The sequence below is a fragment of the Schistocerca nitens genome, chromosome 1 (assembly GCF_023898315.1).
Source record: "Schistocerca nitens isolate TAMUIC-IGC-003100 chromosome 1, iqSchNite1.1, whole genome shotgun sequence".
Classification (NCBI taxonomy): Eukaryota; Metazoa; Arthropoda; class Insecta; order Orthoptera; family Acrididae; genus Schistocerca; species Schistocerca nitens.
In genome coordinates this window covers 289432707-289576885 of record NC_064614.1, presented here as the reverse complement: position 1 = coordinate 289576885, position 144179 = coordinate 289432707, and positions in this window count along the sequence as shown.

Sequence of the window (144179 nt, the reverse complement as noted above, 5' to 3'; positions counted from 1 at the left end):
AATTAATATTCTCGTCATGAGAGTCCAATTAAAATAATATTCAGCGGATCGAAAAAACCATAAATATTGACAGCAGAATTCTTTCAGCTGTCCGGGAAGAAAAACAACTCCACCTTCCGTACCCGCAAGTACAAAGAATGCCGACAGCGGCACGGAGAGCCTACAGCGGCATAAGAGCCGACAGCGGCTCCGCCTCGCCAGTATTGTTGCGCCCGCCTGTGCGGCACGCTTGATCTCATTCGCCCTTGTAACGGCATTTCCAGAACGTCCGTTTCACTGAATTCTTTGGGAAAAACTCACTCCCGAGTAATCTCAAGGAGTCCATTAACCCTATCACAGTGGATAACTCAACACTGTCCATCATCATACGCATGTACTAGCCTGAAACTTAGCGTCTAAGTACATCGGCAATGACTAGTAAATCACACATTCATGAAATATTACAGCTAGTTACAAAATCATATTTACATTCCTTAATCTACTGTGACTCAGCTGAAAACTTAAGCTAGCAGCTAGGATTTTTCAATTGATTTATAATGACTCCCTCTTAAATCATTTAGTCAAAATGAATTACTTATTAATTACAACTTCTTTAATGTCTTCTTGGTCAGGCAAAAGCATGGCAATCTAGCAAACCTTAAATCTTACACTCTATATTTACATACTGTACAAATTACCCATTGTGTGGTAATAATCAATCCTAGGTTGGTACAATTTCAAGTCTACAATATTCCGTATACCTAATCGTTTTCCAGAGCTCGGATACTCTAAGCAATAAGCATTTGTGTGAGGTATACCAATGACTTTATATGGTCCATTATAAACAAACTTAAATTTCGAGATTTCATTGTCTATCTCGCTTGATTTCTCATGAGCTTTTACAAGTACTAAGTCTCCGATTGCAAACTTAGAAAAACGCGCTTTAGCGTCATTACGACGTATGCGAGCATCGGCTTTTAGCTTCATTACTCCTCGCAAACGATCATTTTTCACACCAATACTAATGTCAATCCGTGGAGGGAATTTGATTATCTATTCCACTAAACTTTTACTTCTGTCATCCAACAGGATTTCCTCTGGAGAAAATCCCGTAGATCCATGTCTCGAGGTGTTCATAATTCTCTCAAATTCTGCTACACATCTGTCCCATGCCCTATGGTTGTGACGACAATAGGTACGGCAAATTCGGCCTCATCTTTGTTCGTGTGTTACGTTTGACACACCGTCTACAATACTTTCCAATTCACTTTCTACTCTATTGTCAATGCCGAGATTCCTCACATTACAGTAGTTCAAATTCATACCTACATCAATACCATCCGGCCAGTTAACAATGTGTATCGGCTGGTATTGCCTATGCACACCATCTCCTGCCTCGTCAAAACTAACTACTATTGTTTTATCTTGGGACGTACATGTCAAAGTTTTGCTTTCGCAATTAATCACTGCACGGTACTTCAATAGCCAATCCAACCCGATAATTACTTCCGTAGTTAAGTCTGGCACGACGACAAACTCTTGTTCAAATCGTGCCCCACAAATCTCGAAATTCACAAAAATCTGTTTTGTGACCGGTTTACTGGCCTTCCCAGTAGCACCGATAATTTTCACTCCTGTTACTGGCATAACTACGATACCAGGTCTGTCTTTCAGTAACTCAAATATTTTCCCAGATACAGCACTCAATTCTGCACCGGTGTCAATCAACACGTTTAGTTGTAGGTCGTGCATATTAACAGACACTACTACCTGTCTACACTTGTCCTCGACTGTTTCTTTATTTTCCCACAGTAAATCCTCGTCTATATCCAGGTCATTCCAGAAAAAAACCATCCGGCTTTGATCGTAAATCCGGTTTATCTGGCGGCTTTTTCAGCCTCTGTTCACATACAGTTTTAATTTCAACACGTTTGTCCTGAGGCTTAGTCTGTAGCTTCGCCTCCAATACCGAAACCTTTTCCTGTAACTCGTCAACTAGTGAGTGTTGCTTTGCTATCAATTCACTAATTGTCACCTTCGTTGATTCCTCTTTGGCCAGATTGATCTCATCTGCCAATCTACCTGGAGGAATGTGCCCAGTAGTATCTGCAATTACTTCCTCTGGATCTGCGCAACCCACACTGTTACCGTCTGACCGTATAACGTCAGCTCTAACCTCATACACGCTGTAATCTACGTGCTTTTCTACCAATCGTGTCCGGCTATCACTAAAATTCTCGTAATCTTTCTCCTCAATACTTTCGCAATGTTTAGACTGGAGCTTTGAGTCGGATGGGTCGGCCACTTCTAACACTATAACGTTCGGTAAAGTCTGCCGGTCAGGGCCAGAACTTTCCGTTACTACTTCAACATCCAACTCCTGCGGGACGAAACACGACGAATCTTGCTCGTGCTCCCCATTAACATCAACTATTTCTGATAAAGTCTGCCGGTTAGGGCCAGAACTTTCTATCACTTCACAAACACTATCTTCCTGCGGGACGAGACGCGGCAAATCCTGCCCGCGCTCCCCATAAACACTTCTCCCGTACAGGCCCCTATAATCTCTTAGTTCGTCGTATAAGCGACCGAACTGCCTTAACCAGACCTCATCCCTCTCTGCATCCCCTCGCTCGATGACGGACGTTTTATCCGACATCTGATCTTCTCTCAACACTTGCGAATCATCTTAAACTCAATCTCCAGTTCCGCTGTGGGTATTACAGCTGGCACCTTATAATCGATTTCCGGAACACTACTTAAATTGTTCTCACTGACAGTGAATGTATTTTCTACCGCCGTGTATACAGCTGATCTACTACTTGTGGGCGCACTCCTTTCTCTTAACACTGGCACCCACTCCCGCCGTTGATTATTCCATACGGAATTTTCATAACGACGACACCTCGGTTTTCTACTGTTATTGGGCCGCCAAAATTTCTCCACGCCCGGTCGGCCCCTCACAGGCGCGGCTAATGGTTTCCCTGTCTCGAACCAGCAGATATGCTCCCCGGATGCTGCTGAGGCGGCCGATCACAACCTCTGGCGTTATTACTATTCCGCGAAGCCCGTATCACGCTAGCATGATACTGGTTTCCGTCATTCCTGTTATTATTTGCATTGTATCGATTGTCATTACGGCCCGAACCACTATTGTTATTGCTGCCAAGATTGCGGTATGCATTATTCCCATAGTTGTCGGTGTTGTGGTGGCCGTGGTACCCGTTGTTGTTACCACGGCCTCTACCACTGCCGCGATTATTGCGCCAATTGTCCTCGTCCTCAACTCTTTCCAGGAAATCATTGATAGTACTGTAATTGCTTCCTACGTAGCGTTTTGTATCATCTGGAAACTTCTTGTAGAGTTCCCAAACTACACTCCTGGAAATGGAAAAAAGAACACATTGACACCGGTGTGTCAGACCCACCATACTTGCTCCGGACCCTGCGAGAGGGCTGTACAAGCAATGATCACACGCACGGCACAGCGGACACACCAGGAACCGCGGTGTTGGCCGTCGAATGGCGCTAGCTGCGCAGCATTTGTGCACCGCCGCCGTCAGTGTCAGCCAGTTTGCCGTGGCATACGGAGCTCCATCGCAGTCTTTAACACTGTTAGCATACCGCGACAGCGTGGACGTGAACTGTATGTGCAGTTGACGGACTTTGAGCGAGGGCGTATAGTGGACATGCGGGAGGCCGGGTGGACGTACCGCCGAATTGCTCAACACGTGGGGCGTGAGGTCTCCACAGTACATCGATGTTGTCGCCAGTGGTCGGCGGAAGGTGCACGTGCCCGTCGACCTGGGACCGGACCGCAGCGACGCACGGATGCACGCCAAGACCGTAGGATCCTACGCAGTGCCGTAGGGGACCGCACCGCCACTTCCCAGCAAATTAGGGACACTGTTGCTCCTGGGGTATCGGCGAGGACCATTCGCAACCGTCTCCATGAAGCTGGGCTACGGTCCCGCACACCGTTAGGCCGTCTTCCGCTCACGCCCCAACATCGTGCAGCCCGCCTCCAGTGGTGTCGCGACAGGCGTGAATGGAGGGACGAATGGAGACGTGTCGTTTTCAGCGATGAGAGTCGCTTCTGCCTTGGTGCCAATGATGGTCGTATGCGTGTTTGGCGCCGTGCAGGTGAGCGCCACAATCAGGACTGCATACGACCGAGGCACACAGGGCCAACACCCAGCATCATGGTGTGGGGAGCGATCTCCTACACTGGCCGTACACCACTGGTGATCGTCGAGGGGACACTGAATAGTGCACGGTACATCCAAACCGTCATCGAACCCATCATTCTACCATTCCTAGACCGGCAAGGGAACTTGCTGTTCCAACAGGACAATGCACGTCCGCATGTATCCCGTGCCACCCAACGTGCTCTAGAAGGTGTAAGTCAACTACCCTGGCCAGCAAGATCTCCGGATCTGTCCCCCATTGAGCATGTTTGGGACTGGATGAAGCGTCGTCTCACGCGGTCTGCACGTCCAGCACGAACGCTGGTCCAACTGAGGCGCCAGGTGGAAATGGCATGGCAAGCCGTTCCACAGGACTACATCCAGCATCTCTACGATCGTCTCCATGGGAGAATAGCAGCCTGCATTGCTGCGAAAGGTGGATATACACTGTACTAGTGCCGACATTGTGCATGCTCTGTTGCCTGTGTCTATGTGCCTGTGGTTCTGTCGGTGTGATCATGTGATGTATCTGACCCCAGGAATGTGTCAATAAAGTTTCCCCTTCCTGGGACAATGAATTCACGGTGTTCTTATTTCAATTTCCAGGAGTGTATTTCGGATTCCATGCGGCGATCACGCAAATGTTCCAACTTGCGGATCCAGCCCTCACAAAACTCCTTCATCGAGCCGCGCGAATTCGCATCGAAAGGCCTCGATACGACAAATTCGCGCCAGACACTTTGGTGTTTTTGCTCTGACCAGTATTCAGCCAGAAACAAATTTTTAAACTCGTCAAAAGTCAGGTTCGTAATGTTGAGGTTTAAGCCTCAACGCTTGGCATCACCAGGCAACACATCAATAACCGCATTAATTTTTCTCTCATTAGTCCATGATCTGGGTAAAACTCTTTCACAATTTTTAATGAAATCCGTCGCTTGTATACCGCCTTTTTTCAAGGGGTCGAACCGCTCCTCTTTCGTCAACAATTCCGAACTATGTGCACAGATTGGCACATAGCTCTGTTTCTTTTCTAATTCCGACACTGTCGTAATTACTTGGCAAGTGGTTGTCGCAAGCGTTTCTACTTCCTTTTTTTTTTTTTCTTCGCAGGTATAGGCCTGCTTCGTCACTTTGGTATCTACTTCGGATACTAAAGCCTTTAAAGTTTCCACCTTCTTTTGATCCTCTTTTTTCACTAATTGAATTTGTTCCGTCACCTTATTCTCGATGATCGGAGCAACTGCTTCTCCTACACTTTTCTCGATTCTGCTACGTTCGGAATTTAAACGCGTATTTATGCTCGCAATTTCCGCCTGAACGCCTGTCATTTCCTGTTTAAGATTACCGATTTCGGTATTAATCACAACAATATCTCCTTTTTTTTATCAACTTTTGCGTTAACAACTCCAACATTGTTGTTAACAACATTAATAGCTTTGTTCTGATTGTCTAGCTTCCTGTCAATTTTTTCAGACTGAGCTTCTTGCTTGGCAGCCTGAGCTTTAATTTCTGCCGATTGAGTTTCTATCTTGCTAGACTGAGCCTTGATTTCGTTAATCAAAACATTCAATAAATCAGCTAAATTCCCGGAAACTACCGGTTTTACTTCCGTAGCGGCTTCCTCTTTAATTGTCCCCGCGTATTCGTCATCAAGGGGTTCAGATTTGATTTTCACCTCCGATTCCGAAACATTTTCTAAAGTTTGGAATTCCATTTCTGCTCTTTGTTGCGTTTCGGCGGTCGCGTCTTTCACACTAGCCGCCTGCCCCTGAACAATGGGTACCGCGCTGCCCGTTTCCCACTGTTCGACCGATTGTTCCGTATCCAAGTCTACCAAATTTTGGTAATTGTTGCCTTCACTCATTTTAATAATTTTCAATATAAATAACAAATCTCAAATCTAATTAGCATTCCTCCCACTACTTAATCTCGCTGACGTAACTATATGTTCGTAACCAATACTTTGTTATGACATTAGCACCAAACTAAATTCCTGTCCAGAACAACCTCAAATCCGAAGATTGTCCTGTCACCAGGTCGCCACGTGTAACCTCCCCCTCACTTATCGACCTTAATGAGAGTGAAAAATTAAACCGCGTGTACCTAATGGAAATTTGGGAAAATCAATCGTCACCAAAGTTAATTTGTCGGTAAAGAGGGAGGAAAGGGTTACATCTAAATGAAAGGAAAAATGCAAATGAAACTGGTGGAAATTAATTTTGAAATAGGGGTAAAGTTAATAAAGAAAGTCAATGTGTGGCCGTTACATTAACAATCAACTAGCGGTAATTAGATATTTGAGATTTGGGGGAAATTACGGTCGCCAGTCCTAAGGACAATTACTATAGTAACTGAAAAAGAAAGATTATTACACATATAATTAGCACTAGAAGCGTGGCAACTGAAGGTTGACAAGTGTAGTGTGAAAACTGAAAGTTTGTCAGAAGTAATAAATTTCGCTACACTTAATTTAGCAAAACAATTAATAAAACCGGAAAATCGAAAGTTAATTTAGTGACTGAAGTTAATAGTGAGCTTTCTTTCTGAAGCACATCGAAATTCAGTAAAATACGGTTAGTCTTGGACTACCTCAACAATCATTTCAAAAGCTACTTGAATCTATGCAATTTAGAAATAAGAGATTTAACTTTGAACTTGAATTAAATGATTCTGAACAATTAACAATAGTAAAATTTAGTACGTACCAAGCTGAGCTGCAGTCACAGGAAAGCTAAAATATGGTAACAAAACTAGCACTCTTAATTTGTGCTTGTGTAATCTAAGTATTGTAGCCAGCTATGAATACTTTAACTGAACTTTGAAATTAAAGCAGTGAAATGGAATTATGCTGGCGTTTGAATTTCAACGACACTCGGGTTCATTTCGGAAAAGGAAGGGACCCTGCTTGGTAATGCAATTGGGACAATGAGCAACAAAGGTTCATGCTAAGTAGCTGTAATTTTGTGATGCAACAATTTTAAAAGTTTGAAAAGCTGAGGTCTGCCATGCAGTTCTAAACCTTTACGTGCTTCCAGTCTTCCTTGTTGGTCGATTGACGGTTTGAAGCCGTCGATCGAGGATGTGGCGACAGTCACTCATTGTCGGCCGTCGCTGTTGCAGAAGCTGGATGTTGGCGCGCCTTCTTCTCGACACGGTCACCAGACGAAATGGGCTCTTGATGTGCGCCAGCTAATGCTTCCCGTCCGCGACACCATGTCAGAAACTATTATCGCAAGTCGAGCACAATTACATGCTGCCAAACCCCGAAAGCGCGCAACTCGCGGGAGCGTCACACCACACACCTGCTTCACTCGCTACCCCACCCAGACTCTCCTTCGCTGCCCGCGCTCCACGCGGCAGAGTTAACACTACCAAAGATCCTACACACTTTGATTCTTCACACGACCTATCGATGTAATCGTTCGATAGCAGTTTTCCCTAGGCAAGTCCCAGCGTAAAAATACAAATAATATTTACGAAACGAACTAATTATACATCGACATAAATGCATAAATATGTATATACAAATAGTAAAACAAGTACAATATGTAAAGACACAGAAATGTCATATATTCAGTTAACAAAAATAAGCAAAACAAATTTATAGTACAATAAATGGAAATAGGAGGATATGCATTTCCGGCGTTACAAAAGGATCAAAAATTTAGCATTGGAGGGCAGCGTGGAGGGTAAAAATCGTAGAGGGAGACCAAGAGATGATACAGTAAGCAGATTCAGAAGGATTTAATTTGCAGTATTTACTGGGATATGAAGCAGCTTGCACAGGATAGAGTAACATGGAGAGCTGCATCAAACCAGTTTCAGGACTGAAGACCACAGCGACAACGACAACGGTTTCGGATATACGAAATTTTAGGATTGTAAACGATATGAGTGGAGAGGAATCTGCCTTACTGCCTGGAAGTGAAAACATGTGATAAGGAAATGTGATGGGCGAAAGTAAACGCGCCAGCTGCAGAATAGTGAATAGTCCTTTGTCAACCGTTGCCGTGGCTAAGTTATCCACTAAATAAGTTTGAAGGTCAAGGTGAAAATAACACGTTTACACACTGGAACCTGGCATGTTGTGGCATGCTCGAACTGACTTCGACGTGACTTACAAGTAATCATACAGAGCAAATTGTATAAAGGGTCACAGTTGCGAATTATTGTCCAGCGCCACCACCTGTTCTACACCTTCAGACAATATAAAGATATTTTATTATAACGGTACTGATTTTTTAATCAGCGGTTTCATGGCATTTGTTAAATAGAAGTACAAAGCTAAACTGTTTGTGGTAGAAGTACGCAATTGATCTAAACCACATTATCTATACTGCCTGACAGTTGCTATGGAACAGAGGCGCTGCTGGGCAAGAATAATCACAGGCCTGCACTTGGCGGCCGAACCCGAATGGGAACTTCCTGTCAACAATGCCATACCATAATTTCATCACAGCAATGATGGACGACATGGAATGCAGTACGTATGTAACAGAGGTGGAGTGGTAGATTTATAACGGAAAATGATACACATGAGAATGCAGGATAACAGACACGAATAACAAACGTTTGACACATGTTTGTTTCCGAACATAAAAGTCAATATCGGTCTCTCAGTAAGTAATATGTAATCCTAAGGTACTAGTACACATTTTGCACCTACTATTCTTGCTGGTTACAAAACTATTGAGTTGTCCTTCCGGGAAATCGTCCGATTCTTCTCTCAAGGGGATTTCCAATTCCTGCAGAGTTCGGGGAGGGGGTGCTCTTTGAGAAACACGTCTGCCAAGAGCATCCCGGGAATGGGCTGTAGGTTGAGATCCGGGGAGTAAGAGGCCATTCCACATGTTCAGTATCTTCATATCCCAGCGGCCAACACTTCAGCGGTACTGTGTGGGCAGGCGCTACCGTCCATAAGCAGATATTTGGAACCTACCCCGTCCCTAAGCAAACGGACTTAATACACCCCCTGCAATAACGCTCTACTGTGACGATGCCACGTGCAAAGATATGCATCGCTGTTCGGCCGTTGTGCATTATGTTTGCTAACACCTTAATACTTAGGTCATACCGATTACGGTGATGAATATTCTGTGCTGTGTAACCTGTATCCCTCTCTCTCTCTCCACGCTAATTGGTGGTCAGAATCACTTGCCACAGTGAAGTCGGATTAGTTGGAGATCAGCACTCTGAAAGACCGTTACCGAACCCAACACACACGCTCCCTGCACCAATGATCTCTTTCTCGACCGTGACGTGGTTCAAGTGGGCTACACTTAACCGGGTTATGAGCGTACAAACCAGCCTGATTTAATCGCAGCAAAATTATTCTGGCAGAGACGCAGTTTCGATATCAGTTGCAAGGTCTGCAGCTATTTTCCTAGGAATCAGATATCCGCTCCTTTTCGGCACAAGGGCGGCAGGTCTATTTTCATGCGGTCGTGGTCCGTCTGTGACCGAAAACATGGCTTCGCGCACTTTTTCCACCTTCAGCGGCTTTTTTTTTAAATCGAAACGTTGGAGCTTTAGGACACAGTACTGTGGCCACAGTATTGACACTTCGACCTGCTTCGTGCCGTCCAGTTGGTCGTCCACGATCTTAAGCACTCCAATGATATCTTGTAGACATGTCGCTATAGCACACTGAATGTCGCACGAATCAGTTCCACTAAAACCTTAGTTCATGAATGTCGAATGTATAAACAACGTTCGTGCACAGGGTTCGCTGCAGTTAACACACCCCGCCCTCTACATTTTCTTTTACTGTCACTGGCCGAGTGTTCTGTACCAATTGTAGGTTGTTTCGTAGCAATTGACAGTTGTTCCTTAGCATTAGCAAAGCATTGTATATTAGGGTCGTGTTCCTAGTCCATGAACATTTACGAGTGAGCACAGAAGTGATAACAGTTAATAGATGTGATCAAAAAACACTATGAATGATTTTTTAGCAGCAACTGGTGACGCTACATCCACTCGATCTCATTTTTCCGATAGCCTGGTCTATTGAGACAGGCAGTGTCAACTTGGAACATATTCTGACTTGTCAGTCAGCGTACAAAGACGCTAGAGTGAGTTGTTTATAGCATCCACTCGTGCATTATGGATCTAGAAAAACGTGAACATTAAGTTGTATTTGAAGTTGGAAGAAAAGGTTTGAAAGAAAATCACGAAACGTTGAAATTGGATTACGGCGAAATGTTGTCTTTCCGAAAACTGTTTACAATACAGCGATTTAAAAGAGAAACTGAGTCGGTAGAAGACGAGTGACTGTCGAGACGTCCACTAACTTCAAACACAGAAGAAAAGATGCAAAACTAGCACAAATTGTCGTTGAAACAGACGAGTAACTATTCGAGAGCTTACCGATGATCTTAGAATCTCGTACGGGTCAATGCAAAACATTTTAACTGATCATTTTCAAACGAGACGAGTGAGGGCAAAATTTGTTCCCAGGCTTTAGAGCAGGGCCGGCCAGAAATTCGGCACGCTTGCGGTGCTCCTGCGCATGTGCAACTTCCGGGTCACAGCGTGCACGCCACAGCCGTCAGCGTTCATGTAGTGCATGTTTCTACCCATACATGTCGCTTTATCCACTTGCTGGGATACTCTGTACCGGCGCATTCTAGTGCTCTTTTCACAGCTTGCAAACCAACCATGGAAAAGTATTTAGCGTATTAAACATTTAAAATACTGTCGCAGTTTACTCATTGAGACGTCTACTTTTATGTTAAAACCCAGTAAGACAAGTGATACAGTTAACAAACGTGGGTTTTTATTAAGGCAGCTTGACTGACGGCACGTAAATACGTGTAATGTTTTTTATCTAGTATTTAAGAAAGAGAGCACTTAACGACTTCCAACGAACCTTATTCATGATTTCAAATAACATCAAACTAATGCAAGGTTTTCTGTAATTAATTCTCGGTGCCCTCAGTTACACCCACATAGTTTCTGTCTCGCTGACCACTGAACAGAATGATAACCGCAGACCTCTCGATGATCACTTGTCATTTCAATAGCATTATTGCTATATCTTTCATCAGTTCCGTCTGAAATCTGTATAATAACCGACAATTAGATGAATGATATGTTTTGTCGACTTCAGCTGAGCGTAGCCCGTCACACATTAAAAAAACCCTAAATGTAAGTATACATTGGAACAACCGGTTTAATGACCAATTTTCCTGATAATAATGTAACATGGAGCAGAATGAGGCAATAATGCACGGTTAGTAAACAATAATTTTTAGTTATGAAAGGAATAAATCCAAACACGTTTATCACTGTCCATGAGAAATGATATAGCTAATATCGGGCAGAAAAGCATGGCTCATTGACAAACGCAAGCAGTTGCGAAGATTTTCATCAATTATGCTTGATCGAAACCTTGATTTATTCATTTTCATCACCGAGAAAAATCTTTCACAAACATATTTCGACCAGACCATGGACATAACTCTCGCTGCTTCTTGGTGCAGGCATAGAAATTCTTGTTGTAAAAATTTTCGAAGAATTCGTTTGTACTTCGCACTGAAAAGAACTTGTCCTTCAGTCTTGGACTGCACTGTAGGTCGATCAGTTCCATCTGTAGATCATTAGGAGCATCTTCAACTGGCAACGAGAACGATCGAGCAAAGAGGCGAATGGCAGGAGACAAACTCGTAATACGTATATGCAAATCGTGCTCGAAATTGTTCCTTAATTTTTACAATTATTGACACGTAATCTTGAAATCCTTTCGTTGGTTATTCAATCTTTTTCTCATGGTAACCTCCCCCTTGGCAGTCCGCTCCCGGAGATCCGAATGGGGGACTATTCCGGAATCCTTTGCCAATGGAGAGATCATCATGACACTTCTTCATTTACAGGCCACATGTCCTGTGGATACACGTTACGTGTCTTTAATTCAGTGGTTTCCATTGCCTTCTGCATCCTCATGTCGTTCTACGAGTCGGGGCGTGGAATGTCAGAAACTTGAACGTGGTAGGGAAACTAGAAAATCTGAAAATGGAAATGCAAAGGCTCAATCTAGATAATGTAAGGGTCAGTGAAGTGAAGTGGAAGGAAGACAAGGATTTCTGGTCAGATGAGTATCGGGTAATATCAACAGCAGCAGAAAATGGTATAAGAGGTGTAGGATTCGTTATGAATAGGAAGATAGGACAGAGGGTGTGTTACTGTGAACATTTCATTGACCGGGTTCTTGTAATCAGAATCGACAGCAGACCAACACCCACAATGATAGTTCAGGTATACATGCCGACGTGGCAAGCTGAAGATGAACAGATAGAGAAAGAGTATGAGGATATTGAAAGGGTAATGCAGTATGTAAAGGGGGACGAAAATCTAATAGTCGTGGGCGACTGAAATGCAGTTGTAGGGGAAGGAGTAAAAGAAAAGGTTACAGGAGGATATGGGCTTGGGACGAGGAATGAAAGAGTGTAACCTCCCCGTACGAAAAATAATAATTAAATGAGTTTTTCTTAATATTGTAACCTCTGAACAAAATTGGCTCCCATTTATTGTCTGTGTGCAGAAATGCATTCACACTTAATATTCCCACAAAATTCTTTCCTCATTTAATGTCAAGTTCGAAACAGAAAAATTCCTAAACACAAAAAAAAAATAATAAAAAATGTTTTGTAACCTGATGAATTTATAAGGACAGCGGCGCTGACCTTCGGCCCTGTATTCTGAATAACAAAAGCAAAAATTCTTACCTCAATAAAACTGCAATTATATCTGCTCTTAATTAGTCATTTTTCGACACAGCTTCGTGCAATGCTGGCGTATATTTTTATTTGATTCTTGGATGCTATGATAATGCATTGGAAATTCTTTAAATTGAAATGAATGCTTTTCTTTAAAAGAGTTGCTTTTGTATTATGAAAATTATTATTGGGGCATTTTTTTGTACAAATTAAATTTCAATTAACATACATTATTAAATATGCGCAAGGCTGCTTCTTTACCTTCTACAACAATACTCATCCTCCCGAATCTTGACCAGAGTCGCGAGCAGAGCACACAGCCGACGCATAGCGACTCCCGCCGACTCACGCAGACTACTACAGACTACTACCCACTCGCTACTAAAGCAGACCGACTACTACTGTCGACTCGCGCACACAAGTGCAGACTAGCGACAAGCAACAACTAACGATAAACTACTCTCTGGTCAGAGTTTCTGTCATGCTTCGCCCATCGCCGGCGAAGCATACGCCTTACATAACCCTCCACTGGGGGGGGGGGGGGGGCAAAAATTTGGCAGCGATGGTGAGTCAATTGGACTTGCCATGAGCAACAAATTTTTCTTAACTAACTAAGTTGACAATCACAAAATATATACATATATATAAGTGCAGAACATGAAATAAAATATAGTGCACATGCACTGAGTACAGAACATATCAGGCAATGACAAAATATATACAATGAGTACAAAACATATTAACAAATGGCAAAAGTGCACACGCACTGTAATACAGAATATATCTGGGAATCACAAAATGTGTACGTAATGAGTACAAATGGCACAAAGTGCACATGCACTGTAAAACTCTCTAACATTTTTACAACAAATAAACATAATGAGTACAAATGACAAAAGTGCACACGCACTGTAGTTCAGGACATATCAGAAAATCACAAAAATGTATATGCAATGAATACAAATCATGTTAACAAAATGACGAAAGTGCACACGCACTGTAGTACAGAACATATCTGGGAATCACAAAATGTATATGCAATGAATACAAATCATGTTTACAAAATGACGAAGGTGACACGAGCTGTAGCACAGAACATATCAGGAAATCACAAAATGTATACGTACTGAGTACAAATCATATTAACAAATGGCATAAAGTGCGCACGCCCTTTAGTTCAGAACATATCAGCAAATCACAAAATGTATATGCAATGAGTACAAATGGCATAAAGTGCACACGCACTGCAAAAACATAATAAGTACAAATCATATTGACAAATGACAAAAGTGCACACGCACTGTATTTCAGAACATATCACCAAATCACAAAAATGTATATGCAATGAATACAAATCATGTTAACAAAATGACGAAAGTGCACACGCACTGTAGTACAGAACATATCAGGAAATCACAAAATGTATACGTAATGAGTACAAACGCCATAAAGTGCACACGCACTGTATATGTCTTTATCATTTTACAAGAATTAGGAAAGGAATGGGAAGGATTGCGTCATGGTTGTAGCACTTTAGGTTGCACGCAGCTGCACTGAAAGTCCATATCTTTCTATAGAAGCACAACACCAAGTCAGACAATTTGAAGTTCTTTTCCTTGAAGTATTAATCAGTGTAGCCAAGACACTGAAATGTGTTAGTAATATTCCATGCTATCATTTTGGTAGTACACTAGGTGCGCCAAACAGTGGGACCATAATAACATCTCCATCGCTCAAGGTGGTGGACAGCATGTCGTGTCAACACCACGTTCTTGTAAAGTACATCAACGTAGAATTAGTGCAAAAACTAAATGTAGTGCTCCATAATCATGAGGATAGACAGGACAAACGGATATTGCAGTAATTTCTGGTAATTAGGTCAGAAGGTGAAGAACATTAATTCAAACAGTAGTCTTCATTGAGAATTACACTAGTCTAACAACTGATTTGAGTAATTGGTGGCACTCATCGCCCAGTTACTGAACATTTCAGTACCATGTATGTAGTATTACAGAATAATGTTCATAAATTATCTGAATATAGTAATTATTGGCACTCATTGGCCAGATACAAAGCATTGTTTTATGCATTATTCAGAAGTCATCATTCAAAATGGGAGCTAATGAATGGCATAGTATTAACATAATTCACTTAGTTATAGTAGTCATTGGCATCATAGGTCATCTTATTACAGTAATCAGTGGCATTCATTGGCCAGCTACAAAGCATTTTTTATGCATTATTCAGAAGTGATCATTCAAATTGAGATGATTATTGGCATAGCATTTATACATAATTAATCTAATTATAGTAATCATTGGCATCATAGGTCATCTTATTACAGTAATCAGTGGCATTCATTGGCCAGTTACGAAGCATTTTTTATGCATTATTCAGAAGTCATCATTCAAAATGAGTTAGTTATTGGTATAGCATTTATACATATTTAATCTAATTATAGTAATCATTGGCAACATAGGTCATCTTATTATAGTAATCAGTGGCATTCATTGGCCAGTTACAAAGCATTTTTTGTATGCATTATTCAGAAGTCATCATTCAAAATGAGTTAATTATCGGCATAGCATTTATACATAATTAATCCAATTATAGTAATCATTGGCTTCATAGGTCATCTTATTACAGTAATCAGTGGTATTCATTGGCCAGTTACAAAGCATTTTTTGTATGCATTATTGAGAAGTCATCATTCAAAATGAGTTAATTATTGGCATAGCATTTAAACATAATTAATCTAATTATAGTAATCATTGGCATCATAGGTCATCTTATTACAGTAATCAGTGGCATTCATTGGCCAGCTACAAAGCATTTTTTTATGCATTATTCAGAAGTGATCATTCAAAGCAAGACTTAATTATTGGCATAGCATTTATAGAGTATAACAAAAATATTATTTACAGAAATTATGTGCATACTATTTATGCATTATTACAAAGCATCATTCAGTATTATTCAGAAGTCATTATTGAAGTGACATACTATTTAGAGCTGATCAGTATTACTCAGAACCCTTGTTTTTTTTTCTTTGCTAGCAATGCATTGCGTTAGCATCGATAATTATTTATAGGGGGATAACAATATTTGCTTTTGAGTTATTGCTGCAAATTAAGATGTGTAATGTCATTCGTCATGAGTCAGCTGTAGCAAGGTTATGAAACAAGTAGAGTATATGTGATCACATACATAAATGACATAGGTTTAATGAACAACTGCTTGTAGCACATTAACTTCATGAATAATTTCTCCTGCAAAATATACATAATGGATTATTAAACTGAAAGAAGAAACGCATATAATGCCGAAATTTAGTGAACTTCGAATTAACAGGTAGTGAAATGTGTATAAAAAATATATATGTTCTCTAGCTGTCTCTTCCAAAACCTTCAGTCATCATTCCATGCGATATAAGACATACTGTCAAAACGAACTGCAACAAATACTTAAATAACTACATAGCATCTCTTAACTAACAGTAAATATATAAACTTCATCATTATTTTCATCTGCAAAGAAAAAACTTCATTTTCCATATTATCATAACTCCATTATTATTATCACCTGTAAAGAAAAACTTCATTATCCATAGTAGCATATTCTTCATCATTATTCATCAGCATTCATTATCATCAGCAAAAAAGTCACTTCATTGTTTATTATACAACTATTCCTTATTTCTAGCATATTTCAACACTAAAACTAAGATGTGTAGTTCTGTCTGACAGCCTGCATCAGTCGCCTCGTAATCTGAAAGAAAAAATTTGTTAAGACTGCTATTCTACGATGCTTGTTAATTCTGATCCATTTACTCTTCGTCACGAGGTATTGCATCCTCTTTCGTTCATTCCGAAGGTGAAATTCCCATTTCTGTTTAATTTATTTCGTTTACACGTTATTTATTTCTGAAAAAGATGAACAAAGATTAATGTCTTGCATTTAATTCATATACCCATCAAATAAAAACTGGCTTATAGTAACATAATTGAGCATACAGCATAGCATGACAGAAAACGTAATATGTCAAGAACATAGACAGTGTTCATAGGCAAAAATGTACACAGTGTATCGCAATGTAACAGCAAAAAAAAAAAAGTAAAGTAGTCACGATGTTGAGATATCATAAGGCAAAATGTTAAAGTCAACTGGTGTTTGTTATATCTTAAATATTTCATAGTGCATAAAAACAAAACGGGAAAACAATCATACATACATAAACAAATGCAAAATATGTACGGTCTGATGTGTAACGACAAGAAAAGCGACCTGCTAACCTTACCTTGCTGGGCACTTGCCAAGAAAAATACGACAATCATCAGTAAGTAGTCACATCAATATAATTGCATAAATGGTCAAAAATGTGTAAGTTCATCTGGAAAAATACGCACGGTCTGATGTGTAACGACAAGAAAAGCGACCTGCTAACCTTACCTTGCCGGGCACTTGCCAAAAAAAAAAAAAAAAAAAAAAAGTACGATAATCATCAGTAAGTGTTCATGTGAATATAATTGTATAAGTGGTCATAAAAAATTAGGAAATGGCATTACAGTGTGATAAATCATAAAGTATGTTCATTCAATAAAAGATTTGATGTTCGACACGTGGTGGTTCCCTTTGGTTTTTCTGGTTCTCAAAGTTTCGACGTGTACTACATTGGGGTGAGGAATGCTGCGAATCCGATATGGACCTGCGTATAGAAGTTCAAATTTACTACACCTACCTTTTCCTCTATTGGATAAATAGTGTGTACGTACTAATATCTTCTGTCCACTGTGAAAGTCACGGCGTGTACAAACCTGTTTTTGCTGTCTTCACCGGCGCTCTGCGGCACGTTTGATGTTGTTCAGCGCATTGTCAATTATTTCATAGTGTCGTAGTCGACGAGATATAGGAAAGGTTACTAATTCTTTAACTTTGTTAGATGGTTCAACATTTTTCAGTATAATAGACCGAGATAGCACAGTAGATTCATTTGGTATGCAATTAATTACATCCTGGAATGAGAGTATGTGTGTGTCCCAATCAATATGTTTTTTATGGCAGTATATTCTACACAGTTTACCAATTTCTTTCATTAGTCGTTCACAAGGGTTCGAAGAAGCATGGTACCTGAATATATAGATCGGAGAAATGTTTCTAGCTCGTAACATACGTGTCCATATAGCAGATCGAAACTGTGGTCCATTGTCGGAAATTACTTTCAACACATGCCCTACATGAAATAGAAAAAGTTTTACAAATGCTTTCGAAACAATTTTAGCAGTAGCTTTGCGAAACGGAGTGAAGGTAACAGATTTTGAAGTAAGTTGAACAGCGACAAAAATGTAACAAAAACCTCTATTAGTTCTGGGAATCGGACCAAAAATGTCTACAGCGGCTTTATGTCTCGATTTAACAGGTACAATGGGATGCAATGGAGGAATATGTGAAGTCGTGTCTGATTTAGCTTTCTGGCAGATTTTACATGACGCTAAAACTCGTCGAATACGTTTCTCCATGTTGGTAAAATCACAGTTCTGTCTCAGTATAAGAAAGCATTTTCTGGCTCCGTAATGTGCGTAACTTAAATGAGTATACCATATTAATTTGTTAACCAGTTCGTCAGGAATGCATAATAACCAATTGTTGCTGTCAAGATGAGAGCGGCGAAACAGAATGTCATTGCGTACAGTGTAATGGTTTCTAATGGTAACATTATTCCTATCTTGCCAAAGGTGTTTGATTTCTTTCCATACGTTGTCTTTACTCTGCTCTTGTGTTATGTCTTGTAATGACGACGAAATGAAATTTTCAAATGCTACTTGTTGAATGTACATGACGCTGAAATTTGCTTTGCAGAAGTTGGTTGCGATGTCTTGCTCATTGTTGTTAAGAGCACGGGATAGTGCGTCTGCTACAATATTTTGTGTGCCGGGAATGTGAACAATTGTAAAATTAAATTCCTGCAAATAAAGTTTCCATCTACTTAATCTGTCGTGTGTAAATTTAGCCGAAAGTAAAAATTGTCTCGCTCTATGATCTGTGTAAACGGTAGTGTGTCTTCCGTAAAGAAAATGCCTAAATCTGGTAAAAGCCCATACAATACGTAATGTTTCAAGTTCTGTAACCGAATAGTTTCGTTCAGCAGGTGACAAAATGCGACTTTCAAAAGCGATGTTTTTAATTACTGTACAACCATCTTCTTCAATTTCCTGAAAAATATGTACGCCTAAAGCGGTGTTAGAACTGTCAGTGGCAATAGAAAAATTTCTGGTAAGATCTGGGTGCGATAAAAGTGGTGCATTCAACAAGGCATGTTTCAAATGACATTCTCGTGAACAAGATTCTGCGTGTCAAAAGTATTGCTTGCGTTACTGGAATATGCAACCTATTTTCGGGAGGATGCTGTATCATTTCAACTATTTGAACAGTTCTGTTATTTCTTCATGACGTCTTACGTTCTGGATGATGCCTACTGTCTAGTTCATTCATGATAATATGTTGTTTCTGATGTTCTTGCTGCTGATAAGATAGACTGTTATTAAATGTACGCTGAAAATTGTGCTAATTATTTTTACGTCTGTCATGATAGTCATTTCTATACAGCGCATTGCGATAGGAATTGAAATGGTGTGTTTTCTTTACGTACTGATTTCCTTGCTGCTGTGCGTTACTATTTGTTGGGGCTGAGACTATACGTGCACGCGGCGAAACATTAAAGCTTGGTTGACCTTGTAGACTGCATTGTTGGTTAGGTATGCTAACCGGCTGGTTTTGTTGCTATTGCGGTGAAAAACCTGTATTGTTACTAAAATGCGTTAGCAACTACTGAAAATTTTACACATACTGGTGATTACAATTTTATCTGTTATTAAAGTTACGGCGGCAGTTGTCATTAAGAGAGTGTCTAAAGATAAATGTCACTTTCGGTAAAATTTGTCATATCGGGTTTTCTTTACTCATTTCTTAATCCTAGATAGAGCGACAGTTAAAGAGCCGTTTTGATAGATTTAAAGGATAGTAGAAGAGAAGGCAGCAGTGCAGAAAACTAAAGATGAAACAGCACTACTACGGCTCAGGGCCCTGTGCACGCTACGGCACATATTCATCTAAGTGTAATGAATCCCCTGAGGTCTACTACGCGCTGCAAATAAATCTTAGCTTTTGCGTTACAGGCAATGGCGGTAAAAATTCAGAAGCAAATTGCTGAATCCATGCTAATTCTAGTTTCAGCATTACAGGTAATGCTGATGAAAGTACAAAAATAAATCGACGTATCCAGTTCAATGCGTGTACCTGTGCTCTGTCATTTTCAAATACCTTAGAATTTTTACAGATACAAATTGCTCGTAATCAACGTTATCGTCACTGAATGTGTGAACAGGTTCACGATTACATAAGAATCTGTTTGTCTGGGTCTTTTCGGATTTTAAGTCACGTACTCTCTGTAAATTACTTAAGTTACACTGGCTGTGTGAGCGTGACAAATGATCGGAATGTGGCGTCTGCTGTGATGTATTAAACGCTGAAACATTTTTCGTCTCTGTTACCTCTTGCTGTAAAGTTGACAATTTTCTACGTAATGTATTATTAGACGAATCTATCTCACTGATTGTCTGCTGTAGATTTTGGAATTCAGGTGTTTGATTAAACGAAATCGGTGAAGTATCGTCTGATTTGCTATCATTATTACTTTCAATAACGTCAATACGACTGGCCAATTCATCATATTTTTCAGTCAGTATTTTTACCTGATCATCGTTTTTAGTGTCAGAAGCATTAATTTGTTTTTGTATTTTACGTGTGGTTCCATTCAATTTTTTAACGTCAGCTTTGATGACATCGGGATCCTGAATTAGTTCTAATTGTTCGAGTCTGTCTGTCACTGTCTGAAAGTCTACTGTGTGTGTATCTGTTTTTGATTTTAGATCGGAAATTTCATCACGCAATTCGGTGTTCAACAGCTTAATGGTATTAATTTCGTCTGATACTGTAGCAATATTGTTGTCTACATATGTTTTTGCTTTCGTAAACAATTTACGTTTATCTTCCTGTCTCTGTGCGGTAATTGTTTCCATAACTTGTCGCTTTACTTTATTCTGTTCCTGTATAAATTTACGGAAACGCGTTTCACTGTTTTGCAGGTGATAATTAAAACGTTCGTCAATTTGACTGTTCTGTTGGTCGAATTTCGCGTCTACTTTTGCATCCAGCGTACGCGAAAGTTCTGCTGACATTAATTTAAACTCGTCGCGTAACTGTGTTGCTTTTTCAGAGCATTGTTTACCGACTGCACTAATTTCGTCTCTAAGTGATTCTGTTGCAGCTGTTTGCATATCCCTTAATGCTTGAGCAACAGATCTAATTTCTTCACTACTTTTCCTAGCACAAGCCTCAATATCCACACGTAATTGTTCCTTAGTATCATGACATTGCGCGGCAACGGCTGTAATCTGTTCACTAAGCTGTCTGGAATTGTTGTCTAAGTTTTCATTAAGGTTGTCATGTTTTTCATTAAGTTGTTTGAAATTGTTATCTTGTTCTTTATTAATTTCATTAATTTGATGTTTGAGACTTTCACTAAGTTGTTTGTGATTGTTGTCTTGTGATTCATTCTGTTGTTTGGAATTGTTGTCTAATTTATCATTAAGGTTGTCATATTTTTCACTCTGTTGTTTGAAATTTTCACTAAATTCTTGTCTGAGAATCTCGTTAAGTTTTCGAAATATGTTGTAGCAATACTGCCATAATTGATCCAAGCCAATACTACCTACTCTATTCTCTGTGCTGTTTGATGGCGTACCTGCAATTGTCACGTTTTGTGTAACCATTTGATTATTCTGTGATTCTCGAAAATGTTTGCCAATTGGATGTGCACTGTTAATCACTACACCGGAATCTAATAAATCTGCCCTACTTTGAGTATATTGTTCATTTTCATTAGAAAAATTTGTCTGTTCGTTACGTAAATTTTGCAAACCGGGTGTGTCAAGCTGGGCAGCGTTCATTGTAACAGAACGTCTCGCGTCATCAATTGTCATTAAATTAATAGACGACACAACTGAATTCGTTTGCTCATACTAGGATCAAAATCAATATTAGTGGTCGGTACGCACTGATTGTCTACAAATGGAGGATTGTCATCATTACACTGACTGTCGCAGATACTATCAGTCATATTATTCGAGTCGGCTATTTCACTCATTACACATCGCGATGTACTAGTTTTTCGCGGCATTTTTCACAAATCAAAATTATTCATAAATGAAACAAAGACAATGCAAAATGCAACAAACACAATTACAACAAAGAGCAAACAAATTGCCGATGATCTGTGAAAGAAAGAGCGACAAATTAGTAAATGCGTTGCGCCAGATGCAAACTACATTTACGTAAATAAGAGCAGATATATGACTACTTATCAAAAGATTCACAAAGAAATACGATCCTGGCCGGATGTCGCCAAGTGTAACCTCCCCACACGAAAAATGTTAAATAATAATGGAGCCAAGTGTAACCCTCACAAAAAGTAAAAATGTTAAATATAATAATGAATATGAGCCAAGCGTAGCCTCGCCACAAAAAATAATAATTAAATGAATTTTAAATATTTTGACCTCTGAAAAAAATTGGCTCCCATTTATTGTCTGTGTGCAGAAATGCATTCACACTTAACATTCCCACAAAATTCTTTCCTCATTTAATGTCAAGTTCGAAACAGAAAAATTCCTAAACACCAAAAAAAATAATAAAAAAAGTTTTGTAATCTGATGAATTTATAAGGACAGCGGCGCTGACCTTCGGCCCTGTATTCTGAATAACAAAAGCAAAAATTCTTACCTCAATAAAACTGCAATTATATCTGCTCTTAATTAGTCATCTTTCGACACAGCTTCGTGCAATGCTGGCGTATATTTTTATTTGATTCTTGGATGCTATGATAATGCTTTGGAAATTCTTTAAATTGAAATGAATGCTTTTCTTTAAAAGAGTTGCTTTTGTATTATGAAAATTATTATTGGGGCATTTTTTGTACAAATTAAATTACAATTAACATACATTATTAAATATGCGCAAGGCTGCTTCTTTACCTTCTACAACAATATTCATCCTCCAGAATCCTGACCAGAGTCGCGAGCAGACCACACAGCCGACGCATGGCGACTCCCGCCGACTCACGCAGACTCCTACAGACTACTACCCACTCGCTACTAAAGCAGACCGACTACTACTGTCGACTCGCGCACACAAGCGCAGACTAGCGACAAGCAACAACTAACGATAAACTACTCTCTGGTCAGAGTTTCTGTCATGCTTCGCCCATCGCCGGCGAAGCATACGCCTTACAAGAAGAGAAAGACTAATTGAGTTCTGTAACAAGTTTCAGCTAGTAATAGCGAATACCCTGTTCGAGAATCACAAGAGGAGGAGGTATACTTGGAAAAGGCCGGGAGATACGGGAAGATTTCAATTAGATTACGTCATGGTCAGACAGAGATTCCGAAATCAGATACTGGATTCTAAGGCGTACCCAGGAGCAGATATAGACTCAGATCACAATATAGTAGTGATGAAGAGTAGGCTGAAGCTCAAAACATTAGTCAGGAAGAATCAATACGCAAAGAAGTGGGATACGGAAGTACTAAGGAATGACGAGATACGTTTGAAGTCCTCTAACGCTATAGATACAGCAGTAAGGAATAGCGCAGTAGGCAGTACAGTTGAAGAGGAATGGACATCTCTAAAAAGGGCCATCACAGAAGTTGTGAAGGAGAACATAGGTACAAAGAAGGTAGCTGCGAAGAAACCATGGGTAACAGAAGAAATACTTCAGTTGATTGATGAAAGGAGGAAGTACAAACATGTTCCGGGAAAATCAGGAATACAGAAATACAAGTCGCTGAGGAATGAAATAAATAGGAAGTGCAGGGAAGCTAAGACGAAATGGCTGCAGGAAAAATGTGAAGCCATCGAAAGAGATATGATTGTCAGAAGGACAAACTCAGCATACAGGAAAGTCAAAACAACCTTTGGTGACAATAAAAGCAACGGTGGTAACATTAAGAGCGCAACGGGAATTCCACTGTTAAATGCAGAGGAGAGAGCAGATAGGTGGAAAGAATACACTGAAAGCCTCTATGCGGGTGAAGATTTGTCTGATGTGATAGAAGAAGAAACAGGAGTCGATTTAGAAGAGATAGGGGATCCAGTATTAGAATCGGAATTTAAAAGAGCTTTGGGGGACTTACGGTCAAATAAGGCAGAAGGGATAGATAACATTCCATCAGAATTTCTAAAATCATTGGGAGAAGTGGCAACAAAACGACTATTCACGTTGGTGTGTAGAATATATGAGTCTGGTGACATACCATCTGACTTTCGGAAAAGCATCATCCACACAATTCCGAAGACGGCAAGAGCTGACAAGTGCGAGAATTATCGCACAATCAGCTTAACTGCTCATGCATCGAAGCTGCTTACAAGAATAATATACAGAAGAATGGAAAAGAAAATTGAGAATGCGCTAGGTGACGATCAGTTTGGCTTTAGGAAAAGTAAAGGGACGAGAGAGGCAATTCTGACGTTACGGCTAATAATGGAAGCAAGGCTAAAGAAAAATCAAGACAGTTTCATAGGATTTGTCGACCTGGAAAAAGCGTTCGACAATATAAAACGGTGCAAGCTGTTCGAGATTCTGAAAAAAGTAGGGGTAAGCTAGAGACGGGTCATATACGATATGTATAACAACCAAGAGGGAATAATAAGAGTGGACGATCAAGAACGAAGTGCTCGTATTAAGAAGGGTGTAAGACAAGGCTGTAGCCTTTTGCCCCTACTCTTCAATCTGTGCATCGAGGAAGCAATGATGGAAATAAAAGAAAGGTTCAAGAGTGGAATTAAAATGCAAGGTGAAAGGATATCAATGATACGATTCGCTGATGACATTGCTATCCTGAGTGAAAGTGAAGAAGAATCTGCTGAAAGGAATGAACAGTCTAATGAGTACACAGTACGGTTTGAGAGTAAATCGGAGAAAGGCAAAGGTAATGAGAAGTAGTAGAAATGAGAACAGCGAGAAACTTAACATCAGGATTGATGGTCACGAAGTCAACGAAGTTAAGGAATTCTGCTACCTAGGCAGTAAAATAACCAATGACGGACGGTGCTAGGAGGACATCAAAAACAGACTCGCTATGGCAAAAAAGGCATTTCTGGCCAAGAGAAGTCTACTAATATCAAATACCGGCCTTAATTTGAGGAAGAAATTTCTGAGGATGTACGTCTGGAGTACAGCACTGTATGGTAGTGAAACATGGACTGTGGGAAAACCGGAACCGAAGAGAATCGAAGCATTTGGGATGTGATGCTATAGACGAATGTTGAAAATTAGGTGGACTGATAAGGTAAGGAATGAGGAGGTTCTACGCAGAATCGGAGAGGAAAGGAATATGTGGAAAACACTGATGAGGAGAAGGGACAGGATGATAGGACATCTGCTAAGACATGAGGGAATGACTTCCATGGTACTAGAGGGAGCTGTAGAGGGCAAAAACTGTAGAGGAAGACAGAGATTGGGATACGTCAAGCAAATAATTGAGGACGTAGGTTGCAAGTGCTACTCTGAGATGAAGAGGTTAGCACAGGAAAGGAATTCGTGGCGGGCCGCATCAAACCAGTCAGTAGACTGATGACCAAAAAATATTCTTGAAATCCAGCACTTTCATGGACCAGTTCAAGAGTCCGGAAATGTGCAGTGTTTTCTGTCAATAGCTGGCTCTCCGAAAGCGCAAGCTTCCTTTCAAAAGCATTTACTTTTTCCAACATGTCAGAATTGAAATTATTTTCACCTTGCAAACTGACGTTCAGGCTGTTCATGTGAGACGGAATGTCCACGAGAAATGCAAGGTCTGATATCCAACAAGGGTCTTCCAACATAGGTTCACTTTTTCCCTTGTCATGTAAGAATTTTACTATGGCCAAACGTAAGTCAAAAAATATTTTCAGCATTTAACCTCAACTGAGCCAGCGTACTTCGGTATAGTAAGGTATGTCACCGTACTCTGCTCCTAATTCCTCCAAGAACCGCCGAAACTGGCGATGCTTAAGCCCATGCGTCTTCAGGTAGTTTACAGTACGCACAACAAAATGCGTGACGTTTGTTAACGTTACTGATTTAGCACAAAGCGCCTCTCTATGCAGTACGCAGTGAATTCCATACAACGTCTCGTCTGTGCGCCCTAGCTTTTTGCACATCCGTGCTATAAGTCCTCTCTGATGGCCTTGCATTGATGGTGCTCCATCTGTGGTCACTGAGACTAACCGATTCCAGTCCATACCGACACCATCAATAGCTTGCTCGACAGCTTGGAGTAAGTCGGCTCCTGTAGTAGTCCCTTTCAAAGGTACTAAGTCCAAAACGTCCTCTGTTACACAAAGTGCATTATCGACACCTCGTATGTATATCTCAACCTGGGCTGTATCTGTAAGATCTGTTGCTTCATCGAGCGCAACAGAGAAAGCAACAAAGCCTTTAGCCTTATTTATTAGATGGCTGTGCACTTCGCCGGCCATAGCACTTGTCACTGTTTGTTTGGATAGACTGATTTCTTGAAACCTGCTAACGTTTGTGGGACACACAAGTTCTGCTGCATCAATCAGATACCCTTTCACAGATTCCCCTTCGGAAAATGGTTGCCTAAATTGTGCAATTCTTAATGCGATTTTAAAACTTGCTCGCAGTGAAGATTTAGTGTGGTTGTCATTCTGGAAAATTGAAAACAGTACACTGTACAGCGTACAGTAAAATAGACATAAATGTAACACAAGAAACTAAGAGTTGAAGAAGTATCAGTTACTTTGATGTGCAGCAAAATCGAGTTGATGTGTCACACTACACTCGTCTTTGCGATATGTATTGTAGTGTCTTTCAGTTGAAAACTTACACTGGCCGCCTATTATTCGACGGCACAGCAAACACCGTGAGTTTTCGCCAACGGCTACAAAAAAGAATCGCAGTTCCCACTCATTTTTAAATGACTGAGAACATAGATCTCCCGTCCTTTGCTTTTTCACAGTACCTGCCATTTCACAGTACTTCTCTGTTAAGGTTACGGTCACCAGGGGTAAACGAGACTGGGTATGCTGCGCTCTTGCTTGTACCACATAAACAGGGAAGTGGAGCCGCCGCCGTTCATTTAGGACACATGTCTAATAACAGTTGTTGCTGTCGTTCGCTGTCGCACACGTGCGCACATGTGCAGCACTTCCGCATGTCTGCACACTGTGAAGCGTTTGGCCGGCCCTGCTTTAGAGAGATGAACAGAAGGAAAATCACGTGTCAGTTTGCTCGGAGTTGATGCATCGTCTTCATTCAGATCCTGACTTCATGTCAAAATTGTAACGGAGTTGACTCTTAGGTCTATGGGTATGACACTGGACAGAAAATTCGGAGCTCCTAATAAAAACCAACGAATCTCCTCGCCCTAAAAAGGCACGTCACTGAAAATCCAATATCAAAGAGACATTCATTATATTTTTGGATACTGAGGACACAGTGCTTCAGAGTTCGTTCCAAGGGAAACAACTGTAAACGTCGAAATATAGAAGGACGTACTGCAACGATTTGAAAACGAAAGCGAAGAAAGAGATCAGAAAAATAGGTCAGTGACTTCCTTTCTTCATCAGGACAATGCGGCATGGCACACCTCGCTTTGAATTCGCGAGTTTTTTTTAACATCCGCCTTGCTCATCAGATTTAGTGCCATGAGACTTCTGGCTCTTCTCAAAAATTAAAACTGTGCTTGGAGGAATACATTTTGACACGATTCCTGACTCTGCCATGAGAGCCGGCCGCTGGTGGCCGAGCGGTTCTGGCGCTACAGTCTGGAACCGCGCGACCGCTACGGTCGCAGGTTCGAATCCTGCCTCGGGCATGGATGTTTGTGTTGTCCTTAGGTTATTTAGGTTTAAGTAGTTCTAAGTTCTAGGGGACTTATGACCTCAGCAGTTGAGTCCCATAGTGCTCAGAACCATTTTTTTTTTCTCTGCCATGAGAGAGCCGCTGAACGCGCTTTCTAAAGAGCCTTCCAGAAATACTCCCAGCCATGGATTCAGCTTTGGGATAAGTATATTACTAGCCAAAAACAATACTCTGAAGGCGATTAAATAAAATTCACTATAGTTGAAAGGTGGCTACACTGAGCCACAGCGCCAGAGATCGCGCTAGAGAGTATTGTTCCGCCGCCTCCACTGGCAGTGATTATTGAGATGTCGTAGTGGGCTGTGCTTGTCGAGGACTCGTAGTAGTCAGTTCCTGTCGAGAGTTCGTATTGGGATGTCGTAGCGGGCAGTGCTTGTGGAGATGTTGTAGTAAGGAGTGCTTGTTCCATGTTTTATGCAGTGCTTTTCGTCAATATATATATGAAGGTAAAATGTGTTGTTTTTCATTATTTCAGTGTTTTAAATAATGCGTCATTACAGGTTCAGTCAACAAAGCATCTGGCTTGTGTTCTTGGATTAGAGTGTAATTCTGGTTTTCTTGAGTAATTACGGTATTTCTATTTTCTTTAATTAATTCAGTATAAATGTTATTTAAAATTTCTTGTGTTATTGAAGAAGAACCGTGCCAGATGCGTACGTTGAGTCATACTACCACACACAGAACAGTTATACTTGTGCTTTGGTTTCGTAGGTTTTATAGTTGCTGGGGACTTAATTAATTAATTGTGTTAATGAAAATTTCCATTTCATTCTTTGTCATTGTTCTATGCAGTCAGATAGCGTAATAATACTAGTCAGGGCCAACCGTTTACGAGACTTCATAATCGGACAGACTGCTACTAAATAAAAAAAAAAATAAATTAAAATTATTTGCATTCTATATTTTAATTAAGCCCCCATGCACGAGGCGACCCTGCCAGGATCGTCCCTTGGAATCTTCTGATTGTAAAAATAGTAGGCAGTAGTATTGTTGTAGTAATTTGTAGTTTAGTAATTGTAGTCTATTTTGCATGTGTAGATTTGGTAATTGTCATTCTTCTAATGGTATTTTTTTTTTTTTGCAAAATTTCATTTCTGTTGTCTTGCCTACGGGTTTGACAATTAGTGCAATTACTTCAATTGTTCGATTAATCGTGTTTGAGGGAAACATTTCGTGTGAATGGTATTGTTGGAGATAAAGTGTCATTGTGTGTAATTTTCATATAGTGACGAGTTTTGTATGTTTTGTAAATGATTACACGATCGATGAAAAAGGCAAAAATGATGGATAGTGAGAATGACGAAATTGTTAACATGGCGAACTCGCCTACAGAGGAAAACAGTATCATGAATAATGAAGTGGAAAAGAATTTAATAAGTCGGGAAAATAGTCCGGAACCAATTCAAAATTTTTCTCAATCAGAAAATTCACAGAATACGAGATTAACGTTAGAAGATTCTGAAATAGTGTCGAACACAGATAGCTTTACAGCCATGACGAAAGAAGTTGGTTTCGCGCGAAATGTTAGGGGCGAAAAGAATTTCGAACCGGCTATTATGGAGCAGTTGATGGGTGCAATACTAAATTTGGGATCTGAATTAAAAACAGTGACAACACGGTTAGACTTACAAAGGGGAACAATGGAAACACGGTTAGACTCACTGGGATCACAGTTGGGATCACAAATAGGAACAATTAAAACAGAGATAGGAACAATTAAAACCGAAATGGGAACTTTACGAGCTGAATTAAAAACTGATATGGGAACTTTACGATCTGAATTAAAAACTGATATGGGAACAATGGAAACACGGTTTGGATCTGAATTAAAGACAGAGATGGAAACAATGGAAACACGGTTAGACTCACGAATAGGGACATGTTTCAAAAATATGAAAGATGAATTAAAGAAAGAAATCAGAGAAGAAGTACAACCAATTTTGAATTCTCACAATAATAGATTAATTGCAGTAGAGATTAGACAAAGGGAACAAGATAGAGAACAGGAAGAAAGAGATCGCGTGATAGTATAAAAATTTTCAGAGTTAAATTTACAACGTGCACACGATAAGGAGGAAATATTTGAGAGAATCGAGGAATCCGTACCAAATGACAGAATAAATAATCTAACACAACAATATGAACAGTGAACTACCAAATGTGTCAACACTGAAACCCGAGTCGCGACACTTACGGAAGACGTAAATAAACAGAAAGAAAAAAATTAGGTGACTTATCGGAAAGAGTTGAGGAGATTTCAGATAAATTGACAAATCTTAGTTTACATGGGGACAGAGATTCGGATGATACAGCTCCATTACCATTTGCAGAAACCGAAGAGTACCAGAACATAAATAAGCATGTTGAAAATCAGGGAAAATTTAATGAACGCGTGAAAAGGGAATTTGAGGCATTAAAAAAGCAAGTCAAACAAATTGAAGGCGAAATCGTAGGAAAAGACGGCAAAAGAAATTTAGAATCACAGGTACCAGAGGGGTTTGAAGAAAATAATTTGTTTCATTTACGGGATGCAACAAGAGAGCGCCAGGCGCGCGAACTTGACGATAATCGACATTGGGACTGGGACAGACGCGGTAGGTCTTTGTCGCCACGAGGCGAAAACTTTGACTATAAACACTTTTTGACTGTTCGGAAATTTAAGATCTTCCGCAATTCTAAGAATGACATACATCCATGTGCATGGTTAGATCAATTTATGTACGCACTCCCACCAAATTGGCCACTAAGTCACAAACTGGAATTTATGTGTGGATATTTAGAAAACGAACCGGCGACGCGGATGCGCGCACTCATTAGAGATTGTAATAATCTGAATGATTTTTATCATGCATTTCTATCGGCATATTGGTCCGAAAACACACAAGACAGAGTCAAACACAGGCTTATTATGCAGCGTAATTTCAAACAGTCTGAGTTCCGCACGCCAGCGGAATATTTTGAAGACATGATTCGAAAGAATCAGTTCCTTTCCAACCCTTATAGCCCGACTGAATTAATTCGCATTTGTTTAACTAAGCTGCCACAATCCATAAGACAAATTGCTTTAGCTGGAAGATGTAAAGACGACATTGAGACTTTTAAGACTTTGTTACAAGAACTTGAGTATGACAACGACGACGGGACTTCTTGTAACTTTTTCAGTAACAGTAATTACGATAGATTTTCAGAGAAAAGGGATAGTGATCGGAAAGGGCGTTATATGGGTAATTTTGAGAATGACAGACGTAACAGACAGGACAATAGATACCAGCCTTATGACAATAACAGACGTTCTAACAGAGATTACACAGACAATTATAATAACGGTAATTCGTACCGGAATGATCAATCATACGGAAACAGTAATCGGTATCATCAAGACAGAAATTATTCATACAATAATAGAAATTCTTACTACAGAAATAACCAGGGTAGTAGATACAACAATAATTACAGAAGTGACAGTCGAAATTATACCAAGAAGTAGTTATGCAGACAGACAGGAAAACAGAAATTTTAATAACAGACACAACCAAGAATTTGCATCTAACAGACAGGAAGGACCTAATTGGCATCCTCCGCGTGACAGAAATTCAGAGAGACAAATGGAAATAGTAGAAATTGATCCGCGAAATGTCGCGAATAATCAAAGACGTGGCGCAAACAATCGACAATGACTAGCAGCTTCGGCTTCTGGCAGCAATATAGACGGTTCAGAAAGTAATGACACTACAACTTTACAGTACGTACGCCTGGAAGATATGAGAGACATTTTGCTAGGCGAAAAGGAAAATATGTAGACACATTTTTACATCCTGTTATTGAAGTATGTGTGGGTAAGAATAAGTTCACTGCAGTTTTAGATTCTGGGAGCCCATTGAACGTCATTAGTGAATCAGTTTTTCGTATATGTGAAAGAACTATTACCTGTCCTGTGTTACCTATTTCTAAAACTACAATTCGAGGAGCGATTTCTGGAAAAGGTGTGGAAGTTAAACAACAGACCAACCTAAATTTCATTTGTCAAGGATACGAATTTTCTGCTAATTTTATTATTGTTCCATTACTCAGTACACAGATTATATTAGGTATGGAGTTTCTTAACACACATAAGGCAATTTTGAACTTTAAAGAAGGAAGTGTGAATTTGACTGTTGCCGGAATGCCGAAATGTCTGAAATTTTTCGAGTGTTTAGCAAGATCTGAATCAGATACAAAATGTTTAAGGTTTCTTACTTCTGATGCTTTCGTTGAGCATTATGACGACAGTGTGTTTATTCATGACAATGACAATAGATACAGAGACGCGATGGAGGATGTAATTAGTAGCGAAGAATTAATTAATGAAAAGGTTAAGAAAGCTGAAGTGCCAGATGACGTTGCAAGAGAAGAGCACATGCTACAGTGTTTAGTCATCACACAGGAACTATACAAGGCCTACAATATCTATTTAAAGTTAACGAACACATACCATTTCGAGGAAAAACGTACGCTATTCCTTTGGCTTACAGAGACAAGGTTAAGAATGAACTTCAATACATGTTAGATCAGGGCATTATTGAGCCAGCAGTCAGCCCTTATACCAGCCCATTACATGTCGTTCTTAAAGAGGATGGGTCAATTCGTTTGGTTCTGGATTCCAGACAGATAAATAATATTATTATTCCTGAACCTGACCGTCCACAAAATTTAGATGAACTTCTTCAACATTTCCATGGAATTAAAGTTTTATCCACGATTGATATGCGCGCAAGTTTTTGGCAAATAGAACTCCACCCTGATTGTAGAAAATATACTGCCTTTTTAGCCTTTGGTAACTGTTACCAGTTTCGGAAATTACCATTTCGACTTACTATATTTTCTGCAGCATTCATTCGTAGATTAAATGAAATTTTACCTGTTTATCTTCGTGACAATATTACTTCATATGTTGACGATATTCTTATTGTTAAACGTTCTTGGAGTGAGCACAACAAAATTTTGGATTCATTATTACGTATTTTTGCAAGAGTTGGCATTACAGTGAACTTGGAAAAATCTGAATTTGGTCGTTCTCAGGTGAAACTTCTCGGTCACATTATTTCTACAGAAGGTATTCTTCCTGATCCAGAGAAACTAGACGCTATTCGTAATTATGCTGTTCCTACCACAAAACGTGATGTTCGAAGTTTCCTTGGTGTCCGTAATTTTCTTAGACGCTTTGTTAGATTGGATGATTTGGCCACACCTCGTTTACACATTTCAGTTATGCGCACTTTGGTCCCAGAAAATGCTTTCATAAATTACGAGAAAATTGCTACTTCAATAATATGGAAAAACGTATTCGATCTGTTCTTGCCAAATGCAAATTATGTCAAAAGGCTAAGCCGCCAACTGTTTCTCACAGAGCACCGTTGTTTCCTATCATTCCAGCGAAATTAAAGGACATGGCTGCAGTCGATTTGTTCGGTCCAGTGGTTCGTTCTACTAATGGTTTTGCGTACATTTTCGTAGCAGTGGAATTGACATCAAAATATGTGTGTTTTACACCTTTACGCAAAGCAACAGCTCGTTCAGTGTCTAATGCTTTCATCAGGCATTTTCTTAAAGAAGTTGGTCATGTTGATAAGGTCGTGTCAGATAATGGATCACAGTTTCGCTCTAAAGTTTGGCTTCGTACTCTATGGGGTCGTAAGATTAAACCAATTTTTATTTCACTTTTCCACCCTCAATCTAGTGCTTCAGAGAGATGGATGAAGGAAGTCAATGGGTTGTGCCGTCTTTATTGTCATCAGAATCACAGAACTTGGGATCGGTGTCTTCATATTTTTCAAAACATTCTGAATGAACTTCCTAATGACTCAACTTCTTTACCGCCTCTATTGATATTAAAAAAACAAAGTACCGTCAAATCGCATTTCTGAAATCGTTCCTTTTCCGCCTTCACGGAGGCTGCGGCATTCTGAAGTTGTCAACCTGGCTCTGCGAAATATTGCGTCTGCGGCTGCAAGAAGAGAGAAATCAGCTAAGCGTCCTGGTCGTTTAAAAATTTTGTCGGTTGGTCAAAGGGTGTTAATTGAGTCTCATCGTTTGTCTCATAAAGGAAAAGGCTTGTGTCGCAAATTTTTTCTGTTTTATAACGGTCCATGTGGGGTTCGCGGGATTATTCATGATAGCACTGTTGAAGTGGAAACTCTTAAATCTCGGCGCTCTAAGGGAATACATCATATATCGAACGTAAAGATTTTTGTGGAATGACATACTTTAGAGAAACTAACAGCTACATGTAAACATGCAGAGAATGCAGGGATGCCGCGCCGTGTTCTGGCGGCGGCGCGTACTCAAAGCAACAGTGAAGTCTGCGCGCCGCACAAGGCAGTCGTTGACCGCAAACAATCACTTTCTACGTCACGCGCCTACAGCTGATCGAGAGCTCAGTGCGAATGCACTGACAGACGTAAACAAATACACAGTCTAATTTCTCCGACTAAATTCTGTATAAAGCTATGGTGACTTTATAAATTATGTTATTAACGTTCAGTATTTTTCAGGATACGGTTGTATAAAATATTTAAGACCTTCAGGTAAATTCTGTGCGTGTCCGACGTTAAGACGACTTGCTATGGAGAAAATTTCAGGAAGAATGTAATTTCAAAGAAAAAAGTAATAAACTAAAAGGGTAACTATTAATTGAGTTATTTTTCAGGTAACATAATTCCACTTAGGTACGTATTTTAGATGTAATTTGCTGCTCGTGATTACGTGATTCATACTTTGTGCTAATTTCATGTTCTATGAATTTACTTGTGAAGCGACGTGCTTGTGCACATTTGCTGATTTTGACAATTATTGATTAATGAACAGTGTTATTACTTATGTATATTATGCATCACTTGGCTGCTATGCTTTTTCACTGATGTCATATTTTTTAATTATGTGCCTGCTGTGCTTATTTATTTAAATTGTAATTGTCAACTGATTAATTGTGCTGACTGTGGTTATGTATGTAAGATATACTTTGTGATTTATCTGCTTGCGCCTTCATGTTTACTTATTAAGATTACGTATGAACATTTATTTGCTTATGCTGATATGATAATAATGGCCTGTTTATTATGTAAGATACATATTTGCTGCTTTGCGTATGGATTGCGTATTAACACATTTCTGTTTGTTGTCATAACTACTCTTTAATTTGGTATATAGAAATGCTGATATACTGTGTACGAACATAGAGTTTAGGTCACACTATGGTATTAATTATAGATTGTTTGCTTGGCAGAGCCTCGTTGTAAGGATTGTGCTGCATCCACTTGTTGACATTCTGTTCTCTACTGGTATATTTACTCGCTAATGCATGTTTTGCTTACGCTCAGTGCCATATATTCTTAAGATAAGAAAATGAATTGCTATAATGCTACGAACGACATTAGTACAAGAAACTTCATTGAAGTCACATGAGCTGGAGGTTTTATGGAAGCTGTATACATTTATGCTAATAGGAAGGAAGCTAACGACATGACATACCAACACTAGGTTTAGACCATTGACAGTTATTACACTGCATTCTTCGTGAGCAATTGAAATAGGAAGTGACACTTGACACAAGAAATACTCCACATGTTTGCTTCTGCCATGATTCTTGAAGTGGTGTACACACTGTGAAATATTGTGATCATTCACAGCCGTAATCGTACTTAATTACTGAGAGTTATTCGAACTAAGTCTGTTAGAGGTCATGTATGCATTTCTTTTATTTAATGATGGACAAGGAACCAAAATGTATCTTATAATTTATAATGAGTAGAAAATTTGGGTCATATGGATTACACAGAGGTTGTGTGTGGACACTGTGTCTTCGGATTGTATGGGATGATGAATTGAAGTTGCACTAGGATTTTGTCTGTACTTGTTCGAGGAGACTGACTAGAGGAAACAGTTGTTATGGAAGTGAAATGATATTGGTGCTGAGGTTTATATATATCGACGTAGTAAAGAGGTATTATTGAAGTATTAAAATTAAGTGATGATGATTGGAGTTTTCGTAGACAAGAGGTAAGGTAAATGATATTGATGATAAGGTTTATATGTATCGACGTATTGAAGAGGTATTAGTGAAGTATTGAGATTATGTGATGCTGATGATTATTGGAGTTTTGGTAGATAAGAGGTGAAGTAAGTGAGGAGCATATTTTTTTTGGTTGGTCTATATGGAACAAGGAGGATGAAGATGGCAAACTAGAACACTCAAGTAGAAAGAAGATTGTCTACACACACACTTTGTTAAATCACTAAGCAGTATATACTTTTTTTTTTGGAGAGAGGAAGTAATTGCATATCTTGGCTCACTGACAGTTGTTCAGCAACCGTACATTTTGATCTGGCTTGGCAAACATTGGTCTTGACATGATGACTATGACGTTGACTAACTATTATTGACGGTTATACATTGCTGCCACTACTACTTGATACACATGATGAACATAAAATTTTGACAGAATTGCATTTAGACAGTTAACACTATTCAACTACACAGTAGCACTAGATGTGGATGAAAGATGAGTGAGTGTGTTTTGTGTGTTTTCCTTTTATAATCCCAGAGAAGGGATCCCAACCTATCTCCTAAATATTATTTTACTTGTTTGTTGTGGCTTGCACTAACACCCATAAATATTATAGGTTTACTGTTATTGTGTACTGTAATAGTTAATATGACAACTACCTGATATCATTTGTGCGTTTATTATGATTTGTATGTTTAGTGTAAAAGCATTGTATGTGTATTCAAACTATTGTTCATGCCTGAACTGTCTGATTAGTGATGGTGCTGCACTTTTCAACATGATGTGTGACACTTAGTCATGTTTAATCTCTGCTGATGAACTGTGTGATTAGTGATAGGGAATATTATGGACTGTTATTTGCACTTTTTCTACATGATTGGTGCCACTAGAACATGTTTAATTTCTGCTGATGAACAGTGTGATTAGTGAAAGTGAATATTATGGACTGCGGTCTGCACCTATTCAACATTGCTGGTGCCACTAATGGAACTGCTTATACTGAATTGGTGTTACTTGTTGGTGTCTGCACCTGCTCCACATTGCTGGGTGCCACTGATGGACAGCTTCTACTGAAAAGATGTCACCTGTTGATGTCTGCACCTGCTCAACATTGCTGGGTGCCACTGATGGACTGCTTCTACTGAAATGGTGTTACTTGTTGGTGTCTGCACCTATTCAACATTACTGGGTGCCACTGATGGACTGCTTCTACTGAAAAGATGTCACTTGTTGGTGTCTGCACCTGCTCAACATTGCTGGGTGCCACTGATGGACTGCTTCTACTGAAATGATGTCACTTGTTGGTGTCTGCACCTGCTCAACATTGCTGGTGCCACTAATGGAACTGCTTATACTGAAATTGTGTTATTTGTTGGTGTCTGCACCTATTCAACATTACTGGGTGCCACTGATGGACTGTTTCTACTGAAAAAATGTCACTTGTTGGTTTTTGCACCTGTTGACCATTGCTGGGTGCTACTGCTGGAACTGTCAACTTCTTGTTTCTTGAGCTATGGAAAGCATTTATGTGAATATTTGTATAAACTGATTTTTTGTGTATTACTGTTTGTGAAAAGTTATGAGACTCTTACCTGCACATATTCGTCATTGCTGACGCTATTGATTGAACTGTTTAACCACATAATACTTGTGTAAACTATTATGTAAAGTCACATGCATGAAAGAATTTGTATTGCTTACTGTATTTTATATATTAGGTTATTGAAAGGTCAGTGCAAAGCCAAAATTTTATCTAGTTATATGATATTTACGTATTAATATTATCTTTTATTTTTGTCTGTATTTTTTTGACGAATTTGGTGGTACTTTCACCACCAATGCTGGCAAAAATACCATCAAATTCTAGCCCGTGGAGGAAGGGCATATGAAAGGTGGCTACACTGAGCCACAGCGCCAGAGATCGCGCTAGAGAGTATTGTTCCGCCGCCTCCACTGGCAGTGATTATTGAGATGTCGTAGTGGGCAGTGCTTGTCGAGGACTCGTAGTAGTCAGTTCCTGTCGAGAGTTCATATTGGGATGTCGTAGCGGGCAGTGCTTGTGGAGATGTTGTAGTAAGGAGTGCTTGTTCCATGTTTTATGCAGTTGTTTGATGGGCTAGACAGCAGATGTTGTTCGAATGGAAATACTGTAATAATCAGAGTGCTTTTCGTCAATATATATATGAAGGTAAAATGTGTTGTTTTTCATTATTTCAGTGTTTTAAATAATGCGTCATTACAGGTTCAGTCAACAAAGCATCTGGCTTGTGTTCTTGGATTAGAGTGTAATTCTGGTTTTCTAGAGGAATTATGGTATTTCTATTTTCTTTAATTAATTCAGTATAAATGTTATTTAAAATTCCTTGTGTTATTGAAGAAGAACCGTGCCAGATGCGTACGTTGAGTCATACTTCCACACACAGAACAGTTATACTTGTGCTTTGGTTTCGTAGGTTTTATAGTTGCTGGGGACTTAATTAATTAATTGTGTTAATGAAAATTTCCATTTCATTCTTTGTCATTGTTCTATGCAGTCAGATAGCGTAATAATACTAGTCAGGGCCAACCGTTTACGAGACTTCGTAATCGGACAGACAGCTACTAAATCAAAAAAAAAAAAAAAATTAAAATTATTTGCATTCTATATTTTAATTAAGCCCCCATGCATAATCAACACAATCGTCTTGAGAGAATTCAACAACTGTATAGATATTTAAGATAATTCTCATTTACTGTTCAGTATCAGTTGCACACATTTTTAATTCGATTGTATTTTTCGATCATTCTTGAAAATCCAGATCTAAAACAGAATTGTACAGAAATGTAGAATATACCTAAGTAATCTCTTGAGCAAACCGTCTTGTCTACTCAGAACAACGTATCAGAGCACTGTATTTAGCAACTCGGTAAACATTTTAATTAGGTAGATGATGGAGGTGGGGGGTAGAGGGGGGAAGGGAAAATAGAGTGAGGCTTATTGGAGAAGGGGAACGAAAACAGGGAGGGAGTGGTGGGGATGCCATGAGTTGATCAAGAGAAGTCGTGTTAAAATTATATAAAGAGTAATTATGACATAATTCTCGTTCAGGCACTAGTGGTGTAGAACAATGCGTACGTAAAATACAAGTGGTTCTGGTTCTGAGCACTGCGGGACTTACACAGCTATGGTCATCAGTCCCCTAGAACTACTTAAACCTAACCTAAGGACATCACACAACACCCAGTCATCACGAGGCAGAGAAAAGCCCTGACCCCGCCGGGAATCGAACCCGGGCGCGGGAAGCGAGAACGCTACCGCACGACCACGAGCTGCGGACATACAAGTGGTGTAACAGAAGATTTTTACAATGTTTTTACATTGTTGACGTTTTGGAAATTTATTGTAAGACCCTCCCTTAGTGACCCCATAGCACCGCCGCAACTATCCATCCCTCTCGCACTCCTCTCCCTTGCCTCCTTTACAGCTCTCAATCCCCCTTCAGTTCGTTTTATAATTTCAGTATTTTATATCGCTTACATTTTACACACGCATTGTTCTACACTATTAGTGTGCAACAAGGCATTTTTACCTAATTACACGCTCTATAATTTTAACACGACGTCGTTTGTTAAACTCATGACATCCCCACCACTCCCTCCCTGCTTCATTTACCCTCCTCCAGTTACCTTCACTCCGTTTCCCCTGCTACCCTCCTGCTCCCTACCACCAATATCTACCTATTTAAAACATTGACAACAGATGCGAAATACAATACTTCGGTGCGTTGTTCTGAGTAGACAAGACGGGTTGCCGATGTAATTACTTAGGTAAATTCTACATCTACAGTATCTACAATTCTTTTCTTTTCTGCTATTCTAAAATATTAGATAGTACATATTTAGTTTTATTTCGTTTTAGATCTGAAGATTATACACAGTGGCTGAAACATGTAACCGAATGAAAAAAGTGTGTATCTGATACGGAACAATAAATGAGAATTATCTCAAACATCTAAATCGTTATTCCATGTAAGCTCATTACTTTGTTTCTAATAAAATTATTCAGCGCATTTTTTATTTGAGCAGCTAGTTACATTAATTTTTAAAGTGTATGAAATCTTGAATGAAATCTTTATTTTTAATGTGAGTGATTCTTCGGTACTTAAATTATTGGTCCGAAAGTCAAATAGTTTTAGGTAAACTATGGCTCATGTGGTGTCGTTCGCCGAAGACTCCACGTCAAGGGTGTTGTTTGTAATTCATAGGTTTGCGTCGTCGTTACCAACACCGCCGTTAGAGACAGCCTGTCAGCAACTGCGGCGTTCAACTGACGGCCGCCCCTCGGACGTGCCCTCCTCTGCTGGCTCAGACCATCGCCACTCGTGAAGTGCGCAAGAGGTCGCCGCCAGCCATCATCAGGCCCCCCTTCAGTCTAGTGTCTACTACGCCCGAGAGTACTCAGCCTCTCTCTCAGTAAGTAGTACATTATGGACTTGGATTCAGACCTTGAACTCTCTTTTGCATTAGTATTCTTCGAGTCTTTAAGTTAAGTAGACGATTTTTACCGAACTGTTGTTCTGTCTCTCATCCTTCGCTTTCTATGTTTAGATCTCACGCATTTCTACAGGACACGAAAGTTTAAATTTTATAGCTTTTGCTTCAACAGGTGTACAAAGTGTATTTAGTTTTGAGTCTGGAAAGTGTTTCATAATGTGTATGTGAATAATTAATCAAATCTAATTGAAGAGTATTTTCCTTATAGTGTATCTGTTTGTGACTATAATAATTGCGTACAAAGTGTGGATGAATACCAAAACCGTTTTAGGGTCCCTGTGTTCGAAGCATTGAGTATGTTAGTAATTAAACGATTTTCGCTGAGAAGTATTGCAATTATATTTTATATGCTTCTGTGTAGGAAAAGTTCTTCCAGAGCTGTTGTAGAGTATTGCAATAGTTTGACAGTCGCCATATGTTGCACACCGTGTTTGTTAGTGATCTGTTTGTTCTCATTAAAAGACAATGGGTTGTTTTAACTGGTCAGCTAGCTAACGTTGCTTGTAATCGTAAAAAAAGAGAGGTTATTGCTTGGTCCATGTTTAACGGTAGGAAATTCCTTGATGGTTGGCTCGAATGGCTCTGAGCACTATGGGACTTAACATCTGAGGTCATCAGTCCCCTAGAACTTAGAACTACTTAAACCTAACTAACCTAAGGACATCACACACAACCATGCCCGAGGCAGGATTCGAACCTGTGACCGTAGCGGTTGCGCGGTTCCAGACTGAAGCTCCTAGAACCGCTCGGCCACACTGGCCGGCTCCTTGATGGTGGCTAATAACTATGCTGCTAGTATCTTTCGTCTTATTTCATCATTATTTTCCATTCTGAAAGTAAATAAAAAACTTAGATTTCATTTCCGAAGTTTAGAAGCTATTAATTAGTATTCTGCAATTATTTATCTCTCTTCTCAGCGATGACAGGTTCTGTAGACCACGTGCTGCGTCAACGATCTGCTTCCACCGCCTTCTATCTCTCGCAACATCTCTGCACCCTGCGGAAATTCCTAATGCTGCGATGTCCTTCTCTGTCATCTTTCCACCTTGTACGGGGTCGGCCTAATGCTCTTGTTGCCTCGAGAGTTCCTTCAAATGCTTTCTTGATGATTCTGTTGTTTTCCATTCTAGCCACATGTCCAGCCCATTGCAGTCTCCTACTTTTTAATTTCTGGATGATGGTTGGTTGCTTCAATAACTGATAAATTTCATTGTTCTTCCGAATTCTCCATACACCATTCTCCAACGCAGGTCCCCAGATTTTTCTCATTACTTTTCTTTCGAAAACATTCAGTTTTTCTCTTTCATTGTTCGTAAGCGTCCAGATTTCTGAACCGTACAGTACTATGGGGCAGATGATAGTGTTGTATGTCTTTATCTTTGTGGTGATTGGCAAAGCTTTACTTTTGAGTGGGTTGCTTAGTGAGCACAGACATCTTGACCCTGAGGCTATTCTTTTATTTATATCCATTGTTATATGTTTACTGTTGAAACGTGATCCAAGGTCTTTAAACTGGAGAACTTTTCTGAATTTAGTATGCTCGTCAATTTCAAAGTAAGGAATGGGTTTATGACTCGACCCATTTCCCAATATTCGGTTTTCTCTTGGATAATCAAAAGCTCCATTTTGCTGACACTGTGTCTGAGAGATCTGTACATGTCTTTCAGTTCTTCTTCAGTTTCACTCAGCAACACTATACCATCTGCATAAGCCAGGAGTTCTACTTCACTGTGTTCGAATCGGAGACCATTTTATAGATGTAAATTACTCTCCCGAACCACTTTTTCAAATGCAAGGTTGAAGAGGACACTCCCTGTCGTAAGCCTGTTTTAATTGGAAGGGTGGGGGATATGGATCCTCAGAACTTCACTGCTGTGTGGGAGCCATCCATGCACAGTTGTATCATCCTAATGATTTTACTGGGTATTATTTGTCCGATTTTATTCATCTCGCCGCATACTGTTACTATTGTTCGAGGAGCCATGGTTATATTTCCGTTATTAAGCCATACTCTATTCCTAATACAATGCTATGTGAGGAAACTAAGTTTCCGTCCGTATACTTTAACTCTTTAGACACACGATTACGGATAACAAATCTTGTAAATTGGGTAACAGTTGTTTTGCATACAGTAAAAATTGCAGTATGTGTCATACATGTGCTCTGCGTGTTTGCATGCAGTAATTTAAGCAATAGTGTTATGCTGTTACCAGTTACTAGTATTTCCATACCGTGCCACCTTATAATCTTGAGTTAGCACTGAGCTATGCAGTTAGAGGCAGTTGGCGTTTTGCACTGATAGCTGGTAAGTCATGCTGAAAGTGACAGAAGGCTACTATCAGAGAGACGTTTGTGCTCTTGTCCGACAAGACATAAGCTTTCACCGTTTTTTATCGTAATCAGATCTTTGGAATCAGCACATCAAATCCATGAACGACGTCGTAAATCTTCGGAGTTTTTAATGGGCTGCTGCTAGTTCTACGATTCACGTGTAACTATTACGTCAGTGTAATGTACAATGCCCCAGAACCGTTGTATGTCACCTAACGTATTAATAGCAGGGATTACCGCTGACACATACGGTCCACGAGTGGATCGACAGCATATAAAGGTGCAATTTTTTTTTTAATTGATATGCCTTAAGGATCAAGATCCATACATCAATTAATTAATTCCTCTTAAATGACCATCTTCAATACCTGTGATTCAAAAATTATTTCCACTCATCTCATTCAAAATATTATGGACCGTAACTTGAATATTTACAAAATACTTTTCCCTGTATGACTGTCGAGTCTTGCTGCGATTAGATCGCTGCTCTCGAACCTACAGATCAGTTATGAGTTTGTAAGATAAGAGCTACAAAGATGATTTAACGGTTTTTCTTTAATGTTGTAATTAGTGCAATGTTCTAAATTTCTCCTCCTCTAACCTTGTGTGTTATTTCACGTACATACTATTTTCTTTGATGTATAACTTTTTTTTTTCTAAATGAGAAATTAACTGCAGAAGATGTACCGTTACTATTATTCTTATAACTGTTAATACTATAAACCTACTATGAGACAGAAAACTAAGTGTCAAAGCACAAGAAGTTCAATGGACCAAATATTAGCCATCTCCTTAGAACAGCACAGTTGTGTAGAACTGATACCAAACGGTCATGTGACCCTCCACCACTGACGTAATTGAGTGTGTAAACCAGTCTCATTTATATAGAGTCAGAACAGTAAAATAGCTCGACTTGGCAAAATAATGGAAAATAGCTACTGTGTTGGGACATGCCCATAATCAAATCATAAATGAGGTTTCCCGATTTGTTGAAATATCAACGCAGGTTATCCCGTTAGGGAATCATCGCAGATAGTCCAATGCGTCTACAGTTTATACTGTAAAAAAATGGCTCTGAGCACTGATGTTGTTGTTGTGGTCTTCAGTTCTGAGACTGGTTTGATGCAGCACTCCATGCTACTCTATCCTGTGCAAGCTTCTTCATCTCCCAGTACCTACTGCAACCTAAATCCTTCTGAATCTGCTTAGTGTATTGATCTCTTGGTCTCCCTCTACGATTTTTACCCTCCACGCTGCCCTCCAATGCTAAATTTGTGATCCCTTGATGCCTTAAAACATATCCTACGAACCGATCCCTTCTTCTAGTCAAGTTGTGCCACAAACTTCTCTTCTCTCCAATCCTATTGAATACCTCCTCATTAGTTATGTGATCTACCCATCTAATCTTCAGCATTCTTCTGTAGCACCACATTTCGAAAGCTTCTATTCTCTTCTTGTCAATACTGGTTATTGGCCATGTTTCACTTCCATACATGGCTACACTCCATACAAATACTTTCAGAAACGACTTCCTGACACTTAAATCTATACTCGATGTTAACAAATTTCTCTTCTTGAGAAACAATTTCCTTGCCATTGCCAGTCTACAATTTATATCCTCTCTACTTCGACCATCATCAGTTATTTTGCTCCCCTCAGCATCGCCCGATTTAATCTGACTACATTCCACTATACTCGTTTTGCTTCTGTTGATGTTCATCTTATATCCTCCTTTCAAGACACTGTCCAATCCGTTCAACTGCTCTTCCAAGTCCTTTGCTGTCTCTGACAGAATTACAATGTCATCGGCGAACCTCAAAGTTTTTACTTCTTCTCCATGAATTTTAATACCTACTCCGAATTTTTCTTTTGTTTCCTTTACTTCTTGTTCAATATACAGATTGAATAACATCGGGGAGAGGCTACAACCCTGTCTCACTCCTTTCCCAACCAGTGCTTCCCTTTCATGCCCCTCGACTCTTATAACTGCCATCTGGTTCTGTACAAATTGTAAATAGCCTTTCGCTCTCTGTATTTTACCACTGCCACCTTCAGAATTTGAAAGAGAGTATTCCAGTTAACGTTGTCAAAAGCTTTCTCTAAGTCTACAAATGCTAGAAACGTAGGTTTGCCTTTTCTTAATCTTTCTTCTAAGATAAGTCGTAAGGTTAGTATTGCCTCAAGTGTTACAACATTTTTACAGAATCCAAACTGATCTTCCCCGAGGTCCGCTTCTACCAGTTTTTCCATTCGTCTGTAAAGAATTCGCGTTAGTATTTTGCAGCTGTGACTTAGTAAACTGATAGTTCGGTAATTTTCACATCTGTCAACACCTGCTTTCTTTGGGATTGGAATTATTATATTCTTCTTGAAGTCTGTGGGTATTTTGCCTGTGTCATACATCTTGCTCACCAGATGGTAGAGTTTTGTCATGACTGGCTCTCCCAAGGCCATCAGCAGTTGTAATGGAATGTTGTCTACTCCCAGGGCCTTGTTTCGACTCAGGTCTTTCAGTGCTCTGTCAAAATCTTCACGCAGTATCTTATCTCCCATTTCATCTTCATCTACATCCTCTTACATTTCCATAATATTGTCCTCAAGTACATCGCCCTTGTATAAACCCTCTATATACTCCTTCCACCTTTCTGCCCTCCCTTCTTTGCTTAGAACTGGGTTGCCATCTGAGCTCTTGATATTCACACAAGTGGTTCTCTTGTCTCCAAAGGTCTCTTTAATTTTCCTGTAGGCAGTATCTATCTTACCCCTAGTGAGACAAGCCTCTACATCCTTACATTTGTTCTCTAGCCATCCCTGCTTAGCCATTTTGCTCTTCCTGTCGATCTCATTTTTGAGACGTTTGTATTCCTTTTTGCCTGCTTCATTTACTGCATTTTTGTATTTTCTCCTTTCATCAATTAAATTCAATATTTCTTCTGTTACCCAAGGATTTCTATTAGCCCTCGTCTTTTTACCTACTTGATCCTCTGCTGCCTTCACTACTTCATCCGTCAGAGCTACCCATTCTTCTTGTACTGTATTTCTTTCCCCCATTCCTGTCAATTGTTCCCTTATGCTCTCCCTGAAACTCTCTTTAACCTCTGGTTCTTTCAGTTTATCCAGGTCCCATCTCCTTAAATTCCCACCTTTTTGCAGTTTCTTCAGTTTCAATCTGCAGGTCATAACCAATAGATTGTGGTCAGAATCCACATCTGCCCCTGGAAATGTCTTACAATTTAAAACCTGGTTCCTAAATCTCTGTCTTACCATTATATAATCTATCTGATACCTTTTAGTATCTCCAGGATTCTTCCAGGTATACAACCTTCTTTTATGATTCTTGATCCAAGTGTTAGCTATGATTAAGTTATGCTCTGTGCAAAATTCTACAAGGCGGCTTCCTCTTTCATTTCTTCCCCCCAATCCATATTCACCTACTATGTTTCCTTCTCTCCCTTTTCCTACTGATGAATTCCGGTCGCCCATGACTATTAAATTTTCGTCTCGCTTCACTACCTGAATAATTTCTTTTATCTCGTCATACATTTCATCTATTTCTTCATCATCTGCAGAGCTAGTTGGCATATAAACTTGTACTACTGTAGTAGGCATGGGCTTTGTGTCTATCTTGGCCACAATAATGCGTTCACTATGCTGTTTGTAGTAGCTAACCGGCAGTCCTATTTTTTTATTCATTATTAAACCTACTCCTGCATTACCCCTATTTGATTTTGTATTTATAACCCTGTAATCACGTAACCAAAATCTTGTTCCTCCTGCCACCGAACTTCACTAATTCCCACTATATCTAACTTTAACCTTTCCATTTCTCTTTTTAAATTTTCTAACATACCTGCCCGATTAAGGGATCTGACATTGCACGCTCCGATCCGTAGAATGCCAGTTTTCTTTCTCCTGATAACGACGTCCTCTTGAGTAGTCCCCGCTCGGAGATCCGAATGGAGGACTATTTTACCTCCGGAATTTTTTACCAAAGAGGACGCCATCAACACTTAATCATACAGTAAAGCTGCATGTCCTCGGGAAAAATTACGGCTGTAGTTTCCCCTTGCTTTCAGCCGTTCGCAGTACCAGCACAGCAAGGCCGTTTTGGTTAATGTTACAAGGCCAGATCAGTGAATCATCCAGACTGTTGCCCCTGCAACTACTGAAAAGGCTGCTGCCCCTCTTCAGGAACCACATGTTTGTCTGGCCTCTCAACAGATACCCCTCTGTTGGGGTTGCACCTACGGTACGGCCTTCTGTATCGCTGAGGCACGCAAGCCTCCCCACCAACGGCAAGGTCCATGGTTCATGGGAGGGGGGGGGGGGCTCCGAGCACTATGGGACTTAAATTCTGAGGTCATCAGTCCCCTAGAACTTAGAACTACTTAAACCTAACCGACCTAAGGACATCACACACATCCATGTCTGAGGCAGGACTCGAACTTGTGACCGCAGCGGTCGCGCGTTTCCAGACTGTAGCGCCTAAGACAGCTCGGCCACTTCGGCCGGCGATACTGTACAACTCGGAGCCATGTAACAGGGCGTAAGGTTTGTGGCAGAAGATTGCAAGAGTCGACAAGTGCTAGGGTTATCAGCCAATCAACTTATCACCTCATGCTTCTAAGTTGCTGCCGGGAATAACATACAGAAGAATGAAAAAGAAAACTGTGGGTCTGTTAGACGACGATCAGTTTGGTTTTAGGAAAGGTAAAGGCAGCAGAGAAGCCATTTGACGTTGCGCTTAATAAAGGAAGTAAGACTGAAGAAAAATGAGGACACCTTCGTAGGATTTGTGGATCTGAAAAAAGGTTTCGACATTGTCATAGGGCGCAGGACGTTCAAATTTTGAGAAATATAGGGGTGTATGAAAGGGATGTTATTTTTCGCTCCTACTGCTCAATCTATACATATAAGAAGCAATGATTGATTCAATAGACAGGTTCAGATTGGTATTAAAAACAAGGTGAAAAGATATCAATGATAAGATTCACTGACAACATTGCCATCCTCAGTAAAAGCGAAGAATAATCACAGGATGTGTTGAATAGAATGGAAAGCCTATTGAGTACAGAATGTGAATTGAGAGTAAATCTAAGAATGAGGAAAGCAATGAGAACTACCATAAATGAGAACAGCGAGAAACTTAACATCAGAATTGGAGATCATGCAAGAGTCGAAATTAAGGAATTCTTATTGTGCGCCATACCATACAGGTAGGGTCTGCCGTGAGACTCTGACCAGAGTTGTATATGTTTGTACTTACATAGATAGATGTCGTGTTACCACTCGTAGTTATGCCTCCTGGCGTAGAAAGAATGCTGTGATGGACGTATTAATGGCTCATTGGTCGAAGGTAGACGTCTAGCAAGATGTAGACAGGGATGTATATAAGCGGAAGTACACTCGTAATTGGGTTTCTGGCTGAGTGGACTGCAGCGTCATCATAGTTAAGTTTCGATAATGCTTTTCACGCTTATAGTTCAAGAATATGGCTTTGATGTGCGTTATGTACTTTATCCACTAACATAATTCGCACTGATATATTAATAATTGCTATTCGTGTCATTACTGAGTTAAAAAGCTTAATGAGTGTTCGGGTAAAATGTTTTACTTAGTGTAACAAAGTTGCTGTGATATGGAAAATGGATAAATCAGGTAAATGCTAAATAAAAAAGATGAAACTCAATGTTTTCCACAGACATATTTATAATACCTACAAAATTATGGTGGAGTGAAATGAGGAGCTATTCACATAAGAGCAGAAATAACACAAAACTACTGTTACTAAACGCCATTTTTGATTGTGATTACGATGTTTTGTAAGTGCTGCATGCTTGTTAAGTATGAGTGGCACGTAACTGTACAGCCATTATTGCATGAGTAGTTGAGTTCTGGCCAAGATAGACACAAAGCCCATGCCTACTACAGTAGTACAAGTTTATATGCCAACTAGCTCTGCAGATGATGAAGATATTGATGAAATGTATGACGAGATAAAAGAAATTATTCAGGTAGTGAAGCGAGACGAAAATTTAATAGTCATGGGCGACCGGAATTCATCAGTAGGAAAAGGGAGAGAAGGAAACATAGTAGGTGAATATGGATTGGGGGGAAGAAATGAAAGAGGAAGCCGCCTTGTAGAATTTTGCACAGAGCATAACTTAATCATAGCTAACACTTGGATCAAGAATCATAAAAGAAGGTTGTATACCTGGAAGAATCCTGGAGATACTAAAAGGTATCAGATAGATTATATAATGGTAAGACAGAGATTTAGGAACCAGGTTTTAAATTGTAAGACATTTCCAGGGGCAGATGTGGATTCTGACCACAATCTATTGGTTATGACCTGCAGATTGAAACTGAAGAAACTGCAAAAAGGTGGGAATTTAAGGAGATGGGACCTGGATAAACTGAAAGAACCAGAGGTTAAAGAGAGTTTCAGGGAGAGCATAAGGGAACAATTGACAGAAATGGGGGAAAGAAATACAGTAGAAGAAGAATGGGTAGCTCTGACGGATGAAGTAGTGAAGGCAGCAGAGGATCAAGTAGGTAAAAAGACGAGGGCTAATAGAAATCCTTGGGTAACAGAAGAAATATTGAATTTAATTGATGAAAGGAGAAAATACAAAAATGCAGTAAATGAAGCAGGCAAAAAGGAATACAAACGTCTCAAAAATGAGATCGACAGGAAGTGCAAAATGGCTGAGCAGGAATGGCTAGAGAACAAATGTAAGGATGTAGAGGCTTGTCTCACTAGGGGTAAGATAGATAGATACTGCCTACAGGAAAATTAAAGAGACCTTTGGAGACAAGAGAACCACTTGTGTGAATATCAAGAGCTCAGATGGCAACCCAGTTCTAAGCAAAGAAGGGAAGGCAGAAAGGTGGAAGGAGTATATAGAGGGTTTATACAAGGGCGATGTACTTGAGGACAATATTATGGAAATGTAAGAGGATGTAGATGAAGATGAAATGGGAGATAAGATACTGCGTGAAGAGTTTGACAGAGCACTGAAAGACCTGAGTCGAAACAAGGCCCTGGGAGTAGACAACATTCCATTACAACTGCTGATGGCCTTGGGAGAGCCAGTCCTGACAAAACTCTACCATCTGGTGAGCAAGATGTATGACACAGGCAAAATACCCACAGACTTCAAGAAGAATATAATAATTCCAATCCCAAAGAAACCAGGTGTTGACAGATGTGAAAAATACCGAACTATTAGTTTACTAAGTCACAGCTGCAAAATACTAACGCGAATTCTTTACAGACGAATGGAAAAACTGGTAGAAGCGGACCTCGGGGAAGATCAGTTTGGATTCCGTAGAAATGTTGTAACACTTGAGGCAATACTAACCTTACGACTTATCTTAGAAGAAAGATTAAGAAAAGGCAAACCTACGTTTCTAGCATTTGTAGACTTAGAGAAAGCTTTTGACAACGTTAACTGGAATACTCTCTTTCAAATTCTGAAGGTGGCAGTGGTAAAATACAGAGAGCGAAAGGCTATTTACAATTTGTACAGAACCAGATGGCAGTTATAAGAGTCGAGGGGCATGAAAGGGAAGCACTGGTTGGGAAAGGAGTGAGAGATGGTTGTAGCCTCTCCCAGATGTTATTCAATCTGTATATTGAGCAAGCAGTAAAGGAAACAAAAGAAAAATTCGGAGTAGGTATTAAAATTCATGGAGAAGAAGTAAAAACTTTGAGGTTCGCCGATGACATTGTAATTCTGTCAGAGACAGCAAAGGACTTGGAAGAGCAGTTGTACAGAATGGACAGTGTCTTGAAAGGAGGATATAAGATGAACATCAACTAAAGCAAAACGAGGATAATGGAATGGAGTCAAATTAAATCGGCTGATGCTGAGGGGATTAGATTAGGAAATGAGACACTTCAAGTAGTAAAGGAGTTCAAATGGCTCTGAGCACTATGGGACTCAACTGCTGAGGTCATAAGTCCCCTAGAACTTAGAACTACTTAAACCTAACCATCCTAAGGACAACACACACATCCATGCCCGAGGCAGGATTCGAACCTGCGACCGTAGCGGTCGCGCGGTTCCAGACTGTAGCGCCAGAACCGCTCGGCCACCAGCGGACGGCAGTAAAGGAGTTTTGCTATTTAGGGAGTAAAATAACTGATGATGGTCGAAGCAGAGATGATAAAAAATGTAGACTGGCAATGGCAAGTAAATTGTTTCTCAAGAAGAGAAATTTGTTAACATCTAGATTTAAGTGTCAGGAAGTCGTTTCTGAAAGTATTTGTATGGAGTGTAGCCATGTATGGTAGTGAAACATGGACGATAACCAGTTTGGGCAAGAAGAGAATAGAAGCTTTCGAAATGTAGTGCTATAGAAGAATGCTGAAGATAAGGTGGGTAGATCACGTAACTAATGAGGAGGTATTGAATAGGATTGGAGAGAAGAGAAGTTTGTGGCACAACTTGACTAGAAGAAGGGATCGGTTGGTAGTACATGTTTTGAGGCATCAAGGGATCACAAATTTAGCATTGGAGGGCAGCGTGGAGGGTAAAAATCGTAGAGGGAGACCAAGAGATGAATACACTAACCAGATTCAGAAGGATGTAGGTTGCAGTAGGTACCGGGAGATGAAGAAGCTTGCACAGGATAGAGTAGCATGGAGAGCTGCATCAAAGCAGTCTCAGGGCTGAAGACCACAACAACAACAGTTGAGTTCTAGTTTTATTTATGAAACTGTTGCACCTCGACTTCGTCTGGTCGAAGAACTGTTCCTGCATCGATCAGACGAACGATATAATATAGAGGGAAGAGTCATTAGCCTGAAGTCCAGGCACTGTCACGTAAGGAGGCGTACTTGTAGAACAATAACACTTATTTATAAAGCTGACAAACCAGAAGACGTTAGCTAGCACCCCTGATAGCCTAACGTGTGCAATCGTGCAGCTACAACAGAGCTTCTGAAGGAGTTGACTAAATACGAAAATTGGGGGCGAAGGAAGTCAGTTTCACCAAATGGCGACTCGCTGCAACTTCAGTCTGATGGTAGATCCCCATTATTTCATTTGACATAAAACCGCGTTAACAGCGTCCATTCATTACCACTAGGCCATTGCAATAGCTCATGCTTGATTATTTCCACATCACATCATACCAATTTAAACACACCTCGCTTCCAGAGTGGGAGTGCAGCCATTGGAAAAATACTAAAATGCCAGTTCACATACACAGCCGCCAAAAAAGATCCTCTCAGTTGTTCGTTATGTTCACAAGTATCCAGGTAAAGCAAACGACGCAGTCTGTGCTAGCTGATGACTATGAGATGGGGACCGCTTGCAAGCACAAAATGACACAGCCGTCATCCATGGACTTCGCAGCCAGTATCTGCAGGCTCCCACCTGAGCTGACGTCTGCATGCTGCCAAATTGCTACTTTCGCTCCACTGGGTCACCTGGTGGGTGACTACCTGCTGTTATTGGTCACCTCCATGGGGCTATGAGTTCGAGCCTGGATCGGTTTGCTGCGAGCTACACTGTTGCAGTCGTCCTGTATGCAGTTGTCTTGTAAGCATAGTTGCTAAGAGTGCTGAACATAACTGTGGAAAATAATTAATAATTGTCATTAATACACTACTGGCCATTAAAATTTCTACACCAAGCAGAAATGCAGATGATAAACGCGTATTCATTGGACAAATATATTATACTAAAACTGACATGTGATTACATTTTCACGTAATTTGGGTGCTTAGATCCTGAGAAATCAGTACTCAGAACAACCACGTCTGGCCGTAATAACGGACTTAGTACGCCTGGGCATTGAGCCAAACAGAGCTTGGATGGCGTGTACAGGTACAGCTGCCCATGCAGCTTCAACACAATACCACAGTTCATCAAGAGTAGTGACTGGCGTATTGTGACGAGCCAGTTGCTCGGTCACCATTGACTAGACGTTTTCAGTTGGTGAGAGATCTGGAGAATGTGCTGGCCAGGGCAGCAGTCGAAAATTTTCTGTATCCAGAAAGGCCCGTACAGGACCTGCAACATGCGGTCGTGCATTATCCTGCTGAAATGTAGGGTTTCGCAGGGATCGAATAACAGGTAGAGCCACGGGTCGTAACAAACCTGAAATGTAGCGTTCACTGTTCAAAGTGCCGTCAATGCGAACAAGAGGCGACCGAGACGTGGAACCAATGGCACCCCATAGCATCACGCCGGGTGTTACGCCAGTATGGCGATGACGAATACACGCTTCCAATGTGCGTTCACCGCGATGTCGGCAAACGCGGATGCGACCATCATGATGCTGTAAACAGAACCTGGATTCATCCGAAAAAATGGCGTTTTGACATTCAAGCATCCAGGTTCGTCGTTGAGTACACTACCGCAGGCGCTCCTGTCTGTGACGCAGCGTCAAGGGTAACCGCAGCCATGGTCTCCGAGCTGATAGTCCATGCTGCTGCAAACGTCGTCGAAGTGTTCGTGCAGATGGTTGTTGTCTTGCAAACGTCCCCATCTGTTGACTTTAGGATCGAGACGTGGCTGCACGATCCGTTAGTCATGCGGATAAGATGCCTGTCATCTCGTCTGCTAGTGATACGAGGCCGTTGGGATCCAGAATGACTTTCCGCATTACCCTCCTGAACCCACTGATTCCTTATTCTGGATCTCGACCAACGCGTGCAGCAATGTCGCGATACGATAAACCGCAATCGCGATAGGCTGCAATCCGACCTTTATCGAAGTGGGAAACGTGATGGTAGGCATCTCTCCTCCTTACAAGAGGCATCACAACAACGCTTCACCAGGCAAGGCCGGTCAACAGTTGTTTGTGTGTGAGAAATCGGTTGGAAACTTTCCTCATGCCAGCACGTTGTAGGTGTCGCCAACGGCTCCAACCTTGTGTGAATGCTCTCAAAAGCTAATCATTTGCATGTCACAGCATCTTCTTCCTGTCGGTTAAATTTCGCGTCTGTAGCACGTCATCGTCGGGGTGTAGCAATTTTAATGGCCAGTAGTGTATGTTTACCTGTTACTTGGGCTGGTGCAATTTTGGGTGGCAGAAATGATATAAACATCTCAGATCTGTGGCACGAACCTGCTACTTGATCCAGCATGATAGCGGAGTCTTCCAACGATGCGTCATGCATGTTGTTGGAAACGGTATGCTCTGAAGCACAGAGAAACCTGTTCAACAAAAGAGCTTTATCGGCCTTAGATGAACAATCTGGCTGACAAACAAGAGCACAAATATCACTGCAGTTGTGTATGTACTAACACTGCATGAAGGGACTGTAGTTCACTGCGTTCTTTTGATTGTTATTGTAGATGTTGGTCTGCTTTGATGTGGACACAATTGAGAATGAAGCACCATACAATGTCAATACGTGTTCCGTAAACGAGATAAGACTGTATGTGACCACAGGGAAACCACACAGCGAAGGCCAAAGTATGTTTCGATCGTGGTGGAAAATACGGCCACATTTTTTTTCGAAACATCTGTAAGCTGGTGCAACAGCTTTTAGTCATTCCTGAAACTAGTGCCTCAGCAGAACAGGACTTGTCTTTTTAAAGAAAATGAGTTCAATAAGAGCTCTATCACAATGTGCTTGTACACAGTTATTTGCTAAGGTTCTCACCAAAAATGTGTACTATAAAATTAAATACTTTACTTTCGTGTAGCTATAGGATGAACAACTTTTTTCCAAGCTGTATTTCATCTACAGAGCGTACAAGAAACGAAAGGTTACTGCTTCTTGAGACTGTTGCCTAAATGAGAATGTTTGTTGTAGATATTTAGATCTCTTCATAAGAAATGTATACGTATTGGTGGTTATAATTAAATGCAGCTAGTCACAGAAGTCCAGCGCAGGCTGTAATTACTGCATGGCAGCGTAACTTGGCAGACACTCTAATGTATTAATGTGGAATCTATTTATGCTGGAAAGAACGTAGTTCCAGTTTTGCCCATCAGGTGCAAATCAGGCACAAGAACCACAAAGTTAAGATACGAGAAATTAGGACTCGTGCGGCCGCACATAAACAGTCGTTTATCCCTCGCTGTATCTGAAAAAGAAAGTTTCCAGCCTTGCCTTACATGGTCTGAATGATTGTCATTTATATGATGTGAAATGTGATGTTCTCCTTAGAGGAACCAAAGGCGAAAAATTAAAGTTACTCGAAATTCTAACCATTAACAAACACCAATCAAAGAATCCTGATCTGGTCCTCAATGACGAAACACTGTTCCATTACTCACCTTTGCTAAAGTAGCAGCAACTATCATTTTTCTCACCATTAGCTACTAATCTTGTTATAACTGTTCCACACGCACGTTCCATAGACTTTTTGCCCCCCCCACCACACACACACACACTTTTTTTCGACCTGTTCATCACATTTGTCCATACGATATAGTAGCCTGTGCCATTACTCATTTGTACAACATATTTGGCATATACATTCGTATAGCTTTAATATTTGAATTTGCTGTAATATAAGATTTATTTGTTCAGAGTCTCTATAGATATTACATTATGCTTGTGTTCTGTATACAGATAGTCATAAAATGTCACTTCTCTTAGTACGACAATCTTTGTACGGCTGTGAAATCTTGCTGAAGCTGTGTGGACTGCGTGCTTAGTATTAAGTCATCTGGCGATGGCCTAAGAAGCCAAAAGCCGGTTCATAAGGACCTGTTAAGAAAATATTTTTGGAACATTAATACTGTGAATTCAAGTCGTTAATAGTACCTCTGTACTGATCGGTTTCGATGTTAGAAGTCATCACCTAATGCTACCAGGAAGCTGACATACATGTCACAACCCAAGGACAGGAAGGCTGTGAACTGCTTTCTGTTTCCGTAGATTAAACAGCAATCGTGTTCAACACCTTGGCATCACCTAAAAATTTCTTCGTTGGTCTAACTGCCCCTTTATGATGTACCAATAAGTCATAATTTTTGAAGTAAAGATTAGAGTACCCTTTAAGTTCTTCAAATATCTCGGGCAACTCATACAAGCATCCGGATTACCACATGTAGTATCTCAGGGAAATAAACCTTCATTATTCAAAGACACGCAGAACAACTTGTATTGTGTACAACAATGTATTAATACCTCGCAAAGAGAAATAATGATATTACAAAACATTTATCTTTCGGTAGCCGTGTGTGTATGAAACCAGATAACTATTGAAGGACATTCTGTGGTTGCCGAAATTTCAAGGCAATAGCCGAAAACATTTTAGTACACTATGACGGCAAACAAGATTATGGAATCTGGGTGACACACATCAGCAAGCACATACACTAATAAACTAGTTCGTTTACATCGTGGGCAACATATTCCAGAAATTCAGTGGAAATGGTTGTACAGTAGACGACAATGATTTATAGTGAACTAGGTAGACCTATTATCGCAGTATTATATCAGATACGAAAAGGGATGAAGTGTTTCCTATAACGAAAAACAAAATATACGTGTTTCCTAAAGTATAAATAAATACAGAAATCATATTTGATGGCTCCCAGAAGTCCACCAAGCGACCTCAGTCTTTCCCGCCAGTGGAGGTAAACAGTTGTAGTGGTCGTCAGCAATCAGCTAATACACCAGAAACTATGGATGTGACACCAATATAAGCTATTTATGATCATTTCTTGGTGTGACAACCTACCCGTCTCGACATCAAATCTTACCCCAAATGTTGACGAAGTTAGTAAGTGGTATATACTCCAAGTCTGGTTGAATTTGATTCACGTGCTGATGCTTTAAATATCACTCTTCCTTCATGTCCAGACCAATACCTGTATTGTCATTAGGAATGTCAAATATTCACCTAAAAATCCATTATATCATCAAGGCTGTTATCAATCAGCCTATCGAGACAAAAAGTGAGGATTCGGAATGAATACTGGTCATTTCCAATTAGTATTAGTTGCAACCAAATTCCTAATGCTGCTACGGGTGTCATACACTTCATACCACTTTTTCGTACATTGGAACAGAAGGGTACTAAGTTAGGTCGAAATTTCTTCAGTCGGTCCAACTATCAGCATCCATAAGAGTGCTTGGGGCGTCGTAGTCACTCTATATTTTTTTCTATATATCGTATTAGGCAGATGTGAACCAAATTTAATTTAAATTGCACGAAACATTCCTTCTTACGCTTTGTATATTACCCCTTGCAACCGGCACTTCCATTCTTCTACTTTAAATGGTTAAAAGTCGTCAGAATTGTTATCAAGCCGTTCAGCAACCAAAACACTAGGTATTTGACACTAATGTAGTCCGATTTCGTCTACTTTTCGTGTCAGCTCCATCACAACCACAACCCAGCACTAAGGTCGAGTGATGTCTTACCCCAAGACGAATGTTTTCCAGATAGTAAACCTATGTGTCAGATTTGACTGAAAATCCGCACGGATTACACAGTTATATGTCATAGCTTTGCCAGCCTAATGATAACTTTTATTCAATATGTGTTCCATATGCCATCGGAATGATTCTGCGACTTTCAGAACTACGTTGGTACATACACACAAACGACATCTATTTTAATATTTAGATTACACAGACAGAAAGAATAATACAGTTCCTAGGAACGATTCTGCGTGAGAAAGAATGACTTGTGAAACTTTCTTCAGGACATTTTTATATCTGCTAGTTTATGAACAGGGCTGTCGTACTGATATCTCTTATAAAAGCGTCTAACCGTATCGCCTCCTTCTTCACTGACACTGACATATTTCCGCTAGCTGTTATTCAAGGAATGATATGTCCTGTCCTGACGATTTACGGTAGATAACGGCAGAATACACTCGTCGTGTTTCCTCCATAATGGCAGATAGGGCGTAAACAGCCACTAGACAGTTTCTTTCCCTTCTCGTAATTTGTTGCGAAGCACCTAACAGCCAAATTCGCTATAAACGAAGCATTTCTGTCGTAAATATCGACAGAACATTATGTACAGAACGTACGGCAATAGTGCCTCCTAATTTACCTACCATTCAGCGTCACCGAAGTGTACATGCCTATTAGTTACTGTAGGTTTGCTTATGTAAATGCAAACAGAACTGCTTGTTGCTGGCACAGTCATAAACATTTAAACGGAATTTGGAATCTCTCTATGCACATAATAACTCGCGTTTCTGTGTGCCACGTGCACTGTTTGCAGAGCACTAAGAATTTATGGATTCTCTGTAGTTCCATTCAGAGTTTATGGTGAGAGAATCATTTACAGACATTCGGTCGGATTTTAGTCTGGCCGATACATTATTACGGCAAACAACCACGTTACTCTCATCAGGTACACTCATAAAGTACCTGCTTACAAGCGGGGATATGACACTGAAAGTTGTTGCTACAAAAATAGACGTTCTTGGGAGTTTTTCTGTCGTTTACTATTTGATTCGCGACTGACAATATCTGTTAATATGAGAACAGTCCAGTCGCACTATTGTTCGGAAACTTTTTTAAACTCTTAGGTCTACGATTGTTAAAATGCGGTATGCCCCAAATCAATCTTCATCCTGAAAACACCTTTACAGTAACAGGTTCCCAAGCCAGGATCTGAACGAAAAAGATGAACTATTTCTTAATACTGTCTCTATCATCCATTCCGCTACTTATGACCTGAATCTTTACCCCCTGCAGTATTTATCATGGGTTTCGGCAGCCTTTTGTAATACTACTTCTACTTTTATAAAGTCAATTTTCAAGTAGCGCACTCCACCTGAAAGGTCGATCATTACATCCCTTTCACCAAGCAACTAACGTCCCCAATATAAAGCCCGTTTCCGAAAAAACTACTATTAAAAATGTGCTTAATATCGTTGCATTTATTAGTCTAAGCAGTACCGACATCTGCCACTTGGCGCTTCGGGAGCTTGGACCATCACTTCCGGAATCCTGCAATTATTGTTAATATTATCATTATTATTATTAACTATTAACATCCTTTGACAAATTCTGTTATGTAAGCTAGTGGATAAAACATTCATGGCAGTACATGTGTCTAGCACCACTGTAGTTAACAGTTCTACTGTAGTTAACAGATCGCCTTCATGCATAGTGATTGCTGATTGCGGCACAGTATTGCACCGACTATCATATTTTGCATCACTCGAATAAGGATCATCCTTGATGTCATCTCCGTTCTCGTACCTAATCAACTTAGCTGATTGGTTTTCGCCCCTCTTCCATCAGTCGACCATTATTTCACGGCTTAACGAGGTCGTGATTTGAATAAGGGACCGTATATGGACGGCCTGTTTCTACCGTCTTCTATTTCTCTTATTCGAATTCGATTAATCCACTTCAGATTACCTTGACTACCTTGTTACAACTGCTGCTACTGGTTGAGGCCACTATTATTCACACAAAATGGGTTTTACCAATTATCATGCCTTCTTTGCTTCCTATTATTAAAGTTATTCTTCTTCTGCCTATAATTCATATTCCCATAAGGCTGTTCACACAAAAAAATATTGTTTTATCTGTTGCTGTGACCTGCACAGTCATCGTGTTTCAGAATGTTTTTTCACTGTCGTTTCTGCTGTATTGTCCAGTTTTGAATGCAGCTTTAGCATCTTCTTGTATAAGATCGATCGAATCCTGTACCGATAAGAATTCTTCTAAATTCGTCTCGGAGACTGATATTAATTGTTTCTGTGTATGCAATGGCAACTTTGCCCTCAGTATTCTATGTCTCAATGAGATACAGCATTATCCCAGTACCTGGTTTTATTTCCATGTTTTTCAAAATATTTGCGCGAGCTTCCTAGCCACATTTAAAGTGATTCGGGGCCAAATATTTCCTTATGAGGCTGTTCCTGTACGCCATCGACCTCACTTCGCCAGAAACGCCTTTTCAAACAGTCCGCAGAACTCTGCAGCTTTATGGCCCACATCGCTCCACCACTCTGTTTATAGCTAATTACGAAGCGCATCTTTTGACTACTCAACCAAGATTTCGTTATGTCTCCACGAAATGCCTGTATGAACATAGTGGGGTGAATACAGTTCCTTTTTGACTAAATCGTTGAAATTTCCTCTGTCGGATTGCATTTTCTTCCAGCAAAATTGCAACATATAGCGGTGTTACTCCTATGTTACACGTAATATAGTGTAACGATGCTCCCACATGTCCGGTTGGTATTCCTTGCAGTCTACAAAACATTGGCTCAGAAACAGAGTTACATTCCGAACAGCGTACTTTGAACTTATCATCCCCTACGAAGTTTTTCATTTCCACGATTTCTCTCGTTACATATTTCAGTTGTCTTCACAGCGTTTTTCCACCCGGAATGATCCTGTCCTAGTTTTTCTGTTACACTTAATAGCTCATTGTCTAAGAGATCGTCGGAGCTGATACATTCCTCTTTAATCCCATTTGATGTTTTTTCCTTGATTTCTGTATCCCTGTCATTTAACAATTGTACAATTTGGGTATGCTTTTTAGATGTCTAGGCCGTGAGCTGCTGTGTAAAACATTTCAAACTGCTCATGCAAAACGTGCCTTTGTTCTCTCACAAAATTATCCATCCTACCTGAAACCAATTAGACACTCTCCTATTGTTAATCCCGGTAACCTCTCTGGTGAAGGTTTGTTACGCCTCTACAATTCCTTCATGTGATGTCTGTAGTGCCTGGTCAGTTGCCTATTTCGCGATTTTAGTTTGATGTCTGGAAGTGGGGTAAGCTTGGAAATAAGATCCTCCTACTTCTGCATGATCTCTACGTTCTTGGCTATTTATGCAGACATGAGATCCTGCTTTCTCGCGTTTTCCGAAATCTCATGAACCATCGTCTTCTGGTCCTTCACTATTTCGATCAAGGCGAAAACATTGATTAAAATCGTTTTAGTAATTCAGTCATCAGATCTGCCAGTCGTACTTCCTGCATGTTTGTTTCTCTTACTTCGAGTTCTGATATCACATTACTGTCGTGTTCATACTACATTGCTAATTATCTGTAAATCTTTAACATTACCAATTTTTTTTTAAAATATTAAAAATGAAACGAACCGTAACATCAAGACAATTAATATCGCAATTTATTGCCAAGTCCTTACTACTGTAGGAGTACTGATGACGTCAGAAACGGTTAATTTGCAAATAATCCAACTCCGCTATTGCCTATTGTTGCATTGATAACTGCTTTCACACATAAATTACAGTCAGATTTGAACTGTCACAAAGAAATTACTTTCTTACCAATTTGAACACTAATAACTGCACTTTGAGCTATTCTAAGCCCTCTAAATGCAGCAAGAAGGCTAATGGGAAAATATAAGAAAATCACCGTAATTGGTGGCATATGCCTAATCAAGATTTTAATACTGTAGAATATGGTTACAGATTTACAATACTGCCCATTAAAATTGCTACACCAAGAAGAAATGGAGATAATAAACGGGTATTCACTGGAGAAATATATTATACTAGAACTGACATATGATTACATTTTCACGCAAGTTGGGTGCATAGATCCTGAGAAATCAGTACCCAGATCAATCACCTCTGGCCGTAATAACGGCTTTGATACGCCTGGGCATTGAGTCAAACAGAGCTTGGATGGCGTGTACAGGTACAGCTGCCCATGCAGCTTCAACACGATACCACAGATCATCAAGAGTAGTGACTGGCGTATTGTGACGAGCCAGTTGCTCGGCCACCATTGACCAGACGTTTTCAATTGGTGAGAGATCTGGATAACGTGCTGGCCAGGGCAGCAGTCGAACATTTTCTGTATCCAGAAAGGCCCGGACAGGACCTGCAACATGCTGTCGTGCATTATCCTGCTGAAATGTAGGGTTTCGCAGGGATAGAACAAAGGGTAGAGCCACGGGTCGTAACACATCTGAAATGTAACGTCCACTGGTCAAAGTGCCGTCAGTGCGGACTAGAGGTGACCCAGACGTGTAACCAATGGCACCCCATAGCATCACGCCGGGTGATACACCAGTATGGTGATGACGAATACACGCTTCCAACGTGCGTTCACCGCGATGTCGCCAAACATGGATGCGACCATCATGATGCTGTAAACACAACCTGGATTCATTCGAAAAACTGACGTTTTGCCATTCGTGCACCCAGGTTCGTCGTTGAGTACATCATCGCAGGCTCTCCTGTCTGTTATGCAGCATCAAGGGTAGCCGCAGTCATGGTCTCCGAGCTGATAGTCCATGCTGCTGCAAACGTCGTCGAAGTGTTCGTGCAGATGGTTGTTGTCTAGCAAACGATCTGTTAACTCAGGGATAGAGAAGTGGCTGCACGATCCGTTAGAGCCATGCGGATAAGATGCCTGTCATCTCGATTACTAGTGATAAGAGTCCGTTGAGATCCAGCACGGCGTTCCATATTACCCTCCAGAACCCACTGATTCCATATTCTACTAAGAGTCAATGGATCTCGACCTACGCCAGCAGCAATGTCACGATACGATAAACCGCTATTGCGATACCCTAAAATCCGACCTTTATCAAAGTCGGAAACGTGATGGTACGCATTTCTCCTCCTTACACGAGGCATCACAACAACGTAACACCTGGCAACGCCGGTCAACTACTGTTTCTGTATGAGAAATCGGTTGGAAAATTCCCTCACGTCATCACGTTGTTGGTGTCGCCACCGGCGCCAACCTTGTGTGAATGCTCTGAAAAGTTAATCATTTCTATATCACAGCATCGTCTTCCTGTCTGTTAAATTTCGCGTCTGTAGCACGTCATCTTCGTGGTGTAGCAGTTTTAATGGCCAGTAGTGTAAATGGCCTTTGAAATAAATGGATAAGGCAGCAGGTTTTGTGTTCACCATAATTAATATGAGCTTCGTATTCTTGTCTCATGTAACTGCCTCCCAGACAGGCTTCAGTTCGATTATAAAGCGTTAATACGGAAACTTTAAATTTCGTCAGGAATCCTGAATTAAATCATTTGTTTAATGAATTGACGACACACATTATTACGTGGCTGAATATTTAAACACTTTCACTGCAAGAGGCTATACAGATACCCCTTGCTAAGTAGACTGTATTCCTCAACAAATTACAAATGAGTGGCATTTTAAAATGGATGTTATTACTTTGTTACTTTTATAATATTCCTTAGTGACCAGAGAATGATGTCAGTACTGGCAAGGATCCGTATTCCTTGCATGTGGCTTCTCTGAATCGTTACGTAATCTCTGATCAACACCAGAGGTAAAGCAAATTTCCCAGTATTTCGCAAGATACATGTTACACTGTGATTGCAAACGTTATCCTACTGACTTTTACAAAGAGGTTTCACAGCTAGAATGTTAACCTGCCTGTAAATTCACACGCTCTGAAAAATATATTTCAAGGTGACTGAGTGCAACGCTAAGAACCCTTCTCGATGTTTCATCACACCTTAATATTTACTCCTCAGTGATACAATAACTGATTAAGTTTCTGCCTTAGTGTTTTTTTCTAGCTGGGTATGACATAATTGTCTCCGAATACCAACTTTTCATATTTTGAGATGTTTATAAAATATTTCGCACAACTGTGTATCATTAATACTTGATTATTCCACGAAATTAGGCAATATCTGGAACCCCTGTATCCTTCACTGAAACGTTATTTAAAGCTGCCCACACAATATACATTTTTCTGAACGTAAACTCTTAGTTACGCAGCAGAGTTTATTCTAAGTGCCAACCCTCTCTATTTTGCTGATAGTTATTATTAATAACCGGCAACATTAATATTTTGTACGAAAATCAGGAAAGAAAGGAGAAACGGGGAGCTAATTTAAATCTTGCTAGACTCCATAATGGATTTATTCAATGTGGAAAAAGTTTTCGAGAGAACTGAAGCTCGAGAATTACCCATTAGCTGTAGCAATCACTACACAGTTCTTTTACAGACACTGTTGCTTATCGTACTAAATCACTTCTCTCTGACCCTGAACTATGTACTTTGACTACAAATGGACCACCTGCGACAGGTAACACTGTTTGCTCTCTCTTCCTTTCTCAGTGCTCGCATTTGATAAATATGCTAAAGCAGAATCTATTCTCATAACTTAAAACAACTTTATGCCTTTCAGCCCTCCCGTTATAGCTTTCGCTACATCATCAGAAGTGGGATGCACTTTGGTGGCTTGTCAGAAGAAAATTAAGTAGCGCTATTACGTATAACCATGCTTCTAGAACACACACTCTGCTCGTCCTAGCTGACAAGTTATGTGCAATGTTGGTGCTAATTTATGCATCAATTGCTGTGAAATCAATAACCGGCTGATTTTTGTACTCTGCACGTGAATCTTAGTGACGTCACTGTCTGGAGACAGTAGGATTACAAAGTGCGCCTGTCATGGATCAACCGCATCAGTAATTTGTTAATCAACTTCCGGAAGACTGATGCAGCCTAAGGGGAACCCACTACGGCCTTCGCTTAAATTATTGAACAGTACGAATTGTGTTCTTTGATATTATCTGCCTACCTGAAAAGTACTAATTAGCACGGTGACCTAAACGACGTACCAGTCATTCAAAACAGGACGTTCGGTTATTATACACGGTCCAGTCGTATTAATGTGACCATGTCTATGTTCGACGTCAACGTACAATAATCACACAGAGACCCTAGGCGCCAGCACTGACAGTTAATGAACAGAGCGTGACGGGGCAGGGTGGGGATGCGGGAAGTAGTGGAGTAGTTGTGATGATGGCGAAACGGATTGATACATCTGACCTCCACAGGTCACGATCATATATTTTCCAGCCAACAATGGAAGCAACTGTTCACGTTCAATCGTGGTTGAAGTACCGTATACCTTGCAATAAGTAACGCCGCAAATGCATATCCTCCTATTTCCATCTACTGTACTATAAATTTTTTCACTATTTTGTTACCTGAAAAAATTATATTTCTGTATCTTTATATATTGTAATTGTTTTACAATTTATATATATATATATATATATATATATATATATATATATATATATATATATATATATGCATTTATGTATGTGTATAATTGATTTGTTTTGTAAATGTTATTTGTATTTTTTACGCTGGGTCTTGCTCAGGGAAACCTATGCTATCGAACGATTACGTCGATAGGTGGTGTGGAGAAGCAAAGTATTTAGGATCTTGGGTAGTGTTAACTCTGCCGCGTGGAGCGAGACAGAGCAGAGTCTGGCTGGAGTAGGGCGGTTGAGCAGGTGTGTTGAGTGACGCTCCCGCGAGTTGCCGCGCTTTCGGGGTTTGGCAGCATGTAACTGCGCTCGACTTGCTGTGTTAGTTTCTGACATGGTGTCGCGGACGGATGGCGTTAGCTGGCACACATCAAGAGCCCGTTTCGGCTGGAGATCGTGTCGAGAAGAAGGCGCGCCAACATCCAGCTTCTGCAACAGCGACGGCCGACAATGAGTGACTGTCGCCACCTCCTCGATCGACGACTTCAAACCTTCAATCAACCAACAATGAAGACTGAAAGCACGTTAAGTTTTAGAACTGTATGCCAGACCTCAGATTTTCAAACTGTTCCATTTGCATCACTAAAATACAGCAACTTAGCATGAACCTTTGTTTCTCATTGTCGCAATTGCATTACGAAGCAGGGTCCCTTCCTTTTCCGAAATGAACCAGAGTGTCGTTGAAATTCAAACGCCAGCCTTAAAGTAATATCATTCCATGTCACTGCTTTAATTTTCAATGATCAGTGAAAGTATTCATAGCTAGCTACAATATTTAGATTACACAAGCACAAATTAAGAGTGCGAGTTTTGTTACCATATTTTAGCTTACCTGTGACTGCAGCTCATCTTGCTGCGTACTAAATTTTACTATTGTTAATTGTTCCAAATAATTTAATTCAAGATTAAAGTTAAATCTCTTATTTCTAAATAGCGTAGATTTAAGTTGCTTTTCAGATAATTGTTGATGTAGTCCAAGACTAACCTTATTTTATTTTATTTCGATGTGCTTCAGAAACAAATTTCACTATTAATTTCAGTACTAAATTAACTTTCAATTTTCCGGATTCATTAATTCTTTTGCTAAATTAAGTCAGAGTGTAGCGAAATTTATTACTTCTGACAAGCATTCAGTTTTCACACAACACGTGTCAACCTTCAGTTGCCACGCTTTTAGTGCTAATTATATGTGAATTAACCCTTCTTTTTCAGTTATTATAGTAGTTGTCCATAGGACTGGACACTGTAATTTTCCCCAAACCTGAAATATCTAACTAATGCCAGTTAATTGTTAACGTAACGACCGCACATTTACTTTCTTCATTAACTTTACCATTTTCTCAGAATTAATTTCCACCAATTTCATTTGCATTTTTCCTTTAATTTAGATGTAACCTTCCCTCCCTCTTTGCCGACAGATTAACTTCGGTGACGATTGCTTTTCCCAAATTTCCATTAGGTACACGCGGTTTAATTTTTCACCGTCACCAAGGTCGATAAGTGAGGGGGAGGTTCCACGTGGCAAAATGGTGCTATCCAAGACCGGTGCCGAGGCAACTGTGATGCACAACATGCCATAGAGGACGGGCGTGAAAGACCACAATGGAGATGTGTACGGGCGAATAGACGTGTATTTGTTGAGCAGCTGAGCGCCAGATGACCCAAGGGGCGCCGAACAGTATCTTCTCAACGAGTTTTCAGCAAACAATGCTACGTATGGGCAGCTGCAACAGGCACCTGGTTCAGGCACCTTATGCTGACTTCATTTCTTCGGTTACGAAGGCTGTAATTGGCACGTCAGTATTTTAACCCGTCCCCCACTGAGTAGCGACAGGTTGCTTTTTCAGATGAATCACGTTTTACACTCCATCGGATAGGTGGCCGTTGGAGTCTACGACCCTGCAATAATCGTCACGCAGGAAGGCACAATGTCCTCTCGAGCAGGCCGTGAAGGTCCAACAGTACCGATCGGCCGCCGTGTCATCCTTAGCCCATAGGCGCCGTTGGGTCCTGATACGGAGGGGCATGTGGTCAGCACACCGCTCTCCCGGCCGTATGTCAGTTTCCGAGACCGGAGCCGCTACTTCTCAATCAAGTAGCTCCTCTGTTTGCCTCACAAGGGCTGAGCGCACCCCGCTTTCCAACAGCGCTCGACAGACCGGATGGTCACCCATCCAAGTGCTATCCCAGGCCGACAGTGCTTACCTTCGATGATCTGACGGGAACCGGTGTTAGCACTGCGGCAAGGCCGTTGGGAGGAAGGCAAAATAGATCAACACAAAAATGCATCTGTCTTTGGGGACCATGTCCACCCCTACATGTAGTTTGCTTTCTCCTCGGCACGATGGCATCTCTCGGCCGGACGATGTAACATGGCACACGGTTTGCAGTGTACGAGCGTGGTTTGAAGAGCACCAGAATGAGTTTACCGTTCTCCCCTGGCCGCCAAACTCCGCGGTTTAAAATCCAGTCGAGATTCTGTGGTTCCACGTGGACTGGGCTGTTCGCGCCACGGATACTCAGCCGAGAAATACAGCACAGCTGACCACGGCACAGGAGTCCGCATCGCTGTCGGCACCTTCCAGAACCTCATTGACTCTCTCGCTGCACATCCTCGCTGCGAAAGGAGGTGATCCAGATATTTGAGAGTTGGTCAATTATTGTGACTGGACTATGTGGATCAGCAGTCTCATGTCCAGGCGTTCGTTCTACTTTCCCTCAGCATAGCACAGTACTTGATTACCCATTTATCATTCTGCCTCTGTCCAAGCCTTTATGATGTGTTTAGAGTATTGACATTTTTCATTACCCACAAGCGCACAATTCTTTGGAGATCTACCACGCAACAGCAATTTAGTCCTGCAACCTCCCGATTATAAGTAAATACTTTCACTTTTACTGTTTTGCCATCAAATACTAATACTGCTTGAGTTACAGTATCCATGTAACTGGGGAAATTTAAAGTCCATAACAAAATTACCGAAGTAGAATGACTTGACCCATGAAGGCACAGGAGTTCAGTGGCTATAACGGGATGCAGTCAGTTACGCTATAAGAATTAAGTGAGATAGTTCGAAGCTTTTAACATTGTGTGTGCCACGGTACCATTGATATCATCAGGAAATGTTTCGTAAACAACCGCAGTCCAACACAGTTGACGAAGTCTCGTCGCAATACAGCAGGACGAGACGACGAAATCGGCGAAGTCCAACGGAAAAGACCAAAGCGGACACACACTCAGGCGGCAGTAGCGGTGAGAAGGAGCGATGGCGTAGCTGGCGATGATCTAAGTGAGGTGGCTGTTCGGAGAGAAACTAATTTCCGGCTGCTCTACGGTCCGATACGTTGCCGTCTTCGTAGTTTCTCAGGTGACTATCTTGTGTGGCTCTTGGTCATGCGGCTCAGCTGCCGTGACTTGTGGCAGAGCCTCATTAGCTGCGGTGTCCATGGGACTTGCAATTGATTCGTCTTTGTCCTACGACGGGAATGATATAAGACCGGTGTATTTAAAAGCGTTAAAATACCAGTAAGACAAAGCTGCTGTAGGCGTTTCCCGGTATTATTCCATTTTGTGACTTATCAGCGGAAAGAGTGTTTGTTGTTTCTATATGGACATCTTAGGCATCTAAGAGAAACAAAGAACAACAACTTGTAGTGGGATACTGGGCCATTAGGATAAAAGATGGAGCGATTTACTGAGTTGGGGTATCACATTTTACATAATCATATTTATTGAAAACTTAGCCGGCCGGAGTGGCCGTGCGGTTCTAGGCGCTACAGTCTGGAGCCGAGTGACCGCTATGGTCGCAGGTTCGAATCCTGCCTCGGGCATAAATGTGTGTGATGTCCTTAGGTTAGTTAGGTTTAATTAGTTCTAAGTTCTAGGCGAATGATGACCTCAGAAGTCGCATAGTGCTCTGAGCTATTTTGAGCCATTTTGAAAACTTAAAGAACGTAAGATGACCATAAGCAAACAGAATAAACTTCAATTTCGAGATGGACTTGCAGACCACTATAAGGAAGTATTACCCTAATAAACAGCCAGTGTACCAATCACAACGCTGGTTAAGAAACATTAATCCTTCAGTTATTTCTGTTCGTTTGTAACTAGCAGTGAATTAGGGAGACAGTAATCTATGGTTATTCATCCATAATGCAAATGGCCATCTTCTTTTTTGTCTCTTGCGAGTGTAATAACGAATTTTCTGGTCCATTTGATCCACTCCACCCTTCGTAGAGCTACAGAACTTTATTATATCTGGTTTCTTTTCTGCATGAGTTTCATCAATGTTTCTGTCTTGCTGCATTGTGTTAATGAGAACTACAGACTTTTTCTTTTTGGGAACATAACTCACCATTGTAATGTTACCTCTAAATGCAAACAAAGAGGAATGAATCGCTCTTGAGGCAGATGGTTTCATCTCATTAGGAATTTCTGGTTTATTTTGTTTGATTGTTCCCACCACTGTTATTTGCTTCTGAAGCATCTCTTCTGTGAGTTTCACACTAGTAAATAAGCCGTCAACAGTAATAGTTTTTGATGATCCTTCAATGCTTTTCGCTAGATCTTTCACCACATTCAATCCCAGATTTTTCTGAATAAGTTCAGGGGGCTTCCTTCCCGTGTAAACAATTCCGTCTAAAGCATATGCAGATGTAGCATCACATAACCAAAATATTTTTATGCCATACTTGGCTGGTTTAGAGGGCATACACTGGGTGAGCTGCATATTCCACGGAATGGGACTAGCTGTTCATCAACTGTGAGCGAATCATTGGGAATCATTCTATTTCTACACCCTGTCAAGAAATATTTCCCATACATAGCGAACAGCTGCAACTTTGCCATCTGCAGATCGAGCTTCACGGGTATGCCTGTCATCAAATCTAATCATTCCCCTTATATCCTCGAACCTATTTACTGACATGGTGGCCTTATATGTAGGATTTGCCTTTTCATCCAAGAATAATTCTCTAATAGGGACATACCAACTCTTCTCAACACCAGAAAGCAGTAAAAGACCAAGAAAACCCTCCATTTCAGCAAGTGAAACGTTTTTCGACGTTTTACCACGTAAAGCAGCCACTCTTCTGCCTTCAATATTTGTGCAGGTGATGAGTTCCTCTAGTATTTCCTTGGAGATGAAATAGTCCCAGGCATCCTTAGGTTTACAGGTTTTCAAACCACGGGCTGGACCAGGTGCCTTCTTTACGATATTATGGAGGAGGATCTAATTTCCAAATCGTTCAGTTCCTACTAATGTATGTGTGGTCTTCTATACATTTTTGTGGTGGTTCTTCATTTTCAGACACTGATGAAGTAATATTATCGGATGGACTGTCATCTGCCTCAATATTCACATCTACAGGTTCATTGGCTGATTCTTCACTACTTGCATCTTCAAAAATGTTTCCTTCCTCGCAAGAATCATCTTCTTCAAATCACTGAGCCACAACACTTTCAAAATTAGCTGCATTTGCACGTACTGACTCTCTTGCTTTGCGTGTCGAAGCCATAGCAAAAAGTGTGTCTCTCGATCAGCAGCTTGTGCAGCACTAAATGAGTCATACTCGTAACAATATGGGCCTTGCAGCAACAAACAAACTACAGTAACAATGAGGCTGACAAGAGCAGCACAGGATAACAATACTGTGCAATAATAAAACATTTGATAGCAAAAAGATGAATAATAAACCGACATTGCCAATATGTGAAAGTAGTGTGTATTATTTTTTAGTAACACTATTACTACTACAGCTACTGCTGCTGTTGACACTCCTGTTGCTGGAAATACCACTACAGTTATTGTCGAATTAATAACAGCTCCCAAACAAATGTTGAAGACAATATAGGCTAAAGAACATTTATAAATGTGTGGGGGCTTCTGAAGCCCTGCTTATGCATTCACGGTGTATGTGTAAACGTATTGAATTTTACAAAAAACTTAAAAAGGTGTCTTGTTCAGACTTGATAGGAGGAATGTCACAGTGTTAGTAAAAGAGTACTGGAAAGCAGTTTGAAATCAAACAAAAAATTACAGAATTTTTTTTAAAAATGAAGACATACAAGGGCCTCGAAGGCCCTGTATATGCATCCTAGGGTTAACACGAAGGGCTTGGGAAGTCCAGACCGCCAACAAACGCCACGTTCGCACTCTCTTCCGTGTCACTGGCCCTCAGGGGTACTGACACCGGATATACCCTCTGCCAGTGCTCAAACTTAATGCTACTCGCCAGACCAGTTGCTGGCAGCGCGTTCACGAGATAAAAGTCGCAGCAGCCCAGCTTCCAGTCACGGCGCACTCGTCCTCAATTCATTTCCTCCTTACTGCCCTGCAGATAACACATCCTGCATGCCAACGATTTGGTTTAGCCAGGCTGCAGAAGTACCAATTACAAAAGTGTCATTGAGGGCACAAACTTGATAACGCTTTTAATTCTATTGGTTTTCTTTTTTGAAATCTATCATCTCTTTCCTTTTCAGAATAACTGAATTATTGATTAAGTGAAGGCGCACTGTCCTGATGGCAAATCTATAACAGTAATTACTATTGTTATTAATATTTCCAGTTTTACAATGTTCTTGCGCTTTGCCACAACACAGTATAGTATTTCCAATCTAATTTTTTTCTCCTATGTGTTTCTAAATATTCTTAATCATTTTTTCTTCTAATTATTGTGTGAATTCCTTTTATCCATGTGACCAGTGGACTCTCCATTCTCTGAGGTCCTCCTGGTATGTCAACAACATAGGAGACGGGACTTCAACGCGGTTGAACACATCTCTCTGCAGACTCTGGTCTCCACTGGAGGATCTGATTGGGCGGGGGAGGAGGGGGGGATGCAATGTTCGAGCCTGCAGAAGGCCTACTCTAACATTAAAAGAGCAAGAGATGGAGGCAGCACTCTGTTCGTCTTCCGCTGACGATTTATGGTGAGCAGTAACAGCAGTCCAGTTCCTGATGAGTATTTAGTCTGAGCATAGTATTTATCTGTTCTGTGTTTATCAGTGCATTGAAAGACGCCTGTGGTTTCTTTCTACAGCTCAGAATTCAAGCAGGCAGTCACTGTGATCGAAAAGTAGGAAATCGTGAGTTATTTTAGAACGACAAATGCCATTTCAACCACACGGGAGTTAGATTCACTTTGTTTGAAATCCATGGCACATTTTACTACTTTTTCAACTTTGTTTATTGTTATATATCAGATGTGTTTCCATATTCGTGCTTGTTTGAATAAATTAAATGCGCGAGATTAACCGAGCTGTCTTAGACGCTGCAGTCATGGACTGTGCGGCTGATCCCGGCGGAGGTTCGAGTCCTCCCTCGGGCATGGGTGTGTGTTTAAATGGTTCAAATGGCTCTGAGCACTATGGGACTCAACATCTTAGGTCATAAGTCCCCTAGAACTTAGAACTACTTAAACCTAACTAACCTAAGGACATCACACACACCCATGCCCGAGGCAGGATTCGAACCTGCGACCGTAGCAGTCCCGCGGTTCCGGACTGCAGCGCCAGAACCGCTAGACCACCGCGGCCGGCATGGGTGTGTGTGTTTGTCCTTAGTATAATTTAAGTTAAGTAGTGTGTAAGCTTAGGAACTGATGACCTTCGCAGTTAAGTCCCGTAACAAAAAAAATTAATTAATATGTTGATTGAAATCGTTTTTGTTAACACCTTAAATATTTTCATTTTTTATATTTTTTATACTAGGCAGTTCCTCGCTTTACGATCCATAGCTAGGGCATTGATATTTATTTTCGTTTATTGATCCATTTATAATTTAGTTTGGGTCTTAAGGGTATGTTCTGTCCCATAATTAAATTTTTTAGTCCTACTTTTACGTTCAAGACATCCGTCGTTTTGCAAGATTTTTGTACGCTTCAGTATGTGTAATTGTTCCCTTCCCTTCTTCCAACCCCAAATACAGATTTTTTTCTCCTATTACTACGTGTTTTTTTACTCATATTGACCCTATTTTTTACGCTGCTCTATGGATTTATGGTAATATAGTCAATGTCTTCTACATCATGTGCCAAAATCAGTTCGTCATTAGTAATGTAGTACTTACCACAACAGGCACATTCAGTCTCAGTTTATTGTGCGGATGAGACGTGATTACAAGCACTCGGCTACAGCCCAGACTAACAAACAAACATCCGCTATTGTCAAGAAAATCCACCCCACAATATAGGAAATCACCGAAATTGTTGGTGCCTGTACAACAAAGTAAGAACACCATCTGTAACTGACACTCACGTGATCGCTAAGTGTATACCACGTCTCTGCTCTTATGTCACACAGTGTTGAATCAGTCTCGTTACACATAAACATGATCTCAGTTAGAATCATTATCTTCTAAAAGACACCAGGGAGCGTTTCTCACGAACTGACAGCATGCACATCAAAAGTGATTCCCAGTGATAAGGCAACAGACAATATTCATTCACTTGGAGTTCTAGATATAATCTTATTTTGGTACAAGTGAAGCATCTCAGCCATATCGTGTTCTGGAAATGAGTGGTGTGATCGCACAGAAATAGCAGCGTTACCACATCATTTAGGAAGCTTTTCCGAATGACTGTGAAGACTTACGGAACTTCTTGAAATGAAATGAAGAGTGCTGTATTTAGCATTCAGTGTTAATGTGTTTTCAAATAACAATATTCGTAATATAGGGATGTTCTTTTTCTTATTCTGTCCCTTCTGCTCTTCAAGGCCAAGGTGAAGCCTCTCCTGTACCCAGTTTGTCTTGCGGTCTTCCCAAATCTCTTCTTTCTTTGCGAGTCAACTTCAAGGTGTTAACCTATATGTAGTCATCCTATATAAATTTATACATCATTTTAGAACTTTCTCTGTTACATTTCTGGCATGAATTCCACAGTAAACTTTTTGTGGAACACCAAAATCGATAACCTTCGTTAACAATCTTTACGTAACCACGTCTCCTTTAAGTTTCTGGTCTGCCCGCTCAATCCCGATGTGCTTTTTAACCTCAAAACTGAAACCACATCTGCATAGAGAACCTTTATATATCTGTCTTTAGATGATTTATGATTTACATTTCTGTAAACACTGTAGTGCTGATTACCTTGCCACATTTTCTTTCAACTGATATCACATTCTTTTCTACAGATGCATACATACAATCTGAAGAGATACGGTAATAACATAAAGATCGACTTTTGTTGCAGTTGGCAGTCATGATATCTCTTCGGAGATCCGACTGTTGATACAATGAAGATCATACAGTGCCATTATTTCTGGCTCTCGCTGCATGCTACTTAGTGCCACCTCAGCAGTAGGTCGTTTTGCTGTTGCAGGCGATTACCACAGACAGAATACGATTTTTCAGACAACGAATTAATGTGTAAAATGTGGCTGCACCGACATAAGGAATCCGAAACTTGACTGACAGAAAATGCTTGGTCGAACTGTAGCCTAAGCTTATTTTGACCGATGAAGATTAAAAAAGCAGAAAAAGTATTCTGTAATTTCCTACATATGTGATCCTAGTTGGATATATACGCGTCGTAGGTGAAAACAGTACTAAGAGAACCATTAATTATCTCATACGACGCAGAATAAGATGATTTCCATTACAGACTGACTGCCAACATTATTGCACAGCAGTATGTTAACGCGTGACGCCATTCTCAGTCAAGTATCTCAATGCAGGGAGACCTGCAGTATGTAGTATCTATGTTTGGTGCAAGGATTGGCAATTCAACATCAACATAAACAAATATAACGTATTGGGCGTAAACAGGCAGAAACGTCATTATTGTATGGTTACATGACTGCAGAACAATCACAGGAGTGATATCCATAAAATATATAGTACTGTGGCACGGAGCGATAAAAAGTTGAACAACCACATAAAACTAATAACAAGTAAGCCAGGTGACAGACTTAGATTCATTTGAAAAATTCTCAGAAAATTTAGTCCTCTCATGAAGGAGAAAGCTTAAAAAAATGTCGGCCAACGACTGCTTCAGTATCGTTCGGAACTCTGGGATCCGTACGAGGGAGGTACACAGAGGAAATAGATATGATCCTAAGAAGAACACCGCATTTTCTTACAGGTTCATTTTACTATCGCGCAAACCTTATGGAGATGCTTAACTAACTGCAGTGGTAGACGCTGCAAGAGAATCGCTGTGAATCACGGTGGTTTACTGTGGAAAGTTCCGAGAGCGTAAACCAACCAGTATGTTTCTCTCTCCCCCGTATATCTCGCGAAACAACTACGAGGGCAGTATTAGAGAGATTAGAACTTACACAGAAGCTTACTAAGAATCGTTCTTCTGCGAACTATTAGTGGTACACAAAATACCCTCCGCTACACAAAGTAAGGTGGCTTGCAGAGAATAGATGTAGACGTAGATGTAAGTACGCTCCGAGCATGCATGGAAGATGTGTTATGGTTAGTAATTATGGACTTAACTGTCTTTTACTAGTATCACAACCATCTTCCGACCAGTACTGAAGAATAACAAGCCTTGTACCATCCAGGCGAATTTTGAAGCATTGATCTGAAGACGTCTGTACTTCACAGCTGGAACTGGTAATTGTAAAAACAGAAGTAGTGATTGGCGTAGTGTTAAATGAGAGAAGAAAACTACATTATTTTTCTAGTCCAAAATATATGTTAAGTTGTATTTGACTGAAATGTTTGTTGCGTTTACGTTACATAACATATTTTGTTTTATTAATTATATATGGACTCATGTTATTAATTATATATGGACTCCAAATACCGTCCATTCAGCGAGAAAAATGTGAAACCAAAACCTCTTCAGCCTTCTACGTTTCCAATTTCATTTCATTTATGCGACCAGTTTCGCGTTTCACTACGCCATCTTCAGGCCCCCTGACCGACCAGTAGGAAGAATCCAACTCATGCGCAGTCAAAATAGGGGCAGCATTCAGTATCTGGTATCCGTAGATTTCTTTTTTAACAACACAATCCCTTCGTTCCTCAATTGCACGTGATTTTGGTTTCTTCCTACACGTAGGCCAGAGGGTCCGAAGATGGTGTACTGGAACGCCGAAACTATTCGCATAAATGAAACAAAACTGGAAATATAGACGGCTGAAAGGGTTTTGATTTGACACTTTATATCGAACAGCCGAAGTCCCTAAACCATTATTGGGCTGCAGCTTGTGGTCTCGTGGTTAGCGTGCTGCTGCGTCTGGATCACGGGGTCCCGTGTTCAATTCCCGGCCTTTCGAGAATTTTCTCTGCCACAGGACTGGATGTTTGTTTTGTCCTCATTATTTCATCATCATTCGGGAAAATGGCGAAACTGGACAGTGAATAAATTTGGGAATTTGTACGGGCGCTGATAATCGCACTGTTGAACGCTCCACAAACCGAAAACGAAAATCGTCATCATCTGACACATCCTTCATAAAGATAGACTTACTGATTCACCGGAAATAACGACGCGAAATACCAGTCAACTTTGTACGAAGCAGTTAATTATAATTTACTGCAAACCATCTAATTAATTTATTCTTCCTCTTATTAAGTGGATAACACACGCCACTCTATTCGATATAAAACTCATGTTGAATGAAAACACCACTGGCAGAATGTTCCAACTTGGTTTTAATTGACCACTAGACCGGTTTCACGACTTACAGCTCCATCTTTAGTTGCGACCTATATACACATTTAAGGATTCAATTACAGTTATAAACTGCACTGCAAATTTGTTCTATTATATTAGATTATTTGAAGATTTGTACAGAAAAATTATTACATTAATTTATCAACGCTCGCAGTCAAGGTGTCGATATTGAGAGAGTGTTTTAAATATTTCATAAGAAGAGAAAAACTGGACCAACGAAGGCTGCTTGGGGACGTAGTGCATGTAATATCCTCTACTGATATTGCCGAGAAGACTGTACCAATAAACTGGTCATTCATTGCATGTGCAAGTATCTATAAGAAAAAGAAATAGTGCAGAAGACTAAAACCGATTTCGAAGATATAACTCAGCTAACGGCAGAAACGCTGCTAGACTGTTGGTACAAGGTAGCATAAACTAGTCAGGCCGCTTCCTTATCATCCCAAACCACACGTGGAAGGCCCATCTTGCAAGAGTAGGCCTTGCCGTCATCGTTCACAAGGAAACACTTAGTGCCCAAGCAAATACTCGCTATCTCGAGGACGCGATGTACGCGTGACAAGACCCCAGGGTCTCTCTCTTACTAGGGACGTTGGGCTCAACTAAGATGAATTAATGCAATAATATTTGTGAATACAGGTTTTCAAATAATATTATATAATAGCACAAATTTTCACGATGGTTTATATTTACACCTTAGTTCTTAAATATGCGACTGTAAGCCCTAAAATAGGTAGAGTGGTCAATTAAAACGAAGTACTACCATCTGCCAGCGGTCTTTTCATTCATCTCGACCTTCTCAAGTTGCGGATGCGCTGCGTGTAAAATTGTTTGACATGTAAAATTGTCTTCTACAGAGAAGGTATTAGAATCGATTCAAATAACTGCCACCGTACTTCACTGAAAATATGAATCATAATTCTAGAACTTATTATGAGCTAAGAGGAAGAATAAAATGACTTTACTCACAATTATTTGTCGGCTATGGAAACAACACTGCTAAATACATTTTTCTTTTGGCGCGTGAGATAGAAATCACCAGGTGAATGCTTGTGTGATCCGGTACTGTCATTCAAGTGATGTAAGTGATGATCGAAGGGATTGCGTTGTTAAAACAAGTCTACGGATACCATTGACTGTGTTTTGGTCCCTATTTCGATTGCACAAGAAGTGCGATACTTCTTACATGTCGGGCAGGTTGCCTGAAGAGAGCGTAGTGTAACACTGAAACTGGTAGCAAAATTAAATAAAATTTGAAATTTAGATGGCATTTTATATTCAAGTTTGTGTGCAGAATCTATAAGTCGAGAGACACACCATCTAATTTTCTGGAAATTATCATTCACAACATCCCGAAGGTACCAAGGGCAGATTAGTGTGAGAACTATAGTACAATCAGTTTAACACACATGCATTCAAGATGCTAACAAGACTATTACAGAGAAGAATAGGAATCAAAATTGAGGCTCTGTTAGATGACTATCGCTTTGCATTTCGGAAAGATAACGACAACAGAAAGGTAGTTATGACTTTGCGATGGATAATGGAAAGCAGGACTTCAGGAAAAATCAAGACACGCTCATAGCGTTTGTCAACCTAGAAGAAAAGTGGTGTCCGAAATTCACAGGATGTACGTATAACTTATAGGAATGGCTTTGAAATATACAATAACATCCAAGAAGGAGCAATAAGAATGGAAGAGCAAGAAATAGGTTCTCAGATTGAAACGTCGTAAGATAACGATTCAATCTGTGAACCGTGTCACGAATACAGAGTACGGACTGAGAGTAAACCGGAGAAACTTATGAGGCGTAGCACAAATGATGCTAGCGATAAATTTAACATCAACATTGGTGATATCTAACGTCTACAAGCTACTCACCAATTTTCTCTTAAGTACTTGGCACAAAGTTCATCGAACTTCTTTCACACTACAGTATTTCTCTACCAGACACTCTCGAACTGCCCTCGAGGAACACTAACACTTAAATCTATCTATGCGAACTTCGATACCTCATAATTTATTCTCATATTTTATTACGACTATCATTTCCCGCCATTCAGGTGGGCGTTAAAAGAATATTTATGCATTCGGAGAAGGAAGTTGCTGATTAAAATTTCGATCGATTCCGTATTTCTGGATTTCTGGAATGCTTTTGACACTGTACCACACAAGAGGCTTGTAGTGAAATTGAGTGCTTATGGAATATCGTCTCAGTTATGTGACTGGATTTGTGATTTCCTATCAGAGAGGTCACAGTTCGTAGTAATTGACGGGAAGGCATTGAGTGAAACAAATGTGATTTCGGCGTTCCCCAAGGTAGTTTTAGAGGCCCATTGCTGTTCCTTATTTATATAAACTATTTGGGAGACCACCTGAGCAGCCGTGTTAGGTTGTTTGCAGATGACGCTGTCGTTTATCGACTAATAAAGCCATCAGAAGATCAAACAAACTGCAAAACGATTTAGAAAAGATATCTGAATGGTGCGAAAATTGGCGGTTGACCCTAAATAACTAAAAGTGCGAGGTTATCCACATGAATGGTAAAAGGAATTCGTTAAACTTCGGTTTCACGACAAATCAGTCTATTCTGGAAGCCGTAAATTCAACCAAATACTTAGGAATCAGAATTGCGAACAACTTAAATTGGAAGGAACACGTAGAAAATGTTGTGGGGAAGGCTAACTAAAGACTGTGTTTTATTGGCAGGACATTTGAAAAATGTGACAGATCTACTAAGCAGACTACACTACGCTTGTCCGTCCTCTTTTAGAATACTGCTGCGCTGTGTGGGAACCTTACCAGATAGGACTGATGGTGTACATCAAAAAACTTCCCGGCAGATTAAAACTGTATGCCGGACCGAGACTCGAACTCGGGACCTTTTCCTTTCACGGGCAAGTGCTCTACCAACTGAGCTACCCAAGCACGACTCACGCCCCGTCCTCACAGCTTTACTTCTGCCAGTATCAATGAGGACGGGGCGTAAGTCGTACTTGGGTAGCTCAGTTGGTAGAGCACTTGACCGCGAAAGGCAAAGATCCCGAGTTCGAGTATCGGTCCGGCGAAGTCTGCTTTAGGCGGTGGCGCGGCACGGACCTGCTGTCCCGGCCGCGGGCGCGCGTGGACGAGGAAGTGTTTACACCGCCGGTACTCGCGCGTGTTATTGTCTGACTCGAACGCCATGACACACAATTTTTGAAAGACTACGCTCCAATTTACGTTCGACAACGAATTTGCCAGACCCAATGCTTTCGAAATAGAGCGTTTTTTAGGGAAGAAGTTCGTTTACCTGCTGCAGACATAACTGGAATACACCTGTCCATTGTAAGCAGTACAGTGTACGTAAAGATGACCGATGAAGCTGCGTGTGAAAGAACTCTCTCCGCTGCTCAAAGAGGATTTAAATTTCGACACTCTGATGGCCATATCAGCGATGTAACAGTAGCTCCTTCAGGATTGGGTGTCATTCGGATATTTGAATTGCCGCTTGAGGTGCCATAATCGATGGTTACTGAATCGCTGCGACCATATGGAACGGTACTTAGTCTTACGCCTGAACGCTGGGCAAGTTTTAGTACATATCCTGTGCTAAACGGCGTGCGACAGTTGCGGATCATCCTTACTAAAAATATCCCGTCTTATTTATACATTGGCGGATGTCGAGCTATTGTGATCTACGATGGCCAGCCACGCACCTGTTCTGGCTGTGGTGGAGAAGGACATCTACGCTCGGAGTGCATACAACGCCGCGTCGTGCAACTGTCACATGGAGAAGCGTCACAGCGAGAAGTTCCCACGCAACTGCCGATGACGTACGTGTCGGTGGCCCGCCGGGAGGTGTTACCAAGTTCGGAGCGTGACAAGGACGTGTTTATGCAAGAGCAGACCGAGTTACGGGAGCATGGATGTGACTCGGAGAATGTCTCTACACCCAAGTCACGTCAGTTGAGGGAGGAACCTTCCGAAAACTCACATGTAGCACGCTGCGTGGAAGTAGAGGTCGAGACAGTGGCGCCGGCAACGGACCAACGAACGATCGACGAACACAGTGAGGCAGCAGCGGGCAGGGCACGCAAACAGCGATCGCCGAAGCGTCGCAAAAAGCGTCGCCATAGTTCGGGTGACACGTCCCCCCCCCCCCCCCCCTAGCCTAGGGGACACGGAAGGCATCCTAGCCGAAGAACTGTCTGACACAGAACACGTGCCTTTAGAGGACGCTGACAGGATTCTGTCAGATGGTGACCGGATGTCCTGCCTTTCAGATGGTCCCTCTTCTTCTCGGATGGATGACCACTGCGACTGGGCGGAACCAGTCGAAGACATACAGGAATTGCCACCTCTAGACCCGTGGTCTAGGGGTAACGTCTTTGATTCATAATCAAAACGTCTTCGGTCCCGGGCTCGATTCCCGCCACTGCCTAAATTTTGATAAATAATCAGCATTGGCGGCCGAAGACTCCCGACATAAGAAGTCAGCCTCATTCTGCCAACGGCCTTGTCAAAGAGGGCGGAGGAGCGGACAGAGGTTCAGGGCACTCTCTTGTCCTAGGGGTGGGAAATTGCCCCTAAAGGCGGAAGAATCAGCAATGATCAACGACACGAGGATGCAGAAGGCAATGGAAACCACTGCATTAAAGAGACGTAACGTGTATCCACAGGACATGTCACCTGTAATTAAAGAAGTGTCATGATGATCTCTCCATTGGCAAAAGATTCCGGAATAGCCCCCCTTCCGGATCTCCGGGAGGGGACTGCCAAGGGGGAGGTTACCATGAGAAAAAGATTGAATAATCAACGAAAGGATAACGTTCTACGAGTCGGGCGTGGAATGTCAGAAGCTTGAACGTGGTAGGGAAACTAGAAAATCTGAAAAGGGAAATGCAAAGGCTCAATCTAGATATAGTGGGGGTCAGTGAAGTGGAAGGAAGACAAGGATTTCTGGTCAGATGAGTATCGGGTAATATCAACAGCAGCAGAAAATGGTATAACAGGTGTAGGATTCGTTATGAATAGGAAGGTAGGGCAGAGGGTGTGTTACTGTGAACAGTTCAGTGACCGGGTTGTTGTAATCAGAATCGACAGCAGACCAACACCCACAACGATAGTTCAGGTATACATGCCGACGTGGCAAGCTGAAGATGAACAGATAGAGAAAGTGTATGAGGATATTGAAAGGGTAATGCAGTATGTAAAGGGGGACGAAAATCTAATAGTCATGGGCGACTGGAATGCAGTTGTAGGGAAGGAGTAGAAGAGAAGGTTACAGGAGAATATGGGCTTGGGACAAGGAATGAAAGAGGAGAAAGACTAATTGAGTTCTGTAACAAGTTTCAGCTAGTAATAGCGAATACCCTGTTCAAGAATCACAAGAGGAGGAGGTATACTTGGAAAAGGCCGGGAGATACGGGAAGATTTCAATTAGATTACATCATGGTCAGACAGAGATTCCGAAATCAGATACTGGATTCTAAGGCGTACCCAGGACCAGATATAGACTCAGATCACAATATGGTAGTGATGAAGAGTAGGCTGAAGTTCAAGACATTAGTCAGGAAGAATCAATACGCAAAGAAGTGGGATACGGAAGTACTAATGAATGACGAGATACGTTTGAAGTTCTCTAACGCTATAGATACAGCAATAAGGAACAGCGCAGTAGGCAGTACAGTTGAAGAGGAATGGACATCTCTAAAAAGGGCCATCACAGAAGTTGGGAAGGAAAACATAGGTACAAAGAAGGTAGCTGTGAAGAAACCATGGGTAACAAAAGAAATACTTCAGTTGATTGATGAAAGGAGGAAGTACAAACATGTTCCGGGAAAATCTGGAATACAGAAATACAAGTCGCTGAGGAATGAAATAAATAGAAAGTGCAGGGAAGCTAAGACGAAATGGCTGCAGGAAAAACGTGAAGACATCGAAAAAGATATGACTGTCGGAAGGACAGACTCAGCATACAGGAAAGTCAAAACAACCTTTGGTGACATTAAAAGCAACGGTGGTAACATTAAGAGTGCAACGGGAATTCCACTGTTAAATGCAGACGAGAGAGGAGATAGGTGGAAAGAATACATTGAAAGCCTCTATGAGGGTGAAGATTTGTCTGATGTGATAGAAGAAGAAACAGGAGTCGATTTAGAAGAGATAGGGGATCCAGTATTAGATTCGGAATTTAAAAGAGCTTTGGAGTGCTTACGGTCAAATAAGGCAGAAGGGATAGATAACATTCCATCAGAATTTCTAAAATCATTGGGGGAAGTGGCAACAAAACGACTATTCACTTCGGTGTGTAAAATATATGAGTCTGGCGATATACCATCTGACTTTCAGAAAAGCATCATCCACACAATTCCGAAGACGGCAAGAGCTGACAAGTGCGAGAATTATCGCACAATCAGCTTAACAGCTCTTGCATCGAAGCTGCTTACAAGAATAATATACAGAAGAATGGAAAAGGAAATTGAGAATGCGCTAGGTGACGATCAGTTTGGCTTTAGGAAAAGTAAAGGGACGAGAGAGGCAATTATGACGTTACGGCTAATAATGGAAGCAAGGCTAAAGAAAAATCAAGACACTTTCATAGGATTTGTCGACCTGGAAAAAGCGTTCGACAATATAAAATGGTGCAAGCTGTTCGAGATTCTGAAAAAAGTAGGGGTAAGCTATAGGGAGAGACGGGTCATATACAATATGTACATCAACCAAGAGGGAATAAGAAGAGTGGACGATCAAGAACGAAGTGCTCGTATTAAGAAGGGTGTAAGACAAGGCTGTAGCCTTTTGCCCCTACTCTTCAATCTGTACATCGAAGAAGCAATGATGGAAATAAAAGAAAGGTTCAGGAGTGGAATTAAAATACAAGGTGAAAGGATATCAATGATAAGATTCGCTGATGACATTGCTATCCTGAGTGAAAGTGAAGAAGAATTAAATGATCTGCTGAACGGAATGAACAGTCTAATGAGTACACAGTATGGTTTGAGAGTAAATCGGAGAAAGACGAAGGTAATGAGAAGTAGTAGAAATGAGAACAGCGAGGAACTTAACATCAGGATTGATGGTCACGAAGTCATCGAAGTTAAGGAATTCTGTTACCTAGGCAGTAAAATAAGCAATGACGTACGGTGTTAGGAGGATATCAAAAGCAGACTCGCTATGGCGCAAAAGGCATTTCTGGCCAAGAGAAGTCTACTAATATCAAATACCGGCCTTAATTTGAGGAAGAAATTTCTGAGGATGTACGTCTGGTGTACAGCATTGTATGGTAGTGAAACATGGACTGCGGGAAAACCGAAACAGAAGAGAATCGAAGCATTTGAGATGTGATGCTATAGACGAATGTTGAAAATTAGGTGGATTGATAAGATAAGGAATGAGGAGGTTCTACGCAGAATCGGAGAGGAAAGGGATATGTGGAAAACACTGATAAGGAGAAGGGACAGGATGATAGGACATCTGCTAAGACATGAGGGAATCACTTCCATGGTACTAGAGGGAGCGGTAGAGGGCAAAAACTGTAGAGGAAGACAGAGATTGGAATACGTCAAGCAAATAATTGAGGACGTAGGTTGCAAATGCTACTCTGAGATGAAGAGGTTAGCACAGGAAAGGAATTCATGGCGGGCCGCATCAAACCAGTCAGTAGACTGATGACCATAAAAAAAAAAAAAAAGATGACAACTCACCTACAGGATGCACACCACGTAACGACAACAAAGGGGGGCAGCCAGTTGGCGGGCACCCCTCTGAGCACGAATAGTGGACTAAAGCCCTTGGACTTCTCAATGACATGACACGAGCATGACAACGACAGCGAACCAAGCATATAAGGTGGGCACAGTGAACATTAACACCGCACGTTCGCTTGCAAAGATGCAACTTCTCCGGGACATGATTTACGCTACAGACGTTGGTATTCCGCTGATGCAGGAAACCTGCAATGCTGCTTTTCCCGACGCGCATGGATACAACACTTACCTAGCGCCGACCCCATATGGAGGACGTGGCACAGCGATACTAGTCCGGGAAGGGATTCCGATGTGTGACCTCGATTACCTTTCTTCGGTTCGGGGTTTGGCTATGACCGTGAACGGCATTCGTATCGTCAACATCTATGAACCCTCCGGATCTGACAATCGACAGGCGCGTGCACGATTCTACTCGGAGAAGATTGCCCCCCTATTCCATTGGAGGTATGACCACATCTTGGTAGGGGGGATTTTTACTGTGTACTCACACCGAAGGATCAAACTCCTAATTTCAGCTCCTGCCACGCATTGAACACGATCTGCCGGGACATGGCCCTTATGGACACGTGGGAAAAGATCCATGGGCAGCGAGAGGGCTACACTTATTTTTCTAGCCACTCGGCGAGCAGGCTGGATCGGATTTATGTTTCTGACGGATTAAGAGATCACGTGTTGGCTGCTGAACGTTGGCCCACAGCTTTTACGGATCACGTTGCATATTTATGCACGTTAACCCTACCACGGCAGCGGGTCTGGCGGAGTCGTAGTTCCTGGAAACTTAATTCATCCTTATTGGTGGATCTCGAATGTCGCCAGCGGATGGAAGAAACATGGCAGACTTGCACGCGCCGTCTGCCGCTGCACGTTCTTTCGTGGTGGCTGCAGTGTGCAAAACCGGCGACACGAAGAGCTCTCATAACGTATGGCAAGGAAAAAGCGAAATGGCTCCGAGATACACTTGATTATTACTACATGGTGCTCCGCGATCTGTCCTCCAGGGCCCCATCGCCCGAGCGCCAAGCGAAAGTCCATCGCATTCAGGCCTGCATTTTATCGATCACGAGACGTCGACTGGAAGGACTTTCGATCCGTGCTCGATGCTTGGACAACGTCGATGGAGAACGTATTGGCATTCATCATGTGTCCAAGGGACATGCGCGTAATCGCCGATCCCTAATCACAGTCCTCCATGATGCCGATGGTCGGGCCTTGACGTCACAACAGCATATTGCTGCTGAGTTTCTGGAGCATTACCGCCTCCTTTTCACTGGGACGCCGACGGACAATCGGACAGGAGAAGAAATTTTGCGACAGATGCAAACGGAGGTGGATGGTTCGGATGCAGAGGCGCTATTGGAACCCCTAACGGAAGATGACATCCGGGGCGCACGCGCGAAGGGTGCGGTGCATAAATCCCCTGGGCCGGATGGGTTGACACTCGAATTTTACCGCGCATTTGCGGATTTAATGATGTCCCAGTTGGTATTGATGTATAATGAGTTATTGAGCCCTGAAACGGACGTTCCGTCGCAGTTCATGGCGGGACTGCTTATAACAATACCGAAATCTACAGCGAGTGTCAGCGCCCATCAATTGAGACCGCTCACGATGCTCAATACTGATTATAAGATCTTTGCGCGAATGTTGGCGACAAGGCTCAAGACTGTAATATCCAAGACAATACCACCAGACCAGGCTTGTCTAGGGGTTCGGAGCAACATACATTCTATCCTCGGCGAATACCGTGACGTAATTTCCCTGACGGAAGCTTGTGGCATGCGAGCGGCGTTCGTATCGGTGGATTTTGATCGTGCCTTTGACAGGATCAACCATGATTTCCTTGACTCGACCATGCGACGCATGGCGATACCACAGGATTTTATTACCGTCCTCATGCGCCTCCTTCGCGGCGCTTCTTCGACGGTGAGAGTCAATGGCAGGGAGGTAGGAACGATTCCTGTTTGCAGCTCAGTTAGGCAAGGATGTCCCTTGTCGATGACACTGTTTACAATAGCGCTCGAACCATTGATGCAGACTCTTAGACGGACTCTAACAGGCGTCCGACTCCGTGCGAGCTCCTTCACGTGTCGTGCATATGCCGACGACTTGATGATACTCGTCCGGTCGGAGAACGATGTAAGTCAGGTGGTTACCCTTCTTACTACGTACGGAGTAGCTGTGGGAAGCAGGGTCAACACGAATAAAACCAAGATCATGCACATCGGTCGAGGACTGGAGACTCTGCACAGTCCGTTTACGACGGTGGACGTCTTGCGATGCTTAGGTGTATTGATCATCCGATCACTACGGCAATCAGCGACGGCGAGCTGTCGACGTCTCCTCCAGAACGTCCGACTGCACATACGCAACAATTCCCTCCGAACGCACGACCTGCTCCAAAGGGTGGACTACACTAATGTTCACCTGGCCTCGCGACTGCCGCACCTGACACAGGTACTGCCAATGCCACATGGTATTGCTGACAGATTAATGGCGGCCTTTGGATACTTCAGGGTGTTTCAAAAATGACCGGTATATTTGAAACGGCAATAAAAACTAAACGAGCAGCGATAGAAATACACCGTTTGTTGCAATATGCTTGGGACAACAGTACATTTTCAGGCGGACAAACTTTCGAAATTACAGTAGTTACAATTTTCAACAACAGATGGCGCTGCAAGTGATGTGAAAGATATAGAAGACAACGCAGTCTGTGGGTGCGCCATTCTGTACGTCGTCTTTCTGCTGTAAGCGTGTGCTGTTCACAACGTGCAAGTGTGCTGTGGACAACAGGGTTTATTCCATAGAACAGAGGATTTTTCTGGTGTTGGAATTCCACCGCCTAGAACACAGTGTTGTTGCAACAAGACGAAGTTTTCAACGGAGGTTTAATGTAACCAAAGGACCGAAAAGCGATACAATAAAGGATCTGTTTGAAAAATTTCAACGGACTGGGAACGTGACGGATGAATGTGCTGGAAAGGTAGGGCGACCGCGTACGGCAACCACAGAGGGCAACGCGCAGCTAGTGCAGCAGGTGATCCAACAGCGGCCTCGGGTTTCCGTTCGCCGTGTTGCAGCTGCGGTCCAAATGACGCCAACGTCCACGTATCGTCTCATGCGCCAGAGTTTACACCTCTATCCATACAAAATTCAAACGCGGCAACCCCTCAGCGCCGCTACGATTGCTGCACGAGAGACATTCGCTAACGATATAGTGCACAGGATTGATGACGGCGATATGCATGTGGGCAGCATTTGGTTTACTGACGAAGCTTATTTTTACCTGGACGGCTTCGTCAATAAACAGAACTGGCGCATATGGGGAACCGAAAAGCCCCATGTTGCAGTCCCATCGTCCCTGCATCCTCAAAAAGTACTGGTCTGGGCCGCAATTTCTTCCAAAGGAATCATTGGCCCATTTTTCAGATCCGAAACGATTACTGCATCACGCTATCTGGACATTCTTCGTGAATTTGTGGCGGTACAAACTGCCTTAGACGACACTGCGAACACCTCGTGGTTTATGCAAGATGCTGCCCGGCCACATCGCACGGCCGACTTCTTTAATTTCCTGAATGAATATTTCGATGATCGTGTGATTGCTTTGGGCTATCCGAAACATACAGGAGGCGGCGTGGATTGGCCTCCCGATTCGCCAGACATGAACCCCTGTGACTTCTTTCTGTGGGGACACTTGAAAGACCAGGTGTACCGCCAGAATCCAGAAACAATTGAACAGCTGAAGCAGTACATCTCATCTGCATGTGACGCCATTCCGCCAGACACTTTGTCAAAGGTTTCGGGTAATTTCATTCAGAGACTACGCCATATTATTGCTACGCATGGTGGATATGTGGAAAATATCGTACTATAGAGTTTCCCAGACCGCAGCGCCATCTGTTGTTGACAATTGTAACTACTGTAATTTCGACAGTTTGTCTGCCTGAAAATGTACTGTTGTCCCAAGCATATTGCAACAAACGGTGTATTTCTATCGCTGCTCGTTTAGTTTTTATTGCCGTTTCAAATATACCGGTCATTTTTGAAACACCCTGTATGTCAGCCAAGGAATGTTTTTTAAGATCAAATACGAGACTTTAACTCTCCCACACCATTCTGGAGGACTTAACCTCAGGGTTGTGCGGAACAAGGCTCTAGCTCTATACCTGCGAGCGACGCTACGCACTTGGAACCAACGGCAACACGCCTACACGTCGGCCATCCTGGATGTGCTTCTTCCCACGTCCTTTGAACCACCGGTGGTGGTAGGCACAATCTCGCCCTCTTGTTGATTTTAGTTATGTTCAGTTACAGATACCTTCTACAAGAATCCCCACTACCCGTGAGATACATCGATACTTGCGGCGTCATCATGGCAGCAATGTTGTCGAACTTAAATACCCAACACGAAACTGGCGACAGATTTGGCGAGCTGTCCATACACCTCTCCTCACCATAGCAGCGCGATCGTCATGGTGTACACTAATCAACCGCAAGACAGTCAACCGCCAACGATTGTACGGCATTCGAATGGTAGCTTCCCCGCTCTGCCTTATATGTGGCATGCAGGTTACCGACGAACATTCTCTGCAGTGCGGTGAGGCAAAGGATGTTTGGCGGCTGACGCAACGCATCATGGCCCTCCTCCGACGCACCGACGAATCAACGATCACGACCGACGATTTATTTTTCCCTGACGCTGTATTTTTCCCCTCACAAAAAACTTCGGCAATCCGATGGATTGGAGGACACGCATCGTACTACGTGCTCTCGCTGACCTTGATATTTGGCATGGACTATTGGCATTATCTACTAGAACAACACGAAATCATCCGACGCCACTCTAAATATATAACGCATTTTGCGAACTTTCTAGGCAGCATGTTTCATAACCCCCCGAAGCGGTGGGTAGTCCCAGGTTTACGTTGTTTCGAGGGATAGGATGTACTCCCAGTGAAGTGACGAGGATGTCACTTCAGCCCTATATTTCTTTCCCTTCTTTTTTATATATGATTTTTCTTTTCGGACATTAAAAAAAAGTTGGTAGAGCACTTGACCGCGAAAGGCAAAGGTCCCGAGTTCGAGTCTCGGTCCGGCATACAATTTTAATCTGCCAGGATGTTTCATATCAGCGCACACTCCGCTGCAGAGTGAAAATCTAATTCTGGATACATCAAAAAAGATCAAAGAAGGGCAGCACGTTTTGTATTATCAAGAATTATGGGAGAGAGTGTCACAGAAATGATACAGGATTTGGGCTGGACATTATTAAAAGAAAGGCTTTTTCGTTGCAACGGAATCTTCTCACGAAATTCCAATCACCAACTTTCTCCTTGGAATGCGAAAATAGTTCACCGACCTACATAGGGAGAAACGATCACCACTATTAAATAAGGGAAATCAGAAATCGTACGGAAAGATATAGGTGTTCGTCCTTTCCGCACAAGAGATGGGAATAATAGAGAATTGTGGTTCAATGAACCCTCTGCCAGGCACTTAAATGTGATTTGCAGAGTATCCATGTAGATGTAGATGTCGTGAAAAGATCTCACCGCAACGAAAAATATTTGGTTTTCATGATTGCCACACCAATTCACCTGCCATTTCCATGATACTCTCTTCCCTACTTCGCGCTAATACAAAACGAGCTATACTACTTTGGGTTTTTTCAATGTCCTTCGCCAACCTTACCTGGCAAGGCCCCTATATCGCACAGCAGCACTCTAACAGGGACTGACCAGCGCAGTGAAGAAGTATCTGTAGTGGATTCGTTGCATCTTCTTAAAGGTTCAGCCAGTAATACGCAGTCTTTGGTTGGCCTCACCCACAACATTATGTATGTAATCGTTCCAGTTTAAGTTGTTTGTAATGCGATTTATTATGTAACCGAAATTTAAAGGGCGTCGTTTAGAACCCATGTGGATGAACTCACTCATTTCATTGTTTAGGGTCAAGTATCATTTTTCGCAGCATACAAACATTTTGTCTCAGTCATTTTGCAGTTGCTTTTGATCATCTGATGACTTTATAAAAAGGTAAAAGATAGCATCACCTGCGAACAACATAAAGGAATTCTTCAACTTGTCTCCTAAATCATTTATGTAGATTAGGAAGAGCAGGGGGCCTGTGACACTGCCTTGGGGAACGCCAGATGTCACTTTTGTTTTACTCGGACACTCTGTCAGTTAAAAGCAGCTGTCTACTTCCTGACAGAAAATAACGAACCAGTCGCACAACTGAAACGACATTCCATAAGCACACAATTTGATCAGTACTCGCTTGTGAGGAAGGTATCAAAAGCTCTCTGAACATCTAGAAATATAGAATCAATTTTAGCTCCCCTGTAGATAGAACTCATTGTTTCATAAGAATAAAGAACTACTTGTGCTGAGAGTGTGTCAACAAGGTTTTCTTCGGGGTAACTCGTAATATTCGAAGACTGCGTATGTTCCAGAATCCTATTGCAAATCGACGTCAATGATATAGGTCAGTACTTAAGCTGATTACTCCCTTGTCCTTTAGTGTGCAGCGTTCCGGTCTGAAGGTACAGATCATTCGTCGAGTGACTGGTTGTATATGATTGGTAACTATGGAGGTGGTGTGTCAGCATATTATGAAAGGAACCGAACTAGTAAACAATCTGGACCGTAAGGTTTGCCTTTATTAACTGACTTGTGTTGTCTCGCTGTAACGAGGCTATTCACTACTAAGTTATTCATACTGGCAGCTAATATTTATTCGAATTGTGGAATTCACTTTTCTTTGGTGAATTATTTCGGAAAACTGTCTTTAATAATTCCAATTTTGTAGTACTGTGATCGGTAATTTACAACCTAAATTATCCGAATTGGACGGAATTGGTATTTATTGACAGAGTTGATAGATTTTCTCATGCGGGATATCTTGCCATTCTGTCCGACTGGCTAGTTAGGTCGTCAAAATCCCAAACTGGTTGGAGTACTGTGCCTATAATGTTCCAAACGTTCTCAGTTGGGGAGATGTCTAGCGGCCTTAGTGGCCTTGATGGCACAAAGACAAGCAGTAGAAACTCTCGCCTTGTGCGGGCGGACGTTCTCTTGCAGGCCCAGGCTGGCTTACCACGAAGAGCAACAAAACGGGGCGTAGAATAGCGTCGATGTATCGCTGTGCTGGAAGGGTGACGCGGATGGCAACCAAAGGTACCCTGCTATGAAAGATACGGCACCCCAGAGCATCACTCCTAGTTGTTGGGCCCTATGACCCAGGGGTGATAGTCTGGGATGCCTTTGCTTGTCATCCACGGCACCCTTCCAGCACAGCGGTACGTTGACGATATTCTACTCACCGTTTTGCTTGCCAGACCATCCTGAGCTTGCCTTTCAGAAGATATAGCCCGTCCGCATACGGCGAGAGTTTCGAGAGTTTCTGCTGTTCGTCTTCGTGCTTGTCAAACCCTACCTAGCACAGCAAGGCCGTTGGATCTCTCCCCAACTGAGAATCTTTGGAGCAATATGGACAAGGCCCTCCAACCAGCTCGGAACTTCGGCGATCCAACGGGCCAATTGGAGATGATTTGGCACGACATCCCTCAAGAGGACGGCGTCAACTACGTCAGAGAATGCTGAGTAACTGCTCGTATAAGGGCCACACGTGGACTACAGCGTTACTGACTTGCTAAATTTCTGAATCTCTTTCTCCTGACTAAATAATCCAATTTTGCTATAATTGTAATCAGTTGTTTATATGCCCATGTACGCCAAAAGCAGTCTGCTTTTGTGAAAAAAAACTCTTTAATTGGGCAAAGGAATTTTTTGGAAATCTATGTTTGCAGCACGACTTGTATAGTAGTGAATGATGGTCTGTGGAAAAACCAGAAAAGAAAAAAAGTAAAGTTTTGTGATGTATGGCAATAGGAAGACGTTAAAAATTCCGTGGAGTGAACAAATTTTCCACAGAACCAGAGAAGAAAGCAACATGTGAAGCTGACAAGAACAAGGGGCAGGTTGCGAAGAGTGTGTTGAGACATCAGGGAATAATGTCTGGAGATGGAGGAAGCGTGTAAGGTAAAACCTATAGGGGAAGACACCTAAGATATTTTTGCTTCTAGTACCGTACGCTTTCAACTGAGTGCGTTTGTGCCGTTAATAATGACACACTCGGCATAGTAAAGAAATCCTACAATGCGTGGGAGGTGGGAAGTAGTATTTCTTTAGTAGTGAGTACGGTAAAAATGAGATGTAAGCAACAGATAAAAGAAAACGATGAAGAGCGTTAAGAATGATGATTTTTAACCTGTTAATCAGAAACAGTGAAAAGTACACAACAAAGGATATGGTTCAATAAAGGCAAGCCCTTTTATGTATAAGTATAAAACTGGGTTTATATATAAATATAAAACTGGCTGCTGTAAAAATATCAGCAGTTTTGTATATTCAGGCAATCGTGAAGTGATTGTCATTTTGTAGTAATTTTACTTTATTGCATTTACGTGAATTTTAGGCGTGAAATAAAGTAAAACACACAAACGTCAAAACAACTAATCGGTATTCGTATGGCCAACAGCAACATGTACACATTAGTCGTGGATTGCGACAGAAATGTTTAAATGCATCACTTCTGTTGCAGTCCACGACTAATGTGTAAATGTTGCTGTTGGTCACATGAATAAGTGTTGCGATAAAATGCCGTAACTATAGCAATGGCGTTTTCATACTGTTCTGTTTCTATGGTTCCCATCTTGCTGGCGAGGGACCTAAGATTGACATCGGGAGGTGTTGGAGTCCGATGCTTTCCATGTTGTACGAACGTGTAACATGCGAAAGTATTCTAAAGCACTGTCGAGATATGAAGGAGAGTGACATCGGGAGGTGTTAGTTTCCGATGGTTGCCCTGTTGTACGAACGTGTAACATGGCGGAAGTGTTCTAAAGTACTGTCGAGATCTGAAGGACAGCTGTGGTCTGGGTCACACGCATAGTGACAATGTGGTGCTAACGGCTGAAGGTGTGCTAACGGTTGAAGATGCAGAAGGAGAAACCCCGACTGGCAGCATTGAGCTTTCAAAATCGTTAAAATTCGATATGTTTGATAGTCATCGTAACAGACATGAAATGTTACAGCCCTGAAAGCTCTCAGCAACGCGTCGTTATCTGGAAGTCACACCTGCTGGATGCTCTAATCGTCAGACAGTTCTATCAGCTTCACGAATCAGTCTTATCAGACTCGGTTTTTCCACGTTTCGCATTATATAACTGCAGATATTTACCTCCTTCTTCGCTGCACCATTTACTGAAACGAGACGGGTGTTTAAAACAGCCTTTCACAGTAAATCGTTTGAAGGATTTCAGACGTTCTCCAACGATCCTTTCAATAATATGTTAGGGCAAACATTGGCAGATTAAAAGAGTGAGACCACAAAATATGAATTCATTTATGGATAATTTGGGTTGTACTTTATGTTAAAGCAGTAAATAATGATGTTTCTTTGTTTTAAAGTGATAAATGATAATTGCACACCGTAGCAATAAGCAAGCATTAACCTTGAAAGACGTTTAGAGACGCTCTTTGCCATACAATGTCTATTCATGTTCGAAGAAACAAAACTTCATTTTATAGATTGTTAGGATTTAACATGTGCTCACGAGTTCATGTGATAAGATTTATAGAACCATCTGATTAAACAGAATATGACTTCAAGTTTGAAAATCTCTTATTTCCTAGAATTACGACGGGAACACTAACGTACTTGTTTCTAGATTTGGAAATGTACAACGCTCAGGTTAATTTGTATTAATTTCAGTCCCAAAATTCTGGAGGCGTTTGAAATGTGGTCGTATCGAAGGGATTAAGAATATCATGATACCGTGGGTACATGGTCACTAATGTGCAAGCAAGACCTGTGAACAAATGTTTGGAAATCCTCAATACCATGAAGAGAACTCGAACTCCTTCACCATATAATGATCAACAACCAATATCAACTGTTGCAACTAATACCTCAACGAAAGAATGATGAAAGATGTGGTCCTGGGCGTAGAAGATTATCATGGCTAAGCCAGTGGTTTGGTTTGATCACAGGATCGCTATTCAGAAGAGCCTTGGACAAACAGCAGATCATACCACTACCGACAATGTATTTAGAGGACGAGTCAGTTAAAGAGGAAGAAGTACAAGAAGAAAAAGAGGCTTTAGTTAGCTTCAAGTGGACCGTCTAGTTAATTAATTTCTGAAAGTTTAAAATTTTTTAACGCCTTTTGTTTCTTCTTGATCATAAAGTGCTAAATTAAAAGATTTTGGCTAAGCATTTAGGTTAAATATCAACACCCTTCGACATGTAGTCTCGCACGTGAGTACTCTGATACTTGCGTTTTTTGTATAAATCTTCGTCACCAAATCTCACTAATGGCGTAAGTAAATGTAATTTAAAGAAGTTAAAGAAGTTTCCGTTCATTTTCCTGAAATATCGATAGCGCTTAAGTAGCTTTGAACATGGACAAACTCAGCTTTTGTCTCATTCCCGTGCAATGTGTCGAAACTAAAGAAAAGGGACTGCTCCAGTTAGTTACAAAACTATTGACATGTTCTACCAACGAAGGAGCGTAACAAAGTACCTGTAGGAAACTGCTCTCCAGCTGCTATTAAATTTATTCATTTTGACGAAACTTGTCGTATTCCGAGGACAGGGCTTAATGCAGGAGAACAGATTCGCTCCATAGTAATGCGAGTAATCTCATTTTTTTGTTTCCTGTTGCGAAATAGGTCATATTACAGTATTATGTTCATACATAACGCAATAGCCTTGAGGCTGAGTGTAACTTCAACCCCTGCGTCTGTTCACATTCGTCTAACAATATTGACCAGTCTCAAACTTATCAATGTAGTGTTCACTACACTGAGAAAAAAATAATTTATAAGTTTGTATTTTGCTGGGTATTCAATAAAACCAACGATGAGTCTGAATGATGAGTTATCTTTATATTTTCTGTGTGAACCATACAATGAAGGACACCCACCATCACATGACCTCCAGTTCTCTATCATTTCCTTGACAGCGCCAGTTACGCTGTTTTTCTGCTGAGTGTGACAAAGGTTCAGAAGCCCACTGTAATGAATGAGCAGAGACGGGAACCAGAAAAAAAAAAGAAAATAAACCAGACGATGTTGGTAGTTCCTAATAACTTTCCTCGTCTTATATTTATTTAAAATGTTTTACGAGCTGTTTTACTGATTGTTAGTTCTTGTCACGTTATGGTTCAAATGGCTCTGAGCACTATGGGACTCTACTTCTGAGGTCATTAGTCCCCTAGAACTTAGAACTAGTTAAACCTAACTAACCTAAGGACATCACAAACATCCATGCCCGAGGCAGGATTCGAACCTGCGACCGTAGCGGTCTTGCGGTTCCAGACTGCAGCGCCTTTAACCGCACGGCCACTTCGGCCGGCTGTCACGTTATGACTTTATTGTTAAACTTCTGCAGTATTAAAAGTGTTGGATCTGTTTTCTCCTCTCAGAAGAGCATGGGCAGTTACACGACGTAAACCGTGTGACGACGTGTGGTGTAACCTTCCCCGCTTGCCTATTAGCGTCCTGATTGTTATTTTCCTCCAAATCACTACTATCCCATTTTCTCCACAGGGAGCAGCCCTTTAAGACCAGTCTAAGTCCGTGAGCGTATAAACATCACGAACGAAGAAGATCTGTATCATTAGCAATGTTCCTCTTAGCAAGTGCGTCCACTGTCACAGCAAAACAAGGAATTTGTCCCGTCATACTTCCCGGTTGATTAGGTAGACGGTAGCTTCACGCAACACTGTGTGTGGGAAAAGATAGCGGGGCATCAGCGGAGAGCGGCAGTCAGAAATCACTTTGAAGGCCACGGTGACGCAGAGCTACACCAACCGACCTGCATAGCTCGTTTCGCAGTGACGACGTTCTACGTAATCGGTGGTACGGAGTGCTGGCAGGCTCTAACGTCTTATCAAGGTCTTCTGACAAATCCTGCTCACGGTGTAGACGTAACGTAACTCCGCAGCCAGGTCAAGAGACCCGAGTGTATGGGAGTATAGGACAGCCACATGTTTATCACAGTGCGCTTCTTACACAGATGTCAGTTTTAGTGAGCCGGAGCTGCTGCTTCTATCACAACTGGTTTTGTGACTTTCATTGCGGAAATGGATTGCAATTCTTCCACACAGAAAAGCTTTTGGCAATGTTGTTGCGCCATGGTGATAAGTCTTTCAGTCAGACTTGTAGAAAGCTCAGCTATGGCAGCATGTTCTCAGAAGCAGCAGACGTAACGCAGTAGCAATGCATTTCTTATTAATACCGTTTGGTAACATACTCTGTACTCAAAATCTAACCAACATACACGAATTAACGTGACTTTCCCTACTTCACTGCCGGACGCGGTGGCCGTGCGGTTCTAGGCGCTCCAGTCCGGAGCCGCGCTGCTGCTACGGTCGCAGGTTCGAATCCTGCCTCGGGCATGGGTGTGTGTGATGTCCTTAGGTTAGTTAGGTTTAAGTAGTTCTAAGTTCTAGGGGACTTATGACCTAAGATGTTGAGTCCCATAGAGCTCAGAGCCATTTGAACCCTACTTCACTATTAACTAAACATAAAAATGTCCCAATGATTTATTTAAATACCAGAGTACTTTTCTTACTAGGCATCGTTTTTTAAGAACTGACTTAACCAGCATGCTGTAGGAGAAATTACGGTTTAATGTCGACTGCAAACCACAGGGAAACTTGCTAGTTTTCACACTCACGAATCATCGCCTACGTGATTAGATTAATAAGTGGCAGCAAAGAATCTATGGCAGGCTGTAGGTTCGAAATGCAGAGCATTTGATTCCCCACCTGACACTTATCCGTTCTTCTTGTTTTTTTCCAGAGTTGCTTTTATTTTTAAAGAAGTCGGCATTCTTTCACCCATTTAGCCCAAACACTTCATCTCATATTTTATCTTCGTCTCTTCGTGGCATCAGAAACTTTACGTTCCATCTTCTAGAATTAAAAATGTTTTCACTCTTGAAACAAAACAAAATTGAAAATTTTTTTCGCTTTTCGTACAAAACAAAACTAAAAAGGAAAATTAGTACCATTTGTAAATCAAATTCCTCCACTTCAAAATATCTTGTATCCTAACTAAAACAAATTTCATTCGTTCTTGACAATTGAAAATTATTTGACAACACGTTCTGCTGCTGTGTTTACCCTTAAAATTTCTAGCATCTTAAGACTAAATTTCTGAAGTTAATCAAAACTGAAATTCTAGAGACAATAAGCCGCCGAACCAATAAGCCTGCGTAAAGCAAACGTTTCGGTATAGCCTGTGTTCTATATGACAAATTGGCTTCAACGAAAAATTTGTAACTTGTAATAACTATCCAATAGTTAGCCAGCGGTGTGAATATATATGGTCACAATGTAGACCCTATAAATTTATTCCTGTTGAAGAAGAGACTAAGAGTCGGTGAATAACTTCTAGCTGACAGCACCAAGACAGTGGATGGATATTAAGAATCTGGCACTTGTTTTTCGCGAGAGAGCCGAACTGGTGTTCACTTTAAGTAGACTTGACCATATACTCGTTTCCAGAAAGTAGTTTAAAAATATATCAGCCATGAGATCTATTGGACGTATCGTTATGTATGTGATACCGTAATATTGCTTACAATTGCGTCATGTGAGGTATATCACGTTATCCCTCAGTTAAACAAACAGCTAAATATCCCTTTATGTTCTAGTTCACTGGAAAACACATCACAAATGTAGTAAAATATAAAATGTAATTTATCAATAAAACATGGATACTACCTTCATCAGTACCACAAACATCACAAAATTCCATTGTGTTTTTTCATAATTTGAAATACTGCAACTGAAACCGAGTCCTAATATCATTATTGTAAGTTCTAATTATATGTCAACGAACAGCTTTATTTGAGGAATTAAACACGCGGATTTTACATGGAGATATATTTGCGGTGGGAACTTCCAAGCTGAAACAGTAGTCCACCGAGATAGGAAAAACCTGCAGCAATAAAAGATAACGTGGGGAATATCTTGTCAGATAAAGATTCCCGTCAGCCTGAGGAGCGTGACTCGGCGACAGGTGGCAGACCGATGGTATCAGTATAAAAGCTCCGCCAGGCGCCAACAGCGGTACTCTTCCCACGGTTTCACACTTGTGAGGATCTGTACTCCGAGAAACCGCCACTCGCTCGCGCCGCTAAGATGTCGACCGTCACGAAGCTAGCCAGCGCGTCCGGCAGGGTAGCCGCCTGCGGGATGCGAATGCTGGACTCCGCCCCCGCGTCCAGGGGGTTCCGGACCACGGCGCCGCTGCCCAAGCCGTCGGGCAGGGGCTCCAGCGGCCCTCTGTCGAGGCCTGTTGAAGTCCCGCCAGCTGCGCCGCTGCAGTCGGCGAGCTTCCACACGTCGCCGCCGCTGTCCAAGCCCGCAGCCATCCGTACGACGCAGCCGCTGTCCAAGCCGGCAGCCATCCGCACCACGCCGCCGCTGTCGAAACCGTCGCCCTGCTGACGGCGGGAAACCAGGGGTATCCTGAACGCAATGAACGGTTCCCGACAAAGGGACTGTACGTGACCGGACCTGCTCTTCTCGCTGAGAGGAGTTGTAAGACGCAAGAAGAGAGCTGTAAGAGGAAGGACGGAGCAGTGGCACAGAATACGTACGACTGTCCTTGGCAGCAAAACAGGAGACTCGAACACCGCCATTGTTGAAGACGTATTTGCAACTTGTATTTCATGAATTTACAGATGAAATAAAATGATACAGTAACCACAATAAAATTACATTTTTCATTATTACAGTTCCTGTTTTCCCAATTCTGTCTCTTCTGTTCTCCCGAAAATTTCTATTTATTTTTATGAAATAAGTGGGGGAAGAAGCTGTCCAAAGAAAAAGAACCATAAGGCTTCGACGAAATGAATGAGTGATATCTGCTTTATAAACATTCCCCACTGTTATTAAATAAACTCAATAGGGCATAGACGATGAGGAGTAAATATTAATGGTCAAACCACAACAAGCCAAATTATATTAGCAAACGTAGTTAAGATTACTTAAAAATTAATTTATGAAAATGTTGTAAGCTATCTAGCTGGAACAAACGCAAAGTCGATATGATTATTCATTTTCACCACTACACTTCCAGCCATCTGGCCATTATCAGTTGGTATCCAGCCACATAAAAAATATATAAAACACAGAGTGTATGTATAGAAGGCGACTAACAACGTGCCTTGAATATGTCAGTTATATTAAGAACAAATGACGAAAAAACACATTACTAACACTGTGCTGTAACTCATGTTAAAATTCATAAATATTCTACTTCATAACTCTTCTCTTTTTTTACTGTTATATAATCCCTTTATCCCCACGCAATTGTGTATTGGGACGGAAGGGTGTGGTGCGTGGTGCGGGAGGGGGGGAGGGGGGGGCGAGAATGGTTGATTTCCACGCTGTGGTATACTGAACTAAGAGAACATCAAAGAAGTACACAATATGTAAAAGTATAAAGCAAAGAGTATAATTACCATTGTACCATGATACCGAAGAGCCCTTTGCAGCTGGTCCAAGTAAATAACGGTATATCTAATCCAGTGGAATGCACGTTATGCAGAAGCAGTCTAAGGTGAACAGCTTTATGCTTATATTGTATGTGTTCCTTCTTGCGAGAAAGAAATTGAATGTCAAATCCAGTAAATATTTTGAGAAATAACACGCACAAATTGATACGGAAATGATAAAATCATTTGATAAATATTCTCGTTGTTGGAGTTAACAGTCTGGTAAAATTTTGAAAAATTACAACACTGTCTTCTCTAACTGGATAAGTTATTCATTTTCACCACTGCACTTCCAGCCATGTTGCCATTATCAGCTGGTATCCAGCCACATATAAAATATATAAAACACATAGGGTATGTATAGAAGGCCACTAACAACATGCCTTCATTATGTCAGTGATATTAAGAACAAGTGACGAAAAAACACATTACTAATAATGTGCTGTAGCACATGTTAAAACTCATAAATATTCTGGTTCATAACTCTTCTCTCCCTTTTTTTATTGTTATAATTTCCCTTTCGTCCCACGCAGGTATGTTGTGGGGCAGAAGGGGGGGGGGCAGTGGTTGTGGTAACAGAGATACAACATTTAGCACTTTAGCCAAACGCTGCAGAAATATGGCTACAATCTGAGACGTTTACCTAGAGTTCTAAAATTTGTAAACATTTTATAACTGGGAGCTTCCCATTTCTCACGAATGGTTTACATGATTGCCTGGGCCATCCAAACACCGACCATGACTTACTCAAACTTCCAGCTTACTGCACACTACTGACATAGTGCCGCTGTCCATTACGCTCACTACTACTAGCAATTCCTTGATTTCCATTAAAGTTTGAGCTTCTTGTGCATTTACACTGAAGGAATCATTGGGCTGTCTTGACCTATTTATATATACAGAGTGTGTGTCCTGTTGGTCATGTCCGAAAGAATACGCTCTGCAAATATACAACTGGGTCAAGCACTGAAGAGGTCTTTGGGCTACCTCGCCCTACGTGTCTGAAAGAACAGGCAATATTTTTGATTCTGCAGCCATACATGTATATGATCATAATCTAGTGGAAACAAATTCATTAGCTGCTGTTGCAACTTTTGGGCCAGAGCAGGACTCCAACACGGATTCTTCCGTTTCTCCTGAATGGGCGCCATGGCCTCCTCGCCCATCTGCACACGATACCTAACTAACATGTCCTACTTATTGACACACTAACGGCATAGTGCCCCTGTCAATCACCCTCACTACTACTAGCGATTCTTCGATTCCCATTTTTGGACGAATTCTGATGTAGAAATAATGTTGGTTACTTTGATAATCCTCATCGAAAAATGAACTTTAAGCTATAAGTTATATCACCAATAATGCTCATGTGTGTTTTGCTAAGCTATACAAAGAGGTTTTTGCATTTCGCCTAATTTAATATGTGGTACAAATATCGAACTAGGTACACTCATTTACTAACCTACAATTTATTTCAGTAGTGCAGAGAAGCAAGCTGATTGCATTTTACCGAGTAATACTTACAACGTACATGTAGAACTATTTAAGTTGAAGGTACATAGTGCTTGCGGAATGTGGTGCAACAGTCGGACTTTGTTCACGAACAATTTCTGCTTAACCTATAAGTTTTATCAGTAGTGCCAAAACGCAAATCATGTGTACTTTTTTTAAATCTTATAGATCAGTTAAGTTATGATAGTAGACCATTTGTGTTTTGTGCTTGAAATGTCCCATATTTTGAAATGGTCAGATAGATAGATGGATAGGGGAACAACAGAGAGAAGGGCGGGGAAGATGTATAGAGAAAGGTAAGGAGGTAACGGTCAGGGACAGGGGGAGGGTTAGGTGGACAGAGAAAGAGGAGTGTGCTGAGGATGTAGTAGGCAGATGGAGGTGTAGAAGGGACAGTGGGCAGGTGGAAAAAGAAGAGGAGGAGCAGGAGAAAGGTAAGGACGAAACAGTCAGGGACAGGGGGAAGATTAGGTGGACAGAGAGAGGGGAGTGTGCTAAGGATGTAGTAGGCAGATGGAGGTATATAAGTAACAGTGGAAAGGTGGAAAAAGAAGTAGACGAGCAGGAATAGGAAGAGAGAGGGAGTGGGAGGAAGTTATCGTCGAAGAGAGTGGCATGGGATATGGGCAGAGAGAGGGGGAAAAGGAAGAGATGGGGAACTGTTGGGAGGCGGAGATGGGCAGATAGAGGTGAGGGAATCAGGTGGACAAAGAAAAAGGGTAAGAAGAGGAGGGCACTTGGAGAGGGACGAGGACGTGTGTGCAATATATGAGTGGAATACATTTATGATATTAGGAAGGGGAAAGGCAGTTTTTTCCACATAGCATAGGTTAGCTGAAATAATGTGTCAGCTAGTGGAAGAGCGCAAATATTCAGGAACTTATGGATTAATATACAGAAGAATAGAAAGGTAAAGGCACCAGAGAGGAAATACTGAGTTGCGGTTGATAATGAAAGCAAGACTAGAGACAAATCAAAACACGTTCATAGGATCTGTCGACCTGGAAAAAGCAATGTATTATGGTGCAAGATGTTCTAAATTCTGAGTAAAATAGAGGTAAGCTACAGGAAGAGATGGATAATGTACAATATGTACGAGAGCTAAGAGGGAACGATAAGAGGGAACAACCAAGAACGAAGTTTTTGGATTAAAAAGGGTGCAGAAGGGGGATATAGTTTTTCGCCCCTACTGTTCAATTTGTACATCGAAGAACCAATAATGTAAATAAGAAAGGTTCAAGAGTGGAATTAAAATTCATGTTTTAATGATATCAATGCTACGATTCGCTGATGACATTGCCATCCTGAGTGAAAGTGAAAAGAATTTCATGATACGGTGAATAGAGAGAACAATATAATGTGTACAGGATATGGATTGAGAGTAAATCGAAGAAAGTCGAAAGTAAAGAGAAGTAGCAGAAATGAGAACAGTGATAAACTTAACATCAGAGTTGATGATCATTTAGTAGATGAAGTTAAGAAATTCTACAAACTAGGTAGCAAAATAGTCAACGACGGATGGAGCACGGAGGACATCAAAAGGAGACTAGCACTGGCAAAAAGGGCATTCCTGGCCAAGAGAAATCTATTAGTATCAAACATAGGTCTTAGTCTGACGAAGAAATTTCTGAGAATGTACGTCTGGAGGACAGCATTGAATGGTAGTAAAACATGGACTGTGGGAAAACCGGAACAGAAGAGAATCGAAGCCTTTGAGATGTGGTGCTACAGACGAATGTTGAAAATTTGGTGGACTGATAGAGTAAGATAAGGAATGAGGAGGTTCTGCCCACAATCGGAGAGGAAGGAATATGTGGAAAATATCTACAAGGAGAAGGGATAGGATGATAGGACATCTGTTAAGACGTCAGGGAATGACTTCCATGGTACTACTAGAGGAAGCCGTAGAGAGCAAAAGCTTTAGAGGAAGAGAGAGGCTGTAATACATGCAGCAAATAATTGAGGACGTAGGTTGCAAATGCTGCCTGATATGAAGAACAGGAGAGGAATTCGTCGCAGGCCGCATGAAACCAGTCAGAAGACTGATGACTGAAAAAAAAAGAAGGTTAGGATACCTTTTGCGCCTAAGACATGACTGTAGACTCCCATATTTTGAGCCAAAACGCTATTTCCGTCTTTAAATTGTCTGTATTATTGTTGTGTAGTTGTGCAAAATGATGTTGGCTGAAATAACACACTGAACAGACAGGCAGTGATAGCTCACCCGCCGGCCGCGGTGGTCTAGCGGTTCAGGCGCTCAGTCCGGAAACGCGCGACTGCTACGGTCGCAGGTTCGAATCCTGCCTCGGGCATGGATGTGTGTGATGTCCTTAGGTTAGTTAGGTTTAAGTAGTTCTAAGTTCTAGGGGACTGATGACCAGAGATGTTAAGTCCCATAGTGCTCAGAGCCATAGCTCACCCAAACAAACAGGTAGTCTGTATTATTTGCCTGTACATGTTAGCTACAAGAGTATTCAGTTGTTTTGTAACTTACACTTGTTGCGTATATATGGCTGCAGACTCTTAGATTATGACATTTAAATGTCCAGATAATTCTATAATAGTAAGAAATACATGTGTCTAAAACGCCAAGCGGAGGTCAAAATGAGACTATGTTCCAAGTAAGAGAGAAACCAAATGACCAGACGCCATTTTAGGAAGGAAGAAGATAGAGCATCAAGAAAAGCGTAAGTAACAATATTGACTGGTTAATGTTGTATCATTTGATCCTGAACTTACAATTACTTATATTCCACTAGCTTATTTACCCGCCAACGTCACGGTTTCCACCCACCAACATTATGTTCCAGACCCGTTAATACACGAAACCCTCGTATAAATGCTTTGTAAAACTTAAAACTACAGATTTTAGTGACGCGTAAGTATAACTTCGAAATAACTCAAGGTCTTTCATTATAATTTACCTTAAATCTACCTTATGCCCAATGCCTAATTTACGCCTCTTAAGAAATTCTTAACATGGATTGTTGACACTGAACTGTCCTGGCTCAAAGAGAGGTGTAGTGGTCTCGGAAGTGACTTTACCTTTTTCCATGTTTATCACAGCTTGTCTCTGATTCAGAAAATCCGCGCCTATTGTCATGTACACCGTTAATTTCGGTACGATAATAAAACTGGCTTCGATCTTCTGACCGTGACTGAGCAATCAGTTCAGCGTCGTGGGTCGGCGCAGCCTTGTTCATGGAAGTCCACCTGCCGTTCTGGAGTCTGAAGATGATCCTTAAGGATTGAAATTGGTCACTCCGATTAAGAAACACTTTGCGATCAAGACTGTTTGTTAATTATTATATGAATTAGTATATGAATTATTATATGAATTATTAAATGAATTATTATATGAATATAAGATAGCTGATAATGATTTCGAAAATTTTATATTCCCGTGTTTGTACGCAACTGATTGCAGTGAACCAAGCGGAGACATATTTGGACTCGTATTTCCTGTACTTCGAACCCACAGGGTTCGGTCTTAGGTCCTTTACTGTTCTTGATACACATTAATGACTTACCATTCCACATTGATGAAGATGCAAAGTTAGTTCTTTTTGCTGATGATACAAGTCTAGAAATAACATCCAAAAACCAAGAACTAAGTGGTGTAATTGTAAATGATGTTTTTCACAAAATTATTAAGTGGTTCTCAGCAAACGGACTCTCTTTAAATTTTGATAAAACACAGTATATACAGTTCCGTACAGTAAATGACACAGCTCCAGTAATAAATATAGTCTTTGAACAGAAGTCTGTGATGAGAGGTTAAACTGGAAGCAACACATTGATTGTCTGCTGAAACGTCTGAGTTCAGCTACGTATGATATTAGGGTTATTGCAAATTTTGGTGATAAGAATCTGAGTAAATTAGCTTACTATGCCTACTTTCGTTCACTGCTTTCGTATGGCATCATATTCTGGGGTAATTCATCGTTGAGTAGAAAAGTATTGATTGCTCAAAAACGTGTAATCAGAATAATTGCTGGAGCCCACCCACGGTCATCCTGCAGACATCTATTTATGGATCTAGGGATCCTCACAGTAACCTCACGGTATATATATTCACTTATGAAATTTGTTGTTAATAATCCAACCCAGTTCAAAAGTAATAGCAGTGTGCATAGCTATAACACCAGGAGAAAGGATGATCTTCACTATGCAGGGTTAAATCTGACTTTGGTACAGAAATGGTAAATTATGCTGCCACAAAAGTCTTTGGTCACCTACCAAACAGCATCAAAGGCCTGACAGATAGCTAAATAACTTTTAAAAATAAATTAGAAGAATTTATAGATGACAGCTCCTTCTACTCATTGGCTGAATTTTTAGATATAAATTAAGGGGAAAGAAATAAAAACTGAAACATAAGTGCAAGCAATATTTTGTGTAATGTAATATCTTGTACAGACATATTTTATTACCTTAAACGTTCCACATCATTACGAAGTGTCGTATTCATGATCTATGGAACAAGTATTAATTTAATCTAATCTAATCTAATCTGAGTGAGGTCTTATTACATGTACAATGGGTTCTACGCATTAAAGACGTTCCCCATCTTCTTGCACCTCTGCATTATGTAGGTCGCCACTTACGGCGCCTTGCTGCTCGGTATGTACGTCCTGCTGCACCCCCAGATCTATTTCTCGGTGGAATGTGTCGTTTCTTGTTCTGTTCTGAGGTTCCTGTACGTTATCTCGCTCGGTGTCAATCTCTATTCGCTCAAAGTCTCGATCTGACATTTCTACTTTCTCCGATTCCCGTTTCTGCAATTTTACCTGACGTGCCCTACTTTGGAGGGTAATCATGCGATCATATGACCTTGTATTACATTGTCTGGAACCGGGGACCTATAAACGATGCCACTCACCCCACCGCCGCCCCACACAGAACTCAGGGTTATTGTGCGGTTCGACCGCCAGTGGACAACCCCCCTCCACCGGGGACGTCTCACACCAGATGAGTGTAACCCCATTGTTTGCGTGGTAGAGTAATGATGGTGTACTCGTATGTGGAGAAAGTGTTAACTGGATTGGTACAAGCTATTTGGCTGGAATAAAGCATACATCTTTGCCCTCAAATGGGTCATAAGCGTTAACAGCGTTCGTTGTGATTCTCGGTGGTAGGAGACTTTGCAGTTTAACTCCTTATGAGGTAAGAGGAGCTGTGTGACAAGTGTTCACATAATGGTTCTCCCAATCATCTCAGAGCGGCGCAAGTCGCTTTGCTCAAACCCTCAACGATTTTCTGCAAGTGAAGAGACGAATTACCCTTTCTGCAATTTGCCTGTATCAAAGCTGGTGGCCACGGATTTTCTTTCTGGCCAATCAGAGCGTTCGTATTTGTTATAAATCGACTCACTGAAGTTTTTTGTAGCCTATCACAGGCGTCGTTTCTGTCGTAGGGCAGAGTTTAACTTCTGCTGCATAATACTAAGTTAAACAGGATTTTCCTTCATGCAAGCTTTAACATAGGTGGCTAAAGTAGTCACCAGTTTTTTGAGTTGGTTACACCGAGCGTTTATCTTTCATCTCCGGCCATGTTCCTGTGGAAAGGCTTTCCAAAAGGCTGTCATTAAAAGCAGGGACAAGGGCAGCTTTTGCTGGCAACCTACGCAGTTGCTCTGGCGTATCAATGTGCCGTTGTGCCCCCACTCTGAAGCTGTCGACCTACATGGGACGTGCACTGCTGTCGTAAATATTCTCCTTCCCTTCAGAACTGCATCTCGTAGCTCAGGTCGAGGAAATTACTTGTGTGCAATTACTAGTCTGAGTGTTAGTGGCTTATACTCATGATATGTTGGCTTGTTTACTGGATGTGCATAATAATAAAATTCATACACTTTCACATAACTATGTCATGTGACTTATTGAGTTAACTGGAATTGTTTCAGGAATCCAATGAAAGGTATGTGATTTGTTTGACGCCTTACAATCATTTGGATACTTATGAGCAACGTCACTGTTTCTACTGTTGTGCAACATTGCGAGCAGTAGATACATTTCAGTGGGCTACAAAGTAATGTGATGTTGTTGGTTGCAGTGTTTTAATGGCTGCCACCATTCCAAGAAAGAAGCTGTAAAGGGATTATTTTCCAGAACGGACCCACAACTTATACAGATTCACAAGATTCAAATTAGAGTTCCATTATCGACAAGTGTAATTAGCTTACAGAAACTGTTGCTGTTAAATGTACTAGTGGTCGTTACTTGCAATATTATAGAAACGAACTTGCATGCTAATAGGGAGTAAGGAAACGTTTAAGAAGTAACCTGTATGACACAGCCAGTGAACCAAACGCCAGTATGGCCAGGTGCCCTGTGGTGCTTTTTCTGTGAAGTGATGATGAGGAGTAGGGGTCGCACAATGGCCAAGAGGTGGTAAAGATTTGTCTGACGCCCTGCGGTGCACCGTGCGGATTCCGGAATATGGAAAGCGACCTATAGTGACCACCAGTGAAAACTTTTTATGAGATGGAGTGAGAACAAGCTTTATCATAAAGTGCTATTATCTGCTGAATGTAGACAAGAGTTTTAGGACGCACTCTAGAGATCACAATCAGGATGGTGGAAAGGTCTCCAGTCTTTGAAAAATGTGGAACACAGCTCAATGCGCGGTTCTTACACAAAACTCTTTGTTTAAGAATATAAGGAAGACAGATGGTAGTTCATCTGGAACTTTTCCAAGAGTGACCGAGCGCATGGTAATGCCAAAAGGAGCTCCATTATCGGCTGAAGAAGAGACAGTAAGAGGAATGAACGCCTCTTTTCTTCTGGATATTGTTAGGAAGAATTTCACTGGTTAACAAACTTAAACATATCCCAAGAAAGGCGACCGGTGCTCTTGGAGACGCATTTTTAGCGTTCGGAGGTTGTAAGAAATACAATAGCTAATCATGTCCAACCTGTAACGAAAACGCGGTAAAGCGAGGCTTCCCAAATGGATCCTGTCGCACAGTAAAATGACAATTCACGTTACTCTTCTCTTTTCTTGGTCGCCTCAAAGAGTTTCGATGCAGAATCTCTCCTTAAGTTACCATCACAGACTTTCAACGTATGACGCCACCTTACAAGGACGTCGGCGCTAGGTTGAGATCACTGTATTTCTGCTCCCAATAGGTGCAATATGATGAGACCAAGCCACTTCTGCATGAGATGCAGCTAAAGTCTAATCAGTTTACAACTTTAGCACTTCATTCTAACGGTTTATGTTGCAAGTCGTGAAACGTTTGCTTCCCAATTCCATAATGTGTACGAGATACTATCTTCCTTAATTCAACAGCTCTATCCTTTACTGACTCTTCTCACGGCAGTTTTTGCCCTGAGCACACCATGTCAGGTTAACAGATTTGCGTTTGGACGGGTTACATAAATGTTTATCGAGATTTTTGTCACAGGACGCCTTTGTGAAATTTTATTAAGAATCAGGCATTTTCATCATTAATGTTAATTCTTTAGATGATAAATAAGCCAAATAATTAATATATGCAATTGCAATCAATTACACATTCCTAATATAAAATCCACCTACGCTTTTGGCGCCCCTGCCAAGATGCTTACACTGAGTCAGACTGCAAAGAAAAAACTGATAGAAGATTATGCCACACTAGCTTAAAAATAACTGAGCTCAAAACTAAAAATTAAATTAAAGGCTGGTTCATAACTACATATTTGGTTTTTCTAGCAAGGGGCTGAGGAGTTGGGTTGGTATTTGTCTGTCGTTGGGGAGGAGTGAAATTTTTATTTTTGTGTCTTATGTGTGCTAGGGAAGGTTTGTGTTTTGAATAGTCAGGTATTTCAGGAAATGCTAGAGAGAAGGGACAGAGTTTAGCTTGAATAACTCAGACTTCGAATAATTCAGATAAGTGTACTGTAAATTTCGAGATACAAGTACCACCAGACAGTACTCATTGAGTAAAGAGATGCGAATTGACGGAAGAGATGAATTAGGCAGATTTGAGAAATGTGATCAGGAAACAAAAGATAGTATAAGGAAAAAGGAGGGACAGAGGAGACTGGGTTTTCATCTGGTACAAGAAATTTACAAGTTAAAGGACATGAAAGTATAGAGCATACTGTTATCAGTAATGAACCAATACAGTTGCCACCTGTCCCATTAGATTTTCGAACCTACTTACATGAACAGTTCTGTAGAAGTCAAGAGAAAAATGATGAGCCAATTGAAATGTATTGAAGAAAAGAGTGAGGAACGATTTAAACAGGATGAATATTTACTTAAGGAAAGTCAAGAGAAGAATGATGCGTAGTTTAAATGTATCAAAGAAAATTTTAACCTGTAAGTTACACAATAATTGTCCTGTTCCAGTAACTGACCATTATTTTAGTTAGCATGACTTTAATTAAAAAATAATATGTACATTTTAGACGTAATGGTGCTGGCATAACCACTGCGTATTTGCTAAGTATTTTTGATACATAATTGAAACTTTAAGATGTAGAAATCTGTAGGTTACACCAGTATTGTCAACATCTGTACATATTTTTGACAGATATTTTAGATGTGGCACTAACACTGGAACGCTTGCCAAGCATATATTTTAGCTGAGGTATGTTTTTTACGGTTATAGAAAAATAATAAAGAGAAATTATTTTTGGGGGCTCCATTACGACTTACATCAAGTGTGGTACAATGATGGCTCTATAGTCATTGACGAATGCTTCTTAAAATGTTATTTAGATCAGCAGTAGTGTCACATATATTTTGATAAATAATACAGCCATTTTAGATGCAGATACATTTAATTTTTTCCTCTATTGTGCCTTACCATGATTAAATTTTGGTCACTGACAACTGTAGCTTGACCTAAAAGTTAGATAACTAGTGCTGGAAAGTGAGAAATTCCTTACATATTTTGATAAATAATTCAGATAATTTAGATGAGGAAATATTTAATTTGAGCTCCATTGTGTCTTATACCAAGTATGGTGCAATAACTGAACAATCCTCAATGAAAAGTGTAGCTTAACCTGTGGGTTAGATCAGCAATAAAGAAACATGAATTTCAATAAATAGTAAAGACGTTTTAGACATAGATATACTCGTATATAGCTTTAAAGCCCATTATTCCTTACAGTATATGTGGTACAATAATTGAACTAAGCTCATTGGCAAGTTGGAGGTACAGAGAACGAGGTTGCGATTATTGTTTCGCTTTAATGGGTTGTAATATACTGGAATATGATTTGCTGTTTCACCTTAATTGCTGTTAAAATACTGGGTTTTGATTGGGAGAACAAAATGTGTGCGTTTGCGTGTGCGTGTGCGTGTGCGTGTGCGTGTGTGCGTGTGTGCGTGTGCGTGTGCGTTGAAGAACAGTGATGAGACGAGTCTTCGCTGATGAAACGTTATACCACGTTACTGCTTACACAATGTCCCGCTTCATCATGTTGGCATTCCATGTATATGATGCCTTAGCTATGAATATGTTGCCGTGACTTCACATCGGTCAAAGTGTGCTGTATAGTACTTTACCATACTACTGTTAACCAATACTAAAAAAGACTGGAGCTATTTGTCTCAGTCAAAAAAAAAAGAGGTTCAAATGGCTCTGAGCCCTATGGGACTTAACATCAGTGGTGAACAGTCCCCTAGAACTTAGAACTACTTAAACCTAACTAAGCTAAGGACATCACACACATCCATGCCCGAGGCAGGATTCGAACCTGCGACTGTAGCGGTCACGCGGTTCCAGACTGAAGCGCCTAGAACCGCATGGCCACACCGGCCGGCTTGTCTCAGTCGCTGGACTGCTTAATTTACTTGTAGCTCAAACAATCTGCAGGTCTGTTCGAACACCATCTTTACTAATAACATTGTCAAAGCAATGAACAGCTTCTAACACATATTGAGACTTCCATAACCTTTCTGTTGTGCCACTCACAAGGTTTGAAGCACATCATGCAACCATATCATGTCATCTTGGATGTCCTTAGAAAGCACTATGACAGTCTCTAAATATATAATATGGTTTCAAACTCCTAATATCCTGTTCAATAGGCTTTAGAATATCACCAGTTTAATTTCAAAATAAATGACTTTTGGTGGTACTGGTATTGGCTGTATGGAACTCTAAATTCGTTATTAGGTGTGTCCTCCAGCTCATCACCAAATGGTGGTACCGACTGGCAAATCCATACGATTAAGATTAAGACATTACCCGAGGTTGTCCAAAGTTTCTGTGACGTTTGGCATGGGATACCCATCTGTTATCATGCACTAATTCAAATACTGATAACCTCAACAGACCCTATAAGCCCTACAGCAATTTTAGCTCTTTTTTGTTGTAATAACTATCCCCACAGACTAGTGATTTCTTCTTTTACTGCATCAGGGATTTGCTAGTTTATAAATTCCTCCATCACTGGTTGGAGGTAATATGGTATTCAGAGTTGCTTCTTATACACTGATGGTTCATTTCCAGTGGAAAAGCTGTGCTGCATTATTGGTATAGCTGGTAATGGTACAGGAGGATACAATAACTTTTTCTGTTATGGTAATAATTTTCCTATTACAACCCTATTGTCACTTTGCATACATGACACTTCACCACACATTGCAACTAAGTTGGCAGGCTGATGCAGCTTAGAGCCCTTTACTCTGAAATCTCTGTCCAACTATCCTTCGTCTAATTCTTCCAGATTGTCTATCAGTGTGCCACATGATAACCCCACTCCATAGAACTAAAATTAATCAGCCTGACTGGCACTACTCGATTATTATAAATCTCTCATACATGCCACAAACTATGCCGTACAATAGCAATGTGATTTGGCCAGTTCTCTCTCCCACGCTGAAGTTCGCATATGTTGTCCTAGCGAGTGAACGTTACCCCGGCTATGTCACTTAATCTGCAATGAGGCAGGTTCAGCATTTTTCACACTAAGTACACCTTGATTTGCTATGGATATCTGTGATCCGGTATCCAGTACAAATTAGCATTCCCTTCCTCTTACAAAGGCAGTTAACAATTGATTGCCAATGATACTGCACGTGGGTATCCAGTTCTCACATTCATTGAGAGCTACGCTTAGTGAAATTCTGGGGACCCCCCCCCCTTCCCCCCATACTTGTGTAAAGCGCCCTCTGTACTGGTTCCTGCAGAGTGGTCTTGTTGAAATTGTCGTCACTTGTTATCTCGTAAGCATTGACGTTCAGTTTTCTAATTCGATCAACAAAACTTTCTGCAATATCTCCATGTTCCTGTGCTATATTATTAAACTGCTCATGAAAACTGAACGGTATTTTTCTTTCTGTGCTGCTCCACCAAGCTCTCTTACAAGTCCTAAAAAAAACTGAACACTGTGTAACTTCTCGTCTCACAATACATGTGTTCTGGCATCCCTAGTCAGTTTATACCGAGCCATGATTAGCGATTATTCATCTACCATTTCCCCAGTTTCACAGTTGTTAGTAAATTACCTATAGTTTCCAGAACAGGTTGGGATATGGTAGAAGAAGATTGTTCCCTGTCATTTCCCTGCAGACTATACGTTACGTACCATATGTAATTATAAATTATCAGCTTGCATTTGAGCAACCTGTTACCTTCGCTGAAAGCTTTTCACCCATTATAATCTTAATTGCTGTCTATTACAACTAAAAGTACAAAGTAACAATCCTCAAACGATGAAGAAGGAAGTAACCATAGAGGTCCATGCTGCTGACATGATTTCATTCTGTCGCTGTGGACTTTGAACCATCACTGCAAACTCCACCAACACTTCTGACACCACTTTTAGAGAGTTGAGAATGGTTTTGAAGAGTCAGAAGCTTCTCGAAGGTAGCACAACCCATTTATTAATTTATCATAAGCTCATACCCCCATCTGGTGGCAGGTGGGAGGTGGAATTCGATCCACAGAGCCCTTAAGCAAAGCATTGTAGTAGGCAACCAGCCACTGCCATGTTCAAAGAATTCACGTGTGGCACGACCTTGTGTCTCATACAATCTCGGCCAGTGGGTGAGCTGCATCAGATGGCAGGGTCTTCTCTGAGAACAGGATGCTAAGTCCCACCCAGCTGTGTCAAGTGATGGGTGCAGACGTCCAGGAGACGAAACCAGAACTCTTAGTTGGCTGATAGTTACTGACGCTGGAGACTGTACCAGTGGCTTCGTGGCTAGGAAGGTCTCAGTTCGAATGTAGGATGTTAGGCAATGGATGGGCCATTCGCAGGTGGTCCTGTTAGAATTCCGGTAGAGCGGCACTAACTCAGCGCGAGAACCAACGCTATCGAGGTTGACAACTCGATGGATTGATGCTTCAACACATTTCCTGATTCTGGTAATCGTCTGAGCATGACTGGTAGGCAATGACGACGCGTCATGAGCGTCCCGGTAGACCTCTGGGTCAGCTTATTGCCGCAAGTGACCCGCTTTACAGTCACCGAGCCTATCTGCCTAATCTGGTGTTGTTACATCATATTACAACTCACCAGCATGAGACTCAACTTCCAAATGTACGAATAACAAAAAAGTTCAGTCTAACATGAGTAGATGAATGATATGAGAGAAATTCTGCTAATGTTCTGGATAGAAGTAGCTGGAGGGAAGTGGGAGAGGAGTGGAAGTATCAATTGAACAAAAGCTCATGCCTGTTACTCTCTGTCATCAGCACATAATACAGACTGGATTCTATCTAAAAGTTCCTATTCCTTAAGTATGTCTGATCGTTTAGTAAGTCGCCTGGAAGATTTTTTTAGGTAATTGTGTACTTGGAAAAAGCTTTTAGTTGTTGAACTCACAGACTGTATGGAACATTACGCAGTAACAAAGCACCTGTAGTACGGATCTTGCGTAACTGACATAGGCTTACCCACTTGAATGTCATTAAGTATGTGTATCTTGGTACTACAATACAAATAATGTATGTGACGTTCTGATTACGTTGTACAGCTCTATATATAAACGAGGGAGAAATACTGGGAATGAATGAATTTTAATAGGCGTAATGGATTCCAGTAAATGATCAGGAAAACATCATAACTAATGTTACCAATGCAAACTAAATAGACCTTCTCCACCAAACATTCTAGGAACCATGGAGCTGTATGAAGACATCAACATAAGTTCCTTCAGTTTTCATAATATTATAACAGGGTGGCAAGATGGCTGAATGTAGCAGAAGTTCTCCGTCAAAGACGAATGCAAGTGCACTAGGAGAAGATAGTTCGTAATCCAATATCTTCTTTATTGCAATTTATATAAAGTCAACGGATTCTGATACTGCTAAGATCAATGGCGAGCAAAGTGAGTACACCATGTAACTTCTCCCAGTACAATGATGTCGGACACGCCAAGCAAACTGCGCTGAGTGAGCGGGCCCACCACAACTGCTGTGTAAGTGAAAGCTCGTGTTCCCAGGTCCGTATCCTGCCAGACTGACGTAGCTACTCTGAACACGGCAGACTCCGCCACGCCCAGCAATGCAAGACACGGTGGTCCCTCGTTCTTATGTTGGCAGGGCGGAAATAGCAACGCCCTTACATTGTATTCCAGATACAGTGCGAACGAGCTGAGCCGACTGCAGGTCCACGTGCTCAGCGACTGTCAGGGATTTGTGGCCCAGCGATGGTAGATACGGCTGCGTCGCCAGCATGGTGCCACCTGTCACAGGCTGGACGCCACATAATTGACCCCGCTGTACGGTGATGACGAGCTGGTTTGGTCAGGTTTAAATGCTGCGACTACTTGTCGACTTGACAGTAGTACCTGTGTTTTTATGTCGCGTCGAACGATATGGAAGGGCAGCAATGGCCAGCTGTCGTAATTGGCAGTGGGTCGGGCTGCAGAGACTCTCCGGCGGCTGGCTCAGCATTGGCATACATAGGTCTGATGACACGGGTGCCATTGTTTCTTCTAATCACGCAGTTTAATGATAATCGCCGACTTGGTGCGGCTGCGCTCTGATTACAGCTCTAAGTTCTGTCTTCTGCTTAAAGTTCTGTCGTAGTTCTATTACTTTACAGTTTATTTCACAGTACTATAAGTTCGCACAAGTAATTTTCTCTAATACTTGGGAAGTACCCCCCAGCGTAAATATTTGACTTGATTTGGTGCACTTTGTTTGCATAAATTGTTTTGTTGGGTCAGTCTGTGTAAGAAAGTTGTTGTGATCGTGACTTTGACCTTTGTGATGTAAATGTGTTGCAATATGTACGTAATATGTACGTAAAATGATTCGAGGGTCGTTCAGTATGTAATGCAACACACCATTTTTTCTCGGACAGTTTAGGGTGAAAAAATGCGAATTTTGTTGAGCGACGTCTTGTAATATTTCTGCCTCGGCCCCTATAGTGCCATGAAATGCTACAGGTGGCTGCGCTATACATAGCCTTCAAAATGGCGTTTGTAATGGAGGTGCGTTCAAAGCAGAGGTATAATTGAATTTCATTTGGCGCAAAACCAGAACGTGGTGCATATTCAAGGCACTTGCAGCATGTCTATGGAGACATAGCAGAGAACAAAAGCATGGTGAGTCGTAGGGCGGGAGTTTATCATCGCTGCAACAAGGTCGCGCAGCCGTCGAATCTCCTATGTGCCTCCAATCCGAATACAGCTGTAACTGCTGCAATATTGGAACGTGCGGACACTGTCGCTTGAGTTGATCGACGTATCACAGTAAAGCGCCTCGCTACTCAATTTAACATCTCTTTTCGGAGTGTTGACACACTGTCCTTCAATAGGGGTACTCAAAAAGGTGTGCTCGCTGGTTTTCTAGCCGCGTAACAGAAGACCAAAAAGAGCAACGGAAGACCACCTGCGAGGATTTGGATTAAATGGCTGATCGTGACAAATGGTGTCGAACATCGCAACAAGCAGTGAAACCAGAGGTCATCACTTCTAACCGGAAACAAATAGGCAATCCATGGAGATGCGTCGTACCACCTCTCCTCCGAAGAATCAGTCCAAAGCAGCACCCTCAGTCGTTAGTGTCATGGCGACGGTCTTCTGAAATTCTGAATGGTTATTCTATTTGATGTGCTCCTTATAGTAAACAACTCAGGGAACTGAAGAAACAAAAACGGCGTGTTAGTCGCAATAAGAACGTAAACGCACTTTTCCTTCCCTATGACCAGGTAAGCCCTCACACAAGTGTGCACATCCGAGACGAGCCCACAAAACTTCATTAGTTTGTACTTCCTCATCCCCCCTATGGCCCATATCTCACTCTTTTGAGTTCCATCTGTGTAGCACAATGAATGATGCACTCCACGGGAAGTAGTACGTGGATAATGCTGAGGTAATCGATGCAGCAAGTCGGTGACTCCAACGTGGATCAATAGAGTAGTACTATGAGGCCCTCCCAGTAAGGTGGCATAAGGCCGTCGCGTTGAAAAACATGGTTCTGCAGCCATAAGAATGGGGAATTACACGGTGTACAGGAAACCTGAATAAAAGCAAACAACTTTCAGAACAAAATTTGTTGCGTTACTTACTGAACTCCCTCCGTATATATGATTATCACTGCCACGTTAATATGAACACCCGAACAAAATGGTTCAAATGGCTCTGAGCACTATAGGACTTAACTTCCGAGGTTATCAGTCCCCTAGAACTTATAACTACTTAAACCTGACTAACCTAAGGACATCACACACATCCATGCTCGAGGCAGGATTCGAACCTGCGACCGTAGCGGTCGCGCGGGTCCAAACTGAAGAGCCTAGAACCGCTCGGCCACTCTGGCCGGCCAGCCGAACAACTCCCAATATTTTCGAGTAAAGAACTTTTATACTTTACGCCACACTATAATAAACAAATTTTCCATTTCATTCCTTAAATTACATATTTGTATTATCATAATAAATGCCGAATTTTGTTAGTAAATTCATAATGATACCAAGATATTCTGTTAACAAATGTGTATTCTGGAGTGAACATTCTGTGATGAAAGCGAAAAATAAGACCGGTGAGTGTGTTTCCTCGCCATTTACTTCCGTTTACATGTAGACAGTGTACGCGAGTAGTGATTTGGTGAGTTTCATGTTAAAGATGTTAAATATGTAATTTATGCCATATTCGAGATATACTTGATCTCGCTTTCGTTAAACGTACGGATATTCTTACGGTTAGAAGATCTAACACTTGGATTAGATTTTGATAGGTGTTAAGGTACAGTTTAAGTAGTATGTTACATTTAAGAATTTTTCTTAATATAATGGCCGTATGCGTGGCACGAACTTAGTGCCATTTCATATGTATACACCGTGATTTTACTTTTCATAGTGTGTGATAAAAATGGGAAGCACCTGGAAAATAACCTCTGATGTAAATTAACTCTGTACACGTAGACACCATCGGTGGGTGAGTAAATGGTTAGAGTTCCAGTTCCCTTGGAGAGGTAGAACAGACACCTGAGTACATGAGTGGTTTTTTGCGTTTAGTGTTGTTACTACGCCTGGTATGGAATATGAGGACGTGAACATCGTAAGATATTCAGTGATCACTGTGAAGGACATGGAAGTGCCACATACTGGTGTAAGACAGTATTATCAGCAGCTGATGAGTCTGAAAAGGGGCTCATATTTTGTATTCATTTGGCCGACTGGTCGAATTGCGCAATATCCAGATCTGTGGGGTATCTGGATGTGACAGTGGCACAGCGGTGTTATGCATGGCAACGACATGGCAGACATGACCGTCGTCATCGTTCCAGTCGAACACGCCTGACCATTACAAACGAGGATCCCTATATTCTGCAGCAAGCATACTGTAATAATTTTTGATCTGCACCTGTCATCCGAGAACAAGTAATGGACTCTTTGAAACATTGTTTCATCCTGCATCACTGATCGAAACCAGCAGCAGCAATGTTAAATCATGGTCGCTCCTCGTATTAACACAACAGAAACGGCTGCGCTATGAGTGTTGCCGTGGCCGGGAAGTATGGCCTGCTGATTGATGGTGTCGCATTGTTTCCAATTTGAACCTTTATTCAGCAATATGTCATACGACCATCGTCTGTGAGTATGGCAGCGACCTGGAGAGAGGTACTGTTCTTCCAGTATTCTGGAGAGGCGCACTGGTGTCAGTAGTGGGAGCTATAGGGCATGATTTCAGGTCATGTCTGGTAGTAATTAATGGAGCCCTAGTGGCACAAATGTGTGTCCCGGATATTCTGGTCCTCATGCGACAGTATCGTGGTGGGATTTTTCAACAGGACGAGAGTCGAACACAAATAACACTATCTCTATGAACTGCATGCGTGATGTTGAGGTACTCCTGTGTCCAGTAAGATCCCCAGCTCTGTCCCCAATCGAACATATGTGGAACCGGCTCGGACATCAACTTTTTCTTTGTGCCAACATTCAGCACATCAAGGACAAGTTACAATAGCTGGGCTAGCTTACCTCAGGCGAAGATATAACGGCTTTATGACTCCCTTCCCAGCCAAATCAGCGCATGCATGCAGGCCAGATGGAGGTGCAACATCACACTGGTAAGTGGGGTCATAATTCCAAGTTCTTTGTAAGTTTTGACTTGGTATTTTAATCACTGAAATAACAACACATACAATATCTGTGCGTTAGATTTCATTTCGTATCCTCGCTCCCTTCTACATGCATCACATTTCTTGTCAGGCCACATCACCAAAACTGCAGTAGTTCAAACAAATAACGTTCACAAAGATGTCTAAAATGTCATTTTTGAAAATTTTGCATGACTGTGGACCCCTGCCATGGGAAGTTAACAATTGATTGTATTTTTTATTGCATGTTATCTACTAAAAATATTTATTAAAGACGATATTCAATTTCTTTCGTTTAGGGGAGTCTCTTACGTGCCCTTACAGTGTAAGAATAAAATTGTCCCCATAAACTGATTTCGTTTGATGTACTTTCTATTAGATTAGACATGTCGTTCGTTCCTCGGACCGGTTGTGTGGCACTACTCGATAATATGGAACAGTGATGTATACATTTTCTTTTCTTCGTGCATTTGGTGCCCTGTTATTTCACTTTACGACCGTATGTTGAAGAACAATATTTAGGTACTAAACATAACAGCAGAATTTCCTCACCCATTAGATTTTCATCTAAGATTATCCTGCAGTAAGTCATTTGTCAATTATCGCAACGGGCTTCCACATCTCAATAGAATCTATGACAAGAAACAAGAAAATGGGTTTTGCTATATCGCAAGATCGTCAATTATTATACAGGGTGTATCAAAAAGAATCATACGATCTAAAAAAATAAATCATAACTATTATGCTGAGATACGTGCGTGAACAGCGTACTATTGGAAAGAGCAAACTATTGTGTTTTACATGCTTCCATCTACGTAGCAGCAGATTGCGCCCACTTCAGTTCCAGTAAAAATTATGTCGGAACAACAGAAAGTATTTTGTGTTCTACTGAGCCGTGCTCCGGCTCGTGTTTGTGCCGTTGACAGGTTGACGTCGTGTATTCGGATTGTGGCCTCTAGTTTTCTTAGTGCGTTCACTGGCGCCACTAGGTTCGCTCGCTTTGTCTGTCAGTGACCTGTTGTATTTCCGGGTCGTCTTGTGTCAGAGTTCAGGGGGGGAGGGCCGGATTCAGCGAGTTTAAGTTGAAAGGATTATTATATTCCAATAGTGCGACCTTCACTGGTGTGTGTGTGTGTGTGTCTCCGTCCGTCGAAGTGACCTAATGGCAATAAGTTGTCAGTCGACGATTCATACTGGGACCTTTCGCTGTCTGACTTGAGCGGGAACGACCGTTGGTTGGTTGTTCGGTCAGTCGTCTCAGCGGACGACGTGTATTTCGTTTTCCGACCGCTTCTGGCTCCTCTGTGTTTGTGTCGACTTGTAATTCGTCATGTTGCTCCACAGTGACTGGTTGTAATATTGTTTGAGTTGTTCGTTGAATTGTTTTCGGGGATCCGTGTGTATCTTGTGTGGTTTGAATGAGCTGTCTGCGTGCTGGATTAAGCAGTTAGTAGGGACGAAGCAGAAGTGAGGTCCGACAGCGCCAGTGCTCGCCGAGGAAGCCGGCGATATATGCACTGCCCGATGGAAGGATGTGGTCGTGAGAGTGCACGACCACGTCGAGTTCCGGATTCAGCGAGTTTAAGTTGAATGGATTGTTGTATTCGAGTATTGCATCTTTCACTTGTGTATGTGTCCGTCCGTCGAAGTCACCTCACGCCATCAGGCTCCGACGTTCCCCTTGCCTGACTTGATTGGCAAAGACCGATGGTTGGTCGTTCGGTCGGTCGTCTCAGTGGACGACGTGTATCTGGTCTTTCGACCGTTTCTGTGTTCTTAGCGTTCATGTCCACATGCAGTTCGTTTTATTGCTGTATAATGACTGTTTCAGTATTTTTCCAGAATGAGATTTTCACTCTGCAGCGGAGAGTGCGCTGATATGAAACTTCCTGATGGATTAAAACTGTGTGCCGGACAGAGACTCGAACTAGGGACCTTTGCCTTCGCGGGCAAGTGCTCTACCAACTGAGCTACCAAGCACGACTCACACCCCGTCCTCACAGCTTTACTTCTGCCAGTACCTTGTATCCTACCTTGTTTCAGTATTGTCTGAATTGTTTGTGGAATTGTCATTTGCAGTTCCATGGGCATCTAGTCAGATTTTGAATAGGCAGTTTGTTCTTAACACTGTCTGCGTACTAGGGTTTGGTGGAGCCAACTTGTGTGATTAAATGATTCGACGATGTTAATTGTTATTCTATCCTGGTATTGATTATCGCGCCTTAGGTAGATTTTGCGAGTGTGCTAGTCGGCGTCTAAGCTGTCCCTAGTTTGAGTTGCCGTCCTGTTAGGTGAGCATAACTCTTGGCTGCCTGTGTCGCTGCTTACGCAGCTGTAGGGTCTTTTCTCAGGTCGGTCCTTGGAGCACTATCTGTGGATCACTCCCTTCTTTACTTGGTCTGATTGTGTCAATTGGTTAAAAATAATATTTTGTTTAAATTATCCCTATTGCTTGTGGCCTTCAGCCGATAAATAATTTGAACTGTTCTTAATAAGGCCTTCAGCCATCAGTGTAGCTTGTGTTACAGCCATTTTGTTTAATGATTGTTTTAAAAATTATTTCGGTATTTTCAACTTGTAGACTGGGTGTTGTGTGCTGTCCTTAGGTTAGTTAGGTTTAAGTAGTTCTAAGGTCTAGGGGACTGATGACCATAGATGTTAAGTCCCATCATGCTCAGAGCCATTTGAACCATTTTCAACTTGTAGTTGTCTTCCTCACTTGTAATTCAGGCTTTCAGCCGCTAATTGTTATGAAGAATTGCTTGTGGCCTTCAGCCGACAAATAATTTTGAATTGTTTCGTAATAAGGCCTTCAGCCGTCAGTGTAGCTTGTTACAGTCAATATTTTTGAAATGATTGGTATTAAAAAATTATTTCCTTAAATAAAGTGAGCGTGTTTACTGTACAATCAACAGTACTGATTAGGCCCCGTCCATGCCTTTTCCTGTCTTCTGTAAGTCCCAAGTATCATCTAAGTTTTGCTCAGTGCGGGTCAGTAATAACTCTTCAGCGTTACTTTCGTAATAGGTGTGGTGTGGATCCTCCTACAGCAGAGAACGTTAGACGATGGTATGAACAATTCAGAGAAACAAGTTTCTTTCTGTAAAGCCAAGTCGCCGAGCCGTCCCCAAGTGTCTGTCGCAGATGTTCAACGCATACGCCATAGTTTCACAAGAGACCCGAAGAAATCAACTCGCCGTGTAGCTCGACAGCTCCACATGCCCCCCAGTGTCTGTCTGGCGTGTGTTGCGTCGACGTTTACACATGAAACTATACAAAAATCAGAAACTGCAAGCTCTTCGTGAAGGTGACAAACAACAATGACCGGAGCTCTAAAACTTCGACCATGGCAAGATTAGGATGACAGTTTTCTTCCACGCTTAGTGTTTAGTGACGTGGCAACATTCCCTTTAATGGAAAGATAAATCGTCATGATGAGAGAATATGGAGTACAGAATAACAACATGAATTAGTATAACATGAGAGGGACTCTCCAAACTTTAATATGTTTTGTGCAGTTTCACAGGAAAATGTGTATGGTCCATTTTTCTTTGCCAATAATCCTGTTACAAGAATCACATATGTCTATATGTTGGGGGACTTCCTTTTTCCACCGCTGCAGACTGAGCCGGACAACTTCATTTACCAGCAGAATGTGGCATCTGGAAGTACGGGAATTTTTAAATCAAAGGATTACTGAACGATGGATGTCTCGCACTGGTCCAGATGATTCAGTCTTACAAATTGGGAATTTGTGGTAAGGTCTTATGGGATCAAACTGCTGAGCTCCTCGGTCCATAAGCTTACGTACTACTTAATCTAACTTAAATTAACGTGAAGTATCTTACGCCATGCCCGGGGGAGGAATCGAACCTCTGACGGCTGACGGGGGGAACAGCGCGGACTGTGACAAGGCGCCTCAGACCGTGCGCGTCCGCAGCTCGTAGTCTCGCGGTCGCGTTCTCTCTAGCCCGAGCACGGGGTCCCGCGTTCGATTCCCGGCGGGGTGAGGGATTTTCACCTGCCTCAGGATGACTGAGTGTTTGTGTTGTCCTCATCATTTCATCATCATTCATGAAAGTGGCAGATTGGACTGAGCAAAGGTTGGGAATTTATACGGGCGCTGACAACTGTGCAGTTGAGCGCCCCACAAACCAAACATCATCATCATCACATAGACCGTGCGCCTACCCCGCGCGGCCCAGCCTTTCATTACTGGACTCCAAGGTCACCGAACGTAACTGTATGTGATTATTTCTTGTGGGGGTTTATAGAACACTCTGTTCATGTGCCTCCTTCAACAACAACAATGAGTTAACTGAGACATCGCATGACAGCATCTGTGGAAGCTGAAAATCAAGAAATGCTCGCTGCAGTGTGGGAAAAATTTGAATACCGCAGGCCGGCCGAAGTGGCCGTGCGGTTAAAGGCGCTGCAGTCTGGAACTGCAAGACCGCTATGGTCGCAGGTTCGAATCCTGCCTCGGGCATGGATGTTTGTGATGTCCTTAGGTTAGTTAGGTTTAACTAGTTCTAAGTTCTAGGGGACTAATGACCTCAGCAGTTGAGTCCCATAGTGCTCAGAGCCATTTGAACCATTTTTTTGAATACCGCAGTAACTTAAGCCGTGCATCTCAAGGAGGCATATTGAACAACTATGAAACGGTATGAAAAAAAAATTTCAATTTCCCATTCGTCAAAAAAGAAAATTCATTGCCTGCATTGAGTAGTTTCTGAAATACAGACGTGCCAAGTGGGATGCTTTTTTTATGGTACACCCTGTGTTATTCATATGGCTGTCTTCAATGTAGCTATCCAAAAATCATGTTGACAAATTTGATATAACAGCTTTTTTAACATTTGATATCAACTTCACGTTTTTCTTTTCAGCAAGACAGTGTACAATGTTGACATGAATTACATTTACTATTATAATTTGCTTTATAGTGATTCGATTATTTGATCTTTACTCTTCAGTATCTACATCCAATTCAGTTCATTGAACTACAATAGATTATCGTTGTAAAGCAGATACAACAAATTTATTTGGCTACAGTTCTTTATGTTTTTATCCTGAAGACACTTTTATCCATATATCACACTAAAGTTAATCGATGCTCTTGGGATAAAAGAAGTGGAATAGGGAGAATGAGGAAGAATGCCAATTTATTTTGATTACAGTATCACTTTATTTCATCTGTAATTTCGTAAAATACAGACTACCAACCCGTCTTGAAAAACGGCGGTATTCGAGACTCATGTTATGCTGCCAAGGACAGTCTCCTACGCTTTCTGAACCATTGCTCCGTCCTTCCTCGTACAGCTCTCTTCTTGCGACTTACAACTCCTCTCAGCGAGAAGAGCAGGTCCGGTCACGTACAGGCCCATTGTCGGGAACCATTCATTGTGTTCAGGATACCCCTGATTTCCCGCCGTCAGCAGGGCGACGGTTTCGTTAGCGGCGGCGTGGTGCGGATGGTTGCCGGCTTGGACAGCGGCGGCGTGGTGCGGATGCCTGCCGAATTGGACAGCGGCGGCGACGTGTGGAAGCTCGCCGACTGCAGCGTCGCAGCTGGCGGGACTTCAACAGGCCTCGACAGAGGGCCGCTGGAGCCCCTGCCCGACGGCTTGGGCAGCGGCGCCGTGGTCCGGAACCCCCTGGACGCGGGGGCGGAGTCCAGAATTCGCATCCCGCAGGTGGCTACCCTGCCGGACGCGCTGGCTAGCTTCGTGACGGTCGACATCTTAGCGGTGCGAGCTAGTGGCGGTTTCTCGGAGTAGAGATCCTCACAAGTGTGGAACCGTGGGAAGAGTACTGCTGTTGATGCCTGGTGGAGTTTTTATACTGATACTATCGGTCTGCCACCTGTCGCCGAGTCACGCTCCCAAGGTTGACAGGGATCTTTATCTGGCGAGATATTCCCGACGTTATCTTCGATTCCTGCTGGTTTTTCCGATCTCGGTGAACTTCTGTTTAAGATTGGAAGTTTCCACTGCAAATGTAACTCCATGTAAAACCTGCATGCTTAGTTCTTCACATAAAGCAGTTCATTGACCTAGAAGCAATACTACACTACTGGTCAATAAAATTGCTACACCACGATGACGTGCTAAAGACGCGAAATTTAACCGACAGGAATAAGATACTGTGATATGCAAATGATTACCTTTTCAGACCATTCACAGAAGGTTGGCGCCGATGGCGACACCTACAACGTGCTGACAAGAGGAAAGTTTCCAACCGATTTCTCATACACAAACAGAACTTGACCGGCGTTGATGGTGAAACGTTTAACCTATCACGACTGCGGTTTATCGTATCGTGACATTGCTGCTCGCATTGGTCGAGATCCAATGACTGTTAGCAGAATGTGGAATTGGTGGGTTCAGGCGGGTAATACGGAACGCCATGCTGGATCCCAACGGACTCTCACTAGCAGTCCAGATGACGGGCATCTTATCTGCATGGCTGTAACGGATCGTGCAGCCATGTCTCGATCCCTGAGTCAACAAATGGGGACGTTTGCAAGACAACAACCATCTGCACGAGCAGTTCAACGACATTTGCAGCAGCAAGGACTATCAGCTCGGAGACCATGGCTCCGGTTACCCTTGACGCTGCATCACAGACAGGAGCGCCTGCAGTGGTACTCGGCGACGAACCTGGGTGCACGAATGTCAAAACGTCATTTTTTCGTATTAATCCAGGTTCTGTTTACGGCATCATGATGGTCGCATCCCTGATTGACGACATCGCGGCGTACGCACATTGGAAGCCTGTATTCGTCATCGCCATACTAGCGTATCACCCGGCGTGATGGTATGGGGTGCCATTGGTTACACGTCTCGGTCACCTCTTGTTCGCATTGACGGAACTTTGAACAGTGGACGTTACATTTCAGATGTGGTACGACCCGTGGCTCTACCCTACATTCGAACCCTGCGAATCCCTACATTTCGGCAGGATAATGCACGACCGCATGTTGCAGGTCCTGTACGGGCCTTTCAGGATACAGAAAATGTTCGAATGCTGCCCTGGCCAGCACATTCTCCTGATCTCTCACCAATTGAAAACGTCTGGTCAATGGTGGCCGAGCAACTGGCTCGTCACAATACGCCAGTCACTACTCTTGATGGACTGTGGTATCGTGTTGAAGCAGCATAGGCAGCTGTACATGTACACGCCATCCAAGCTGTGTTCGACGCAATACCCAGGCGTATCAAGGCCGTTATTACGGCCAGAGGTGATTGTTCTGGGTACTGATTTCTCAGGATCTATGCACCCAAATTGCGTGAAAATGTAATCACATGTCAGTTCTAGTATAATATATTTGTCCAATGAATACCCGCTTATCATCTGCATTTCTTCTTGGTGTAGTTATTTTGATGGCCAGTAGTGTACAATAATGATGTTAGGATTAATTTAGTTGCAGTATTTCATTTTCTGATAGAATATAGTGGAATTCAATGATACTTGAGTTACTAATATAGTAACTATGTTTTTCTTAATAATTAACTTTTTACGTTTTGTGACACTTGCAATAGTTTTGCCGTTGAACTAGAGCATTAAAGAACATTAATTCTTCTTTTCTAACTGGGAGACAATGAATCTCATGTGACGAAATTTTAATCCGTAATACAAAATGAAATCCAAACTGAAGTGTATACTAGAAATGAGTAAGAACGTGCAGAAACGTTTCGATCTACATAAGAAACTAAATCGGAAGCCTGTGGATTCTAGCATGTCCTAATTTTCATTAATATAACTAATTTAACATATTTGGTACTTCAGAATCAACATCGGCCACAAAAGTTTTTTGCTAGTATTTGTACATGGCAAATTTCACTATAGAGCTGGAATACATCTGCAGTAAACAGCTGCGCACTGCTACTTAGGTAATCAGAGATGTTGAAACCTCTCACGACAGGACAGAGTTTAGACTGAAACGTAATGTGCCACAACAAATAGTTCCTCTGTAATGTGAGCAGTACTATTACTTGTGTGTCCTATTTTATTTCCGGTTCTTACCTTGATGCTCTCATTCCTTTTGTAGCGTCACATTCCAACGCTTGGGACCAAAAATATTTCCACAGCCATTCAGATTTTGAAAATCTGTTTGTACTCTAAATCACTTAAGATGAATGCTACGTTGGATGAGTTCAGAATGAGCTGTGTCGAGTTCTTAACCATGCACCTTACGGTCCTTGCTGCCAAAGAGACGTTATTCGCAGGCTCTCATTCCAACAAATTAACACAATGTGTATTGCGTGTACTCATGCTACTGGTTAAATGTTGGCAAGAAGTTACAAGTCTGTCAATTTTGGTCCAAGCCGTGTTGTCAACATATACAGAATGCAATTTATACTCAAACGTTTACTTCACACCGTATTATTGGCTCGATCACTTAATGGATCAAGGATTTTAATTTTAATGGATTTTCGAAGGGTAGTAAGATTGTGGAATTTTAAGCGTATACAAGGAAGAATTAATTTAGATCACTTTTCAGTTCTCACAAGAGTTTTCTGTTCAAGAGGATAAACTGTACTTTTCAGTGGAGGACTTTACTTTGCAAAAGTTAAGAAATTTCCTTTTCTGTTTTTTTTTTTTTTTTTTTTTTTTTTTTTTTTTTTTTTTTTTTTTTTTTTGAAAACGCTTTTATTCTCGAGGACAGATTTTAAAGTTTCTAGCGACACGAAATGGTGGCCCAGTGCCTTTCATGTTGAAAATGGCTATCTAATGGTAGAGACAAATGGATGGCCAATTTGGAGAAAATAAATGAGACCGCCTGCAGCTCAAATTTTCCGTCTCCCACAGGTTCTTTTGTGTCGCTAATTCTTTCACCTCGGGTGATGATTAGTGTGTGTGTCATGTGTGACAAATTGCATTGTGGTTCAGAGTTCGTATAAAACTCTGGCTCCCTTTGTAAGGTTTTGGTTAAGTGAGGTCAAAATAGGTGATGCCTAGTACGTGAAGCACTCTGACATTCAAACGAACCATCGGGAAAAATTCACCATCGCAGCAAGATACATGGACTGATGTTCAGGCGTGAATGTTGCTTATACCTTGAGTGTAGAGTATAGTAACGAAGAGTGTTAATAGGAACTGCTTTACTTTTTCGATATACCTTTCGTTGGTTCCTCATCAGTGTTCAATTATATTGTCTAAGGTTTTATTCAGTTGGAAAAATGGAACCCATTTCCAAGATGAAAGTCATGAAACCTCCATTGAGACAAGTAACAGCTCCGGCTTCCTAAAAGGAACATCAGTACTAGAAGAGCACAGTGGCAAATAAATGGCTCTTCAAGAGTGCTGTCCAGTAGGCTCTTAGAGAAGTAGACACCAGATAATCTCGTTTTCTGTTTGGCCCGATTGCGGAGTTACCTTGCTTCTACACAAGGCCACCATTTGTCAGCATATTTGATAAGGTGTCTGAGCCTTCCTTGGCTCAGCAGTACCGATTACACAGGATGTCGTCACTGCGAGATCAGCTATAAACTGCGGTAAGTGTAACGCTGCGTCACCGTGGCCTTCAAGGTGATTCTCTAACTGCTGTTCGTCGCTGTATCCTCGCTAACTCGCTATCTGTGTAGCTACTGAAGAATTAATCACCCGCAAAGTATGACAAGACAGATTCCTTGTTTTGCTGTGAGAAGCATACGCCCGTGTAGAGAGAAACACTATGAGTGGTACAAAGGTTCTTCGTTCGTAATTATCTACCATGGTTACATATTTAGCCTTGTTGTACATAGTGCTGCTCCCTATGGGGTAAATCGGAAACATACTGATTTGGAGGAAAATATATCAGTGCCAAGACGCTAATATGAAGTCTGGGAATTTCATACCGTAAGTCGTCATTCTGCAAAGCACATACATTGTGTATATATACATCTCGTCCGAAAAGAGTACATGCGTCTATAAATTATTGGTGGCACTGCAGAATTATAGAGAGGAAAGTACGATGTGGCAGGAAATACCTATCTGTGAAACAGCTCATGAAACAATTTAAATAAATTTGAGATGAAACATGTCATACTCTTAAACAATGAAAGGCAATCATCGTTAGTTGTTTTTGTTTTACAAATTACCATTAGTTTAAAAAAAGCATATCACCCACTGTGTACTGACACTGTGCATAATTCATATTGCCGGCCGGTGTGGCCGTGCGGTTAAAGGCGCTTTAGTCTGGAACCGCGTGACCGCTACGGTCGCAGGTTCGAATCCTGCCTCGGGCATGGATGTGTGTGATGTCCTTAGGTTAGTTAGGTTTAATTAGTTCTAAGTTCTAGGCGACTGATGACCTCAGAAGTTAAGTCGCATAGTGCTCAGAGCCATCTGAACCATAATTCATATTAATAATCTCATTGTTCTTTTGAAACTTCGTACTACCTTTACTCCCAGTAGAAACGGAGTGGCTGCCCCTACTGACGAATTAGTAGAGAACTGGAATGCATGTGATGGTTATCCCTCATTGTGTGGTTAACACAAAAACCATTAGAGTAACATATCGGTGAGATTCATCATTGACTTTATTGGCTACTCAACACAAAAAATACTTATATATTATGTAGGGATTTGTTAGTCGATGTGAAAATTGTATTATCACCACTGAGACATTAGTCGACGACATTAGATAAATTTGAATTCAGTTCAATCTCAGATTTGCTTCACTATTTTATAATGTAACGCGAGAATATACACAGCCACAGAAAATCGACAAGTGAGATTATTCTCTTTGTTAATGAATTCATGATAAGTAACTTCTATCCTAAGGCGTTAAGCCCTGTCTTTGGGTTGTGACAAGTTGCATCAAAGTCGATAAATTCATATCAGATGACGAGTAGTTAACAACATTTAAGTTTGTGTGTGCTCTTTTCGTTGACTGCGCGTAGTAAATAGTTTTGTAACCAACCGAAGCAGTCACTTTTCTCTCCTTCACGGAAAGGAGACATGAGTTAATTTAATTCATTTTCGAAGCTATATAGCGCAATTGTAAGTAAAATGAGCTATAACAGAATATGGAAGCTTTTTTACATTGTATTTATTTACTCCATTAGCCGTTTATGGTGAGGAAGATATATACAAAAATACAAGTTTTGGTGTACACACATGTGAAACTATATACCCAAGGGTGTCGACAAGTAACGGAAGTACTTAAACAAAATCTTTTACTCCTAGGGATTCTTTAACAGAGGAGAAGAAATACATGTAGAAAAAGAAATTTCACAGATTTTACCAACTTTGTGCATTTTATTAACTGGGTTCTTGTCAAGATATTTATACGTTTGGACTGCCTCTTATGTTTTGACTTCATGTAATGTAACATGGTCATTTGATAACAAGTTCCATAAAGTATGTGCAATTCTGTATTTTATATAATCGATTAAATTAACAGCAGTATTTCTCCATCCCTCTTTTATTACGATCATATGCATACATAACATGAAGAAGTAACTACGCCAAATATAATTTTAAGTTACTTATTGCGTATTGCACTAGGGCAACATTTATCATCACAAAAATTAATATGAGTATTTACTGTTTTCTTACCATCGATATCCATTATGTTAAATGAACCCATATTTTGTCGTTTCATGTTTTTAATCAGTCTATTAGTATCTTTGACGGAGTCGCTGGAGGGTGTTCAACATCATTAACAAGCAAAAGACTTAGTGTAAAATGTTGTTTTAAATACATATTTCTTTTTCAGTAACACGGTGGCTATGAAAAAGGAAGTAAGTATGTGTAGTTACAAAAAGCGAAACATGGAAAAGCAAGCCTGGTAATACTGATTTGTTACGCTGACGGCTAGAGCATACAGCCGGCGGGATTTACAGATGTCGTCATGCTATAACTTTTGAAAGCTATAACATTTCATCTTTGTTATGATCTTTTTGATAACAATAATATAATAAAAATGGAGAAAATCCCATACACTCCAAAAGGGAGGCATAACGCATGCCAATTCCTTTTTACGATCAGTTTTTATCAAGATTCAGGCTGTGAATCGTCGTTGCTGCTTCTGTGTCGTCAATATTAGCACAGCATACACTAGTCTTTTAGATCTCGACACTGCTTTAGAACACTTCTGCATTTCACAAATTCGTGTTCTTATGAAACCATAGGGGCTCATAAATTCTGGTGTCAGCCTAATGTCTCTCGCCAGCAACACGGAAAGCAAAAATGGTTCGAATGGCTCTGAGCACTATGGGACTCAACATCTTAGGTCATAAGTCCCCTAGAACTTAGAACTACTTAAACCTAACTAACCTAAGGACACCACACACACCCATGCCCGAGGCAGGATTCGAACCTGCGACCGTAGCAGTCCCGCGGTGCCGGACTGCAGCGCCAGAACCGCTAGACCACCGCGGCCGGCCAACACGGAAAGCATGAAACCGCCAGCGATATTGTTGTAGAAAATTATTTGAACACTTCTATCACAGGACTGCATGAATATATGTAGAGGGTGTCCATCCTGAAAGTAGTCAGGTGATTTTGATCTGATGTTTCGTCAGATATTTTCAATTGCGTTGTTGCAGTGTGTGGCTGGAGTCAACCTAAGCAAATGCTGCTCAGCAAGTCTTTCATGCAACGCCCAGTGACTATAGAAAGCGCCACTTTGTTGTCTCTTACAAGTAAAATATTTACAGAGAAAAATTTTACATGCCTATTTGTCAGAGCGGTCCCAAATTACTCTCGTGTGGTATTCGTTTCATCGATATGTATTAACACGGACAGCATAACAATAACCAGTACCTCCAGCAGCGACAGTGGCGCTCTAGCCCTTGCTGACTGCAGCTGTCACTCAGCAGCGGTGCTCAGTAGCTGATGGAGAACTGGTTATTTTTCGTGCTTTACTCTCACTGTCAATACAAACCGAGAAAACAAGTATCACAATAGTATAATAACACATCTACCGTGTGGACACACAAATTTCCCCTTTAAGAATTTAAGAATAATTTTCTTTGTAAAGGAAAACAAACTAACACGTTCTGTCGATGCTGAGAGAAGCAGGAAAAGTATAATAAGCTCTATTTGTTTGGGCTGAGTCAACAACTCTTACGAGGGACAATATATACTCACACACACACACAGACACAAACACACACACACAGACACAAACACACACGCACACACACACACACACACACACACACACACACACACACACACATATATATATATATATATATATATATATATATATATATATATATATATATATATAGGGTGTTTCAAAAATGACCGGTATATTTGAAACGGCAATAAAAACTAAACGAGCAGCGATAGAAATACACCGTTTGTTGCAATATGCTTGGGACAATTGTACATTTTCAGGCAGACAAACTTCCGAAATTACAGTTGTTACAATTTTCAACAACAGATGGCGCTGCAAGTGATGTGAAAGATATAGGAGACAACGCAGTCTGTGGGTGCGCCATTCTGTACGTCGTCTTTCTGCTGTAAGCGTGTGCTGTTCACAACGTGCAAGTGTGCTGTAGACAACATGGTTTATTCCTTAGAACAGAGGATTTTTCTGGTGTTGGAATTCCACCGCCTAGAACACAGTGTTGTTGCAACAAGACGAAGTTTTCAACGGAGGTTTAATGTAACCAAAGGACCGAAAAGCGATACAATAAAGGATCTGTTTGAAAAATTTCAACGGACTGGGAACGTGACGGATGAACGTGCTGGAAAAGTAGGGCGACCGCGTACGGCAACCACAGAGGGCAACGCGCAGCTAGTGCAGCAGGTGATCCAACAGCGGCCTCGGGTTTCCGTTCGCCGTGTTGCAGCTGCGGTCCAAATGACGCCAACGTCCACGTATCGTCTCATGCGCCAGAGTTTACACCTCTATCCATACAAAATTCAAACGCGGCAACCCCTCAGCGCCGCTACCATTGCTGCACGAGAGACATTCACTAACGATATAGTGCACAGGATTGATGACGGCGATATGCATGTGGGCAGCATTTGGTTTACTGACGAAGCTTATTTTTACCTGGATGGCTTCCTCAATAAACAGAACTGGCGCATATGGGGAACCGAAAAGCCCCATGTTGCAGTCCCATCGTCCCTGCATCCTCAAAAAGTACTGGTCTGGGCCGCCATTTCTTCCAAAGGAATCATTGGCCCATTTTTCAGATCCGAAAAGATTACTGCATCACGCTATCTGGACATTCTTCGTGAATTTGTGGCGGTACAAACTGCCTTAGACGACACTGCGAACACCTCGTGGTTTATGCAAGATGCTGCCCGGCCACATCGCACGGCCGACGTCTTTAATTTCCTGAATGAATATTTCGATGATCGTGTGATTGCTTTGGGCTATCCGAAACATACAGAAGGCGGCGTGGATTGGCCTCCCTATTCGCCAGACATGAACCCCTGTGACTTCTTTCTGTGGGGACACTTGAAAGACCAGGTGTACCGCCAGAATCCAGAAACAATTGAACAGCTGAAGCAGTACATCTCATCTGCATGTGAAGCCATTCCGCCAGACACGTTGTCAAAGGTTTCGGGTAATTTCATTCAGAGACTACGCCATATTATTGCTACGCATGGTGGATATGTGGAAAATATCGTACTATAGAGTTTCCCAGACCGCAGCGCCATCTGTTGTTGAAAATTGTAACTACGTGTCCGGAAACGCTAAATTTCCATGTTAGAGCTCATTTTAGTTTCGTCAGTATGTCCTGTACTTCCTCGATTCACCGCCAGTTGGCCCAAATGAAGGAAAGTAACGTTGACTTCAGTGCTTGTATTGACATGCGACTCATTGCTCTACAGTACTAGCATCAAGCACATCAGTACGTAGCATCAACAGGTTACTGTTCATCATGAACCTGGTTTTGCAGTCAGCGCAGTGTTTACAAATGCGGAGTTGGCAGATGCCCATTTGATGTATGGATTAGCACGGGGCAATAGCCGTGGCGCGGAACGTTTGTATCGAGACAGATTTCCAGAACGAATGTGTCCCAACAGGAAGACGTTCGAAGCAATTGATCGGCGTCTTAAGTAAGGAGCACGGAACATTCCAGTCTATGACTCGCGACTGGGGAAGACCTAGAACGACGAGGACACCTGCAATGGACGAGGCAATTCTTCGTGCAGTTGACGATAACCCTAATGTCAGCGTCAGAGAAGTTGCTGTTGTACAAGGTAATGTTGACCACGTCACTGTATGGAGAGTGCTACGGGAGACCCAGTTGTTTTCATACCATGTACAGCATGTGCAGGCACTATCAGCAGCTGATTGGCCTCCACGGGTACACTTAGTCGAATGGTTCAACCAACAATGTGTCAATCCTCATTTCAGTGCAAATGTTCTCTTTACGGATGAGGCTTCATTCCAACGTGATCAAATTGTAAATTTTCACAATCAACATGTGTGGGCTGACGAGAATCCGCACGCAATTGTGCAATCACGTCATCAGCACAGATTTTTTGTGAACGTTTGGGCAGGCATTGTTGGTGTGTCTTGATTGCGCCCCATGTTCTTCCACCGACGCTAAATGGAGCACGTTATCATGATTTCATACGGGATACTCTACCTGTGCTGCTAGAACATGTGCCTTTACAAGTACGACACAACATGTGGTTCATGCACGATGGAGCTCCTGCACATTTCAGTCGAAGTGTTCGTACGCTTCTCAACAACAGATTCGGTGACCGATGGATTGGTAGAGGCGGACCAATTCCATGGCCACCACGCTCTCCTTACCTCAACCCTCTTGACTTTCATTTATGGGGGAATTTGAAAGCTCTTGTCTACGCAACCCCGGTACCAAATGTAGAGACTCTTCGTGCTCGTATTGTGGACGGCTGTGATACAACACGCCATTCTCCAGGGCTGCTTCAGCGCATCAGGGATTCCATGCAACGGAGGGTGGGTGCATGTATCCTCGCTAACGGAGGACATTTTGAACATTTCCTGTAACAAAGTGTTTGAAGTCACGCTGTTACGTTCTGTTGCTGTGTTTCCATTCCATGATTAATGGGATTTGAAGAGACGTAATAAAATGAGCTCTAACACGGAAAGTAAGCGTTTCCGGACACACGTCCACATAACATATTTTCTTTCTTTGTGTGTGAGGAATGTTTCCTGAAAGTTTGGCCGTACCTTTTTGTAATACCAATAAAGAACACAGTCAAGAGCAAGGACGGTGATGCGACAAGTAGTTAATAATTGTGTTAGTATATGATAACAACTTTAGGTAGATGAAAGATAAATGACACAGTAATGGATGACCAAGCAGTCGCATCAATGCGAAGTGTACCCCTCTACCTCCCAACACACACACACACACACACACACACACATATATATATATATATATATATATATATATATATATATATATATATATATATATATATGAGGTGCGACAATAAAGTAAGCCCTGCAGGCTTATGTAGGCACAATATCTTTGACGGTCTAAATAAGCTGCTTCTAGTCCAAGCGGCACATCAATGCAACTGCCCTAGTCGTGAGTTGTGCTGTAATAAGTTAACACTTGTTTGTGTCTCTCGTCACGGAAATGGAACCGCAAATATTGCGCAACAGTATGCCATTTCTTTATGCCATAAATTGGGTGTAAACGAAACGACAACTTACGGTAAGCTTCAGAAGGGCTTTGGAGAGGAGGTTATGTCAAGAGATCAAGTTTTTCGTTGGCATAAAATGTTTAGTGAAGGCAGAATGAATGTTGTGATGAAGACCGCAGTGGACGACCATCAACCTCATAGACGGATGTTAACTTGGCCAGGGTGCGTGCACTCGTACGATCTGATCGAAGATTATCCGTGACCCCCTCTGTCTCATAGGCGTGCTTATGCATGGTTTGCCCGCCGCTGTGGCCGAGCGGTTCTACGCGCTTTAGTCCGGAACCGCGCTTCTGTTACGGTTGCAGGCTCGAATCCTGCCTCGGGCATGGATGTGTGTGATGTCCTTAGGTTGGTTAGGTTTAAGTAGTTCTGAGTTCTAGGGAACTGATGACCTCATCTGTTAAGTCCCATAGTGCTCAGAGCCATTTGAACCAGTTTTGATGAGTAGCGCCTGTTAGGCAGGGGTTCCGACAGCCGATCAGTTCTAGTCATTCCACCAGGAAGGATGTACACAGCTCCTGTTGTCTGTAGTTCAACCATGCCTAGACCGTCAATACGCGGTTCGATCGAGTCCTCAGTGTTACTTTGAGCCAGGAAGGGCTGTCAACAAGGGAAGTGTGCAGGCGTCTCGGAGTGAACCAAAGACATGTTGTTCGTACATGGTGGAGATATAGAGAGACAGGAACTGTCGATGACATGCCTCGTTCAGACCACCCAAGGGCTACTACTGCAATGGATGATCGCTACCTTCGGATCATGGCTCGGATGAATCCTGCACCAACACCACCATGTTGAATAATGCTTTTCTTGCAGCCACAGGACGTCGTGTTACGCCTAAAACTGTGAGCAATAGGCGGCATGATGCGCAAATTCACTCCCGACGTTCTTGGTGAGATCAATCTTGGCAACCAACACACTATGCAGCGAGATACAGATGGGCCAACAACATTCCGAATGGACCGCTCAGGATGGCATCACGTTCTCTTCACCGATGAGTGTCGCATATGCCTTCAACCAGACAATCGTCGGAGACGTGTTTGGAGGGAAACCGGTCAGGCTGAATGCCTTAGACACACTGTCCAGCGAGTGCACCAGGTTGGAGGTTACCCGCTGTTTTGGGGTGGCATTATGTGGGGCGGACGTAAGCCACTGGCGGTCATGGAAGGCGCAGTAATGGCTCTACGATTTGTGAATGCCATCCTCCGACCTATAGTGCAACCATATCGGCAGCATATTGACGAGGCATTCGTCTTCATTGACGACAATTGACACCCCCATCGTGCACATCCTGTGAATGACTTCCTTCAGGATAACGACATCGCTCGACTACTTATACCTAATTAACCTAAGGACATCACACACATCCATGCCCGAGGCAGGATTCGAACCTGCGACCGTAGCAGTCGTGCGGTTCCAGACTGAGGCGCCTAGAAACGCTCGACCACACCGACCGGCCGCTGCTCATCCATGGTTGTTTACATCTTTGGGTAGGTTTAGTGACATCTCCGAACAGTTAAAGGGACTGTGTTTGTGATACTATATCCACAGTCAATGTCTATCTTCAGGAGTCCGGGAAGAGGGGTGATGTAAAACTTTTTTTTATGTGTGCATTTTATGTAGATTCAAGAACGACAGGTAATTTGGTTCAGTCTTTCAGCGTGCCCCTTGTGGGTATCCGGATTTAAATTGCGTTGTTTTATAAAGAACTGTAAAACAAGGTTACTTATTGCTCCGTCGTTAAATGACAGACACCCATGGAATTTTCGGGGAAGGGGGGTGCCAAACTTATCTAATAGTCATCTTGCCTCTTTCACAATTTTCCGGACAGAGTTGGAGAGGCAGCACCCATATCGGTTTGGGCGATGGTGCAGCTGCTCATTTTTGGGACACAGAAGTTTTCCCAAGATGGCAGTCTCAATACTTTACGATGTAGCAGGACAGTTCTGTGGGACTAAGAGAAATTCACGGGGGGTCAGAACACTGATTTTACTGTGTGAGTAGTTTAGTGGAACTTTTAGCTATCGCAAGTTAACTAGGATAGGACTTGGTATTATTTGCTCTGAACCTAACTTTAACTCATTTAGCAGGTAGGAATACGTTGATTGCAACGCTGGTTAACACTTAGGCTCCTTATATCACATATTTATGAGTCTTGCACTTTCTTGTGAGAGTGTTGATTTGACTGTCGACAATTTAAGCAATAAACATTTGCTGTTTTTTTCTTATTTTTAATTTTTTGTGATCTCAGCACTGTATTTGGGGCTTAAGCTAACCTAGATTCGCTTAACTACATAGTGAAATTTAATCGTCTTCATTCATTGTGATAAAGAACAATAAATATTTTATTGAACTTGAACAATTTGTAGTTGGGTAACTATATTTAGATCTTACCACCTACATTGAACCTAGCATCATTTAAGTCTAATTTGTACATCAGGAACAATTTCACAGTTTTTTACTAACTAAAGTAGCATAAATCTGAGTTTAGTTATCGTCCTATAGGCAAGGAGCTCAACTTTGTCGTGGCAGTTAGAAAGCGTTTATGTCGCAATTTTTTTGTTGAGTAAGTGTCCAAGGTATTCCACCTGCTCCTGGAGAAACTGACATTTGTCTACGTCACACTTGAGGCCTGTATCACTCAACGTAGTAAAGAGTGTGCAAATGACTTTCAGGTGTTACTGACACGTAGTACGTGCGAAAATTAAATCGTTGAGATAGCGCGTATATGTATAGCCACGGTTTACTCAGTTAATTACCCAAGTATCTACGGGGGATTGAAGAGATCCCACATAAAGGAAAGCTGTAATATCTATGTACGTCGAAGGCAGTGTTGATAACAGGAAGGTTTTGTGATGCTTTTTGGTGACGCCTCAGCTAGTGGGATTTGAAAATATGCGTCGACCAGGTGGACCTTAGATAAATATTCTCAAATGTCAAGCTTTGTGTGGAGGTCTTCTGGACTTGGTACAAGGAAAGTTTCAACACAATATGAAAAAAAATTGTGTTCCACAAAGGAATTATTCGAATGGGACGGAAACCGGCAGATTTGACGTACACGTACAGGCAAACAATTGATTAAAATTTCAGAAAAATAAGACGATCTATTCAAGAGAATGAGCTTCATGAGTTGAACTAGTCAATAACGCGTTGATACACCTACAGCCCTTATGCAAGCAATTATTCGGATTAGCACTGACTGACAGAATTGTTGGTTGTCGTCCTGAGGTATATAGTGGCAAATTCTGTCCAACTGGCGCGTTAGAGTGTCAAAATCCTGAACTGGTACGAGGGCCCTGCTTATAATGCTCTAAACATTGTCAACCAGAGAGAGATCCCGTGACCTTGCAGGCCAAGGCAGCGCTTGGCAAGCGCAAAGACAAGCTGTAGAAAATCTCGCCATTTGCAGGCGGACATTATCTTGCTGAAATGCAATCCCAGAATGGCTTGCCATGAAACGCAACAAAACGAGACGTAAAATATCGTCGACGTACCGTTGTGCTGCAAGGGTCTCGCAGATACCAACCAATGGATTCATGCAATGAAATGGCCGGCCGCGGTGGTCTCGCGGTTCTAGGCGCGCAGTCCGGAACCGCGAGACCGTTACGGTCGCAGGTTCGAATCCTGCCGCGGGCATGGATGTGTGTGATGTCCTTAGGTTAGTTAGGTTTAACTAGTTCTAAGTTCTAGGGGACTGATGACCTAAGATGTTAAGTCCCATAGTGCTCAGAGCCATTTGAACCATTTGCAATGAAATGGAACGGGAACAAGGACTGTCACGACTGTTTTTCTTGCAATATGGAGGATGACACGTTGATAGATTACTTATTTTCCTAGGTGTCTTCGCTGGTCATCGGGGCCTGGAATCTCAATGACAAAAATGGTTCAAATGGCTGTGAGCACTATGGGACTTAACTTCTGAGGTCATCAGTCCTCTAGAACTTAGAACTACTTAAACCTAACTAACCTAAGGACATCAGGCACATCCATGCCCGAGGCAGGATTCTAAACTGCGGCCGTAGCGGTCGCGCGGTTCCAGACAGTAGCGCCTAGAACCGCTCGGCCACTCCGGCCGACTCTCAATGACAAGTAGAGCATTATTCAGTGATGGGTCTCGCTTCGAACTGAGCCTTGATGACTACGTGTCTGGAGACGCCGATTGCAGTGATTGGATACCAGTCTGAGTGTCACGCGACTACTGTCTGACAGCCAGAGGTGACAGTCTGGAGTGCCATTTCATTTCATAGTGGAACACCTTTGGCTGTCATCAGCGGTATATCGACGATATTCTACGCTCCGTCTGTTGCCCTTTGCGGCAAGCTATCATGAGCTAGCATTTCATCAAGATAATGCACTTCTGCATAAGGCGAGGGCTTCTACTGCTTGTCTTCGCGTTTGCGGATTCCTACCTCATCCAGCAAGGTCGTAGGATCTCTGCCCAATTGAGGACCTTTGGAGAATTATGAGCAGTGTCCACTAACGAACTCGGGATTTTGGTGAATTAATGTGCCAGTCGGACAGAATTCTGCATGATATCTCTCAGTAGGACATCCAAAAATTGTGTCGATCAGTGCCAATACGAATAACTTCTTGCATGAGCACCAGAGGTGGGTCAACGAGTTATCGAGTTGCCCGATTTGTAAGACTCTTTCTCTTCAATATATCATCCAGTTTTTCTGGAATTGTAATCATTTGTTTGTCTGTACATGTACGTCACATCTAACGATTTCTGTGGCATTCGGGTAATTCCTTTTTCTCCCTCCCTCCACCCTCCCCTCTCTCTCTCTCTCTCTCTCTCTCTCTCGCTCTCTCTTTGAGCATAGTTGTGCCTGGGAATTGATAGTTGATTTAAAGTCTCCGCGAAGCAAGAGGGAGACATTGGGTTTCTTTAACACTACCAGTGAGATGGCTCAAGGGTTTGCTTTAAACGGATCAACCATCCCATCGTCGTGTAGTCGAACGAGTTCCTGCTTAACGGCTGTCCGTGACGAGACTAGAATAGTTCGTGCTCTGCCGAAATAGGGCGCTACGCCTGAACGCAAGGAAATATGAGCCGTGAAATCTGTTGCACACACCAGATCAGGTTCGAATATAGGTACCAATGTGGCACAAAGGTCGACGCTTTTCTGAATGGGAACAATCACATAAAAGTAATCTCAAGTAAGGCAGATGCCAGACTGAGGGTTACTTAAAGAACCCTCAGTAAGTGTGCTCCACCTACGAAGCAGGAAGCTTGCAAAACCGATACCTGGATATTACTCGACAGGTCGGGATCTTTACCAGACAGGTCTGAGGGATGAGAAGACACAAAGATGAGCGCGTTTCGTCACGGGTCGATTTAGTAAACGTTAAAGCGTCACGTAAGTGCTCACTGAACTCCAGTGGCAGAGGCTACGAGAGAGGTGTTCTTTACTCTGCAAAATACAACTGTATACGATCCCAGAAAAATCAATTAACAGTAATAAAGGAAATAAGAAAATAATAATGGTGTAGCCAAACGACTTCAAAACTAAATATATCAAGTTATCTAGACGCTTTATTCACAAAAAAACCAGTATATTACCGTTTATTTCGCAAGAAGAGTATAAACGCGACATTAACAAGATTCCAGCTTGCTCAAAAGCTACGTAACGAATACCCGTTCTCTGATGTACAATTCGCGACTGTAACTGGAGGGGTGAGTTGTGACAATGGCACACAAAGTACTCTCCGCCACGCACCGTAATGTAGCATGCGGAATATAGATGCAGCTATAAATGTATATTAAGTCGTTTGCCCTAATATAGTCCAACCATTCATATTTTAAATATTTGAATAGTAATATCTCTTATCGATAAAATATTCTGCAATCACCGCACTCGGCGACTGCTTACTAACTACACAACTGCAGTAGAAAAAGATTTGTCAGCCACGGATTAAAGACATGATCCTAGCTGAGAGAAGGACATCTCGAATAGGTCAGCTAAGCGTTGCCTGTGAGCTAGGGTATGCGAAATGACTCTCGCCTGAAGTACTATTGATAGCAATAATGATATCACATGATGTCAGCTGAGTAAATATACGGTGAGCCAAGGAGCACGCAAACAATCCTTGGGGGCTGAGATAATGCCTTCTAGTCGTTTGCGGAGTTATCGAGCGCACGCCTATTATCAAGAATGCTTCGTGGCGTGTTGGACTCATTTCGGAAGATGAGGGCCACATTTTGCGTCATCATCGGTCGTAGCGGAAGTTCGCTTAGCCGAGACGACAGGTACGCCTCCCTTTTGGACGATATCCGCTGAGACAGGCAACGGCTAAAGAGAACTCACGCGACTGAGGTGTGACAACTGTAACAGAATACTCGTTCTGTGATAACTCTAATTTCTTACGAATGCTACTTTTCTCAGTCGCCTAGACTTGAACGAGTCTCTCGTTTTAATAGCTGAAAGCAATTTCTTGCGTTAGTAGCCAGCCGTCAGACTGACTTTGGGGAGGGTTGTGGCGTTGTTGATAAGGTTCTCTACAGAATGAGAGCTCGTCGGATTCGAGCTTCACATTCTCCCTTCCTTTCATTTACCTAAGCATCATTAATAGATTGAAACAAAACACTATTATGCTTCTGAACGAAAGAAAGCGGGATTGCCTACAGCAGAAAATGAAATATGAAAATGTTTAAATATATGGCTTAAAAACACCATACGTGCATTTGTGAACTGGAACCTCCCATCCGACGATCACGCTAAGGGAGAAGACCTTCATTTCCATTTATCGAAAGAAGACGTCTAAGGAAAAGGTTCTTTGCGCTTAAAACTCCAAGAGTAGCAGTAAAATTTTCAGATTTAGATAAAGGTAAACATGTAATGCTAAAATAAAATAATGTTTTTCACTGTCTCTGTTGGGCCTTATCTGTCTCATAGTATAACAATGGATGTAGTGTAAATTTAGTTCCAAATTACATTTATAACGGCAAAAATTTTGGAAGGTATCATTTGATAAAAAACAAGTGATTATTATAGTAACAGAAGTTCGTCCTGGAATTGAAGGTGTCAGCGGAAAAAAGTGCATACCTACAGGAACGATATTGCTGTTATACGTTTGGTTAAACTCAAAGGCAAAAACTTAAACACAATTCGATATAACCATCAATATAATGTACAATCCTGGTAAATACAGAATTTTCTGTTGTCATCTTGTATTGAATTCGAAAACACGACAGGACCTGTATGCAGTCAAATCCTTACGAAAGTGAGGGTTAGGTTTTTCTAGAGCCAGGGAAAGGATTTGTCATTATAATGGGTACCAAGATATTCAGGGTAATAAAGCAGCAGATGCGGCAGCTATGGATGCCTGTTTGGAAGCTACAATTTCTGAATGTGGCTTCAAATGGCTCTGAGCACTATGAGACTTAACTGCTGAGGTCATCAGTCCCCTAGAACTTAGAACTACTTAAACCTAACTAACCTAAGGACAGCACACACATCCATGCCCGAGGCAGGATTCGAACCTGCGACCGCAGCGATCGCGCGGTTCCAGACTGTAGCGTCTAGAACCGCTCGGCCACTCTGGCTGGCTTTCTGATTGCGCTTCCCCTGTCCATGCACTTACTTCGCTATTGATACTTAACATCATGCGTCTGCGGGAGTGTTTAGAGTTGGGAAGCTGAGGCTCGCGAAACCAACCACAGGACCGTGGCGTTTCTCCTTCCGGGCCCAGCGACGGGAGCAAATAATTTTAACGCGCCTCCGGATAGGACACTGTCCTCTGACGAATGGAGTCCTCCTTCGGCGGGAAGACCCACGGTACGCATCGCTTGTGGTGTACGGATTTCTGTACTCTACATTCTAACTGAATGCATTTAATACGAAGCGATGAGGGCCACTACTTGTTTACCAGTTGACCAGCCCTCTACTTTGGGTAATGATGAATCGAATGTGGTTCGCGTTTTAGGATTCTGTGTGATGTCTGGTCTTCTCAATAGTGTCTTAGGTATAAGTTTTCAGTGTGTTTCCAGGGTGGCTGCTCTATCGTTTACTTTTAATTTATCACGTAGTCACGGTTCCTTGTTCCACCATTTTAGAATGTGTGTGGTTTTAGCCTATGTATTTCACTCACACACTGCCGTGAGGCATCCGTCTTTTGCTATTTTGTGTGATAGTGTGAGTGAGAGAGTCATAGGATGTCTGCAGATTCTATCTTTCAATTTACATTTTGCTACATGCTTCTAACAAATCATAACTACACTTCTCTTAGTTGAGTACATATACCACCACCACCACAACACCACAACCTCCAGTACCACCACATAACAATTTCTTGTGCCGACACCTTTCATTCACTCTATTCTGAGCAACATTCCCAGTGCCTGCAATACACGTATCTTAAGAAAGTGTAATTTACAATGCTACTTGTATAACACGCAATTTTCTGACACTTGGATCAATAACAGTTTCAAATTTTAGTTATGTGCCAGAATAAGTGGCGGTGCACAGATTCCCTGCTAATGAAGTACATCTCCTGCCCGTGCCGCCATGTACCCTATTTGTTTTTGCCGACATCACTTACTACGTTGCCCGACAGGGTAAACATATTTGCAGTAACAGACGACAGTAAACATGGTATCTGTGTGATGTAAGGAGCCCGCGTTATCGGAGCGGATGAGCTTTCGAAGTCCTGGCTACGACAGCAAGCAGCAGAGGTCACTGCTTGCTCTTTTGCGTGTATCACTGTCGTCAGTAATCGACAGATTGTGAACTATCGGAGCGCCTATAAATGCGACCTTGCTTGCTAGAACTTTTACTTCTCTCACTGGCTCACAGCTGAGCAGACCACATTTACCTCACAGTTGTTAAAATGTCGTCTTTCCTCGTAAGCATGTCAGGCAGGGCAGCCATCAACAACTTCCTGCCACAGTGT